The 144,179-nt window shown below is 41.5% G+C and overlaps 1 protein-coding gene across 2 annotated transcripts; it reads right to left on the minus strand.

The window, feature by feature from the left end:
- Positions 1 to 1,382: 1,382 nt before the first annotated feature.
- On the minus strand, positions 1,383 to 69,155 carry STRBP (spermatid perinuclear RNA binding protein). 2 transcript variants are annotated; one of them, XM_049774147.1, is made up of 17 exons: positions 68,993 to 69,155; positions 57,662 to 57,882; positions 53,789 to 53,954; positions 49,602 to 49,746; positions 36,672 to 36,763; positions 36,057 to 36,152; positions 34,261 to 34,372; positions 33,546 to 33,643; positions 33,186 to 33,297; positions 26,220 to 26,312; positions 25,272 to 25,471; positions 16,836 to 16,994; positions 14,214 to 14,348; positions 13,866 to 14,006; positions 9,347 to 9,470; positions 7,584 to 7,628; positions 1,383 to 1,547 (listed from the first exon to the last, which is right to left on the minus strand). In XM_049774147.1, exons 1-17 carry the CDS (start codon positions 68,993 to 68,995, stop codon positions 1,543 to 1,545), a joined length of 1,947 nt encoding a protein of 648 aa, XP_049630104.1. In that variant the 5' UTR covers positions 68,996 to 69,155; the 3' UTR covers positions 1,383 to 1,542. The 2 variants fall into 2 exon arrangements, with proteins under 2 accessions (XP_049630104.1, XP_049630103.1); XM_049774146.1 differs by lacking the exon at positions 1,383 to 1,547 and adding an exon at positions 3,964 to 4,921.
- Positions 69,156 to 144,179: the final 75,024 nt, after the last annotated feature.

A 144,179-nucleotide genomic window follows, 5' to 3' on the forward strand; every position in this document is an offset into this window, starting at 1 on the left:
AATTTGTTCAGTTTGCTTCCTTGGATAGGAGGCCATGAACATAAACCAGAGTTAGTTTAACTGCCAGTGTTAGACTGCATGAAGTCTCAAATGATGCCCATTTCGAGGACGTCAGAGGGCCCATGTGACTAAAATATTTATAAATACACTTTTAAGTTAATCATCTAATGATATTGTTCTATGCACATGATATTGCCCAACTTAAAATATTTACAGTAGGCCCAATTCCACCAACAAGAAGACTCTCAGACTTACAATGCTTCCCAGGGCCGAGCCTCTGATTCACTAGCACCCAAAGAACTGGGCTATTTGATCAGATCTGGAATGTAGCTGGTACTTAAGCCTCTAGACATTGTACAGTCTTTTTTATGGATGCCAAAGCGACATTCGACATACATACTGCTTCTGTATGGCGGGGAAACAGTTGTTCCAGCAACCTTCAAAGTTAGTAATAAAAAGAAAACTGCTACTTAGAGACAAATATAAAACATAATATTCAATTTAATCTATATATCAAATACAGCTTTAGCATAAAACATCTATGACATATAAAATGCATTTATGGGACACACTAAACGAAGCAAATTCTTATTAAAATATTTGGCCTAATCCTCCCATCCTTTACAGAAATTTCATGATAGCTGGACATGGTGGGAATGACTTAGCTCCCTAACCTAGAAAGGAGTTGAGTCACCATGAGTCTATTTGGTCTCTGCACATTGGGTAGTCACCATTCTGAGTCTTGCCAAAGTTGTCCTGCAAATAGTCTAGCTTCACTCAGTCAAAACTGAGTTTTTCCATAGTTACCTACATGTTTTGGTTTTGTGTTTGTTTTTCTTTTTCTTTTTCTATTGCTTTAAATGTATGGCTTCTTGCTGCAGTTGTACTGGGTCATACAACATAGATCAGAGATTTTTATTTCTCAGAGAAATTTCTCTCCAGAAGAAATTGGCACTTTGATCCTCAGCTTGTGTAACAGCTCCCTCTGACAAGACCTACCCGTGCTGTTACCAGTTTTGTTGCCTATGAAGCTCTTGTAGCTCTTTGGCCAAAACCATGTGCCCTGCCATTAACCTCTTCCTTGGTGAAATCTTATCACACCTGGACTCCTCTCATTTCAACAGGTGCATGAGTGTGATTCACATTCACATTACATTGTAAGTTTCTACCCACATACACACACTCAACTCAGCAAGAAGGAAAAGTCTCTTAACTAAAAAAAAAAATTACAAGGACATCCAAACAAATGTCAAAATTTACTAGTTTACATTTAGATCATAAAATCTTTTAAGTTCATGTGATGACATAGACCTAGGAGATCAAATACACCATATATGATTGTCATATATGCATGTTGTGTTCATTGACTTTTTAAATTCATTTTCTCTTGAATCAGAAAATAAAAGAGCTTACCTTTGCATACTGAGACCACAGCTTACAGTCACTATATCTCAGCCTATTTTATACAAGTGATATGGCTACGAAGGTCCGAGGAGAACGAGAATAAAGTGAGATAAACGTGCTGAAAACTGCTTAAAAGTATTAACCTGAAATACACAGAGGGTCCAACACCAGTTTTAAAAAGACATTAACGAGGTATTCCCAGCTCTTCAATTAATAATGGTGACTGATTCATGATTTTCACACATTCACCCAAAGTCAGAATTGTCTTAAAAGAAGAAAAGGCGACTAAGACCAGCAGAACCTCTCCAGGGTTTGCTGCCTGGGTTGAGAGTAAGAGAGACAACAGGCAGTGCGAGGACTCCACACCTCACTGCACCACGTGCTGCATCGAGTCAGCATGAGGTATGTTGGGAATTTATCAGACCAATTACCTTGCACCGGTGTTGGGTGCTTCTGCAGCCTGAACAAACACAGGCAGCAGATCACCTATCTGGCTGGGCACCAACCCCCGTGGCAAAGAGTATGGCTTCGAGGAGGCCCCCCCCCCCCCCAACTCTTGAGAAATCATAAAAGCACTGACTGACAGGAATGCAACAGTTCTATTTATGTGCTTTTTTAAATAAAAAAGAAAAGGTTAAAAAAACACTGTCAGAAGACAGCACAGCTAATGCGCTAGCTCTGAGTTCTAGATTGGTCTGTAAACTCCCTGACAAGAGACTACGGCAGGAGGGACAAGCTTCGGATATTGCTAGGTTTCCAAAGGAAAGGGCTGAAATCAGACACCGTGGCTTGGAATAAAGTATTGCTCTTCTTTAAAATGCTCAGTCATTGCTTTCCAAAATAATGTGTCAGAGTAGTTTATCTGAAAGCTGGAAAGCCTCGGGGGTAGGTGGTTGGGAGGGGGGTCATCACATTGCTTTTAAGATCAGAACATAGAAATTGCCATTTCAAGCCAGACAACCTGATGGTTCTAGAAGTCAGAGAAGAAATCTTGAGGGCCCAAGTGAATAATAAATGGTGCGACGCTCAGAGGCTGGCAATAGGGGCTGTCAATGAAAAAACCACCTACAGTGGGGAGAAGAGCAGAGAAGCAAAGCTTGGTGTTAATGCCAGAGAATTTGGTGAAGCCAAGAGCTTCATTTAGATTTCTCTGCTCTTTCAGCTGTAAGTGGAATTTTCATTACAAAATGAGGGTGGGAAGGGCAAGGTGGGGGGGGGGGGGACACTTAATTCATTACAAAATTTCAACAGTCGAACTTGCATGGTTACCACTTCTAACAAAGGACTGACAGCTCAATTATTTTAAGTAAAGCAGAGAAATGTAAAAGTTCGCAGCAACTGGGCAGAGGTTTACAACATGGTTAGTAACTTCCAACAAACAACAAAATTAAAGGAAAATAATAAAAGACTTGGTAGAAACCATTTGAAATGACTGCCATCATGTTGGAAAAGAGCACAGCTCCCTTTTTCCATTCTCGAGGGGCTGAGTCAGAAAGCTCAGCCAGCTACTTCCAAAGAATTTTCTAGGAGAAATCTCCAGAGAGATTCCAACTTGGAATGCAAATTTGACGCTCAATTTCAAAGATCGATACAGCGGCAGCTGCCAATTAGTAGGATTCCAGAAACAGAGAGGACTGTGTCAATAGAGCGTTAATTCAAAACTGGACACTACCAGCCATGCTTTTTCTTCTCAGTGATGGCTCTGTTTCATCCATAGGTCAGCAAAAACGAATCAATGAAACATGGAAACTCCCAGCTGCAATCGGCCCTCTCATTTACGTCTAGCTGCTAATGCACAGGATGAGTATGGTAAGTTCACAGCTATTTCTAGCAAGTGACAAGGTTTTATTAAAGTATCACCCACCACTGATGTAGAAAAATGATCAAGGAGCACAAATAAGATGTACTCTGGAGCCGTGACACTACGTTAGTTTTAAATTGCCCGTTTCAGCCACAGTCAGTGGCCCCAAAGGATTCTGGTACGGAAACATGCACGTTCAATGAGGTCCATGCACTGCCAAGCAGTGAGGTTCAGCTCCAGAAACAAGAATTTAAGAGAGGCGAGACTTGCTAATTCATACTACTCAAAACAGATAACTTTGAGAAACGGCAACTTGTGAGTACGGATGTGGGCCCACAGGCACTGCTGCCTTCGTGGGGGTGGATACCTTAATGAAACCATTTTCTTCTAGTAACATCAGACGCTTTCCAAACAAAGTGGGAATGCAAGTGGAAGACTTAGGTCTGCGCCCTTGACAGAATAGCACAATGTTACTGGCTGATCATTTTTCACCGGCTCAATCCGTTATCTTAAAAATAAATGCTGACCCATGGCTGAAACCTGTCACTTTTCACAGCAGCACTCAACAAGAACTGGGACAATTGAAGAGCAAGTTTTTATGGGGACCCTGTTGCTGCTTTAGATTCTGATGTAATTGAAGAGAAAAAGAGACCCTTCAATGAATCCCAGAAAAATCATTAATCATCTATCTGAATGAAAAAAGCCAGGGAGTGAACACAGTATCTTACAGAGTGAAGAAGGCCACAAGAACAAGAAAGGGTGATTGACTGATTAATTTATTTTTTTAAACTTGGAAATCCGGAAACTGAAATAATCACATTCCTCCTTTCCCATCTCTGGGTCGTGCCATCATTTTAATAAGCAATGCTCAAATAACAGAATACAGCTAATACAGCTTTATCAGGGGCTGCCCTTGTACTTCAAGACTACACAGGGCTTACAAAGTAGACTGACTCGAACTAACAGTTGCCTTTGCTTTGTTTTTAGCTGTTTGCTTACAAATGGGCTTATAGGGCTAAATTATTTTGAGTTTTCAATTCCTTGTAATTTGATACCAAACATATAAAAAATAAGCTAAAACAATATTCAAACCCATATTTTATTGGTTTTATTACACACTTTAATATTTACAAAGTTTAAATGAAAAGTCTATTGTATTAAAAAAAATAACTACAGCCCAAATTGAATTAAAGTGCCCTGGGGCAAATACAGATCAATCAGCTAAAAATCAGTGACTGCATCAGGAACCAGGCAGTACTCTGTGTTACAACAAAGCAGTTTATTTGTGATCAGTGTTTGAGACTATACATCCTTCACAAATTTAATTTTACATAATCTGATACTCCTCTTAAAACTTAAACTTTGAACTGCTAGACTTATTTCCCTAGAACAGAAGGGCTGGTATTTTCCAGAAATGAGGTACCGTTTCACAGAACTAGTTTCTTTTTTGTTTGTTTGTTTTCAAGTTTTAGAGAACTAAATTTGCAATTTGTTAAAATCAAAAAGTAGGAAAGATGTTCTTTACAAATAATTTTGATCAAGTATGTGTTCAAAGAAAGCAGAATAAAAAGGCTTTTCTCTAACATTCTGTATTGTACTGTATGTTTGTTGTTCAATAGGAATTAGCTTCTGTCATTTGCTAAAAGAATGAGTAGTGGGGAACAGGATATGTTGGGAATTTCATAACGGGTAACAGAACCATTCTCTTGGGTAAACCTACAGAGAAAAGAAACGGAGAGGACTCCAAATAAGTTTAATAATCCAGTAAAAATTTCAGGTTAAAAAAAATCTCACATTAATTATCATTAACCTTTTCCAGATTAGTCAGTCAACATGTACCATATTTAGGAAGAGACTCACATCTCTCCACATAAACTATTTTGAAATTTTTCTTAATATTCTCACAGTATTTTCCACTCCAAATAACATCACAGGAAGAATGATATCTAGGAAGCAGTTTCATCTGAGTGAGCTGCCATGAATTCTAAGGAGCAAGCAATGCTATTGATTCATAGTCCATAGCGACTCTGGAAATCCATAGTGGATCTCAATTTAGCCATCACACAGTGCAGGAGGAACAGTGCCTGTCGGGGCCAGGGCACAGCTTTCGGTAGGGGCCTCAGGTCCCCAGGTGGACGACTCCAAGTGGAGTCGTGACCTAGTATTTTTCTTCGTCATGGCTACTGCCAATATTGGCATGGCAAATCTGGAAAGATTAATTACTTTCTTAATTTTGTAATTAGTCAGTTCTTGTGGCCTCACAAACTTCTGCATACTCAAGCATGATTTGAAATCTGCTCTTTCTAGTCTAATACTGAACCTACGGAGAAATCACAAAGCAGCAACAGCAGGTATTCAAGAGCACCAGATGATCAGAGGGAAATTACCCCACATGCAACAGCTTTACAAAGGCCAAAAGACATATTTACCTTACAGCCAAAATAAAGCATCGTTTTAGTAGGTTGGCATCACAATAACATTTAAAAAACCAAATCTTTTATGTGAAAAATGGGGGCGTCAAATTTCACCAGCTTTGGAAGTCAGTTATATGGCACATGGAAGAGAGGAGCCTTCAAAAGCGGGCCTCAGAGGCCACGAGGTGGAAGTGTAATGTTAGAGGAAAGGGAGGAACAAGAGAGAGAAATTAAAAAGATTGAGGGGAAACATGAATGTAGCATATTTGCTAGCTCTAAGAAAATGTAGAGAGGCAATTCCACTCTAGCAAGCCTGTACTAAGGAATGTGAAACTGTCTTTAAAAAAAAAGACTTCAGAACCTGCTTCCTTAAGATCATGGCACTTAAATGGCACCCACAAAACATCTGTAACTATTATGCGCCTCACAAGACTAAATGTATGTGGGTAAACCAACCAAACCTGATTCACAGGAAGGATGATGTGATTGGGATATCCAGATGTTAGCTGAATGGCAAAAGCAAATGGCCAAATCAAAAGGAGCTAGCTGGAGTGTTTAAATTTAGGGGGGAAAAACTGTTAAATTATCTTCTTGGATGAGTCCCTAACTCCTCGTCACCCACTATCTAAGGGTATGAAGCATATTGGGAAATTTTGATAAGACCTGCGTGTGCCAAGGGACACGTGCAGGTAAAGGAGGGAATTTTCTGAACCCATCCCACAAGTTTAACTCCTGCAGTTTCTCCACGCCTTTTCAGGATGCAAATTACCTACATGGAGAAAAGGTTCAAACGATGCCTTTTCTTTCTACTTATTTCTAAAACTATGAAACCAGATGAAGCTTCATTAGAAATGTCTTGAGGACCCATAATTTTCAAACAAAATGGGGAAAGTTGATGCATGAAGAAAGCATAATGAAGGTCTCAGGGCTCATGTAAAGGACTAAGGTCACAAGTAGCACATTCGTGGCCTTTTCCTTCAATGCACACGCACACCCAGCCCAAGTCTGCATGGAGGCACACTGCATGCTCATTCTCAGACTATAATCTCTCTCTCTTTGCATGTACATTCTCACACAATTTCAATCTCTCTCTCTCTCTCTCTCTCTCTCTCTCTCTCTCTCTCTCTCTCTCTCTCTCTCTCTCTCTCTCTCTCTCTCTCTCTCTCTCTCTCTTCTCTCAGAGACAAACATTCTGCAAGGTGATTGCTTCTCAACATGTAGCACTTAAGTTAGGAAAAATGTCTAAGACAGCATATCACTGACTCCAAACCCACTTGCCTCCATTGCCACATAAACCTCATTCAAAAGTTATCCAAAGGGCCACTATGGTTGGTTTGTGCGCTTTTTTGTATGGGCAGCAGGGGTGGGCGGCAAGAAGATATTCGTATTTTTTTTTTTTTTGGACAGGCAGGCAGCCTTTCTGCAGTGAGCACTGAAGTCACACTGCTGGAGATACTCCCCCTCACCTTCTCTCTAGGGCTCATTGACCGAATTCTAAAGCCAACCATTTGGGAAAGGACTTCACAAATATAAAGTAATTAGCCTTTCCTAATTCTTAAATCACCCACAGTTCACACAATTGCAAACCAGGCACTTAAATTAAGCCACATCACTGGCAGACAGCCAAGCCAGAAACTTGGTATGGCCCTTCAGTACCCTTTGAATGGAGTGTAAGTTGGCTGTAAGAAGAACTACTTCAAATATTTAATTTCAATATGGTCAGAAACAGGCAATTAGAACAAGCAGTCCTTCAGTCAGGCAAAGCAAAGAAAAGAACAACTCCAACCAAACTAAGAACCACAAGGTTGTGGCGTTTTCAGAGGGAATTTAAGGTGGGTCACTGGATGAAATATAGGCCTGAAAACCTCCAATTCATTTAAAGAAGCTCGATAGCTACACACTGTGCTTTGGATCCCTGTGACAGAGTGGCTAAGAGGATTAACCAGTAAGACAGTTGTACATACCATAGGCTGGGGCTGCTGTGCTGTAGCCATATGGTGTTCCATAGCCTGGGACAAAGAAGAAGAAAGCACGTCAGTGTGGACAAAGGTTAACCAGCACAGTCCAATTCCCAAGCAGCCACTGGCCCATGCCTGAGGTCTGAAGACAGCTTCTGAGGTGAGAAAAATGAGAGCCGGTCCCACAATGGCCCTCTCCTCCTGATCCTTTCCATCCTGCTTCAGGCAGAAGCTCTTTAGTGTGGCGTAAAACTAGCCTCTCCTGCGCCTCACAGAACACACCAGGCTCTTCCTCACAGTAACGGAACTGGCTCAGTCTCTGCTCCCCACTAGAGAGAGTGAAAGAAACACTCTCCTTCACCTTTGAACCACCTACACCTGGCAGCGTATCTGGTTTAATCATTCACATTATTACCATTTGCTGAAGAAAAAAGTATTTTTTTAATACCCCACTGCCCACCCCACCCACCGGCACCCCAATAAAGGTTTTTTAGAACTATTCAAATCAACCATCTATCAGAGCTGGAAAACATAACTGTCTAGAGCCTCTTTTCAGAAAGCAGGGACTGAACAGGCCGAAAATTCAACTACAATGAAAAAGTGTGCAGGGATCAGTCTGTGACCAAGAGACGAGGTTACTGATAAGGCCAGCTATGGGGATTCTAAACCCTGACCCCACCTCTCGCTAGCAAGATGACCTTTAACGACAAAGGGGCCTTACAGACTCCTCTACAAACTGAGTTGAGGCTGGAAAGATAGCACAGTGAGTATGGCACTTGCCTTTCATGCAGTAAACCTGGGTTCATTCAATCCCCAGCAGTGCAAATGGACCTGAATCCCACCAAGAGCACGAAGCGAGGAGTAAGCCCCCTCTTGCACTGCCAAGTACTTCCCCTCCAAAAGGGAGGGAGGGGAACACATTCTAAACTTCGTAGTCACGTTAGATTAAAAATAATGGCTGACATGTGAGACACAATTCTTAATTTTGGCCAATAAGCAATTTACCTGTCAAATGAATGTCACACCTTCAGTACTATAGAGAACCTATGCACAAACCTTCAGTACTATAGAGAACCTATGCACAAACTGCAAGAACATAAGGGCTAAAAATGAAGGCAAAAGGAAGCTGTCTCTTCCCTCGCATCTCTCACACCTCATGACAGTGCTGCAATGGGAAGAAACAAAACTCTGGGACAACTACTACTACCCTCCTGCAGTATCTGTTTACTAGTATGTCTCACATGGGGCTACATTTAGCCTTCAGCTTCCTCCCCTGGAGAAGGGAAACAATGTCTGGAAACAGAACTAAACACAAGTGAAAGAACTTAGAGGAGAGGAAATATGAAGAGTATCTTTCGATAATTAAGTTCTCTCCTTTTGTACTTCTTTACCCCCTTTTCACCATTTCCAAACACCAACTTAAAAAAAAAAACTCAGAATGCCAGCTTTCACCCAAACTATGGAGAATCTTATCAGTTATTTTCTTTCATTTACTCAATCTACCTTCTATGGCCCTTATGGAATGAATATACAACACACACTCAGGTGTCCAAATGCCCCACACTATGAAATGAGTGACCTTTCTTATTGTCAAAACAAATTCATTATTCCTCAACCATCAGATCCTATTGCCTTAGCAGTCTTAATCTCTTTGCACCAGGCTATTTCCAGAGATGAGGCTCGACCCCAGAAAACAAGGGAGAGAGAGGGGCTGTTCTTCAAATCTTCTTACAGCAGAGGGAACAAAGGTCTTAGGGGGAGGACTGTACCTGGAGCTATGTAGCCAGGAGCTGCTGTGGCCCCAACAAAAGCCCCTCTTGTTAGCGTTCCTCTTCCTCTGCCCCGGACAGCCTGGACTGCTGCAGACACAGCTGTATTCACAACACCCTTTGCCTGTTAAGAAGAACACGTTTTTATTACTAAGTGATCCTATTATTTACTGCTATAAGGTACAGCCTTTGAGGAATCTGAGGTATAGATGATGAGTAAGGAAAGAACCTCCAAAAATAAAAAAGAGAACACCTACCTGTCACAGTGCTTCTGGAACAGTGCTTCCTAAACTCTCTCCCGCTGGGAACCCATTGCAACCCGAGAAACTTTTTATATGACCTCAGGGATACAGGCATAGAAATCAAATATTAACTATAATAATCATTTAAAAAATTTTATTTTTGGTTTCTGGGTCACACCTGGCAGCGCTCAGGGGTTACTCCTGGGTCTATGCTCAGAAATCGCTCCTGGCAGGCTCGGGGGACCATATGGGATGCCGGGATTCGAACCACCGACCTTCTGCATGCAAGGCAAATGCCTTACCTACATTGCTATCTCTCCGGCCCCAATAATCATTTAAAAATTATTTAAAAAAATTTTTTTGGTTTTTGGGTCACACCTGGTGGCGCTCAGGGGTAGTTACCCCTGGTTCTGCACTCAGAAGTCGTTCCTGGCAGGCTTGGGGGACCATCGGGGATGCTGGGATTGGAACCAGGTCCATCCAGTGTGGGCCACGTGCAAGGGTAATGCCTTACTGCTGTGCTATCGCTGCCTGTTTAAAAGTTTTTGTTTCACAACTCTCGTTCAGTTATCATGAGGTCATGAACCACAGGTTTTAAAGGCTTTGCCCTAGAAAATACTGTGAGCACATAAAACCGTGCAAGTAATTTCTTCTCACTAGGGCAACTCAGAAAGAGCTCACATTGCACACACAAATTTCAGGTGTCAAGTTACACCCAAAGTCATTTTATATCTGACTGAACCATAGAAATTGAAACCTAGGTCAAAGCCACAGAATAATTTCTATCTATAAATAAAGAATACTGCAACGGGGCCGGAGAGATAGCATGGAGGTAAGGCGTTTGCCTTTCATGCAGAAGGTCATCGGTTCGAATCCCGGTGTCCCATATGGTCCCCCATGCCTGCCAGGAGCAATTTCTGAGCATGGAGGCAGGAGTAAACCCTGAGCACTGCCAGGTGTGACCCAAAAACCAAAAAAAAAAAAAAGAATACTGCAAAAATAAATCATCCAAGTTTGGATGATGGAAAAAGAAATAAGACTAGAAGATAAAAGAAAGATGTGGGGGTTTGGTTGTTTTCTTGTTTATTATTTTGTTTTTTAAGTTTTTGGGGCCTCACCCAGCAATGTTCAGGGGTCACTCCTGGCTCTGCATTTAGAATTAATAATGGCAGTACTTGGGGGACCATATGGGATGCCAGGGATTGAACCTGGATTGGCCTAATGCAAGGCAAGTACCTAACTCACTTGTCCTAAAGATCAAAGATGTGGAGGCTGGTTCTAAATTTGCACAATAATCATTAAATAAAAATGTAAAGCGTCAAAATTTATTCAGTAAAATAAAGGTTCATTCTCATTTTTTCTATAGGTTATTTTTGCTAATTTTAAAACAAGGATAATATACCTACTTTCTCTGCTTTGGAGAAAGACAATGGTAAATACAGTTAGTTGAGCATCTCTTTCTCAAATGTGAATTGTGAGAAAAATCACAGGATATTCACTCTGAGATATGCCTGTTATTTTTTAAAAGCCGAGATATGTAATAACTAATAATTGGACAGTATTAAACTTTCCTATTACATCCATGGTGCAAGGAAAAAGGTGTAGAATCTCCAAGCTCACAGTCAAGAAAAGTCCACAATACTTCAGGCAATACCAAGAAACTATGTGCTATGCTCATATACCTCTCACTGAACACTTGGCATCTTTTTATTCTTTTCTTCCTCTTGTGACAAGATACTCTTAACTGGTATGACTGGATAGAATTTTACAGTTTAAAGGTCAAAATGTAACAAGCAGAAAAACAGCTATTTTTCATTGGACCCAAAAATAATCCAACGCATTCATCCAAAATAGACTGCTTCTTGGCTGTCAAATGCATGGGGATAAAATGACTTTTATAGATTCTGGTATAGAAAATTTCTAAAAGTGAGAGACTTCAGGTAGACCTAAATATATAGAGATAAATATTCAGTCCAAAGTGGTTCGGAAACAATAATCTGCAGCTGCAGTGAGTGGCCACACAAGTTTATGTCACTAGAATCAAATTTACGGAGATCATCTGAGCTGGACATAAGAGTTTAAGCCTTAAAATTAACAAACCAAATACAAAATATAACCAATAGGGGGGGCGGGAGGAACATGCCAAACCGGGCAACAATGTTCTTTTAATTAACGCAGCCAATCTAGGACGGACCCCAGCATATTTCGATCCCCAGCATCCCATATGGTCCCCCAAGCCAGGAGTGATTTCTGAGCACATAGCCACCAGAAGTAATCCCTGAGCATCACCAGGTGTAACCCAAAAACCAAACAAACAAACAAACAAACAAAAACAAAAAAAACCCTGCAGGGCCAAAGTGATAGTTCAGTAGGAATAGTGCTTCCCATGCATACTGATGACCTTGGTTTGATTCCCAGCATCCCAAAGGTCCTCTGAGCCTGCCAGAAGAGATCCCTGAGTGCAGGTAGAGCCAGGAATATGTCCTGAGCACTACCAGCTGTAGCCCAAAAACCAAATAATAATAAAATTTAAAAAAAAGAAAGGAGCTGGAGAGATAGCATGGAGGTAGGGCGTTTGCCTAGCATGCAGGACAGTGGTTCGAATCCCAGCATCCCATATGGTCCCCCGAGCCTGTCTAGAGCAATTTCTGAGCATAGAACCAGGAGTAAGTAACCTGAGTGCTAACAGGTATGACCCAAAAGTGAAAAGAAAAGGAGGGGGGGGGAATGGAGGGAGGAGAGAAAGGAAGGAAGGGAAGGAGAGAAGAGGAGGGAGGGGGAGCGGGTGGAGGGGAGGAGGATGGAGAGGCAGGGAGTGGGGAGGAGGGGAGAGGAAAGGATGGGGAGGGGGAGAGAGGAGGGAGAGGAGGGGATAGATGGGGAGAGGAGGGGATAGATGGGGAGGGAAGGGGATGGAAGGGGGAGAGGGGAGGAAGAGGGGAGAGGGAGGAAAGAAAAGAAAAATATTGTAATTTTTGAAAGAGATCAACTTATTTTCTCTTTCTATTAATTATAGATATTTAAATGTGTTAAATTTTCTATTTAAACACATTAAAAAGTAAAGTCACTTAAGTAAATGATACTTTGAATCCCTGAATAAGCTGTGTTTATTAATTACAGTCGATATCAGAAGCTTAAATAAACTCAAGAGTCTAAGTTGGCTACCACATACCATGATGCCCAATTCAAAGGAAGCTGCAGTCATCAGCTAAGCATGTCACTGCACATCTCAAGCAAGGCCTCTGGTCCTTGTTTTCTCATTTAGAAAGTGAGATTAATTTTCTCTTCCCACATTGTTCTCAGTAAATGTAAAAAGTAAATAAACAACGTGGATTAAAACAAAATCTTAAATAATCCATTTCCTGCTATCATTCTAAAGACTTTGATTTGGGGTCAAATTATAGCACAGCAAGGAGGGTGTTTGCCTTGTAGGTGGCCAACCGAGGTTCAATCTCCAACACCATATGGTCTTCTGAACAGTGCCAGACATAGTCCGAAAAATACAAAATATAAAGACGTAATTGATTCATTTCTATCATATTATATATTCAGACTTTATTACACCAGAACTCCATGGAGGAGAAAATGCATCATATTTACTCATATGCTCTTTTTCCTTCAAAGTGATATGTGTGGTATATGTCTGATAGTATCACTATCATAAAAGATATTGTTTAATTCATCAATCAATGCATGATTCGACTCCCAGAGACTCTGGACCAGGAGACCATCTTCTCAAAATACCTTACAATGACACTGGCCCCTCAGCAGCTCTGGCGTTGCCAGTGCCAGTAAGGAACAGAAACACCTGTGCCGCTTGCACCTCCCACAAAGGAAAATCGAAAATAAATTACACAAAAGCACTAAACAGAAAAGTAACATTTGTGATAAAGGTATGCCCCTAAGAGCTCTTGACAGTTTCCCTCAGCTAGCTAATACAACCATCTCATTAAAGTTCAAATTCCTTAGCGTTCTAACTCATCTAGAAAAAAAACTAAAAGACCCCATATGCCAATATCTTTTGAATATATAATTTTACAGAAAAAACACAGAACAGAAAACAGCTTTTATAATATTTTATAATAACTTTTATAGCAACATTATAATAACACCTTATTACAATATTTACAATATCTGTGACTTTAAAAAAAATCACCAACCCAAGAAAATAAAAAAATTAAAAAAAAGCTAGAAAAACCTAGAGTAGGGCAAAGAAAAAAAATAAGAAATTTAATTTTGGCAACATCTTCAAATGTATTACAAAGTTTAAGTCATACCTGAGGAATAATCTTCTTTTTCTTATTATTTGCTGCATTGGGTCCAGAAAACAGCTTTTCCAGAGCAGCTAAAGCTGCGCTGGCCTTCGCGACTTTCTTATTTGGACCTGCACCTCTAAATTTCTGCCCATCTACTTCCACCTACAATCGAGAACAATTCTCTGTAAGTTATCTCTCACAATGTCTCTATGTATTTCTATTGACATACATCGTAACAGAGAAAACAGCAAGAGTCAAACAATGACAAGTCTAAGGAAACCTGGTACTAGCACTTGTTCCTCAAGGGCTCAGGACACAATTTGTTGTCCCTGTGGGGAAACCAAGGTCAGAATGTCCCGGGGTACATACCTCCATTACAAAGCGCTTATCATGGCTTCCACCCGTCTCTGAGATGAGTTCGTATTTAAGTCCTCTCCTTTTTTCATTGAGCTCCATCACAGGATTTTTGCCACTTGCTGTGAGGATAGGGCCCTGAGTTCTTACCTAAAAACAGGCCAATTCAAGGAAAGATTAGAGTATTATCACATTGCTTATGAAAATGAGTGCACTATGTCTCTGCTGCAAAAGAGCCTTGGTCTAACCCTGGCAGCTTTGCTGTCTGTGATCTCTGGAATAGCATAGAAGTGATTTTAACCACACAAAACTGCAGGTTATGTGAGCACTAAAATGAAAAATACATGTTAGAGATTATAGATAGCACAAAAGGCGAGGGCTGGGGTTGATCCCAAGCACCCTATTGCCCCATAGAATACATCCAGGTATGGCCCAGGTGGCCCCAGGACTGCCAGGCCTAGCTCCTAAGCCTCTGTGCACTGACAGGGAAGCCCCCTACAAAGGTGTGAGCATTAAATCCTATACCATTCCAGAAAACACCACAAACAGAAGAGTGCAAGCTCGTCAACTAGAGAGTGAATCTCTTCGGACTGAGTCCATGGTCCAAGTGCAGTAACTTGCATAATGGGGCCCAGATCAAGACCCTATTCTCTTAGGCATCACTGATTCTAGCCCAGAGGACCTTCAAGGGCTGGCAGATGTAGGCCTGGTGGCTCCAGCACTACAGAGCCCAAATAACACTTGCATCCTTGGCCATAGCAAGAAACTTTCAACACGAAGTACTGAGAATTTCCAGGAGGAGCACCCTTAAGCTGAGCAACTGCCTAGCACAGATTAAGAGATTCCCTCCCCCAAATAAAGAAAGTACAACCCAACAAGAATGAACATATGTGCAAAGTACCAAATCTGAAAAAACCTGAATTAGGAGTGCAATCCCCAGGGAGCACCTGAGTAGCTCCACTGAGTACATTATCACAGTAACCTAAAGTACCTGTGAGCACAGCCACCATGTGTGTGACTCCGAGTCACTACAAAAACATCCAAAGAGGGAATGGAACAGAGGAGGCTGTGGGAAGAAAAGAAGGCTCCAAATCATACTCTGGAGACATGTTTCTCAAAGTGGGTGAGGCTGCTCTCAAGGGGTGCAGGAGAGAGGGGAGCTACAGAAGAATCGATTCTGTTTGTTCACTTAAAGGAGGTAGATTTCCTGAGGTATATAGGGTGATTTATCTTTTTCCTTTTTTTTTTTTTTTTTTTGGTTTTTGGGCCACACCCAGGGGTTACTCCTGGCTGTCTGCTCAGAAATAGCTTCTGGCAGGCACGGGGGACCATATGGGACACCGGGATTTGAACCAACCACCTTTGGTCCTGGATCGGCTGCTTGCATGGTAAACACCACTGTGCTATATCTCTCCGGGCCCAATTTATCTTTTTCTTAACGAAAAAGGTTATAGGCACCAAATAAGATTGGAAAGCTCCTTGCTTGCAAGTAAGCACTAACATGATGATTGATGACTTTGATACATTCACAAATGACATTATCATTAAAATTACGAACACAGTCTTTAGCTTAAATGCGGATCACTTCTGAAGCAAGGGTATGCCAACAAACACTCAAAAGCAACAAAGTCTGAGGGCAGACCTAGACTCTAAAGTCTAAGTGACTAACTGAACAAATAGTGTAAGAGTGCTCACAGTTTTTCATATTTAGGGCTAGAAGAAAATAACTAAATTTGGTAAATGGGAGAAAACTGGTCTCAAACACCTCAAGACAGTATCTCTGAAGGGAAACTAAAGTAAAACCAGTTGGCCGCAGACTGGAGAGAGTCTTAAGTTAGTCAATAAAAAAAAGTCATTCTTTGCTCTTGAGAAGCTGGAGAGCAATAGACAGACAGATATAATAACTATAAAACATTGCATGCATTACAACTGACACGTTTTGAAAACTCCATGAGAGAAAAACTTTTATCTAGCCTTCAAGATAGTTTTCTTGTAAGTACAATGTGTATATATAACCTTACAATTAACAGATATGGGGCCAGAGAGATAGCATGGAGGTAAGGCGTGTTTGCCTTTCATGAAGGACAGTGGTTCAAATCCCGGCATCCCATATGGTCCCCCAACCCTGCCAGGAGCGATTTCTGAGCATAGAGCCAGGAGTAACCCCTGAGTGCTGCCTGGTGTGACACAAAAATAAATAAATAAATAAATAAATAAATAAAAAATAATAGATATTTAGAAGGAAACTAAGGTATATTCTGTATAACAGAAAAACAATGCAATACACAAGATTATGCTATAGAAAAAGCATTCTAGGAGTTGTAAAACAAACTGATTTGCATATAGAGGGAAGGAAAGAAAGTAATCCACATAAGAATGTAAAGATTCAAGTGAAGAGAGAACCAAAAGAAAATAAAATATTAAAGACTAGCACTTTTTGAGTATTTTCGAGAATACTTAAGATTAGACAGCTCTCAGCTTTCAAATATTTAGGGACTACAATTCACCATAATAATAATGCTCAAAAAATGTTGAAAAGGGAAGTTGGAGCAATAGCAGAGTAAGTAGGGCACTTTCCTTGCAGACTAAACACGGATTTTTTTTTTCTTTCAAAGGAAAAGGAAATATTAAGTATACCTCTAAGGTACTGGAGGTTTCAGTTGTAGAATTTCCAGTATTATTGCTTGAATTTGAAGACACTGTTTCATTTTTGCCTTCATTATCTGATTTCTCATCAGAACTCATACATTCAATATCTGCATCAAAGCCCGTTGGATATCCCATTGCCTGCAACACCTGTTCAAATTACATCGAAACACAGTTTATTCAAACACCAATGATCACAAAAAACAGAAGAGATATCAAGAACAAATTCTGATTTCAAATTTGAATCCATGAAACAAACACATGAATGAAGAATGAGACTGTTAAATCTACAAATCTTGGGTTACACAGTTTTACCTACAGGGTAAAAAGACCATGATAAAATTACCGTGGAAAATGAGGACACTCTCCCCAGGGTAATTAGGTTTAATTAAAAATTGAGGGGCATCAACTGAGTTAGTTCCTGAATCATACAATTTGGAAGCAGGAGACAAACTCAATATAGCACAGTCATCTTCAAACAGGTAGCGAAAGTGTAAAAGACTTTTAAGACAATTAAAAAGTACTCTAGATTAGAAAGAAAAATTCCTAAGGACCTAATATTAGATATCTCCTCTGATTCTCAATTTTCCAATCTGGATTCTCAATTTTCCAATCTGCAAAACAAAGAATGATCACTGCATCTCTAAATTCTTAACCCATTAGGAAAGAGGATGGGAAACTAAAGACTTTTTTAAACCTTTAAACTAATATGCCCATTAATTTCAAAATATTAAGGTTTTAACTAGTGGTTTGTCTACATCTGAAACCATGATCAAAACATAAAAGAAATGTGTTTTTGTTGGTGGTGGTGGTGGTGGTGGGTTTTTTGGCTTTTTTTTTTTGTTTTTGGCCGGGGTGGGAGAGAAGTTGGGTTTTTGAGTCACACCTGGCAGTGCTCAGGAGTTACTCCTGGCTCTGCACTCAGAAGTCGCTCCTAGCAGGCTCGGGGGAACATATGGGATGACAGGATTCAAACCAGGGTCCGAGTGCAGGTTGGCCGAGTGCAAAGCAAACGCTTTACCACTGTGCTATCGCGCCAGCCCAAAGAATGTATTTTTTTGTTGTTGTTGTTTCTACAAAGTAAGCCAGAAACAATTTTAGGTCTGGATTTCCATTCTTGTCTACTTATTAAGACTTAATTATTTTCTGGTTGCCTGCATACAAATACTTGTATTTCCACTCAGTATCTGGCATTTCCTATCTGGTTTAGTTTTGAGCCAAAAAGGGCTTACTCCTGACTCTGCGACTCAGGAATCACTCAGGAGACTATGGCACCAAAAATGAGCCTGGGTCAGCAGTGTGCAAGACAAGCACTGTATCCATGATACTATAGCTCCACTTTCAGATCTGGGGACTGAGAGACAAGGGTGGCAGAGAAGAAAGGGACTGGGGAAAGATGGAGGGATCACCCATGAGAGACAGATAAGGCAGCACTGCAACCAGAAAACAATGACCTATAATATTAAAAACTATAAGACAGCAATTACAAAGAAAAGAAACAAAGCTTTTAGGGTAGTGGGAGTGTTTCTAACACTTGCAAAAACATTGAGTACCTCTTTCCAGGTTTTACTGCTTTTTAAATGTTCACAAAGCAGTGTTTACTAGTTCTATTATAAACCTCTTTCTTAAAAGAATGACAATGCCTTTTCAGGTTACTAATTTAAAGTTTTATACCAGAAGATACAGAGATAGACAGATTCCTAAAGATGCCAGTATTTGTTTCAGATTCAAATAATATCTTAATTCTGGAGTATAACGTATTATTTTAGAGCCTTACAACTGCCTCCTGGTTCTTACACAGGCACTGGTCTTTACATCAATTACACAGAAAGCATAGGCACAGTAAACTCACACCATATTTACTGTAACCCACACTCTTGGCCTAGTCTGTATTCTGAATATCATATTTTCTGGTGTATAAGACAACCCCCTACTTTTCCTGTTAAAATATAGTGTTTGGGCTATATTCACCATATAAGACTACCTCTCTTTTAACGCACACCAAATGAAAATTTAAAAAACGTAAGATTTGATTTCAATATGGAAATTTTAATTCAAATGCTTATGTCATGCATGTACTTAGCTGGAAAACTGTCACTTAGAAACATAAGGCTATTCATCAAACATGTAAACATAAAACAGTGATCTACATTGAGAGCAGGAAGATGGAGCTCCTCCAAAAGCAGCTGGCTGGAGTGCAGTGATTAATAGGATAGCTAGAGGGAGAAAGAGTGCCTCCCCATAAAAGCTGAACAGAGGGATGCAGAGGTGGGGGGGGGGGGTGCGGGTCACTTGTCCCTGAAGCTGGAGTAACTTTCAGCATGCTATATACCATATGGTATATAAGAGGACCCCTGACTTTTAAGAAGTTTTTCATGGGCTAAAAAGTCGTCTTATGGGGCCCAGAGAGATAGCACAGCGGCGTTTGCCTTGCAAGCAGCCGATCCAGGAACAAAGGTGGTTGGTTCGAATCCCGGTGTCCCACATGATCCCCCCTGCCTGCCAGGAGCTATTTCTGAGCAGACAGCCAGGAGTAACCCCTGAGCACTGCCGGGTTTGGCCCAAAAACCAAAAAAAAAAAAAAAAAAAAAGTCGTCTTATATGCTGGAAAATACGGTAAGTAATTCATAAAGGTATGATTTAAAAAGAAATATACAAGGTCAGAAAAATAGTACAGAGATGAAGGCCCTTAACTGGCAATGCAGCCAATCCTACTTCCATTCCTGGCACCACATATGGTTCCCTGAATATTGCCAGGAGGGACCCCTGAGTCTAGAGCCAGGAGTAAATCCTGAGCATTGCCCAATGTCAAGATAGTTTTCCTGTAAATACCAGGTATATATATGACCTTAAAATTAGCAGATATTGGGGCCGGGCGGTGGCGCTAAAGGTAAGGTGCCTGCCTTGCCTGCGCTAGCCTTGGACGGACCGCGGTTCGATCCCCCGGTGTCCCATATGGTCCCCCAAGCCAGGAGCAACTTCTGAGCACATAGCCAGGAGTAACCCCTGAGCGTTACCGGGTGTGGCCCAAAAACCAAAAAAAAAAAAAAAAAAATTAGCAGATATTCAGAAGGAAACTAAGGTGAAGGACATTCTGTATCACAGAAAAACCAATCCACCATTATAAAGAAAATCAAGTGACAAATTTGGTTTTATTCCAGCAAAAGTTAAGGATATTACAACTTTTCCCAACTCAACAGTTAAAATAGCACACGTTATTTAATACATCTCTGCCCCTCTCTCATTTGTCAGATTCATTTATGTTTCCTGACAATTTCAAATTTTTTTATAAACACACTCTAAGATTACTAGTATACACTACAGAAGTGAAAGTGAAAATCAGGAGAGTTCTTACAATAGTCAAGAACACTAAAAATATTCCAAATATCTGGATGTAAAGTCAAGACCAAAAAAGGCTGAATGACACAGAAAAGTTTCTAAGTATTTAGGAAATCGATCAACCTAATAAACACATCTACTGAGCTAAAAACCAACATGATCCCTGGTGACCTAGAAAATTCAATATAACCTTTTTCTCTAAGGGGGCTGAGGCTGGGAAAGAAAATGTCCTGGAACCAGCATTAAGACTGAAGGAGGCAAAGAAAACAAAGGAGAGCACTCTATCCCACACCTCCATGTTCAAGCCTAAAGGCTCCTTTTCTAGCAGAATTCACAGTGACAAGGGCTCTTTTCATATTAATTGGCCAGTTATGTACTTAAAGATGCCCTTTGGAAGGATTACCTGGGCAAGTCGGGTGAAAGGAGAGAGAGGGAGCCCCCAGACTCAGTCTCTGCAAGTGCTCCAGTGGCAGGAACTTATTTTAATCTTGTTTTGCTTCTATTTGGTTCTCTAGTCTGATCTGATCTAGTGCGATCTGTATAATCAATCCCCCAGCAGTTTATCAGGCTACCAACTAAAGGGTCTAAGGATTTTGGTATCTACTGGACGTCCTTCCAGAGACACATGTTGGATAGACAACACTGAGGCTGGGAGCAGCTCAATAGGTTGAACACCAACCTCATGTGTGTGAGGCTCTGGGTTTGTCCCCAGTACTCCCAACCTGAAGAAACACACAAAACTTCAAACTCAAGGATAAACAGGATCTGTGATGTGACCTAACCTTTATGGAAAGCAATTTGACAATATATTCCTCAATAATAGGAATATCAACACATATTTACTTAATTGATAATTAAGCATGTTTGCTTGTTTACAGTGATGGGACTGAATCCAGGACCTGACACATGTAAGCCAAGAGCTCTATCACAGAGCTATAGCCCCATGCAAACACTTTTTCTTATTAAACTCTGCTATAAAATATATTGTAAGTGTTAACCAGTAGTGTTCAAAAGGTTATGAAATAAATTAGAAGCACCTGAATCAAAAATAAGAATTAGGGGCCAGAGAGATAGCATGAAGGTAATGCATTTGCCTTGCATGCAGAAGGGTCGGTGGTTCGAATCCAGGCATCCCGTGTGGTCCCTGAGCCTGCCAGGAGCAATTTCTGAGCATAGAGCCAGGAGTAACCCCTGAGCGTTGCTGGTGTGACCAAAAATCAAAAACCAAAAAAAAAAACAAAAACAAAAACAAAACAAACAAACAAACAAAAAAAAACCTGAAATAATTAGGGCAAACTGAAAATTAAAAAAAAGTTCTTATTTTAAATAGAAATGCTAGAGCCAGAGTGATAGCACAGTGGGTAGGGCGTTTGCCTTGCAAGCAAGTGACTTGGGTTTTAATTCCCTGGCATCCTATATAGACCCCAAAGCCTGCTGAAAGTAATTTCTGAGCACAGAGCCAGGAGTAACCCCTGAAAACTGATAGCTGCCCACCCCCCCAAAAGTAGAAATGCTATTTTAAGTATAATTTTGTATATCTCTAACAATGATCCTATCATTTCTTATGAAATGATATCAGGAATCAGTGTTCTGATAATCTGTAATTTTTCAAAGTTCGTAAAAGTAATACAAACACATAATTATATTTTTCAAATCAGTACATTCTTAGGTGCTATTTCATGTTTGTGAGAAGAAATAAAATATTTATATACTGGAGTTAACAAAAATAAAAATAAGATATACTGGAATAACAAAAACTAAAAATAGTTCTGCATCAATTTGGGTTTTTCCCATCAAGAGAGTCTGCAACACTCTCTTGATGGGAAAAACCCAAATGGACGCAAAATTGCTGATTAAAAGGGGATGTAGGACCTTCAACACATGCCAAATGTTAATCATTATCAGAACAATAAATGGCATCTAATTTTATTACAAAATCTACTACCTGAGCAACTAGCTTATATTAAGGGTTATTAAGGGTTATTCAAAGAAATAGTCCACCAACAGTCACTGAATTGGAGACCTTTGAAGAAATCATGCTATTCCTTTCTATGAAAACCTACCAAGTCAGAATCCCACATGATCGTCACAGCAAAGTAATCGTGGTCTCTCAATCATGTGTTGTTTATAAAGAATGAATTGATCTATTAACAAGCGTTCTATGTCAGATAGAACTATTTTGTTTGTTCTATTGGTCCTCATACAACACTGTTCTGGCGTTATTCCTTTCGGCCCTGTGCTTAACAGTCATTCCTAACAAGTGCTTGAGGAAAATCATGTGGATTAGGGGACTGAACTCAAGTCTTCTGCATGCATAGTAGTACAGGCTCCATTCAATTATTTCTCTGACCATGAAGTTGACATCTGTGACTCATTCTCAGACACATTAAAGCTAAGTTACTGAACTGTATTTAAGCTCTGTTCTTGGACTCATTTCTCTGTCTTTCCTCATTTGTATTAGTTTTCTTTCTTTTTTCTTTTATTTTTTAATTGATTTTTGGACACCTGGTGACGCTCAGGGGGTTACTCTTGGCTATGCGCTCAGAAATCATTGCTCCTGGCTTGGGGGACCAACCATATGGGGCGCAGGGGAATCGAACCACAGTCTACCCTAGGTCAGCTGCGTGCAAGGCAAACGCCCTACCGCTGCACCACTCCAGCCCCCATTTGTATTAGTTTTCATAGGAGGCAAACCCAGTAATAGCTGTGAACTTGTAACCACTCCCAGTAGGGTTTGAACCAATTGTGGGAATAGAGAGCACACTATGGTTGCACTTAACAGCACTGAAAACAACCAGGCCAATCAGCAGTGCTCGGGCACCGCCAGAAACTATCCAGTCGTGCTTGGGAGCAAGACAATACTGAAGAGAGACCTCAGTACCTTGTATATGCCAAGCTTGTGCTCCATCACTTTATCTCATCAATCCCTTTGCCTCATAATAAACTCAAACTATTTGAAAATACAAGACAGGGTTTAAATAACATGGTAGTTTATATTTTTGCAACTTTATTACTTTTTTTTTTGCATTGACACAATCTATTCATTTATCTATCTGATCAACACTGCAGTCCTTCAGGAGGACACTTTGTTTTGTTCACTGCTACATCCCAAGACCCTAGCTAGAATAATGCTTGCACCTACATTAATAGTTGCAAATAAAATGATCATCATAAAAAAGGCCCAGTGTCAATTTGTATACATAATCTTTGATTTTTTTTAATTTGTCCATAAGACATTAAGTGGAGTACTCAACAATTTTCAACACACAAGCATGAATGATAAGTTTACTCCTGTTCCTCATTCCTCACAAAAACACGCTAAAATATGGAAAAGGAACCATATAAATGGATACTGATCAAATTTACTTATAACAGAAATCTACAAAATGCAAAAAGTGAGTAACAGAAAAGTGTAAATAATGTATCTGAATCATAATCATACAGCCATTAAAATGATTAACTTCATAGGACTAGAGAGATTAAATTAAGGAACTTGCCTTAAACGCAGGTGACCTGGTTTGATCCCTGGCACCTCATAGTTCCCCAAGCACTCCTGAAAGCAAAACCCTAGCACCATCTGCTGTGGCCCAAACACTTCCTACTCTAAAAAAAAGAAAAAGAAAAAGTATCTCTGGTGCTCACTTCAGTAGCACAGATACTTAAAGAAAAGTATCTCCTAGATCAGAGAAACATTACAGGGGTTGAGGTACTTGCCTTGCATGCAGCCAATCTCAGTTCAATTACCAGCACTGTTTCTGATACCCCAAGCACCACCAGGAATATATTCTAAGCATAAGCCAGGAGGAGCCACTGAGGACTGCTGCATATAGGCCAACGATTTTAAAACATGGGAAAATGATGACATGTTAAAATATAAAAACAAGAGCTGAAAATCATTTAATTATTTATATATTATGAGCTCAACCTAAAAACAACAACTACAAAAGAAAATGGAGTTGGGAATATAATTCAGCATTCCATATGCATTAATGATCTGCCTCAGAGATTTTCTATTTATATATTTATTTCTTTACTTTTTTTTATTTCCTAAATTTCCCCATATTTTGTTTTGTTTCGGGTTCATGCCTGGCAATGCTAACAAGGTACTCCTGCTCTCTGCACATGAACACCCCCCTCCCCCTAGTGGTGTTCCAAGAACCATATGGGATGCGGAAAACTGAACCCAGGTCAGTACCATGCAAGGTAAGAGATGCCTGCCAGCTGGTACTATCTCTCCAGGCCCATTTCCAAACTTTAATATATACAAAGGAATTCTGTTGTTCTGAGAGGTACATTGTATAGCAGGGATCTCAAACTCAATTTACCTGGGGGCCGAAGGAGGCAAAGTCGGGGTAAGGCAGGGCTGCATAAGAGATTTTGCTTACCGAATATTCGCAATAAAAAATCGCATTAGTAAGAAAAAAAATCGCATTAAACATTTGCATACCCTGAACAGAAATGCTTGGGGTATGTGAATGTTTAATGTGATTTACTAATGCGATTTTTATTGCGATTATTCGGTAAGCGAATAATCGCGAATACTGTGATATTTGAAGGCCGGCCGCGGGCCACAAAATGTTGTACGGAGGGCCCCAAACGACCCGAGGGCCTCGAGTTTGAGACCCCTGTTGGATAGTCTAAGTTATGGGTCAGAGAGAGCATAATGGAACGGAGCATGTGCTTTGCATTCAAGAGGTTTGCATTCAGGGACCCAAGCACTGCCAGAAATGACCCCATGAGAAAAGTCAAGAATAATCCCAAGTACTGCAAGGTGTGACCCCAAAATCCAACCACCCCACACACACACACAAAAGAAGTCAGATAGGGGCTGGAGTGATAGCACAGTGGTATGGCATTTGCCTTGCATGCAGCTGACCCAGGGCAGACCTGGGTTTGATTCCCTGGCATCCCATATGGTTCCGAACCAGGAGAGATTTCTGAGCACATAGCCAGGAGCAACCCCTGAGCGTCACCGGATGTGGCCCAAAAAAGTCAGATATTAATATGCTATAGAGAAATAAGCATCTATCGGTAACAAAACAGTAAAAAAAAAAAAAAACAAACTAATAAGCAAAATAAATACTGTACCTTAACTGCTACATGAAGCTTCGCTGTTTTCTTGGATGGTCCTGAGGCTTCGTATGTTGTGCCATCCACATCTACAGACATGGTGAAGACTGGGGCATGGACAGGGCCAGACTGGGATAAGAGTTTGTACTGAAGCCCAGGCCTGATCTGATTTAGTCTCATTAGTGCATTCATAAGGTCTATTGCTTTACTATCCAAAACTGTTAAAAGGAAAAGGAACAAGATAAGAAATCAGACCTTTAATATTTCATCTACGTATCTAAGGGTTCTATGTGAGAACCATTATGTTCAACAATTTTTTTTTTAATTCAATTTGGGCTGGAGAGATAGCATGGAGGTAAGGTGTTTGCCTTTCATGCAGAAGGTCGGTGGTTCGAATCCCTGCATCCCATATGGTCCCCTGTGCCTGCCACGGGCAATTTCTGAGCATAGAGCAAGAAGTAACCCCTGAGCACTGCCAGGTGAGACCCAAACCAAAATTAAAAAAAAAAAATTCAATTTATCCCATCATAATATTATTGTAACATCACTGTCAAAATAAAATACATTGTACATTGTTCTATCTATACACCCATTGTAATCTGTCAATATTAATGTATCTTAATGAAGCTCAGCAACAACGAAAATCTATTCAACTTTTTAATTTGTTTGGATCAAGCCTGACAACTCTAATTCAAATCAAATGCTTTGTCATTTTTATTTTCCCATATGGTATTTTTGTTTTGTTTTGTTTTTAGATCACAACCAGTGGCACCCAGGGGTTACTCCTGGCTGTGCGCTCAGAAGTCACTCCTGGCAGGCTTGGGGGACCCTATGGGATGCTGAGTTCAAACCAGGATCCATCCTATATTGGCGAAGTGCAAGGCAAGCGCCTTACCACTGTGATATCACTCCACCACCACCCCATGGCATTTTAACACTTTCCACTAAAATAAAGACTTTACATACTTTTCCTTAAATTTCGTTTCATCTTTTTATTGGGATCTTTGTCATCTGTTAATCCATCTTCAAATGGTCTCTTCAGAGCTGAAGACCCAGCACCTAAAAATAATTGCTGAAGTTTCACTATCAATCAGAATTGTTTGATTCTACTTCTACAAATGTATTATGTTCAGAAAGGAAAGGGAGAGGCCCAGGAGAGACCCCAAAGCTCAAGGGGGCATGTTCTGCATGCTGGAGGACCAGTTTTATAGGTTTTATTTTCGCACCCCTGGGCACCTGAGTTCTACTTTGTTGAACTCCACTATCCCACCCAATTGAAAGAAACAGGAAGAAGCACTTTGGGGATCACCTGGGCCACACAAGTCTTGCATTAATCACATTACCTTAAATCACAATCTTGGAAGAACAAACTTTTTAAAAGAATCTTTAGAAAATAACAACTCTTTTTAAAGAATATAAATTTCCCATTTTGACACACATATACATATACAAATGCCTGTGCATATATTCACATCTATATGTGTATAAACAGAAGTCAAGAAAGATATATGCCAAAATATAAAAGTAATTGGCATTGATCTTATCACTACCACAAAGTCACTTTTTCCCTGATTAAGTTTTTTCATTTGAAGGATTAAAATAATAATAATAATAATAAAAAAAACCAACATACCACAGTATGAGACTAATACTCGAGGATAACAAAAATGGGTTGGGAGTGCATTTTGAACAGAGAAATGAACACTATGACACTAAGTTGGAAATCAACTGGGTGTTGAAAAGAGGTCAAATGATATGCATGGTACCCTTTCAGTAACAGTATTGAAAACCTTGGTGCCTAAAAAGGAAAAGTAGGGGCGGGAGAAAGGGGGGGGGCATTGGAGAACGCTGGGGAAATTGGTAGGAAATGAACTCTGGTGAAGGGACGGATGTTGTAACATTGTTAAAACACTGTAGGACTGAAACTCTCCTATCATCAACTTTTTAACACTATCTCAAGGTGATTTAATTAAAAATAAAAAAATTTATTTTATTTTACTTTATTTATTTATTTATTTATTTTTGGTTTTTGGGTCACACCCGGCAGCACTGAGGGGCTACTCCTGGCTTCATGCTCAGAAATTGCTCCTGGCAGGCTTGGGGGACCATATAGGATGCCGGGATTCGAACCAATGACCTTCTGCATGAAAGGCAAACGCCTTACCTCCATGCTATCTCTCCGGCCCCAAATTTTTAATTTTTTAAGTCTTCAACTTGAAAGTTGGTCATTAGGTTTTTGGTTAAGAAAAATATCCTAAACAGATTCAGGGCACAGATTTCCAGGTATACTTACTGAAAGCTTATAATAATAACCCATATGTATTATCTGTTCTTCAAGATTTATTGCCTATGAGGTGAACACTGATCAGTATTTGTTTGAGTTAATACTTGCCACTTTGGTAAAGCATTTTTGATGATCTCAACAAAAGGTATTATCTATTTATATCTGCTAATATTAAAATGCATTTTACATTACATAAAACTTTAAGCATGTCTTCCCAAAATTCAATTTAAAAATTAAAAAACAGGGCCTGGAGAGATAGTACAGCAGCGTTTGCCTTGCAAGCAGCCGATCCAGGACCAAAGGTGGTTGGTTCGAATCCCGGTGTCCCATATGGTCCCCCGTGCCTGCCAGGAGCTATTTCTGAGCAGACAGCCAGGAGTGACCCCTGAGCACCGCCGGGTGTGACCCAAAAACCAAAACCAAAACCAAACCAAACCAAAACAAAACAAACAAAAAAAACCCCAAAAAATTAAAAGATAAAAATTAAAAAGGAACAATGTCTATTCAATCACTCTTCACTCATTAAGTTCCATTAAAAATAGTTCCCCATTTGCCTAAAAAAAAAAAAAAATCACAAATAGGGTTAAATGTATTGACAGATTCTCTAAATCCTCCAACTACATAAACAGTGTTCAATGAAGTAAGTTTCATTCTATTCTTCCATTCCAGCCATTTAAAAGAGGTTGTAAAGGGACCAGAGAAATAGCATGGAGGTAAGGCATTTGCCTTGCGTGCAGAAGGTCAGTGGTTCGAATTCCGGCATCCCATATGATTACCCAAGATTGCCAGAAGCGATTTCTGAGCATAGAGCCAGTAGTAACCCCTAAGCGCTGCCGGGTGTGACCCAAAAACAAACAAATAAAAAAAAAGGTTGTAAAATCTTTAGCAAATTATAACTTGCAATCCTAGAGAGAATAGACCTACTTTACAAAAAAAAATAATAATAAAATAATTTTTGACCTCTAATAAACCTAGAAATAAAGAGCACTTACTGAAGAGCTAACTATTTTTAATTGACTAAGATTCTGTGTTTTACAATACTATTAATGGTTTCTCATGCATTCAATTTCAACACCATCAACAAATTTTAAAAATAGTGGCTCTGTTTTTAATAGCTTACATTCATTAAGTTATTTAATTCTCATAAGAAATCTCTGAAGCCTGTACTTTCCTATCATCATAATTTCATTCACTCAACAACAAATATTGATTGAATATTTTCATCCATACTGGACAGAATTTGGCTCCAGACATACAACTGAGAATAATGTCTTTATTCTCAAGAGCTTGTGTCCGATGATAGAAACTAATTACAGTAGCAAGTCACATGGTTAGAAGCACACAATGGAGAAAAGTAAGAGTCTAAAGGGAGAGGAAGTATTACTAAGTTATATTCAGTATTCATGATGAAGGCCAGAAAAGTACCTATCATACAGTGGCCTTTTGATGAAGTTGGTGGTACCAGCTTGGCAGTCACTTTTCTTTTCTCCCTTCTTCACACCTAGGGGAAGCACTCAGTTCTGAAGTGCCCACGTTCTGTTTTCAATAGCATTAAATCTGCCTATGCCTAATGGCTGTTTTCCAATGAATTTTCTCTTCGAGGTACTTCACAGGATATTATGCTCACTACAGTTTTTTTTGTGGTATTGTTTTTGTTGATACTGTAGGGCACTCACAGAACTATTCCTTGATAAACATCTTGTCCCTAAACCACAAAAAGGTTAGATTTAAGTAACTACACAGCTTAAGAGACACCAGCCTTGCATGTAGCTGACTCCAATTCAATCTCTGGCATCATACACAGTCCCCCGTATAACTCCAGGAGGACATGAACAGGAAAAAACATGAGATGGGGAGAGGAGAAAAGGAGGGAAGTGGAGAGAAGGAGGGGAGGCGAAAGTGGAGGACAGAAAGCAGGGGAAAGAAATGGAAAGAAGAGTAGAGGGGAGAATGGAAGGAAAGAGTTAAGAGGGATCAGAGTGATACCGCAGCAAGAAGGGTGTTTACCTTGCATACAGTGAACTAGGTTTGATTCCTGACATCCCATGGAGTCCCCCAAGCCTACTGTGAGTGATCCCTGAGCACAGGGCCAGGAGTAAGCCCTGAGCACAGCTGGATATAGCCACCCTCCTGCCAAAGAAAAAGGGAGGAGAAAAGAGAAGGAGCGAGGGGAACAGAGAGAAATAGAAGGGTGTAGGTAGGGGAGGAAAGGAGAAAGAAGAAGAGGGATAGGAGGTGATGGGAGAGAAAAGGCGGGGAGAGGAGAACAGGGAGAGAGGGGAGGAGAGGGGAAAGAGAGAGAAGAGGGTAAATGAGAGGAGAGGAGATAAGAGGAGGGGAAGAAAGAGGACAAAAGAGGGGAGAGAGGAGATGAGAGAGGAGGGGAGAGAAAATAAGAGGAGGAGAGAAGAGGTGGAGGAAGAAAGGAAAAGGGAAGGAAGAGGAGGGTAGGAGAGGGGGGAAAACAGACTGATTTTCTTTCAATGAAGAAATCGCAAAGTATAAAAGTGCATTGAGGGGCCAGAGAGGTGACACAAGCAGTAGGGCGTTTGCCTTCCACGCGCTGATCTAGGACAGACCACGGTTCGATCCCCTGGCGTCCCATATGCTCCCCCAAGCCAGGAGTGATTTCTGAGTGTATAGTCAGGAGTGGTCCAAAAAAAAAGTGCATTGAGCAAATAAAGTCATATGATGAGAGTGAGGTCTGGAAAAGAAAGTAGGACAGGAAAAAAGATAAGAGTGATCAAGACCTTGTTAAAAAAAAATTCTAGAATTTACAGGACTATCAGACAGAAAAACAGTCTACTTAAGGTTGATGTCAAGTCTTAAAAGGAAAACACTGAGATGAAAGCATATTTTCTCTCCTCCAATGATTTTCAATAGCTTGGCAAAGAGCTTAATTTCAACCAAGTTAGGATTTTACCAAGAAAACAAAAGGAAGGTGTGTACTAAAAAGGAAGAAATAATCATAATGCCCAACTCCACCACATACTGCTAGAAGCCCCACCAGCCACACCACCCACATCCCAGAGCACCTCCGTGTAAGAAACTGCCCAGCTTCACAGTCTCACAATTAATCTTGAAAAGATTCAAACCAAGCCACTTACACTCACTGACTCAGTTCTATGGACTTTAGAGTTCCTAGAACATGCAACTGCATATGCGGATACAATATCTACAAGTTCCAAAATATGATAGCCAGTCGGAGCACAGCAAATTAGATGGAAAAGTAGCATAGAAGCCAACTCTAAACTCACTAAACAAAATCAATAATACAGAAGGCTCAACCAGCAACAAACAGCTTAGTAAACCCTCTAATTTTAATTTAATTACCCCACTGTGAGATAATATTAATTTTCATATTTTATTAAAGTATTTTTGATAACTCCATTAACCATTTTGTTGTAACAAGCAATATAAAATTAATTATTTTGTGCCAGTTCAGGGTAAGACTTGCAGAGTGGGTGGGAAACTGGGGACACTGATGGAGGAAAGGTCACAAAGGTGTGGAGCCAGTGCTGGAATATTGAAATGCCCAAAACAACTCTACTATGAACCATTCTGTAAACCACAATGCTTAAAACAAAGTTAAAATTTAACTTTAAATTTAACTTAAAAATTAAGTATTTTTAAAGAAGAAAAATAATCATAATGAATGAACCCTGGAACATAGGTTGAGAAAAAAAGTGAGAACATATAATTAAGAGTGAAGAACTATGAAACACTAATAAAATCAAAGGTTAAACTTGAAGTGAAGTTGAGTGGGGATCTAACTACGTGGAAGAGCATGTGCTTCACATGTGTACGGCCAATGGTGTTAATATCCAGCATACATACGCAAAACTAATGGAGTAATAGGTACTAGAAGAATCTTTGTTGTTGTAATAGTAGTAGTTTTATGAGTGTGGTGGTAGGCAAGGGAGGCAATGGGGGGCAAGGAGTGTGAGTTGGGCTACACCTGGCAGAATTCAGGGGATCATATGAAGTGTAGGAATAGAACCTAGACATGCAAGGCAAGAACCTTCCCGTCATACTTTCTAGCCCCATAAAATTGCTTTTATATCTGAATACCAGATTGCAAAGAGAATGAACTTCATGTATTTTAACTCATATCTACATTTTCTGGGCTGGAGTGGTAGTGCAAACAGTAGAGTGTCTGCCTTGCACGCACTAACCTAGGATGAACCTCAGTTTGATCCCCCTGTGTCCCATATGATCCCCAAAGACAGAAGCAACTTCTTAGCACATAACCAGGAGTAACCCCTGAGTGTGACCAGGTGTGCCCCCCCCAATAAAAAAAAATCTACATTTTTTTAATCCAAAGGTCTGAGTAAATAAAATTTGTAGCAGACACAGTATCACCTTAACAGTCCCTTATATGCTAATACAGATAAAACAAATTACTAAAAGTTTAATAAGCACTTTTACAACAAACATTCCAGTTGTGAACATTTCATGCAAAATAACTTCCATACAATACTGTTTTGGTACAGAGCAGAAATTTAGTACATATCTAAAAAAAAATTAACCAAAATGAAAATTTCAGAATCACTTTAGAATCTAAAAAAATTATTGAGGGGCTGGAGCGATAGTATAGCAAGTCAGGAGAGCATGTGCCTTGCACAAAGCTGATCCAGGCAGGTTCCATCTCTAGCATTCCATTGGTTCCCAGAGGTCACCAGTAGTGATTCCTGATTACAAGAGCCAGGAGTAATCCTTGAACATCACCAAATGTTTCAAAAAATAGACAAAACATATAAAGAAGACATGAGGGTCAGAAAGATAATATAGAGGTTAAGGTGCTTGCCTTGCAAGTGGGTGACCAGTTCAATTCCTAACACTACCTGGTCCCTGAGCACGACTGGGTAAGACCCAAAACCAAATTAAAAATAGAATGAAGCTATCGCTGGAACCCAAGTTACACTGGTCCCAAAGCCTGTAGAAAAAACAATGAGTTTAAAAGATCATCAAACAAATCAGTAACAGCAATAATAATCTCATGTTTATCTATTCTCCTTAAACCAGGATTTCTCAGAGTATGGATTCTAAGCCTATTTTATAATGGAATCTGACCAATGGAGTCATGAAATCATCACTAATAAGAACAAATTACATCACTGATAAAGAAAAGTCATGCCAAAATTGTGAGTGTTGTGTGTGATGTATGTGGAGGGATGGGAGAGTATGTTTCTGTGTGCACACACTCCAGAGCTACTTTTGGTAGTGATCACAGGTCACTAGAAGTGATCAGGGAAACAGCTTATCAGAAGAACAAACCCAGGTTTCCACACGCAAAGCACATTGTAATTCTCTGAGCCATCTTCCAAAGCAATAAACACTCATATGCATACTTTGGCTCAACAGTAATGCTTTGTCAAACTGTATTAAGACACATATCCGGGGCTGGAGAGATAGGATGGAGGTAATGTGTTTGCATTGCCATGCAGAAGGACTGTGGTTCAAATCCCGGCATCCCAAATGGTCCCGAGCCTGCCAGGAGCGATTTCTGAGCTTAGAGCCAGGAGTAACCAGAGCGCTGCCGGGTGTGACCCAAAAAACAAAGCAAAACAAAAAAAGACACATATCCATGTCTATCTCCATCACTGCCCATGTCCAACCCAACCCCAATAAAGGCTTCACACACTCACCATCTTTATCTGTAACTGACCAGGAATATTTCTGAAAAGGTTTACTAGATGGAAGGGGGTCCATTTCCAGCACTTTATAAATCTGGCCAAACGCAGATAGTCTAAGTGCATGCTAAAAAACAAGAATAAGCAGAAGATGGTTATCTGTGAAAATTTCAATGGCCATCCATAGAGTTTTCTCCTAAGTTATTCTGGCCACAAAGTATCCTTTTCAACTAAAGTATCTTTTGGCTAAAAAGATAGTTATTAAATGATATTATGTTAGCAAAATTCCCTGATAACAGGTAAAATAAGTGCATAAATAGGACAATTCAGAAAAAGTTAAGATAGTTGTCTACGGCCATACTGCCCATCTCCTACCTGTGCACTATGGGTGATGTCTTCTTTTTGCTGGACAGTCATATAGCTCAGCGCATCTGTTGGGTCTCGCTCACAAGGATCATGAAGACCAGGACCCCCTTTTGACAAGGACAAAAGTAGAAACACAAGTCCATTTAGAACAGAGGTTCTAGATGGCAATAAATTCACAAGGTTGGGGGAGATGAGAAGGAAAAAAATCTTGAAGAACTACATTTAAAATATGCTCAACTAAAAATCAAAAAGGACATCCATTTTTGCTATGTTAGCACTTGAATTCCTTTATTCTACTGGAAGTCACTAAAATATTAAGGCCAGAATTATGTTTTACTCTGAGAATTTGAAATAGCACATAAATCATACCAACTCTTATATGTAAAAATTAAGGCCAAATAAAATATTTAGAAAATAAACACCAGAATGAACTTCACACATTCTAATCCAAATGTCTGCATTTTCTAAATCAGAGCTCTAGGTAAAACAAGTTCATAGCAGATAGTACCTTATTAGTACCGTATATGTTAGTATATATAAAACAAATTATTAAAAGTTTGTAGTACTTTTATAACACTCAAAACATTCCATTTGTAAAAATTTAAAGCCAAAGTAATTCCTATAAGTTTCTCTGTAAATAGCACAAATTTAGCACATATTTACAAAAGTGAACTAAAATACATTTTTTTCTGAGTCATCTGCCTCCAGAGTTTGAAGCCCTTACCAGGAAGTAGTATTCCAGATGCCAAACACTCCATTACTCGTCTCAAGGCCTCCCCAGCGCCCAAAGGTCTATTACAAGTACCTATAGACTTTTCACATATAAGCTCTAGTGGCTAGAAGATATTAAATTACAAATTAGTTACATGCACCAAGTGTTAAAAGGATTACAGTTAAAAGTAAGCTGACGTTTCATGTGCAACAGAGGCCCAAAAAGTGGACGCCAGTTTAACAAAAAGGACCCAATTAACTTCTCTATTCATTATTATTTTTTACCCCAGCCACAGTTTAAAAAAAAAAATGCTGTTTTAAAAGAATACATTGAGAAGATACATTGTTACAAAAACTATTTTCCGTTTCCCCACAAAGGATCACTTAAAAAACAGTTCTCTTCTTTTTTTTGGTTTTTGGGCCACACCTGGAGGTGCTCAGGGGTTACTCCTGGCTGTCTGCTCAGAAATAGCTCCTGACAGGCACGGGGGACCATATGGGACACCGGGATTCAAACCAACCACCTTAGGTCCTGGATCGGCTGCTTGCAAGGCAAACACTGCTGTGCTATCTTTCCTGGCCCAACAGTTATCTTCTAACTGATCTATATAACAAGTCTGTATATGTTTCAGTAAAAACCAGTGTTCAAACCCAACTCTCATCATTTAACACCAAACCACAGGAAGTTTTCATTTCATACAAACTTGTCCAAGAACAACCACTAGAATAAATGAAAGGGCCGGAGCGGTGGCACAAGCGGTAAGGAGTCTGCCTTGCCCGCACTAGCCAAGGACGGACCACAATTCGATCCCTTGGCATCCATATGATTCCCCCAACCCAGGGTGTGGCCCAAAAACTTAAAAAAAAAAAAAAAAAAAAAAAAGAAGAAGAAATAAAAGATCAAATTGCCACAAATTTAAAACATTCAAAGTAATAATTATTACATTAATTAAAAATTAAAACTATAGCTTTATAATGTTCTAAATTGTTGGTCTAGATTAGGTCAGGCATAATAATATTCAAATAAGCTTCTGCAACATACATTATAAACCATAACCATATTGAGTTATAGGTACTGACTCAAATTACAAGCATGAACTTATTTAAATACCTATACTCAAGAGAAAAGAATAGAGAATCATAAGACTAGTATTTCAGGCAGATTTTATTTTAAATGAAAATAAAAGAAATTGGGGCCAGGCGGTGGCGCTAAAGGTAAGGTGCCTGCCTTGCCTGTGCTAGCCTAGGACGGACCGCGGTTCGATCCCCCGGTGTCCCATATGGTCCCCCAAGCCAGGAGCAACTTCTGAGCACATAGCCAGGAGTAACCCCTGAGCGTTACCGGGTGTGGCCCAAAAACCAAAAAAAAAAATAAATAAATAAAAGAAATTATGCCCAAAGAAGTTTTCATAAGCATTCATGGGCAGTAGTTGAATAATTAAAGAATCAGCCACCAGCACAAGTACAGACAGTCACTTCTACCAGATGCAGAAACAGAAATATATCAAGAATAGAAATATGATAAGGTTGAAGGAACAGGTGTTTTACATTTTAAAATTAATTTAAAAAGATACAACTTGAGGGCATTTGAGAACATTGTATACTGCAGATATGGGATTGTGGGTTCAATATCACCTTATGGTTCCCTGACCACAGAACCAAGACTAAGGCCTAAGCACCTCTGGGTGTGTACCAAAAACAAAAAAAAAAATAGATACTGTTTTTTACACCTTATCTAACTCAAAAATTAGACATGTTCACAGAATATGTCATTTCTACAGGATTCCTACAACTGACATAAATACTTACCCATCCTTTCAATGGTGCCCATGTGGGGACTCTGTTGCACAAATCACGCAGAATTCGGAGGACAATTACACACGATTTTAATCCATTTGCCCTTGCCTAAAACAAACAAAATGATTCCAATATCCCTGTTGAAATCCAGCCTTTAGTTCAAACACATTGATCCAGGATAGATTGTTTTAAGTCCTAATTAATTAGCATTATCAAGCAAACAAACAAAACTCGTTATTAAAAAAGCAGTAAAACTGTGGTTTTAAAAGGTTATTTTAAAATCAAAGCATATTATTAAAAACTACTATTGTTTCACAGCCTCGAAACAATCCATTTCTATAACAATCCTAACTTTTAGCTTTTCTCATCATGTGTATATTTTATAAGCCATCTTTTGAAATTCAGAGTACTAAACTGAAAAATTATCACAGGATAATTAATGGCCATTAACAATAGAAGCTTTGCTAGCACTTTACCACAATTAAGTAATTTACTCCAATAACAGTATTACATAAAGAGAAATCCCTGTTTTCATCTGTAACACAGAAAACTGTGTTAAGTGGCAGGGGTTCTAAAAAAGACTGCACATGGACACAACAACCAAAGAATAATAAATAAAGAGCCAACCTGAAACCATTTGGCATGTCGAAGAGACGCCAAGGCATTCAGGCATTTCTGCCTGTCCAATAAGTCCGGAGGATCTTTCATCACAACCTTTTCTAATGGGAAAATGAGATAAAGAGAGACATATACAATTTGACAAAGAGATTCCTGTCAAATTACCAACCAATAGCAAATAAAAAATAGCAGTATGTGAGTGAACAAATAAGACTCCCAGAAGATTTCCTATTTTAGCTTTGCAGCTTTTAAAAAAAAAAATTATGTGGGCTGGAGTTATAGGACAGCAGCAGGGCATTCACCTTGCATGCAGTAGACTAGGGACAAACCTGGATTTGATCCCCAGCATCCTATGGGGTCCCCCAAGCCTGCTCAGAAACAATTTCTGAGCGCAGAATTAAGCAGTAACCCTTGAGAGTCACCAGGTGTGCCCCTCCCCCCAAAAAGTATGTGCATTAATTATTCCTTTAATAAACAGGCTTAGAGGGGGCTGGAGCGACAGCATAGCAGTAGGGTGTTTGCCTTGCACGCGGTCTACACAGGATGGACCCCCAGTTCAAATCCCAGCATCCCATATAGTCCTCTGAACCTGCCAGTAGTGATTTCTAAGCAAAGAGCCAGGAGTTAACCCTGAGCGCCACTGGGTGTGGCCCACAGAATGGGAGAAACTATTCACCCAATACCCATCAGATAAGGGGCTACCATCTAAAATATACAAGGTACTGAGAGAACTTAAGAACATAATCTAACCCCATCATAAAATGGAGACGAAATGAGCAGACACTTCCTGAAAGAAAAAATACAGATGACCAGAAGGCACATGAAAAAATGTTTCAGATCAGTAATCATCAAGAGATGCAAATCAAAACAACACTGAAATACCCATCTCATGCCACAGAGACTGGGACAAAGAACAAGAACAATCAGGGACGTGGGGAGAAAGGAACTCTCATTCACTGCTGGTAGAAATGCCTTCTAATTCAGCCTTTATGGAAAACAATATGAAAATTCCTCAAAAAAACTGGAAATTAAGCTACCATATGATCCAGCTATACCACTCCTAGGGATATATCCTAGGAACACAAAAACACAATACTAAAATGCTTTCTGCACACCTATATTCATTGCAGCGCTATTTACAATAGCCAGAATCTGAAAACAACCCAGAAGCCTGACAACAAATGAGTGGCTAAAGAAACTGTGTACGGGCTAGAGAGATGGCATGGAGGTAAGGTGTTTGCCTTGCATGCAGAAGAACGGTGGTTTGAATCCCGGCATCCCATACGGTCCCCCGAGCCTGCCAGGCGTGATTTCTGAACATAGAGCCAGGAGTTATCCCTGAGCGCATTCGGTTGTGACCCAAAACAAAACAAAACAAAACTGTGGTACATCTACACAACGAAATACTATGAAGTCATCAGGATAAATGAAGTCATGACATTTTCCTATATATGGATGGACATGGAAGCTATGAAGATTATTAAGGGTATTCACTTTAAAGGTAGACAATTCTTAGACTTGTTCAACTCTGTTTTTATAATAAGAAAAACATACACAACTTATAATTTTATGTTTATTTTTTATGTCAAAATGTCTGGGTCAATCCAAGCATCTGTGTAAAGCTCACACACCACATAAATACTCTAAATGAGGTGCTGAAGTGACAGCATAGTGGTAGGGCATTTGCTTTACATGCTGCCAAACCAGGAAGAACCAGGTTTGATCCTCAGCATCCTAAATGTCCCCCAAGCTGGCCAGAAGCGATTTCTGAGCATAAAGCCAGGAATAATTCCTGAGCACCGCTGGGTGTGGCCCCAAAAACAAAAACAAACAAACAAAAAAAAGAAATACTCAAAATGAATGATTAGAAACTATTAAAAATCAGACTTGTCAACCACCAGTTATAGAAGACTGATTACAACAGTGATGAAACAGAACTGCTAGCACTGTAAAGAAAGACACTACCCTAGGCTTCTTTCTATGCCTTGTGCAAATAACAAGACCTCTTGTAAGAGGCCTGATTCTATCATCCACAATTGAGCACAAAATTTCCTGGCACCATAAAAAGTCCTTGGGGAGTGAAAAGGAGCATATATGGAGCCTGTAGTTATTCCCATGAAAGTATGTTTCAAGGGTGGAGAAACCCTGTACCTTTTAGGCCAAGGGAATTCCCTTCCTAATTTCCCCAATATTTACTGTGCCTGTGCAAAAACAAAAACGGGGTGGGGGGGGTGGGGGGGTGGGGGTGGGGAACCTTGCCCAAACCAAGCCTTCCTTTCTTTTCTCTTTGTTTTTCCTTTCATTCTCCTGGTTATTGTATTTGTTACTGTGATGCTTTTTTTGTAGTTGCTGGTTTTGGTCTTTTGTTTGATTTTTGTTTCTTTGTTTTGTTTATTTTGGTTTTTTGTAGGTTTTTGTCTTTTTTTTTCCTTGGGTTTTTGTTATATTTTTCTTCTTTTCATTCTTTTCTTTTTCTTTTTTTTTCTTTTTTTTCAAACAGAACCACATAACTTTTTTTTTGTGTGTGTGGTTTCTGGGTCACACCCGGCAGTGCTCAGGGGTTATTCCTGGCTCCAGGCTCAGAAATTGCTCCTGACAGGCAAGGGGGACCATATGGGACGCCGGGATTCAAACCGATGACCTCCTGCATGAAAGGCAAACGCCTTACCTCCATGCTATCTCTCCGGCCCCAGAACCACATAATTTGAATTATCTTGTTCTGCCTCATAAATTGAGGGAGGGGGAAATGGATGGTACCAGAACCAAACAGTCAAATGAACACTGAGTAGAAATTAAAAAGGATCAAACTTAAACACCAAACCCAAAGTCAACGGCAACAGAATCAATCTGTACACAACAACTATATACAACAAGCTAAATACAGAGGGGACCAATATTCTAGCAGTATGAAGGGCAAAGGGGGTGGGTGATATGCTGGGAACTGGGGTGGAGGAAGGACAACACTGGTGGTGGGAATATCCTGATTCAATGCCTCTACGTACCTCAAATATTACTGTGAAGGATTTGGAATCCACATCGGTCACAATAAAAATTATTTAAAAATAAAACAGACTTGGGCCCGGAGAGATAGCAGAGTGGCGTTCGCCTTGCAAGCAGCCGATGCAGGATCAAAGGTGGTTAGTTCGAATCCCGGTGTCCCATATGGTCCCCCTTGCCTGCCAGGAGCTATTTCTGAGCAGACAGCCAGGAGTAACCCCTGAGCACCGCCGGGTGTGGCCCAAAAACAAAACAAAACAAAAAAAAAAAAAAAAAAAAAAAAACCAGACTTGTCAGTTTGACTGTTTAATAATCCCAAGATGAAACATACTTATTTTAAGAGTTCAGTCTTTGGGCCGGAGAGATAGCATGGGGGTAAGGTGTTTGCCTTTCATGCAGGTCATCGGTTCGAATCCGGCGTCCCAGGTCCCCCGTGCCTACCAGGAGCAATTTCTGAGCCTGGAGCCAGGAATAACCCCTGAGCACTGCCAGGTGTGACCCAAAAACCACAAAAAAAAAAAAAAAAAAAAAAAAAAAAAGAGTTCAGTCTTTAGTTTAACAGTAAGACAAACTGAGTTTTATTATCCTAGCTCACCAACTAGATGGATCATGAATAGGGATGATGAAAGAAAGAAGGAAAAAGTTTAGGTAGGTAGAGATAGAGCAAATCAAAGCTCTGAACTTTCTAGTACTTTGTCTGATGGTCAGAACCTAATGCTTTAATCTCATTACTATACAAGTAATTTCTGTATTGTTTTGTCATGGAGCCTCACCAGAAATACCCTTAAAACTCCTAGCTCTGCTCTCAGAGATCACTCCTGGCAAGTCATAGTGAAACACTGCATAAAAGACTAGTGCCCTACCTTCTATACTATTGCTCAGATCCTAACAACATGGGTACTTTGAAAGGGGGATGATTATAACACACACACACACACACACACACACACACACACACACACACACACACACACACACACACACTCACTCTTCATTCCCAGAGTCAAAACAAGGACTGGAGCAGTGGCATAAGTGGTGGGGCGTTTCCCTTGCATGCACTAACCTAAGACGGACTGTAGTTCCATCCCCTGGAGTCCCATATTGTTGCCCCCAAACAAAGAGCAATTTCTGAGCGCATAGCCATGAGTAACCCATGAGTGTCATGGTGTGGCCCAAAAACAAAAAACAAAATACAAAAAAAGAGACATGAGCTTGCGTGACAACCATTGGAGGAGAAAACTACTAGAAAGAATAAAAGGGACATACAGAGAACAAAGACTTGTGTTAGAGTCCCTTTTACATTATCATCAGAATGACCATGTTTCATCACGCTGACAGTCAAAAACTCAAGAAGAAAAAAGTTAATATTCAGATAGTAAGAAACAGCAGAATAGATGCAATGATTTATCTCCTCTTATTTACTTCTGAGTTATAATTCTTGGTTGGGGCACACCAGAGGTGCTATGGGGCAGAGGCTGGGGGCATTGCTGTTGAAGCACTAAGATGAACTCTCAAAGATGTTCATGGGATACATAGGGGTGGAAAATACAAGGTTCCTATAGTCATGTATGTACCCCAGAGTCTTGAGTCATCACAGTGGCCCTCAAAGTTACTTATTTCAAAACAAAGTAAACTTAAAAGCCCATCAGATCAACTAAGAAGTACTGGTATTCCCTTTATAAAGAATTACAGTTTTGTTTTGTTTTGTTTTAGTTTAGTTTTTGGGTCACACCCAAGGGTGCTAGGGGTTACTCCTGGCTCTACCCTCAGAAATCGCTCCTGGCAGGCATCAGGGACCATATGGGATGATGGGAATCGAACCACCATCAGTTCTGGGTTGGCTGCATACAAGGCAAACGCCCTACTGCTGTGTTATATCTCCAACCCCAAAGTATTATAGTTTTCTATATTTTACTCATTAAGAAAATATAAATTACTTAATGTAGCAATGACAGAATTGGCACTAGAAGAAACATGCTTATTATTACTGCACACAAAATTTAATATGGTTGTTGCAGTTGTGTGTAGAAACAAAGCTTTTTGAGTTTTTTTGGGGGGGCCAACCCCAGTGCTGCTCAGGGATTACTCCTGGCTCTACTCCTGGTGGTGTTCAGGGAACCAAATGGGATGGCAGATATCAATCTGGGTAGGCCGCATACAAAGCAAACACCCTACCCATTCTGGTTGCAAAGCTTTTCTGATAAAAAGAGGCATCTGGAATATTTAAATCACAAACAATATAAATGAGTCATTTCATTTTTCTCCAACAGTGACCAGTTAAATGGATTAGAAACAACATGGAAAGTAGGCTTGGTAAGATGACAAAAATCCCAAAATTTAACATAAAATTAATCACTTTTAAAAACTTATTGCTCAGTTACCTGGCAGCAGAGCATGAAGATGCATAAAATATTCTGAGCAATAGAAGACCAGAAAAGAAGTCTATTATTCCTAACTTGGTTCATCCCATAGAAGCTGAATCAGTGACTAGAAACACAGCAACTGCAGGAGATACTGGTCAGTTTCTCTCCCCCACTGACATAAATAGTTGTTACTAAACACATCAGCCCAGAGATGTGGCACAGAAAAGACAAGACACAACTGTGTTAACTACATAGGAAATGCATGTCTGGAACCTGGGCTTTTCAAAAGTAAAAATAATTGAGCTGGGCTATCATGAATGCCTCCCTTGACAATCTGGAGGAAGGTAAATTACTGAATTCATGCTGATAATTTTCTAGTTAGCTCAAAGGTATCCTAGCAGCCCCTTCTCTCAATTCCTTGAGGATTTGTAAACATTACGCTACAATTCTTTCCATGCAAGACATTAGGTTACTACGGAGGGCAAGTATATGTAGCAATAGAAAAAGAGAGTGTGCCTCCTCACTGGGATGAAAGGAAAATAAAAGACTGTGGAGATGATATTCAGAAACAAGAGATGAAAATCAGGAGGACCATTCCATGGTAGGTAGCATGCCACAAAGAATGGAGAGTGTAGTTAAGAGTAGAGGAGGTCTAATATGGAAAGGACACTCATGGCATCCTACATTTGCAGCAGTACAAAACACAATGTCACAAAAAGAGAGAGAGACAGAGACAGAGACAGAGACAGAAAGAGAGAGAGAGACAGATAGAGACAGAGAGAGAGAAGTAAAGTACCTGTTCCAGAGACAGGCAGGAGAGGGTGGGTGGGAGGAAAAAGGGCATCAGGGAGGGTGAAAGGAAAACTGTTGACATTGGTGGTGGAAAATGTGCACTAATGAAGGTTGTTATCCACTATATGACTGTAACTAGTCATAAAAAATTTATCTATGAAAAAAAACCTATTGTGAACAACCTTGTAACCATGGTGTTTAAATTTATAAAAAAAAAAAAAAAAAAGAATAAGTGTGTATTATTATGTGAGACACATCACTAGTAATGAGACTTTTCCCCATTGCCTCTATAGACAGTTGCCACACTAAAGGTAACAGTGAAAGGTTTGCACTGGATGTGGATGGGAAATCAGCCTGTAACATCAGCATAAACCAGGGGTCTCAAACTCAATTTACCTGGGGGCCGCAGGAGGCAAAGTTGGGGTGAGGCAGGGCCACATAAGTCCTCAAAGGTCATTATTAACAGTTTTAATTATTTCTTCTGAACATGAATAGAACATTGAGTGAAGATCATGAACAGTTCTTCTGAACATGGCATCTTTTGCCTATTCCTTGCTGCAGAGACTTGACAGCGCTTCTCACAAATCTGAACCACATTTGGCTTTAGAGAGGAAGCAGTTGAGACCCTCAGTATGGCTTGAAGATGATCATCATTAAGTCTACACCTGTACTTTGATTTATTGAAGTTCAATGTGGAGAATAACTTTTTACACAAATATGTGCTCCCAAAAAGGCACATGGTGCGCTTGAACATTTGGAAAAGCTCAGGGAAGCTGGGGGCAATTCTCTCAAAAATTGCCCATGCATGTCTGCTTTTCCACTAATCTCCCTGAACTTGGCTTTGAGATCAGAGTTGCACTGCAGGTCAATGAGCTCCATTTGAAGCACAGGAGAGGCATCTTGCACATCAAAGGAAAAGGGGTCCACAAAATTTGGAAAGTGGCTGTGTGCTTTGTGAAGTCTGCAAATCTGTGATCAAATTCCTTCTCTAGCTTAAAAATAGCATCAACATATTTCTCACCACTGAATGGTATGCCTGCATCCACAAGTTCCTTGCATGCTGGGCAATGGCAAAGGTTTGTTTGAGAGAGCCAGGATTTCCATAACACAAGTTTTGTGGCGAATGCTCTCACGTTGTCATAGGCAGCACTGATAAGCTGCCCCGGACCTTGTAACATCTTGTTTAGTACATTCAGCTTATGTGTAATGTCAACAAGAAAAGCTAAGTCCATGAGCCATTTGTGATCACTCAACTCAGAAACAGCATTCCCATCATTCTCCATGAAGGCTTTCACTTATTCTATCAACTCAAAAAATCTTTTCAGGACATTTCCCCTGCTGAGCCAATGTACCTCAGTGAAATAGAGCACATCTCCATATTCTGACTCCATTTCCTCTAAAAAAGCACGGAATCTCCTGTGCTTAAAGCCCCTGGATATGATTTGGTTGATGCATTTCACAACAACAGACATCACATTGTCACACAGCAGGCATTTACTGCAAAGGGCCTGCTGATGGTTAATGCAGTAAAGAGCAATAGCCTTCTCTACATCCTCCTCTTCAAGTTTTATTTGAACAAGTACCACCAGTCCATTTTTCCTCCCTGTCATCGATGGTGCTCAATCGGTTATTATTCCAAATCTTCCATGGTAAACCTGCATTCTCAATGGCATCACACAGATGTCGAAATATCTCATTAGCGGTGGTCTAGCCATGCATTGGAATTATTGTGAGCAGCTCCTCTGTCAATTCAAAATTTCAATCAACACCATGGACATAAATTGTGAGCTGCACAGTGTCTGTTATATCTGTGCCCTCGTCAAGAGCAACTGAGTATGCATCAAAACATTTGGCTTTCTCACATAGTTGATGATAAATGTCACTTGACATGTCAGAAATGCGCTCTGCCACTGTGTTGGCAGAAAGGCTGATTTTGCTAAACTGACCTTTCTTTTCCAGACAGATAATACTTGCAGCCTGTAACATGCATTTTTTTTTTTAACAAACTCTCCTTCTGTGAATGGTTTCCCTACCTTAGCAATCATCTCATTAACCATGAAACTAGCTTCGACTGATGCAACATTCTCTTTGGTTGTTTTCTTGAAGAAATCTTGTTGCCTCATTAGACATGCTTTAAGACTGGCAACCCGCTTGACTCTCTCATTTCCTTGATATTTTGAACATTCCTCAGCATGTTTAGTTGAATAATGGTGTTTCAAGTTGTATTCCTTGTGCACTGCAACTTCCTCTGAGCAAATAAGACATGTGACATGTGGGGATGCCCCTGTGCTCAACAAAGAAATACTGTGTCTCCCACTTTTCCTGAAATTGTCTGAGCTCGTTATCAATCTTTCTCTTCACTGCAGGCTTTAATGAAGTCATGATGAAGGTATGACAAAATCTAATTCTGTAATAAACTTCTCTCCCGTAGGCCTCCGAAAATGCAAGGGACAGCAGCAGGAGTAGCGGAAATAACATCTGTGCTAGGCGCAAAGTATTTGCGATTATTTGCTTACCGAATATTCACAATAAAAAATCGCATTAGTAAGAAAAAAAAACTCAAAAAATCGCATTAGGGCCCAGAGAGATAGCACAGCGGTGTTTGCCTTGCAAGCAGCCGATCCAGGACCAGAGGTGGTTGGTTCGAATCCTGGTGACCCATATGGTCCCTCGTGCCTGCCAGGAGCTATTTCTGAGCAGACAGCCAGGAGTAACCCCTGAGCATCGCCGGGTGTGCCCCAAAAACCAAAAAAAAAAAAAAAAATCGCATTAAACATTTGCATACCCCGAACGAAACTGCTCGGGGTATGCAAATGTTTAATGTGATTTTTCTTACTAATGCGAATTTTATTGCCAAATAATCGCAAATACTGCGATATTTGAAGACCGGCCGCGGGCCACAAAATGTTATACGGAGGGCTGCAAACGGCCCACAGGCCGGGAGTTTGAGACCCCTGGCATAAACCCACACAAGTTCACACTGGCACCTGTACGTAAAAAGCAATTCTTGGGCAATTTCTCAGTGAATCCCTAAAAAATCTTCCTAATTGAGAATTGCCATTTGTCTCAACATAAATCACAAGGGTCTCTGGGAGTCTCTGTGATTTCAAATAGAAATATAAATATTTATATAAATGAATTTACTGCCCATTCCATGGCAAATATATATTCCTGCGGTTTTTAATATTTATTTATTTATTTATTTTGGTTTTGGTGCCACACCTGGCGGTGCTCAGACACTCCAGGGCAGTCTTGGGGGATGCCAGAGATTGAATCTGAATTCATCCCAGGTTGGTTGAGTGAAAGGCAAATACCCTAACTGCTGTGCTATCACTTTGGTCCCTGTTTTTAATATTTTTAAAGTATTAAAACATTTTAAATATTTTCAGCTATTTTTTGAATAAATTTAAAATCCAAAAGTGGCTTGCCTGAGTCTCTATGATGCTCAGAAAATCCCAATCAGCTAAGGTGCTCCCATATTCATTCCAGACAATGACGGCAAAGTGGAATGACTGTTGCTCAAGAGTCATAGTGGGGGGTGGAGGCAGAGAGATAGCATTGAGGTAAGGTGTTTGCCTTGCATGCAGAAAGACGGTAGTTCAAATCCCAGCATCCCATATGGTCCCCTGAGACTGCGAGGTGTGATTTCTGAGTGTAGAGCCAGGAGTAACCCCGAGTTCTGCTGGGTGTGACCCAAAAACAAAAAACAAAAAAAAAATTAAAAAAAAAAAAGTCAGAGTAGGGCTACAGAAATAAAGATTAACACACTTTCAATCCTTAGCACCACAGGGTCTCCCAAGGACCACTGAGAAGAACTTCCAAGCACTGCTGAATGTGTGTGGATGTAGATGTGGATGTGTCCATGGGCACTACGAGGGTGAGGTGAGGGAGAGAGAGAAAATGAGGTGAGTGAGAGAAAGATAGATACGCTAGAATAGTCCTTAGGCATGATGAGAGAAAGACAGAATGAGTGAGTGAGTGAGTGTGAGAGAGAGAGAGAGAGAGAGAGAGAGAGAGAGAGAGAGAGAGAGAGAGAGAGAGAGAGAGAGAGAGAGAGAGATCTGGCTATATCTGTGAAAAATAAATACAAAGAGAACAGCCCTATATTTTTGTCTGTTTGTTTGTATTTTGGGGTCAAAGCTGGCAGCACTCAGAAATTACTCCTGGCAAGCTTAGAAGACCACATGGGATGCCAGGGAAGGAACCCAGGTCAAGTGTGTACAAGGCAAGCACTCTACTCACTATGCTACTGGTCTGGTCCCACACTCTAAATACTCTCTAAGAATCAAAAAAGTAAAAAGGAATCAAAAAGATGATTTGAACCAAGCAATAGAAAGATGGATCATTTCTGCAAAAACAACGTTGAAGGGTTAAGCGTGATGGTATAACCTGCTTGGAAACATGCAATTTTCCCCCAAATATGTGGAAATAAAGAGAAGAAAAACAAAGGTTTTTGTTTCTTTGGGGGTCACACCTGGAAATGCTCAGGGTTTACCCCTGGCTTTGCAATCAGGAATTACTCCTGATGGACTCCAGGGACTATATGAGGTGCCAGGGATCAAACCTGGGTTGGTCACATGCAAGGCAAGCTTCCTACCCATTATGCTATTGTTCTGGCCCAGGGAAGAAAATGTGAAGCAGACATGTATGGCAAGTAGTCTGCTTTGTGGAAAGGGAGAAGTTTGGGATGTCATTGGGAAATATACGTCCCACTGAAATGGTTACAATGTATGTAGTTTTGTACTTAAGAATGTTTATTTTTTTTAAATAAAGATCATGTGTCAATACAAAAAATTTCTGAAACCCCAAATGTATCTTATGCTTTTTTGTGGGAAGGCCAAACCCGGCAGTGCTCAAGGGTTACCTCTGGCTCTGCACTCAGGAATTACGTCTGGTGGTGCTTGGGGTCCATATAGCATGCTGGGATTGAACCTGGGTCTGCCACATGCAAGGCAAATGTCCTACTTGCTGTACTATCACTATGGCCTCTGAATTTTACTTCATCTTACTAAAAATAACTGTAGCGGTGGGGAAGGGAAGGAGTGGAAATGCTCATGTGAAGAACAGAGTCCTACAGAATTGTACCGCCTGGGTATAATTGCTCAGGTGTGCACAGGTCTCAATGTTGCCCACGAGTACATAAAACTACTACTACAGAATAAGAAACTGTCTTTGACAAAGCCAAGATTAGAGAAAATGAGAAAATTGCAAGGGATAACAAGTGAGTCACCAACAGGACTGGGAGATTAAGGACAGCTGCAAAACAAATATGCCATTTAAAAGGAGAGGAAGTTAACTTGTGGGAAACAGTATTGAGGTTGATTCTTTCATTTTACAACATCTCACAAAACAGTAACATCAAATGAGGAGATTTAGCTTACAAAGAAATCTTGAAATCTTTTATTTTGGGGGGGGGGGGGGAGTCACACCCGGCAGCGCTCAGGGGTTACTCCTGGCTCTATGCTCAGAAATCGTCTCCTGCAGGGTTGGGGGACCATATGGGATGCCGGGATTCGAACCACCGGCCTTCTCCATGCAAGGCAAACGCCTGACCTCCATGCTATCTCTCCAGCCCCGAAATCTTGGAATCTTTTAGTGACCTATTTTGAACAGTATGCAAAGGGCTGACAGAGAACCATATTACATAGCAAATTTCCAGAGAAAGCGATTGAGAGGTAGAAACAAGCTAACAGAATAATAGAAGAAATAAGAAACCCAATTCCAACAAAACTAGATTCCACATTCAACTTAAGGACAACATTTGCCATATAGAAATTCATTTCCACTTCAGAAGAAAGTAATTAAAATATGATACCCACAATATCATAATCACAAACCCCCTAGAAAAAGGTCACGTCAGATTTTTATTTGTTTGTTTACTTTGGGGCATACTCAGTGGTGCTCAGGGATTACTCCTGGCTCTGAGTTCAGGAATCACTCCTGGCAGGCTCAGGGGACCATATGGATGTCACGGATTGAGCCTGGGCCAGCTGCATGCAAGACAAATGCTCTACCCACTGTACTATCACTCCAGCCCAGATTCTACTTTAAAAAAAAAAAATATATATATATATATATATCATATATATATATATGATATATATATAATATCCACTTTTTTTGTTTTTTTTTTTTTTTGGTTTTTGGGCCACACCTGTTTGACGCTCAGGGGTTACTCCTGGCTATGTGCTCAGAAATCGCCCCTGGCTTGGGGGGACCATATGGGACGCCGGGGGATCGAACCGCGGTCCGTTCCTTGGCTAGCGCTTGTAAGGCAGACACCTTACCTCTAGCGCCACCTTCCCGGCCCCATTATCCACATGTTTTACACACAAGCAAGTGGGTAAAGCACAAATCTTACAAAGTTATACAGTTATTTAAAATCAAAAGCAATGTGCAAGTAATTTCAAAACTGTGAGTAAAACTTTGAAAACATATTTATAGACCATATTTTATGCTGAAATCAGATCACTATACAAACTATATAGAAAAGGTTAGATACCAATAGCAATTCGATGCTAAACCTAGTAAAATAGAATGTCACAGTATTATATAATTAAGGGCTAATGTGGGGAGAAACTAATGTAGAGTTTATCACTAATGTTTTATCACATTTCTGTATTTTAAAATCAAATTAACAAAATGATTATATAGAAATAACATTGCTTAAAATACTATGAATGGCATAAAACAAATATAGTTAAGTCAAATTCATAAAATATTGTTAACATAGCATTCAAAAGGCTTGACATAAACAAAATATAAAAATATATATGTATAGGTGTACCTCCATCCTTCTTTTCCAATTCATCCCTAATTAGAGGGGAAGTAAGTATCACCTTCAAAGTTAATGTGGGCTCTTTCGTATTCCGAATAATAATAGATGCCTCATCTACACATTGTTCCACTTGGTATTTCTCTTCCGTGAGTTTCTGAAAGTGACCAAGATTACAAAACACCCAATAGATTAAAATCTAAAAAAAAAAAAAACCTCATTTTCAACTGTATTATTAGGCTGAAAGATTTGACTCTTTAAGGATAAAACATCTCTCTCTCTCTCTCTCTCTCTCTCTCTCTCTCTCTCTCTCTCTCTCTCTCCCTCTCCCTCTCCCCCCCCCTCTTTCTCTGGTTGAGAGTATTTAACTGATTCTTGAAGGATAAAACATTTTTCTCTCTCCTCTCTCTTTCTCTCTCCTAATTTACCAACAATCTTTCACCCCTCAAAAAGTAGCAACTATTTTATAATTATGAAATAATATTTAAAACCACTTTTTCTAATACTTTAAGTAAACAACAAACAGCACCACTATATGACCACTGGTAAAATTGGATGTGTGGTGTCATCCCAACTAGAGGTTTCAGGGGCAGACTCCTGGATCTATGTTTAAGGATTCCTCTTGGTAGTGTGTCCAGGGAGCCATATTCAGTATGACGGATGAAACCAGGATTTTCCACATGCAGGGAAAATACCTTAAGAGTACATACTATGGGGCCAGGAAGGTGGTAAGGTAAGGTATCTGCCTTGCAAGCGCTAGCATAGGACGGACCACGGTTCGATCCTCCGGCGTCCTATATGGTCCCCCCAAGCCAGGAGCGATTTCTGAGCTCGTAGCCAGGAGTAACCCCTGAGCATCAAATGGGTGTGGCCCCAAAAAACAAACAAACAAACAAACAGACAAAAAAGAGTATATACTATTTCACTGGCTCTTTCATTATTTTTCCCGAAATAGTTATAGAGAATTATAGAGTCACTAAGGGACAGTCTATAAATCTAAAAGGAACTTGTGTGTGTGAGAAATTCATATGAGAATGCAGATTTTTGCATAATATTATGTCAACTTCTAGGAGGCTGGGATGTATAGCAATTGATGCACTGTTCAGGGCTCTGATCCCCTGAGCACAGCCAGGTGCAGACCTGGAGGCCCCTGAAGACCACCAGAGTGGCAGTAACAGCTCAAAGAAGAGGGTTTAAGCGGCTTGACTTGCAATGGCAAACTCTGGTTGATCCCTGACACCACAGAGTCCTGCAAATACACTCCACCAAAATCTAAAAGCCCAGATCTCAAAGATCATTCCAGAGACCTATCATTATGGAACAAGCCCTCTGACATATACCGGGAAACATACATTAGTTCTTTCACAAAACAATAAACTATTTAAAAATCACACATTTTATCTGATGTAGTATTATACATTAGTACTTTAATAAACTACATAGGGAGTTCGATCCCCAATATCTCATATAATCTCCAGAGCCTGCCAGGAGTAATTTTTGAGCACAGACCAGGAGTAGCCTGAGTCTCAGTGCTCAGAGTTTACTCCTGGCTCTGTGCCAAAGGATCACTATTGATGGGTTCAGGGGATCATTTGGGGATTGAACCCAGGTTGGCAATGCAGAAGGCAAGCACCCTAACTACTAAACTCTCTCTCTGACCCCAAAACACAAATTTGAATGTCAAGAATAATAAGATTTCAAAAACCAGAGGCCATTCTGAACAGATAGTAAGATAGGATGGAGAGAGTTAAGATGCTTGCCTTGGATGAAGCCGGCCTAGTTCAATCTCCAGAATCAAAAGTTCCCCTGAACGTAACCTACAGTAAGTAGAGTTCACCCTATGTTCAGCCTGAGCACAAAGCTAAGGCAGTCCCCAAGCACTACTGGGTGTAGCCCCAAAAACAAACCAAGAAATCAGGAAGATAGTTCTAAAAAACAGTATAAAAGGTTGTTACTGGTCCCGGAGAGATAGCACAGCGGCGTTTGCCTTGCAAGCAGCCAATCCAGGACCCAAGGTGGTTGGTTCGAATCCTGGTGTCCCATATGGTCCCCCATGCCTGCCAGAAGCTATTTCTGAGCAGACAGCCAGGAGTAACCCCTGAGCACCGCTGGGTGAGGCCCAAAAAAAAAAAAAAAAAGGTTGTTACTATAGTAACAACTAGTGAAAAAGAATAGTAAAATTAACTAATAAAATACAAATTAATTGGAGAGAAGCCTTTTAGAAGAAATTCAAATATAAAAACAATTAACAAAAAAAGGGGGGGGCTGAGTGATAGTACAACAATAGGGCAAATACCTTGCATGCGGTCTACCCGGGACGAAACTATATTTGATTCCCAGCATACCATATAGTCCCCCAAGCCTACCAGGAACAATTTCTGAGCACAGAGCCAGGAGTAACCTGAGTGCCAGCGGGTATGGCCCCAAAACCAAACACACACACACATACACACACACGGATTGGGAGTAACACACACACGGATTGGGAGTGCCAGCGGGTATGGCCCCAAAACCACACACACACACACACACACACACACACACACACACACACACACACACACACACACACACACACACACGGATTGGGAGTGCCAGTGGGTATGGCCCCAAAACCAAACACACACTACACACACATACACACACACACACACACACACACACACACACACACACACACACACACACACACACACACACACGGATTGGGAACTGGCCCTGGGAGCAGTTGACAAGGGCAGGTCCAGGGTACAAGTGAGCCTGAGATCAACAGGTCCTCTTCAGCTCAGAGGGCCCTCAATTAGAACCCTATAGGAAGCAGAGACTCAGCATTTCCTAAATGCATCCCTACAAGATCTGGAGGGAAAAAAAATCTGTAGTGCCTTTCCATTACCAGAGTGACTGGGTAACTTTAAGTAACTGAGTCCTTAACTTCAAAAGTTATCATCCATGAGTGTGTCCCACTGTCTATAGTCCTTCTGGATCCTTAAAAAAAATAACCTCGGGCCCAGAGAGATAGCACAGCAGCGTTTGCTTTGCAAGCAGCTGATCCAGGACCAAAGGTGGTTGGTTCAAATCCCGGTGTCCCATATGGTCCCCCGTGCCTGCCAGGAACTATTTCTGAGCAGACAGCCAGGAGTAACCCCTGAGCAGTGCCAGGTGTGGCCCAAAAACCAAAAAAAAAAAAAAAAATTGTTGAATCAAATAATTAATGATGGACGTGGATGGAGAGATTCTTCTCTGCCATCCCAGGCCACGTGGCTCCGCAACCCCCATCCAGCCGGCAGGTCCCAGGCCCAGGTGAACGGCAGAATCAGACTCATCCAGGGACAGGCATCAGGAAGCATCAACTTTATTCATCCCTATCCACCACATGTGTGGTTTCTATCATAACCTTTCAAGCACAGCCATTCTTCGCTAGCCCTGCATCTTAACTCCTTTCAGCCATCTCCCTTTGGGCTCCATGCTGGTCAAAGACCAGAACGCAGAGACCCAAAAGCCAGAGAGCCCAGCAGGGCAAACGGCCCTAATCCCCTGGCTCAAAGGCTTATCTACCTATTCCAAGACCCCTCCCAGGAATGGGCGGGGTCTTGCAGGTAAGGTCACACATAATATCTGGTTCCCAAGACCCCTCCCAGAAATGGGCGGGTCTCAGATAGGTACATCTAAATCCAGGGTGGAGTTACAAAAAATAACCTCTAAAAGTGTTTATAATGCTGAGTGATGTGGTGTATAAAATTAAGACTGGTATACACATGAAAAAATATAAGACTGGGGGCCCAGGAAGAGAGCTCTGCTGATGAGGGGCACAGGGCCTGAGGCACCAGGATGAAGTCCCAACCAAAGTACTGCAGTCCTCTGAGGCACTTGCAGCACTAAGAAGTGCAAGCTGCTAGACTGCACTGAACTGTAGGGTTTCATGGTGAGTGTCTGGCCCTCCAGGCCCCTGAGTTCTCTCCCACACAACAACCCCAATCCAAGACTATACCTTAAAAGTTATTTTAATTGTTAAACATAACCAGTGAGTACTACTCACCAGAAGTTTGCTTTAAATGGAATGAATTTCTTGCCCAGAGTGGTGATATTCCTTCTGTCCATATCTACCCTTTAACTATGATTAACTTCAATAAGGTCATATACCATTTTCACCTTTTGCAAATATTTAATTGTAATCAAAGTTGTAATTAAACTGTACTCACCTGAATCTGAATAGGAAGATTATCTTTGACTGTATTTAAAAGGGTCTCTGTGGGTTTGTCTTTGCACATTAAAACCAGCTCCAAGTCCATATCATCTTTAATCAGTAAGCCTTTTGCAACCAGGCCAATCCTCATCACACCACACAATGTCCGACCACCTTGATCCCTAAAAATAAAACTCTGAAAGATTACTTGTACAACCTATTTCCAAGGCTATAAATTAATACATATTTGGCTTCCCGAATAGCTACATAGTGGATAAACCTGAAATTCCACAGAATTACATCTTGAACTGGGGAGCAGGGAGTCTTCTACACCTGGCAGTGCTCAAGGATCAGTTTTGGCAGGGCTCAAGATATCATACATTGGGGCCGGGCGGTGGCGCTAAAGGTAAGGTGCCTGCCTTGCCTGCGCTAGCCTTGGACGGACCGCGGTTCGATCCCCGGTGTCCCATATGGTCCCCCAAGCCAGGAGCAACTTCTGAGCACATAGCCAGGAGTAACCCCTGAGCGTTACCGGGTGTGGCCCAAAAACCAAAAACCAAAAAAAAAAAAAAAAAAAAAAAAGATATCATACATGGTGCCAGGGATTGAACTTGGGTCGGCCATGTACAAGACAAATGCTCTACACTGTACTATGACTTTGGCCCCTAAGTCTCAGATTTAAAGACTCATAAAGTTATCTTTACCATTTGGTCAATAAGAGGCAAATTTCTATAGGACTTTTAATCTTACATATTTTAAGGGAAAATAAATGTTATTCCCTTATTTTTCAAAAATTGCTTATTACAAAAAACTTACTTTTAGGGAGAAAGGTATGAGAAACATCATGTAGTAAGAAAGTATGAGAGTGGAAACATGAAAACCTACACTCTACTCTTAGTAGATGTCTCCTGGCTTGGTACTCAAAACTGTAAACTGTTGACAGCTAAATAAGTTAAGATCCCTTCCAACTGCATCATTCTAAGAGAAATTATGAGAAAAGTAGAAAACTAAAAGTAAAAAGCTGAGGGAAGGAGGACTAGGCCAAATATAATTTGCTAATATATACATTCCAAATCCAGTAACAGCAAGATGAATAAACACTCACAATGAATATCGAGTTATAAATGGTGCACTTAAAAAACTGTTAGTCTCTATCCTTGATTTTAATAGTTAATTTGTTCATTATCCTCAATCACAAGTGGGATGTAATTAAATTAGCAGTCTTTAACAAGTAAACAAGTGTTTGAGAATAAAAACACACTAAAAAAGGCCCAATCTCTCATGCCCCGAGTTTTCCACTTTAAAGTAAAAAAAGTAGTGACTTGCTAAAAGAAGAGAAAGTAACATCTGAAAACTACAAGCCACTCATTCTCATTTAAATTTCACAAGAAGTCTGCATTTGAAGGACAAAACATGTGAATCTCAGAATAATTCTTCATAGGATAAATTGGCAAAGGCTGATTTTAAACTCAAGTTGGTTTGAGTACAATATTCAAATTTTTACATTATTTTGGTGTTTGCAAGTTTTGTAAAGAGAAGTATCTAAATCAGAGGTCACGAAGGAACTTTAAAATCTGACTTTAAGTCTTAGTATCAGCAGAGAAGGGTAAAAGAGTCTGAACCAGTGCTTTTGTTGTTGCTGTTGTTTTGAAAAGGGGGCAGAATGCCTAGTGACTTTGAGAACCACTGCTTCAAACAGTTCCTCCCTGTACTTTCTCACACACAGGCTTTTGCTCAGAATTACATTTTTCTCTTCTTTCACTGCTGCCCAAACTCAATCTATTCTCTCTGAGTTTACTAGAAAAATGCTACCTTTACAAATTAATTTGTAAAAATTTAATTTACAAGTTAATTAATTAAAATTAATAAAAATTAATTGAAAAAATTAGCAAAAACTAATCTCTGAACTTTTCCATCTCAGTCATTAGGAGCTAAAGGATAGAAGCTAAGAAAACTATATCTAGGGGGCCGGAGAGATAGCACAGCGGTAAGGCGTTTGCCTTAGACGCAGAAGGACGGTGGTTCAAATCCCGGCATCTCATATGGTTCCCCCGAGCCTGCTGGGGGCGATTTCTGAGCATAGAGCCAGGAGTAACTCCCCTGAGCGCTGCTGGGTGTGACCCAAAAACAAAAACAAACAAAAAAAAAAAAAACAAAAAAAGAAAAGAAAAAAAAGAAAAGAAAAAGAAAACTGTATCTGGAATTCCATGGGCTTGATTATAAATCCTGAATCTGGGGCCAGAGTGACAGACCAGTTAGTAGGACATGTGCCTTGCATGTAACTAAACTGGGTTTGATCCCTGGCACCCGACATCATCCCCCTGAGCCCGCCAGAAGTGATTCCTGAGACACAGACCCAGGAATAACCCCTGGGCACTGCCAAGTGTGGCCACCTCCAAAGGAAAAAAAAAAATCTCCACGCACATATCCATTCAGTATCCTTAAACAGGTTTAAGTTTGCTAATGATTCAGAGTCATTTTTCATCTCAGAAGCAAATCTGAAGCTATAAAAATTTCTCAAGTCAAATGAGAAGGAAACAGTAATACTCAGGCTCAAGGAAGAGTTCAAGGGAAACATGGAATACATGCTTTGTACATATAAGTCAAAAGTTCACCCTCAGCATCATAGACCTTGGAGCACCACCAGGGAGCAACATGCTTCCAAGCACAGATCTGGAATCAGCCTTGAGCATTACACCACCAAGGCATCAAACAAAGGCCCACTTCACCCCCAAAGAGACAAATAGACATGCTGTAAAATAATATAAAAATTATGTTCCTGTAGCTGGTATTCAATAAATGAATATCCATTGTTTATTAAATGCTAAACTAAAATTATGACACACTTGAACTTATCACATAAAAGACAAAATTATGACTCAGAAGAGAAACTAAATCTTCATTCAGTCCTGAATTGGATGTGCAGGAAAAATGGTAAAGCAAGTGGTCCCAATTCATGGGATTACCTAAAATTATGAAGAGTCCTAGCATGAGGGATGTGGTTCATAGAAGAGTACACAGTATAGGCCCTCACATATGTAAGGCCCTAGGTTCCATCCCCAGCATTGTTCCAAAAGTAAAGGTACTAATACTCCCAGCAATACACATAATGGTATTCTGTACAACATATTTGACTTTGAGTTAGTTTATAACAATGTAAAATATGGTGTAGGCGATAGTATATAATGAGTTGAGGCACCTGCCTTGCACGCTGTTAACCCTTCATCAATCCCTGGTGATTCAGGGAAGAAAATCATTCGGCAAATAAAAAGAGTATCAATAAAAAAAAAAGAAGAATATCAATGCTTTCCCATTGTTCTTAAATATTATGACACTGACTTACAATTCAGAGAAGGGATAGAATTCTGTATCCTCTATCCTGTTTATATTATAACTAAGTAATGGTTCTAAACCTAACAAAGTCAAATGATGAAGTTTATCCTTCAAAGTAAGTTCTACTTATTTCAGTCATAGTGTAGATGCTCCTAAAGATAATTCTAAGTTAAGCACAGCACAGGGTTTCTGAACTTGCCTCCAGTTACTAAGTTTCATCTCACCTTTTAATGTACAAATATTCTGTTATAATTCTTTTTTTAAATCAAGCTCCCAGGACCAGAGATAACATAATGGTAGGGTGTCTGCCTTGCATGCGGCCAACCCGGGATGGACCAGGGTTCAGTTCCTGGCATCCCATATGGTCCCCCTGAGCCAGTCAGGAGCAATTTCTGAGCGCAGAGCCAGAAGCATTAACCCCTGAGCACCGCTGGGTATGACCCAAAAACCAAAATAAATAAACAAAACACCATACACCAGCTACCATCTACTGGGAAGGCACTATGGACTCTTCAGGACACTACAATATAGTAATACCAAGGTCAGGCTCACTCACTTGGAATGGGTATCTGCAGCCTCTTCCTTCTTCACTTCTGTCTCGCCCTCTGCTTTTGTGCTTTTATTTGTTTCATCTAACCAATCTGAAACATGTTTAAGAGCACATTCAACAGTAGACACCATATTCTGAACAGCTTCGAGTTCTTCTGGCGATGGATATATGGTTGAATGTTTCACCATAACATGGCGATCATCATTGGCAAAAGAGCGAATAGATCTCTATCAGAGAAGAAAGAAATTATTTCAACATTAGAATTAACTGGAAAAAAAAATGTGATAGACAGGGCCAGAGCAGTATAGGGTATTTGCCTTGTGCGCAATGACCCAGGATAAACCTGGGTTCAATCCCTGGCATCCCATATAGTCCCCAAGCCAGGAGAGATTTCTAAGCATGAACCCGACCATCAACAGGTGTGGCCCAACCCCCCCCCCAAAAAAAGTGACACACAAATATATTAAGTTCAATCCTAAATTGAACTTAATTGAAAGCATTGAAACACTTAAAGCTGAAATGATTGAGGGAGGAGGGGTTGGATTCCATACTCGGCAGTACTCACTCCTGATGGGCTCAGGGAACCATATGGGATGCCAGGGATTGGAAAGGAACTTCATACCCTCTGTACTATCACTCTGGCCTATGAAATAATTTTTTTCAAATTGCACTAAAATGAAAAACAAAACCTCATTCTACTGATGTCCATGCCAGAACACAAAAGATGCTTTTTTAAGGTTCACTCATCCAGGTCACAGTCCTCTTATGTATATGTTATCTTTCAACTATCCCTATGTGTATGAGTCAGCACTTCAAAGTAAGCAATTCAGGAGCTGCACAAATAGTACCATGCTTGTATGTGGCTACTTCAGTCATAACCCTGAGAAGAGAGCCAGGAGGAGCCTACTACCAGGCATGCCATGAAACAACCCCCACCCAAAACAAACACATTAAAAGCCATGCATATCGTACAACATCTGCAAGAAATAGGTATTTCTTTTTAGCTTAAATAGAATGTCTAGGAAGCATAGTGGTGAATAGTGGCACCTAATACTCCATTCCAGGCAAATTCAGTCTTTACACAATTAAAATTGATATTTCATACTATAGTGATGACTTTAACATTAAAGTTCAAGACTCCCTTCCTTGCCCTGATGACACTAGTACCACTAGTGTCCTCTGAACTCCTTGTGTCTCTCCCCTTCTTACAACCAGGTGGGCTCCCCATTCACTCTACACTTCTGCATACCTCTAGGTACCTGCTCTACTCCTCAATCCCCCTGTTCTCCACCACCCACCCACCTCCAACTTTCAAGTTCTTATGGTGCCCCAGCTGCTATGGATCCCAGTCTAACTCAGTTCTTTGTTAAGAAAACCTAACAAGGCAGCAGTCTGCCAGAAAGTTGTAGAGTCATCAGCCCTAGCCTGATATTGAAACAGAGAACACTATCACTGCTTGGATTGCCTATAACTCAGAACTCCACTTTTTTTTTTTTTTTCAGGCCACACCTGTTTGATGCTCAGGGATTACTCCTGGCTTGGGGGGACCATATGGAACGCGGGGGATCAAATCACGGTCCTTCCTTGGGTAGCGCTTGCAAGGCAGACACATCTCTAGCGCCACCTCGCCGGCCCCCAGAGCTCCACTCTTAACACCCAAGAATCACCAGAAATAACAGAAAAAAGTGTGTGTGTGTGGGGGGGGGGGAATCAGCTGTTCAACAGATGGACCTGAGGTCAAGAGAAAGTCCTTGGGTACATCAAATCTGCTGGCACTGCCATGGATAACTAAGAGCACAGTTCTTTCGAAGAACAAATTAAATCATTGGAAGAGAATGTCAATAAAATCAAAGAAATCTCAGCAGAGAGAAATCCAAATATTCACTGAAATAGAATCAAAGCATTTTAAGAATAAGAGTAGAAGCCAAAAATAGAATCAGTGACCTTGAGAACCAGGTAGGCACAGACCATCATCAATAAATAGGAAAAGGGGTGAATACTTAATGAGGGGGGAAAAAAAGACATTTAACAGTAATAAGGAAAGCCTCTACATTATAAAAATTCCAGAAGAAAAGGAAAAAGAGGAAGAATAGCAGGTGGAAGAAATAACAGCCAAGACACGTGATGTGAAGAGACTTGGAACACTAATGTCAGTAGGAGACCCAAAGTGTGTCAAAGAAAACAAACACCACCACCAACCAAAACAGACAGACAGACAGACAGACAGACAGACAGACAGACAGACAGACACACACACACACACACACACACACACACACACACACACACACGAAGCTGGAGGGAATGTCTGTGCATCTTATGGAGTGAATGTGTTTTTTTTTCTTTCTCTTCTTTTTTCCTTCTTTTTTTTTTTGGTTTTGGGTCACATCTGGCAGTGCTCAGTAGTTACTCCTGGCTCTGTGCTCAGAAATCACTCCTAGCAGGCTTGGGGGACCATATGGGATGCCGGTATTCAAACCACCAACCTTCTGTATGCAACGCAAACGCCTTACCTCCATGCTATCTCTCCGGCCCCATCTTCCTTTCTTTCTCTCTTTCTCCCATCCTACCTTCCCTACCTTCCCTCCCTCCCTCCTTTCCTTCCTTCCTTCATTCCTTTTCTGTGCTCAGGTATAACTTGGGAGACAGTATAAAATACTGGGGATCCAACCAGGCCAGCCACATGCAAGACAGCATATTAACCCCTGTGCTATCTCAACAGCCCCTTAATTTTTTTTTTTTTTTTTTTAGGTCATATCTGGCAGTGCTCAGGAGCTACTCCTGGCTCTACACTCAGAAATTGCTCCTGGCAGGCTCAGGGGACCATATGGAATGCCGAGATTCGAACCACCATCCTTTGCATGCAAGGCAAATGCCCTACCTCCATGATGTCTCTCTGGCCCCATGAAATGTGTATTTTTAATATTTTTTATTTTCTTTTTCTTTTTCTTTTTTTTTTTTCTTTTTTTTTTCTTTTTTGTTTTTTGGGCCATACCCAGCGATCCTCAGAGATTACTCCTGGCTGTCTGCTCAGAAATAGCTCCTGGCAGGCACGGAGGACCATATGGGACACCGGGATTCGAACCAACCACCTTTGGTCCTGGATCAGCTGCTTGCAAGGCAAACGCCACTGTGCTATCTCTCCGGGCCCTGTTTTTTATTTTCTGATTAAAATTAAAGTTAGGTAAATGTGTTTAACATGGTGTGGACAAGTGTACTGTCAATATACTTTGGCATCACAGGCTGACTGTTTCCAGTGCCAGTCTCCTGACGTCTCTTGTTTTCCTTGTCTAAAAACTATGTTAGTCTATGGTCAGATGCGTCTTATAGGGCAAAAAATATAGTACTTAAAGGAACAGAGAGAAGAGAAGCCTAGTTTCGAGGGGAGGCAGATATAGATAGGGCTTTTCATCTCCAAACAGCAAGATACACATTCTTTTCCAAGACAAATGCCATGGGGCATTCTCCAAGAATAACCACATTCTGAATCACAAAACATAGTACCCATAAAGTCAAGAGAATAGAGATCAGATCAACTAATATCTTCTCAGACCATAGCAAACTGAAAATAGAAGTTGATCACAAACGGAAATAGAGAAATAATTCAAAAACCTAGAAATTGGGGCCTGAGCGATAGCACAGCAGTTGGGTGCTTGCATTGCATGCAGCCAACCCAGGAAAGACCCCGGTTAAGATTCCCAGCATCCCATGTGGTCCCCAATCCTTCCAGGAGTAATTTTTGAGCACAGGGCCAGGAGTAATTCCTGAGCACTGCCAGGTGTGAACCCACACCCCTCCCCCCAAAAAAACTAGAAATTAAACAGTTCACGACTAAAAAACTCATGAATCAAAGAGGAAATCAAAAGATCTCTGGATACATAAAAGAAAGAAGACAAGAGAACTTGTTGAACATAGTTCTAAAGTAGTGTTTAGCGGAAAATTCATATCTTAGCAAACATTCATCAGGAAGAAAGGTCCCACATAAAGAAATCTAACTGCACAGCTTAAGGAACTGGAAAATGATCATCAAAAGGAACTCAAAGCAAGCAGGAGAAAGAAAAGAAAATTTAAAGCAGACATTAATGAATCGAAATCTATAAAACTATTCCAAAGACCAATAAAACCAAAAGCTGGTTCTCTGAAAAATATAAACAAAATCAACAAACCGGTAGAATGAGAGAGATCCATAATTAACTGAATCAGAAATGAATGAAGAGACATCACGAGACACCACAGAAATTCAAATAATTATCAAGGATTACTTTGAAAATCTTTTGTGGGATGTGATCACAACTGACGATGCTCAGGGGTTACTCTTTTTTTTTTTTTTTTTTGGTTTTTGGGCCACACCCGTTTGATACTCAGGGGTTACTCCTGGCTATGAGCTCAGAAATCGCGCCTGGCTTGGGGGACCATATGGGACGCCGCGGGATTGAACCTAGGTTCGTCCTAGGCTAGCGCAGGCAAGGCAGACACCTTACCTCTAGCGCCACCATGCTGGCCCCTACTCTTGACTCTACACTCAGAAATCACTCCTGACAGGTCAGGAAACTAAATGGGAGACCACTGAACCCGGTCAACTACATGTATGGCAAGTGCCCTACCTACTATGCTATCCCTCTCTGGCCGCACTATGAAAAGTTTCATAACATAAAATGAGAAAACTTAAATGGATAAATTCTTCTATCCTATGACTTCTCAGGACTGAATCAAGAAGATATGAAACACCTAAATAGACCTTTGCTCATTGAGAAATTTGAAATGGTAATCAAAAGTCTTCACCAGAGCAAAAGCCCAGGCTCAGATGGATTTACCTGTAAGATCTTTCAAACCTTGAGAAAAGAGTTAATGCCAATCCTTTGCCATCTCTTCTAGGAAACTAAAAAAACAAAAACACTCACAAACAAAAGTTTCTATAAAGCAAATATTTATTTCCAATATCAAAAGCAGACAAAGATAGCACAGCAAAGAAATACAGACTGATATGCCTAATGAACCTAAGTGCAAATATTTTAAACAAGGTATTACAAAACTAAAGGGCTGGAGCAATAGCACAGCAGTAGGTTGTTTGCTTTGCACGTGGCTGACCCAGGTGGACCTGGGTTCAATACCCAGCGTCCCAAATGGTCCCCTAGCCAAGAGTAACCTCTGAGCATCACCGGGTGTAGCCCAAAAACCTAAAAAGGAAAAAAGAAAGATAAGATCAAACACTCCTGAAAATGCATATAAAACAATAAACCCACCCAAAAAGCCAAAGATGAGAGGCTACACTTTCCTCAACTTCAAACTGTACTAAGACGAGGTAGTAACTTAAATAGTATGGTATATATGTGAATAAAGAAAGACCCTCAGATCAATGGAATAGAACTAAAAAAAAAAAAATCAAGAAAAAGGCCAAACCCTCAAAAGTATATGGTCAGTTTATTATTGATAGAGTAGTAAAAATTTGAAGAGGAGTAAGGAAAGCCTGTTTAACAAATATGGTCAGCCATTTATTGAAAACTGGTTGAAAAAACTGGACAGCCACATGCAAAAAAATAAACTCAAGGGTGAGAGTTACAGCAGGTACAGTGCTTGCTTTATACATGTCCAACACAGGTTCAATCTCCCTCCAATACCCCATACAACCCCAAGCTCATCAGGAGAGGTCCCTGAATAGAACAGAGAGAAAACTGTGAGCACCACCAGAACTGAAATGAACTCAGATCTCTTTCTAACACCATGAACAAGTCAAATCAAAATAGTTTAAAGGCCTCAATATCAGACCATAAAGTAGAGGAAATAAAGAAAACATAGGGAAAGCTCTCCAAGACATTGAAGCTAAGGATGCAACTCCACTGACCAAGGAATTGGAAACAAAGATAGATGGAATTATATTAAGAAACTTCTGCACCTCAAAGTAAACAATGATCAGAAAACAAAGACAGTCCACATGACTGTACTCACCCACTCATCCAATTAACATTCAAGCTAATATAAAGAACTGGCAGAATTTTACAACAAGAAAAATGCAATCCTGTCAAAACATGGGGAGAAGAAATGAACAGAAACTTCCTCATATATTCTTCATATAAATGGTCAAAAGACATATGAAAAAATGTTCTACATCACTGCTCATCAAGAAAATGCTGGTGAAAACAACAATGAGTTCACCTCACAACACAGACACTGGCATCAGCCCTAAAAACGAAGTGCAAGGATGCAGGGAAAAAAAGATCCTCATTCACTGCTGGTAGAAATGTGGACTGGTCCAACCTTTTTGGAAAACAATATAAAGCAATATAAAGAGAGGAGAAAGGAGAGAGGAGAGAGGAGAGAGGGGAGAGAGAGAGAGAGAGAGAGAGAGAGAGAGAGAGAGAGAGAGAGAGAGAGGAGAGAGAGAGGGAAGGAAAGAAGGAAAGAAAGAAGGAAAGAAAAGAGAAGAAAGAAAAAGAAAGAAAGAAAGAAAGAAAGAAAGAAAGAGAGAGAGAGAGAGAGAGAGAGAGAAAGAAAGAAAGAAAAAGAAAGAAAGAAAGAAAGAAAGAAAGAAAGAAAGAAAGAAAGAAAGAAAGAAAGAAAGAAAGAAAGAAAGAAAGAAAGAAAGAAAGAAAGAAAGAAAGAAAGAAAGAAAGAAAGAAAGAAAGAAAGAAAGAAAGAAAGAAAGAAAGAAAGAAAGAAAGAAAGAAAGAAAGAAAGAAAGAAAGAAAGAAAGAAAGAAAGAAAGAGAAATTCAGGGAGTAACCCGAGTGGCATGGGTTGGCCCAAAAACCAAAAAAATATATATATGAGAGCAAGTTTTAAATTAAAAAGAAAGAAAAGGTACAGTAATAAGCTAAGTTAGCATTTTAAATTAAAAAGCAAAAGGAAGGACAGAAAGAACTATATAGGGATTAAGAGGCTTGCCTTGTGCCTGAGTATAGAGACAAGAATAGGCCTCAACATCCATATAGGAAAGGAAGAAGTCAAGCTCTTACTCTTTGCAGATATGACAATACTACCCTTAGAAAATCCTGAAGATTCTATCAAAAAGCTTACAGAAACAATATATTTGTATAGTAAAGTGGCAAGCTACAAAATTAATATGCAAAAATGCATGGTTTTTCTGTATACAAATATGAAACATAAGAGACATTAAAAAAACAATCCTATTCACAACTTTGCCTCAGAAACCAAGTCAACTTAACCAGAGATGAAAAAACATATACAAAAAGAACTGCTTCAAGAAATAAAAGGGGACATAAGTTTGACATATATATACCCTGTTCATGGACTGAGAGGGTCCATTAAATTATGTTAAACATAACTGAAATGGTAATATGTCCCAAAAAATTGTACAGATTTAATGCAATCCCTATAAGAATACCCATGACATTCTTCAAAGAAGTGAATCAAACACTCTTGAAACGCATAAACATCCATGAATAGCTAAAGCTATTGGGAAAAAGAAGATAAGAGGCATCACTTTCCCCAATTTTAAATTATAATATAAAGCAGCAGTCATTAAAGCTGCATGGTATTAAAATAAAGACGGATCCTCAGATCAGTGGAATAGACTTCATATTCTGAGGCTGAGCGCACCCCGCCCCCCCCCCCCGTATATGATCAATTAATCTTTGGTAACAAATACAAAGTGGAGAAAGGAAAGCCTTTACAAGAGTGGTGCTGAGAAAACTGTCAACTACATGCAAAAAAAAAAAAAATAAACTCAGACTTCTCTTTAACATCATGCACAAAGGTCAAATCAAAATGGATTAAAGACCTTGGCATCAGGGCCCGGAGAGAGCACAGCGGCGTTTGCCTTGCAAGCAGCCGATCCAGGACCAGAGGTGGTTGGTTTGAATCCCGGTGTCCCATATGGTCCCCCGTGCCTGCCAGGAGCTATTTCTGAGCATGGAGCCAGGAATAACCCCTGAGCACTGCCGGGTGTGACCCAAAAACCAAAAACCAAAAAAAAAAAAAGAGTATCATTCATTTGTGAGACTTAAGAAAAATAAAATATGGTATCAATATGCAAAGACAATACAGATAAGGATCAGGAGGACCAGTCCCTGATAGGAAACCTTCCACAAAGAGTGGTGAATGAAGTTAAGGTAGTGAACAGACCACTGTATAAATGCTAGTTGGAACTGACCACTGGGGGTGGAGGAAGAGAGGAAGAGAGAGACAGAAAAGGGGGGGGGGGGAGAGGGAGAGACAGATATATCAAATGACTGCCCAGAAAGCAGGCAGGAGAGGGTGGTAGGGAAACTGGGGACATGGTGGCAGGAAATGTGCACTGCTGAAGGGTGGTGTACATTCTATGACTGAAACTCAATCATGACCAATTTTGTAACCATGGTGCTTAAATAAAGTAATTATATTTAAAAAGAGTGGGGCCAAGCACTGCCATGAAAGCCTCCCCCAATCAAATAAACTATTTAGAAACAAACAAAAATCTTCAAATCCGATCTGGGGTCAGAGCAGTAATACAGTGGGTAGGAAATTCCATATGGTCCCTGGCACTACCAGGAATAATTCCTGAGTGTAAAACTAGGAGTAAGTCCTTAACACTGCCAGGCATGACCAAAAATTAAATTAAACAAAGTAAAATCTGATCTCTAAAAAGAAAAGCAATAGGAAAGATTAGAAAATATCTACTGGGGGGGGCCGGCATGGTGGCGTAGAGGTAAGGTGCCTGCCTTGCCAGTGCTGGCCTAGGACGAACCGCAGTTCGATCCCCCAGTGTCCCATATGGTCCCCAAAGCCAGGAGCGACTCTGAGTGCATAGCCAGGAGTAACCCCTGAGCGTCACCAGGTGTGGCCCAAAACCAAAAAAAAAATCTACTGGGGGCTGGAGAGGTAACGCAGCGGTAGGGCATTTGCCTAGACACTGAAGGACAGTGGTTCGAATCCCGGCATCCCATATGGTACCCCCAAGCCTGCCAGGAGCAATTTCTGAGCATAGAGCCAGGAGTAACCCCTGAGCACTGCCGGGTGTGACCCAAAAACGAACAAACAAAAAAAAAAAAAAAAAAAGAAAGAAAATATCTAATGACCAATTAAATTATATAAAAACAGAATTTTAACATCAGAAAAATCTAAGCTAAATTTAGAATGAAATGAAGAAAGGACTTTTTCAAGAATGGTAAATAATACATATATAAAAGAATTTATTTTAAGTCCAAAGAATCAAAACTAAAAATAGATAAATGAGGTGAAGTGGCAAATAATCCACATCAGAGAAAAGACAATTCACTGTTGTTTTTTTATCCTTTATCGAAAAATTTAATGAGAGAAAAATGTCAAGTTAATGTTTTCCTCATACAGAAATAAAATATTAGAATTTCAGGGACCAAAGTGGTGGCGTGGAGTGGTAAGGCATGCCTTGCCGATGCTGGCCTGGGATGGACTACGGTTTGAACCCCCAGCATCCCATATGGTCCCAAGCCAAGAGCGATTTCTGAGTGCATACCTGGGAGTGACCCCTGAGCAACACCGGGTGTGGCCAAAACAAAACAAAACAAAACAAAACAAAATATTAGAATTTCAACTAAACTAAAATACTGGGAAAAAGTTTTGTTTCGGTTTGGTTTGGTTTTGGTTTTTGGACCACACCTGGTGACTCTCAGAAATTGCTCCTGGCTTGGGAGACCATATGGGGCGGGGAGGGGGGGTGGTGGGGGGTGGGGGGGGGGGGGGTGGTGGTGGTCCGTGGTCGGACCTGAGATCAAACCTTGTCTGTCCTAGGTCAGCCACGTGCAAGGCAAATGCCCTAACATTTAAGAAACAAATTAGACTTAATAAACAACGTATTTCAAATATACTGATAACTTATATTGTTGTGTTGTTTGTTTTTCAAAAACCCTACTTATAACATCTTTCACATAAGTCTTTTCACACACACTCGGAAGAAATTCACACATCTTCCAGACTCAAAATGTTAGGGAGGAAAATGTGTGTTACAATCTCTCCTAACATCTCAAATTCAACAGAAGAAGAAAAAATTTCCACGACCAAGGGGGAAAAAATTGAAGGGACTCAGAGCATGCACAAAGCCCCAAGTTGAATCCCCACACTCAGTATTGCCAGGTGCAGCTTAGGGCTCTCTGAGCATCACTTTTCACTATGATTGAATAGTCTGACCCACACTGGGAGTGGCCCCAGCTGGCCTCTGTGAATAATAAATAACATCTCCACCCCCATCTCCCACAGAAGACTGAACATCCCATAAAAGTGAAGTATCCTGATATTTGGGTTCAGTGACCCAAAATTACTATGTTTAAACTGAAGGGGGGAAGTGGCTTTTTGAAGTAAATAATTCCAATACATTACTACAAATTCATAAACTCCACATTATCCATGATTAAAGATGGACTGAGGAATTTCGTTAATGTATCAGTTGTTTGCTTTGGGGCGCCATTAGTGCTCAAAGGGATACTTGAAGTGCTCCCAGGGATGTTCCAGGGTACCATACAATACCAGGGATTGTGCCTATTGCACACACAGCTGCAATAGGCAAAGCATGCACTACAGCCCTTTGAGCTATCACACAAACCCTGGTTGAGTTTTTAATTTCCATGGTAAACACCAGGTAAAAGACTAGAGAAAAATGACATAATTTTGTAGGACTTTATTTAATTTTTATTTTACTTTTGTTATTGTTTGGGGCTTTCCACAAGCAAAGCATGCACTGCAGTCCTTTGACCTAAAACTTACATAATTTCTAACTCAAGGTCACCATTAGCTATGTCAGGGGTCCTCAAACTTTTTAAATAGTCCCTCAAACCATTGGAGGGTCTGACTATAGTAAAAACAAAACTTATGAAGGAATTCTTATGCACACTGCATATATCTTATTTTGCAGTGAAGAAACAAAACAGATACAAATACAATATGTGGCCCGCGGGCCAGTGTGAGGACCACTGAGCTATATGTATCCAGTGGCTATGCCCATGTTTTACTAGAAAATACTATTTATAATGTTAAGCATTCCATCTTTGAATTTAGGCTCATGGAGCTCCATCTGGTGGTTTGAAAGGGTCATACCGAATCTGAACTAGTTGAAATAGCAGTGTGTTCATCTTTATCAAAAGGTAGCACTAGAATCCCCCCCCAAAAGAGAACCCTATTGCTAACACTCCAATTTTAAATTATGAGAATCAATTTTAAACCAATAAAGAAAATGTAAATAGGATCCAGAGCCCAGCAAGTAGGGAGGGTACTTGCTACCCTGCATATGACGAACCCAGGTTCCATTCCCAGCATCCAATACAGCACCTCAAGCCCTCCAGGACTGATTTTTTGAGTGCAGATCCAGGCGTGACCCCTGAGCACCACGGGGTGAAGCCCAAAACCCAAAAAATGTAAATAATAACCTACCATGGTTCTCTACAGTATTTTAGCTTCTTTTTCCGATCCTTTCCCCTCTTTCTTGTCGTCTTGACTAGACACTGTCTTCTGTGACAGAACCTCCTCATAAGCCTGAGTCCGCTGACAGCTCAGTCAATATAGCAAAGAGGGCTGAAGGGTTTGTTCTCTGGGATATGTCTGCAAGAAAAAAAAATAGAGAAAGAAACCACTTTTTTTTTTTTTTTTTTTTTTTTTTTTGTGGTTTTTGGGTCACACCCGGCAGTGCTCAGGGGTTATTCCTGGCTCCAGGCTCAGAAATCGCTCCTGGCAGGCACAGGGGACCATATGGGACGCCGGGATTCGAACCGATGACCTCCTGCATGAAAGGCAAACACCTCACCTCCATGCTATCTCTCCGGCCCCAAGAAACCACTTTTTTAAAATGTTTGTTTATGCTTAGTTTCGCATCAAGTGTGAAATCCATAAATGTTATTGGTAAAAAAGGAAACAAGCTTCACAGAAGAAAATCAAGTTTCCAGATAAAATGCTAATGTATCCTTTGAAGATAGGCCTAAGTGACAGGACAAAGGAGTGATGCTCCTTTTAGCCTGCACATGGAGCTAGCTGACTTAGACCAAATCTGACAAGCAATGACAGGACTTCCTAGCACAATCAATGTGCAGTGTAAGCAACAGAGGTAACAGAACTGACTAAGATTTTTGGTCTAAGCAATGAAGTTGCAAAAATACAAGGCTGAGGGGCCGGAGCAGTGATGCAAATGGTAGGGCATTTGCCTTGCACACGCTACCCTAGGACAGACGGTGCTTCAATCCCCTCCACCCCATGTCCCAAATTACCCCCATCCCCAAAGCCAGAAGCAATTTCTGAGTGCACAGCCAAGAGTAACCCCTGAGTGTCACCAGGTGTGGCCCAAAAACAAAAACAAAAAATACAAGGCTGAGTAAATTTTTTTGAAAGAGGACACCCAGGTTTGACATATCCCACCCAGTACAATAGTAGTTCCCCAAGAGCCCCACAGGGAGGATAGAGCTGGGAGTTACCCCTAAACTCCACTTGAGATATAACTCAAAAAGAAAAGTATGGAGGGGCCAGAGAGATACCATGAAGGTAGAGCATTTGCTTTGCATGCAGAAGGACGGTGGTTCGAATTCCAGCATCCCACATGGTCCCCCGAGCCTGCCAAGAGCAACTTCTGAGCGTAGAGCCAGGAGTAACCCCTGAGCACTGGCGGGTGTGACCAAAACAATGTAAAGTCACAAAAGCACCAACAGAATACATGCACCAGTGAATGGAAAAAGCAGAAGCAGCCACACAATTTCAAGGAGAGGCAAAAGCTGAGAGAAGAAATAAAACTAAGCCTAAAAATGCAGCAGCGAAAGCTTGTTAGAAAGGACCTGGGAAGCCGTATGGCTGTAAGGGACAAACCCAGATCAGCTGCACCCAAATCAAATCCCTTTCCCAGAAAAACATAGTTCTCTAAGTATCAACAGGTGTGGAGAGCACCACCATTGCCAGAGAGGTGCAGTGGCAGAGTACAAGCAGTATCATATCTTTGAACCTCTGCATCGAACCTACAGTCCAGCTGGCTGAGACTCATCTTAAGACCACCTGAATCTCCTGAGCATCACCTGGCAAGCAAAAAAGAAAAAATAAAAAAAGTATAAAGGAAGTATGATCTTTACATTAAAGACAGGAAAAGCAGGGAGAGTAAGACACTTGTCTTACATGTGGCTGATCTGGGTTCAATTCCTAACATCCATTATGGCACTCCAAACACCACCAGGATCAATTCCTTAGTGCAAAGTCAGGAATAACCTCTCAGCACTGCATAGTTTTGGAAAAGGGGGGACAGAAAGCACAGCATTGGCCTTGTATGCAGCTGACCACTAACCCAGGTTCAATCGGTACCATATATGGTCTTCTGAGCCCCACCAGGAATGATTCCCGAGTGCAGAGTCAGGATTAAGTCCTGAGCAATGCCAGTCATGGCAAAACTAAAATAAGTAAAATAAATAGATAAATAAATAAATAAAATAAGAAAGTAATATAGCATGATACTGGAATTCCTGAATATTGGGCACTTTACTAAGAATGCTTACAATTTAAAGATACTTCTATCTGGAAGTCCTGCATACCTATGTATAATAGTTCTGCCATGTTTTACCATTTACCAGAAATTTTCTACTATACTATTCTACCATATTTCAGCCCATATTTAGGGAAAATTTTTTATCCTGAGAATCTGGGGCTCCCTTTTCAAAACCTTTCATTCATTTGAACAAAATAAATCACTTGGGGCCGGCGAGATAGCACGGAGGTTAGGCATTTGCCTTCCATGCAGAAGGACGGTGATTCAAATCCCGGGATTCCATATGGTCCCCCATGCCTGCCAGGTGCTGCGATTTCTGAGCATAGAGCCAGGAGTAACCCCTTAGTGCTGCCGGATGTGACCCCAAAAAACAAAACAAAACAAAGAATAAAACTAATCACTTCCCCCAGAAACTGGCATTCCATTTAGTATTCTTTTTGCACCAAGGTCCTTCATCATAAGATACTATCACTAGCGCAATTCTTTCCAAGTCACATCACTACAATTCCAACCAAAATAAAGACAATGACTAGATAGTACAATGGGCAGTGTTTGTTGTGCATGTAGTTGACCCTCGTTCAGTCCCCAGTATCCAATATGGCCCCTTGAGCCCTGCCACAGTGATCTCTGAGCAGTGTGCACTGAGCCCGGAGTAAACCCTGAGCATCACTGAGTGTGGCTGAAATCTCCTACCCCAACTCCCTAAGTGGGACTGCCTCCAACAATAGAGTCTAGCAGCACAGACCTAACAATTCAGTGCTCAGCCAGAGGATGATCATGAACCACCAGGGCTATGTCTAGTGTGCTAAGGGCGGGGAGGGGTAAATAATGTTTGGCATTGGGATTGAACTCAGGATCTCACACACAGTCAGCATGAATTCTACTATATAATTCATCTTCCTGGTCCTCCAACACTTTCAGCATACTTCGTAACTTTTTTTTTTTTTTTTTGGTTTTCGGCCACACCTGGTGACACTCAGGTGTTACTCCTGGCTATACGCTCAGAAATCACTCCTGGCTTGAGGGACCATATGGAACACCGGCGGACCGAATCGCGGTCCCTCCTAGGCTAGCATGGGCAAGGCAGACAGATGCCTTATCACTTGTGCCACCGCTGCGGCCCCCTTTATGACTTTTCTATTATTCAGCACAACTCTTAGTGACCTGAATTTTTAGACCTTCACAATACCCAAGCATTATGTCCTACACTCAGAATAAAAATCTTTGAAAAAGAATTTTAATTGCCAGGGACTGAGCACAGGACCTTAGACATGAAGCGTGTACTCCAGCCTGCCCAAGATTCATCCTTTTTTTTTTAAGATTTATCCTCTTGGGGCCGGGCGGTGGCGCTGGAGGTAAGGTGCCTGCCTTACCTGCGCTAGCCTAGGAGACGGACCGCGGTTCGATCCCCCGGCGTCCCATATGGTCCCCCAAGCCAGGAGCGACTTCTGAGCGCATAGCCAGGAGTAACCCCTGAGCGTTACCGGGTGTGGCCCAAAAACCAAAAAAAAAAAAAAAAAAAAAAAAGATTTATCCTCTTATGAATGTCAAAACTGCAGAATCTAAGAAGGTTCCGTCTTAGGACCAATAGCACAATTATGTGATCCTCTCCCCATTCAGTTCTTGAGCAGACACTGATTGGGAATTACTGTGAGTGTTGAATGGATTGTTCATTTCAATGGTTATGAGGGGAGAAGTTAGGGCATGATTTCCTCCAGTATATAGAGCCATGATAGTCTTTAGCCCAGTGATTCTCAGGACCTTCTGATCTTTTCAGTATAAGCACTGTTATCATTATTTATAGATTTATTTCACCCATTTTGAATTTGTTCCACAAACCTTTTCCTTCCATTCCTTAAAAAACTTCACTGAACACAACACTTCATATCCTTGGCATAATTCTTAGTAATTTTAATAAGCACACGCGTAAACTTCTAAAATTACGGGTCTCCATTCACGCATGTCTACTTTATGACATCTGCCTGCTCAAGGATGTCACTTCAGTAACCATCTCTCCTCTGACTTGTATAACTTGCCGTAACATTTTTTTTTTTTAACCTACATCCAATTGAGCCTTTATTGAAGCCTAATTCTTTTAGTTTACAGTTTTGGTTCCTATTTCTCTGTGCATACTCCAGCTATCCTCTCACACTAATGCTACAATGCAGGAGCAGTTGTTTAGGTACCCTAGGACCCTTCATGGTGTTTAATGCAGTAAAAATTCTCGGTCCTCATTTAAGCTCACCTCTCAGTAATAGGTGCCACACCTGATTGCTACAGACTTGAAACACTTGGCTTTCAATACATCACCTGCCTCATTCACCTCCCAGGTCATAAATTACTCTGCCAGAGCCTTTCTTTCTTATCTGCAAACCTCTAAATGCTGGACTGGCTGAGAACTCAATTAAGTTTTACACTTTATATTTGTTTTTGTTTTGTTTGGAGCAGCTCAGTAACTCCTAGCTCTCACTCAGGGAACACTCCTGGTGGGCTCAGGGGTCTTTATGGGATGCTAAGGATCAAACCCAGGATAACCAAATGAAAAGCAAGCACCCTGCTGGCTGTCCTATCACTCTGGTCCCTAAGCACTGGAGTTTATCATACATACATTGTCTTGCCATTTTTCATCCCAGTTTGAAACCTTTAGACAGTATCTATACACTAAGAGGTACAAATTAATATCACATTCACTTCATAGCAACTGAGTTCTCTAGGAGTCTAATATATCTTAAATTTAATGTATCCCAAAGCCAACTCCTTCCTGTCCCCTCAAGGCATCTTTTGTCAAGAGACAAAAGTGAAATCAAATTCAGCTCCTCTTCATCTTCCCTCCTACCAACATATCTGGTAGGCATCCTTGACATCTCTTTCAAGTCCTACATTTTTCCCACTCCGTCAATCATCTTTATCTTTTCGTTCTGCTTTCTCACCTCATTTAATCTCAGCAACAGCATCCAAACCATTCCTTTCAAACCTTAATTTTAGTAAACATAGTATATACAGATGTTGAGCTACAATGATGTATATTTGATACCTATGCAGTATTATAAGCCATTACTCCAATAAGACTAATAAATTAGGTCATTTTGTTGCTCTGCTCAAAACCTTTTCAGCCTCAGAGTAACACCTTATAATGGACTGTAATGTCCTAATAATCAGCCCATTAGCTTCTTCGTCTCATTACCTGTTACTACCCTACTCATTTAGTGTGCTCTACACAAACAACCTTGTTGTCAAATCTCAATTCTCCTATGCTTCCAACTTAGAAACTTATTTAAACTTGTCATTTTACACCAAAACATCCACAACTTTGTCAGGTGTTCAACTTCACCTTATCATAAACCCATCCCAGATCACCTAATATAAAGTTGCGATTCCTGCTCCAACCAAGCCCACCAAAACCCAATCATTATACAGGACTCTATTCGATTTCTTGCTATAAAAATTTACCATAGGTTTATCATATATTTTACCTTATTATTTTTTTACATCTAGAACAATGCCAGATACAAAGAAGAAACTAAAATTATCCAATGTTCTCATAGAGCATCATATTGGATGCTCATCCTAAAAAACATTGGGGTAAAAAATGAAAAACTTTATTTTGTAATTGTTTAAAAACAAACAAAAACCACAGATGTTGAGTGATTTGTCAATGACCGCACATTGAAAGACTCCCGAAATGGGGTCCAATCACTAACAACTGTTTCCAGAAGCAAGTAAGGAATGGTCTACAGTTCTGCAGTAATCTGTAAAAGCTTAACTTGAAATCTAGTCTTTCTTTTTTTTTGGGGGGTCACACCCGGCGGTGCTCAGGGGTTACTCCTGGCTGTCTGCTCAGAAATAGCTCCTGGCAGGCACGGGGGACCATATGGGACACCGGGATTCGAACCAACCACCTTTGGTCCTGATCAGCTGCTTGCAAGGCAAACGCCGCTGTGCTATCTCTCCGGGCCCAAATCTAGTCTTTTAAATGACAATCAAACATGAAAATGCACCCCAAACTGTATATGCCTTAGCAGCTATTTTTCTCTCGTTAAAAGACTGTAGTAAGATCACTAAATTATCTTTAGAATCTACAAATCATGTGCCCATTCTCATCAAAAGAGAAGGAGTAATATGCAAAGAAACAGGTAAATATTCAAAAGTTTACTTCCTCTTGTGCCCTTATTCATTATTAAGCACACTTAACACCTCAACAATTACCCTTGAAAACAATAAATATTAAAAAATACCCTTCAAACCAAACAATGTCTGATTCTCAAAAGATTTTGTGGTTCCATACAACAAAATAAAAATATTAAATCTGGAGAAAAATGTACACCATTATTTCTCTTGTCAGTTTACAAAACAACCTCAGGACCTGTAATCTAATTATAAATGAATGCTGTGCTAAAAATTATTTCGTAAAATAAGAGGTTAAGGGGAGGGCTAGAGAGATAGTACAGTGGTTAAGGTACTGTGGAAAGCTGACCCTGGGTGGATTCCAGCATCACATATGGTCCCCTCCCCGCAGCACCACCAGAAGTGATCCCTAAGCCTAGGGCCAGGAGTAAGCCCTGGACCAGGGTTGGTTGTGTCCCTAAAACCAAACAAAAAATAAATGTTTGGCCACAAAATGCATCAACTCACAATACATTAATTACATCAGTATAGAACTTCTTTTTTATAAGTAACAATATACGTGAGAGCCTTTGATAATACAACTCAATTCACCGACTCCTGCCAACACCCATTCTCTTTCTGGCATCCTCTGCCACAGTTGGAAACTAAGTATCTAGGTCAGAAGAGACAAGTGGCTTTTCAGAACAGCTCAATATCTTTGGCACAAGTGTTGATATTATAATTCAATCCTTCTACAGAGTCCTTTTAAATATGCCCTCATGTAAATCACAAGATTAGTACTACTAAAATTTAAGAAAAGACAATGAAAGAAAAACTTATGTGCTAGCTTTAGGAAATTGGAAAAGGTAATGAGCCAAGAAGACATGATAGGCAATGCAATGTAATTTGTGAGCAATGTATATGAAGGATTTATTTACCCTTTTATTCCAGTGGATAGTAATGAAATGGCCAATTGGAGAAATAGAGAAATTGGGCCAATCCTGACAGTCCTTAAGGACTTCTCTCAAATAAGTGCTCAGGAGTCACTCCTAGGAGGCACTCAGGAACAGAGAAGGTGCTGGTAATGAAACCTGGGCTTCCATCATCCAAAGCACATGCTCTTTCCCATTATCTCTCTAAATCAGGAAATGGCTAAATGTGATAAAATATCAGCCCCTCTGATCCTTAGTTCCTTAAGACTAGACACAACTGTGGTACTTCTAGTTCAATGTTTGAAACACTCTACAGTTTCAAGTATTTGAAAACTATAGACACATGCATAAAATATTCAGAAAGGAAAGGAACTTTTATCTTCTTTCAGCAGGAAACTACTTAAGTTCTGGTTCTAACCTTCCAGGATTAGGAATTTTCTTAATGTAGACCACATACTGAAATTAGATCAACAATATAAAGAAATTCCCCCCTCAAAAACTGTTGCCATTGTTATTGAGAATGAGAATCAGTCATATAGACTTGATTCTTATCTAAGGGAACAAAGACTTTGAAAAGTATTAGCAAAGTTGCAACTTAAGTCTCTGTCATGAAGATCCCAAAGACTAGGGGCCAATGCTTCCAGAAACATCCTACACATTTCACTAATTCCGGTCCTTGGGGCCGGAGCAGTAAAGCACCTGTGTCCCATATGGTCCCCCAAGCCAGGAGCAATTTCTGAGAGCATAGCCAGGTGTAACCCCTGAGCATCACTGGGTGTGGCCCAAAAAAACAAAGGAAGAAAGAGAGAAAGGAAGGAAGGAAGGGAGGGAGGGAGGAAGGGAGGGAGGGAGGGAGGGAGGAAGGAAGGAAGGAAGGAAGGAAGGAAGGAAGGAAGGAAGGAAGGAAGGAAGGAAGGAAGGAAGGAAGGAAGGAAGGAAGGAAGGAAGGAAGGAAGAAAAGGAAGGAAGAAAAGGAAGGAAGAAAAGGAAGGAGGGAGAGAGGGGATGGAAGGAAGGAGAAAGCAAGCAAGAAAAAGAAAGAAGAAAGAAAGAGAGAGAGAGAAAGAAAGAGAAAGAGAGAAAGAGAGAGAGAAAGAGGAAAGCAAAAGAGGGCAACAAATAGTGATGCTCAGGGGGTGACTCCTGGCTCAATATGCTCAGGTATCACTCCTGGCAGTGCTCTGAGGATCAAGCAGTGCTGGAAACTTAACCCCGGGCTCCAGCACACAAAGTCCTATGAGTTCTCTCTCTCAACTAGAAAACCTTACAAGGTGGGGTCAAAGCAAGAGCACAGTGGATAAAATGCTTGCACTGCACAAGGCCAGCCCAGATTTGGTTGCCAGCACCCCAGATGGCCCCCAAGTCCACCAGGAGTGATCCCTTAGTGCTGAGCGTGGAATATAATTCACTGAGGCCATGCTTCTCCCCATAGTCTTTCTAGTGTTTCTCCAGACTGCCTGAGGTTGATAAAGTCTCTCAATTCAGGTTTGACAGAGCTCCAACAGCCCAGCTGTATACCACTATCATCTATATTCCTGCCCCAATCCTGGGCAGCCACTCTGATAAAGTCTATCTTTCTCCCTAAGGAGCAATACAAGTCATCATCCAGAACTCACAAGGGAGCCACACCATTATCACCAGACAGAGGCTCTTCTCAAGCAGTACCTTCCTCTGGAAAGTCTTGACTCTAAATTGAGCACTAAATTCTGGGTGCAGCGCGGTTAAGACACCATATCCTACCTAGACCCCAGATCAGGAAATGGCTTTCAAGAAAGCAGGGGAATGGGACTCATTTCATGAATTGCAAGATCACAGACCAAAGACTTCTTTGAAGAAGTTCCCTATCATTTTTAATTTTCATGTTTTTGTTTTTGAGTGATAGAAAAATCAGTCCAGAACCAGTCACTCTGTCATATACAAAAAAGTTAGTAAACATTCTAGTTTCTACTGTATAGTAAATAATACCTATGGCTGGGGTAAATGGTATAATCCAAAGGACAGTAAAAGTTTAAAAAAAAAGTTAACTAGCAATTCATCCATCCAAGAAACACTAATAGAGAATCTTACTGTCACAACTAAGTACTGACTTTCAAGTGTCAAAATTCACTGTTAATCAAGCCAGGAGTTGAATTACAGGCCAAGGAGGTGGGACTGACGGCTAATGAGACTGCTTGGCACATCTAAAGTCATGCATTCCTTTCTCAGGTGCCACCATGTCCAATTCTAGGAGCTGTAGTCAGGACTGGCATTTCTGCAGACTGAGACCCAACTCCGCTGTACCAAAAGAAATTTCCAACCACACCAGTCAAGCATGTGTGGGCACACAACTAAAGGGTGCTGCTCCCAGGAACTATTGGCAACTAAAAGGTACCATGTGCTACAGCTAGGAGTGTGTGACTAGAGGGTAAGGAGAGCAGCTCCCAACCAAGTCCTACAGCCACAGCTGGGTGGCAATGCCCAGACTCTGCAACATCAACAATGGGAAGGAGGGAGGAACAAAGAAAAACAGAGCAGGTTTTATAAACCTAGGTATTCTCAAGAAAATTAAGGGGCCAGAGAGATAGTACCACAGCTAAGGCACGTGGCTGACCCAGTCCAATCCCAGCACCACATGATCCCATGAGCATAACCAGGAGCAACCCCCGAGCACAGAGCAGGGCGTAGCCTCTGAGAACAGCTGAATGTGAGCCTAAAACTGAAAAATAAAGTTGGACACATGTTCAGGACCAGCGAGAGTGCTCAAGTACAAGACACTAAGGTATGATCTCTTTCCGGTACTGCACGTCCTCCTAGCTTGGGCTTGATATAGAGATGTAGTGTCCACCAAGCACCTACCTTGAGGACCCTGGAGGGCTGCTGAGAACAAGGCCAACTGTCAGACCTACAATGCCAGGACAAACATCAGCAGGAGTGGCCCCACGGCCATCAAGTACTGCTGGAGGTGACCCCCTTTAGAAATACAACACTTAAAGCACTTGATAGGGGCCGGAGAGATAGCACAGCGGTAAGGCATTTGCCTTAGACGCAGAAAGACGGTGGTTTGAATCCTGGCATCCCATATGGTCCCCCAAGCCCACCAAGAGCAATTTCTGAGCGTAGAGCCAGGAGTAACCCCTGAGCGCTGCTGGGTGTGACCCAAAACACACACACACACACACACACACACACACACACACAAAAACACTTGATAAAGCACTACACAAAGAAGTTATTTCTGTGGCAGCAGCAATTGTACCCTTAGCAATAAAAGTTAGCACCATGCATATCCAACAGCAGCCACAACACACAAAAGAGAGACGGGGAGGAGGATCCCGGGCCCGTATGCTGGCAGCAGGAGGGATCAGAACTCAGATTCTGTTGGAGAACTGAGTACATATAAGGACCTGACAGTTATCTCCAACACAAATGCTGAATGAATAACAAAATGGCATTTAAATGTAGTATAACTTTGGGGCCAGAGTGACAACACAGCAGTAGGGCATTTGCCTTGCACACAGACAAACCTGAGATGAACCCGGGTTTGATCTCTGTCATCCCATACCAGGAGCGATTTCTGAGCAGTCAAGAGTTAACCCCTGAGATCCGCCGGGTATGGCCCAAAAACGATAGATAGATGATAGGTAAATAGGTAGGTAGGCAGGCAGACAGACAGACAGAAGGAGACAGACAAACAGAGTGTAACTTTGAAATTTAAAAAGTCCTGGAGCTGGAGAGATGGCATGAAGGTAGGGCATTTGCCTTGCATGCAGAAGGATGGTGGTTCTAATCCCGGCATCCCATATGGTCTCCTGAGCTTGCCAGGAACAATTTCTGAGTTATAGAGCCAGGAGTAACCCCTGAACATTGCCGGGTGTGACCCAAAAAAAAAAAAATTAAAAAGTCCAGGTATAGGGGTCAAAGAGAAAATACAGCAGGAAGGGCTGTATTTATTTGCCTTGCATGTGGTGACACAGGCTCAATTACCGGCACCTCATACAATAGTGCCTTGAGCACTGCCAGGAGTGATCCTGAACACAAGGTCAGAAGTAAACCCTAACCACTTCCGAATGCAGGCCACCCCCCCCCAGAAAAGATATATATAAAATTTGTACACAGGCTATGAAAACATGCCATAAACATGAGTAATTTATTATCTAATTCATGTTATACTAAATTTTTTGTTTCTTAACCTATACTAAAAATCTTACTAACTTAAAATTTTAGCCAGAGCGGTGGTGCTAGAGTAAGGCATCAGCCTAGCCTAGAACAGACCCTGGTTGGATCCCCTGGCAGTCCTCCCAAGCCAGGAGCAATTTCTGAGCACATAGCCAGGAGTAACCCCTAAGCACCACCAGATGTGACCCAAAAAAAAAAAAAAAAAAAAAAAGAAAGAAAGAAAGAAAGGGAGGGAGGGAGGGAGGGAGGGAGGGAGGGAGGGAGGGAGGGAGGGAGGGAAGGAAGGAAGGAAGGAAGGAAGGAAGGAAGGAAGGAAGGAAGGAAGGAAGGAAGGAAGGAAGGAAGGAAGGAAGGAAGGAAGGAAGGAAGGAAGGAAGGAAGGAAGGAAGGAAGGAAGGAAGGAAGAAAGAAAGAAAGAAAGAAAGAAAGAAAGAAAGAAAGAAAGAAAGAAAGAAAGAAAGAAAGAAAGAAAGAAAGAAAGAAAGAAAGAAAGAAAGAAAGAAAGAAAGAAAAAGAAAATTTAAGCTAAATCTACTTAACAATAAAAGAGCTATATTATTTTCCTAGTGGGCAATATATTAAAAAGCAAATCGCTACTAGTTATTATGTAAGATATTATTTTGTCTGTGATTGATTTGACTCCTGATATAGTTACAAAGTTCATAAAACCATAATTAAATACAACCCTACCTTTCTTGAAAAGAATAAAAATTTCCTATGGTCCATAGTTTTGTTTTTCACAAGTTGTTAGCAAACAAACCTTAAAATATAGATGCCAAATCAAAAGGCTTTTTACTCATAAATGACACTTTCAAGTCAACATCAGTTTCTTTCTCCCAATCTTATGGGTCAGAAAAAAAGAGAAATGTAAAAAAACAGAAAGTCTCCCATAATACATATGTTGTTATTAAAAAAATTAAAATAGGGCCCGAAGAGATAGCACAACGGCGTTTGCCTTGCAAGCAGCCGATCCAGAACCAAAGATGGTTGTTTCGAATCCCGGTGTCCCATATGGTCCCCTGTGCCTGCCAGGAGCTATTTCTGAGCAGACAGCCAAGAGTAACCCCTGAGCACTGCCGGGTGTGGCCCAAAACCCAAAACCAAAAAAAAAAAAAAAATTTAAAATAAGTCTTCATAACAATTCTAGTATTTAACAAATAATTACATATGTATACATTTAAAACCAGAAAAGTAGTAAGGCTACAAAGTTTATTCTTGGTTTGTAATTTTCTACATTTTATCTCACATTCTCAGAGTATCTCATATTCTGCATTTTGCAGTTTCCAATTAAGATGGTATTTATAAAACTACATATTCACCTAATATAACATATTCATGAGGAAAGCAGTATATAAAACACTTATTATTAATGATATATCAACCAGACTGCCTAGCCCAGTGGTCGGCAAGCCACAGCTCGCGAGCCACATGCGGCTCTTTACACTTTTTAATGCGGTTCTTCTGTGTGCCGGGTAGCCGCTCCAGGAGTCAGGACTCTGCTCCTAGCCTCTGTCAGTGTGCGCCCTGTGTGGCTCTCAAAATAAATTTCAATCGTGGTTTTGGTGAGATTTGGCTCAGTTAAAAAAAAAAAAAAGGTTTCCCACTACTGGCCTAGCCTGAATTTCAGTGGGAAACAAACTTAAAATTTCTAAAATAATGTCGTGACTAGGTGGAAAGCCTTATCATCTAAACATCTTAGTAAAACAAGCAAGTGAGCAAGAGCAAGAGAATAAAAGAGAACAAAAGGAAAAGACAAAGGAGAAAATGGATTCAGTTATGTTTTAAGTGTTACTATTCAGCTGTCACTCAGACCTCTTAGTTTTTTTCCCAAAATAGCTACTTCCTATCATTATCAAGGCTATTAAAAATAAAAGAATAAGAGGGGCCGGAGAGATAACATGGAGGTAAAGCGTTTGCCTTTCATGCAGGAGGTCATCGGTTCAAATCCCGGTGTCCCATATGGTCTCCCGTGCCTGCCAGGAGCAATTTCTGAGCCTGGAGCCAGGAATAACCCCTGAGCACTGCCTGGTGTGACCCAAAAACCAAAAAAAAAAAAATAAAATAAAAGAATAAGAATATTAAAAGCAATGGTTAATAATATTTTACCTGCATTATCAGTAAGTATACAAGACACCAATTAATGATAAATATTTTAATATGCACAACAGAAAAGTTAGTTTTTTTTGTTTTGTTTTGTTTTGTTTTGGGGGGGGGGGCCATACCCGTTTGACGCTCAGGGGTTACTCCTGGCTATGCGCTCAGAAATCGCCCCTGGCTAGGGGGACCATATGGGACGCCAGGGGATCGAACGCGGTCCGTTCCTTGGCTAGCGCTTGAAAGGCAGACACGTTACCTCTAACGCCACCTCACCGGCCCCCAGAAAAGTTAGTTTTATGAAACATAAGCAAAGTAAGTTTAGTATTGCAGATAATCCTGTATGGTTCAAAGTCTCATCACTTGATGGAAAAACCGACTTATAAATATATCACAAAAAAAAAAAATTATGGGGCCGGAGCGGTGGCAATAGAGGTAAGGCCTCTGCCTTGCAAGCACTAGCCTAGCACGGACCTTGGTTCGATCCCCTGGTGTTCCGTATGGTCCCCCAAGCCAGGAGCGATTTCTGAGTGCATAGCCAGGAGTAAACCTCTGAGCATTAATGGGTATGTCCCAAAAACAAAAACAAATTAAACAAACAGCAATTAAATTAAATAAAATTCAGGTCCACTGACATAGGTTTCATTTAGAGACAACTAAAAATAAACAAACAAACAAACAAACAAAAAACCAAATCCTAATGAGTTGGAAAACCGGGGACATCACATAGGAATCACACCTAACCGTCACAGAACATATACCACAGGTTGTGTCAAATCTGCTACCTGAAAAACCAATGGTTTCTGCCCCATTTGCTTCGCCAGAATAACTTAACAGACATTAGTATTTTCAAAGAAAAGTATTACAGCAACAAGGAAGGTTCTCCTTCCAACTAAGTAATGATGATACTTGTGAGGAGTGTTTTTCAGGCTGCCACAAATTCTGCAATCCGAGAAGAATCCTGACAAAAATCTCAATCACTCTAGGTGCAATTCATAAATAGAAAAATATAGACACTAAATTCATTTATCAAAATGAGATCGCTTATTAGGACAACAATAAGGGCCTACAAAAGCCTCCCCACTAATGCCATCAGTAATAATGATGATGCCACAGAAATAACAGCAAGTGCTTGCTAAATGCCAAGCACCTGGCTAAGCATTTTACATGCATTAAGTCATTTAATCCTCAAAAACCCTTTGTGGGAGAGACAACCCTATCAATTTTGCAGGGGAAAATACATTAAGAGGAGATCCTGCAGGTAGTCAGACAATACCAAGATTCAAAACAGACCACCTTTTTGACAGAGCCAGAACTTCCTTCAGGATCTATTTGGCAATGAAGCATCTGCTCCCAAAGCCAATCCATTTAAAATACTACTGCTCCAGGAAGCCGTCATTCACCCCAACCCAAGAATAAAATAATCTCTACCTTTGAGGGGCTTTGATTTCCTCTCTGATCTCTACTTACCTGCATATAAACATAAAAAGGTATTAACATTAGCCACCTTGATATACATACATGTATATACACACATATGTATGAGAATAACTTGTCAATGAGTTCCTCATTCCTAGCATCTTCTACAAGAAGAAGATAAGCACAGCAGGTACAAGGGACAGGTACTGGCATATGGCAGACCAAAGTTCAATCAAGGTCCCTCAAGTAATTCCAGGAGTGATCCATGAGCAAAGAGGCAGAAATAATCCCCAAGTACCGCCAGATATGGCCCAAAAGCCAAAACAAAAAAGACTTGTTTTGAACTATATCCTTAATGTACTTACCAATATTATTTGCCCAATCAAAAGAATGGCAATGAACTCATGTCTTTAATTCTTTATTATCTAAGCTAATCACCTGATTCCAAGTCCAGTGTTTTAGAATACTATCTGCATGACTCACCTAATAATTTAGCCTTAAATCTTGTTGGTTTTTTTTGTTTTTTTTTTTTTTTTTTTGGTTTTTGGTTTTTGGTTTTTGACTCACACCTGGCAGAGCTCAGGAGTCACTCCTGGCTCTATGCTCAGAAATCGCTCCTGGCAGGCTCGGGGGGACCATATGGGATGCCAGGATTTGAACCACCGTCCTTCTGCATGCAAGGCAAATGCCCTACTACCTCCATGCTATCTCTCCAGCCTCAAGTCTTGTTACTTTTTTATAGGGGTCAGTCGCTGGATAGTCAGTGCTTAAGGACTTTGCAGTGCCAGGGACTAAAATCAGGGTTGTACACATTGCTAAGCATGTGCTTTGCTAGTTAAGCCCAGATGCCTCAATTTTTTTTCTTTCTTTTGTTTTTGTATCATATTCAGTGATGCTCCTGGCTCTGTGCTCAGGAATCACTCCTGGTTGTGCAAGGGAAACCATATGGGATGACAGGGGTTAATTAAATCAGGGTCAGCTGCATGCAAGGCAAGAGCCTTACCCACTGTACTATTGATCCAGCCCATCTGCCTTATCCCTCTCCTCCCAATCCACTTTCCTATTTACCTCTGTGATAAAGAGGGTTGCACACACCTGGTTGCGGTGCTCACCAAGAGTCAATGTTGTGCTCACCATATGTCACACAGATCAGAGCTTTTTTAGTGGTGGTGTTTGTTTAGGGCCACAACCCTTTTTTTTGGTACTAAAACACACCACACTGTGGTACAGCCAGAAATCACTTGCCAGAGACCAGAACTATAGAGCGGCCAGCACTGTGCTCAGCACATGTGGGCCACCAGGGATGTGAACTTGTGAAGATGCGGTTACAAAGCAGGCACTCTAAGCACAGTCACTCCAGGCTCCGATCTTCTGGGATTTTATTGGTTTGTGAGTCACACCTGGTTGTGTTCCCAGCTCTGTGCTCGAAGGTAACATCACCTTTGGCTGTGCTTGAGGGACTATGCAGAGCCAGAGGTCAAACCTGAGTCTCTGGCAAGCAAAGCGGGACCCCAGTGCCCTGCCTTCCTGCAACATGGTAATTCTTAAGAGACCAGAACCATGCCAATCGCACTGACTATGAGGCCAGGGTAAAAGTACTGGTAACAAACGCTGTTGTTGATGTTATGTATGTAACTCCGAGAGAGAAGCACCCCAGCTTTTAAATGTGACTCCGGACTACTGGCTCTCCAAAGTGGCAGAGTCTCCTCCCCATTCCTAGTAACAGTAAAAGAGAAGACTTCTGAATTATGATTTCCCACCTTGGTTTTGCTTTGGGGTTCATAAGCCACACCTGGTGGTGGTCAGGGTTTGCTCTTGACATTGCTTGGGGGACCATATGTGGTGCTGGGAATTCAACAATTCCTTGGCCTGCAAAGTAAGCACCTACAAGCTGTACTGTACTGTACTGTACTCTGGCTCTGATTTCCTACTTGTACGCTAAAATAAGACATAGCATGCCTATACAGTAACATTCTCAGAAATAAAATATGTACTTGCTGGAATGAAATTCCCAGTACATAATTCTTAACACTTTAAACCTTTACAAACTTAGTTTAGACCAGTAGTTTTGATCCATAAATTGGTCCGGACCATAGGTATCAAAAACAGTTAAAAGCGAGTTAATTGGGGCCGGGCGGTGGCGCTAAAGGTAAGGTGCCTGCCTTGCCTGCGCTAGCCTTGGACGGACCGCGGTTCGATCCCCCGGTGTCCCATATGGTCCCCCAAGCCAGGAGCAACTTCTGAGCACATAGCCAGGAGTAACTCCTGAGCGTTACTGGGTGTGGCTCAAAAACAAAAACAAAACAAAACAAAAAAAAAAGCGAGTTAATTTTGTTTTGTTTGGGGGGGGGGGGCAACAGCTCATGCTTCAGCTCACTGCTCTGAGTCAGATTCTCTGTGCTGGGGGGTGGGGTATTATATGGTACTGGAATTTGAAACTGGGCTTCCTGCATGTAAAGCACATGTTCAGCCTACTGCACTCACTTTTAGTAGTGAGAAAACTGGCCTAAACAGTATCTTCCCTGGGAAGGTTTCCTGATCTTCATCTCCACTTTTATCACTTCCTTTGTCCAGGCTGAAATTAACTCATTAGCACTCTCCATATGCCCCCACTAGACTCGTTGTGCACTGTTCTACCCCTTCTAGTTCTGTAACGGTATGTTCACTGAAGACATGCTGCTTTGTTTGCTGCTCTCTTTGTAGTACATCCCAATGATTGAACAGTGTGCTTGCAAATATTTACCAAATAACCACTGACCTAATTATAACGGTCTCTGTTTACATGTCATGAGGCATATAAGAACTCCCTAACATTCTCCACAACTACAACAAAGCCAGACTTAGACCTAGCTAAGTTGACAATAGAGGTGACCTCCTACGATCTCCTACCAGGCTATAGGCAAACAGGTGCTTTATAACTACAGCTACTAAGTACTTTGGGGGGATATTGTAGGGGGAGCCACACCCAGCAGTGCTAGCATTTACTCCTGAGTGCACCCAGGAACCAATCACTCCTGGCGAGCTCAGGAGGCCATATGGGGTGCCAAGTACCAAAACCAGGTCGGCTGTGTATAAGGCAAGCACCCTACCTGCTGTCCAGCCTCTAGTATCTGATTTTTAGCAGCTGAGAAGCAAAATCAGGCTTCACTGAGTGCTGACCATGATTCATTTTAAAGCTGCTTTATTCCAGATCATTCATTTAGAGAAACTAATGTAAATAGCAACAATACATATCAAACTCAAATTACATGATAATCTTATAAAACGATGGCCTCAGCAGTTAGCCTTCCTGGGAAGGGAGGAAGGTTGTTTCTGCTTCTGTTTTGAAGAAGGGCCACAGCCAACAGTGCTCAGGCTTATTCCTGGCTCTGCACTCAGGGATCACTCCTGGCAGGGTTCAGGGGCCCTAGGTGGTGCTGAAGATCAAACCCATGTTGGCTACCTGCAAGGTAAAGCATCCCAGTTGCTGTACTATGGCTTCAGCCTCTGCCTCTAAGCCTTCATTTATTATGTCCCATACTCGACAGAATATATAAAACATTCACACCAGCCATCAATTAATATAGATGATAATTAATACAGTAAAATTCTACAAGATAAACAGCCTATCAGGCTCCAATTTAAACTTGATAAAACAGAGACGCAGACAGTTTAAGGCACAAGTCATAGGCACTGCAAAAACTAAAACCTGTGGTTCCTTGAACTGAAATACCCTCCAAGAAAAGATGCTGTTTCACAAGATGTCATCAACCAACTAAAAGCTGAACTAAAACTTAAGCTTAACATAAGTGGAAGATAATTCATCCGACATTCAATAGCTTCAAGTATAAGGTTTGGTTTTCCCATTCAGGATAGAGATACAAACTCAAACCAAGAGTTATATTGTACAAATAAATGATACTGCCATGAAGAAATTTAAGTCATTTAGAAGTTGGCCTTTTTCAAAATAACTATTCAAAAGTAACGAGTAAAAGGATAAATTGACCATCTGTTAGCAGGATGGTAAAAGGTTAGGAAAGCAGGCCAGAAAGAAGAGGGGAAAGTCATTCTAATTCAAGAATAGCAGACCAGATGCACAATTTCTCCCTTGCCAATTTACAAGAAAGAAAGCAACGTGACAGTTACACAAAAAATTTAAGTTGTCAATTAAAAGAAAAAGGTTAAAAGCATTCATAAGGGGATTACAAAAATATGTGCTCTAATATGTGACCTTGGAAATATCACCATCTACTGCCTCCCCTAAACATGCAGCATGTACACATTTCTCTAGTGAAATCCTGCTGGTCAGTGCACAGCTACCAAGTTTTAATAGCCACTAAATAGAATTAAACCTCACTTAAAATTTTAGAGATATGTTACATTAATGTCAGTCACTAAGAATTTGATTTACTGCTGAATTATTCTAAAACAAAACATTTCTCATTCCTTTCTATGACAATATTTGAAGACACTAGCATTTCAATACTACACACACTCTGCTTCCCTGACACACATTTGCTTTTCAACCTCAAAAAGACTAATGAGCCTTCATATAAATGCATTTCTCGTCTGTCAATCCTGCTGCTTCAATGGCATTATACAATATCCCTTGGAAAACATGTTTTACAAAGAAGACAGTTTTCATTCCTTAGAACTATCATTGAAGCTTACTTAGAATCCTTAGGTTGCAAAATAATTTCTAAAGAGACCAAATAGTCCAGTGAGAATGATTATAAATTCAACAACACACTTCCTACTTTTTTCCCTATGGCATCTTTATGATTTCCTTCTATGATACACTGTTTCAGCACTTATTTAACCCTGTTTGATCCCAAGCATCCCATGTGGTCCCAAAGTCTGCAAGGAGTAACCCTTAAATACTGCCCCACTGGGTATGGCCCAAACACTCCCCTAAGGGGAAAAAAAAAACCCAATACAGCTCTCCACAACTTCTAAAAGACAAAATTTCTTCACTATTACTATCATTAGTAACACGATTAACTGAAGCTACCTTTGTTAGAATAAGGGGCCGGAGAGATAGCACAAAGGTGTTTGCCTTGCAAGCAGCCGATCCAGTACCTAAGGTGGTTGGTTCGAATCCCGGCATCCCATATGGTCCCCCATGCCTGCCAGGAGCTATTTCTGAGCAGATAGCCAGGAGTAAACGCTGAGCGCCGCTGGGTGTGGCCCAAAAACCAAAAAACAAAACAAAAAAGAATAAGAATACTTTAGATTTGCCGTGAAAACAAAATCAAATCTGAGCAGCCTCCTTTAAATAAATTCAAGTCTTGTCTATGTGCCGTAATGAGAGGCCTTGGTTTGGGATTGGGAGAAATTTAAAGAATAATGCTTGAAATAAATTTGGAGCCACTGTTACAGTACAGAGATTGATTATCTTGCACAAGGCCAAGCTGGGTTCTATTTCTTCTTTTGGGGGGAGGGCTCACACCCGGCAGCACTCAGTGGTCACTCCTGGCTCTACGCTCAGAAACCACTCCTGGCAGGCCTGGGAGACCATATAGGATGCTGAGATTCAAACCACCATCCTTCTGCATGCAAGACAAATGCCCTACTTCCATGCTACCTCCCTACCCTCCTCCCCGCCCCCCCGGTTCTATTTCTTGATAGAACTACCTGGAGCCCACCCCACGTAATGATTCCTGAATGCAGAGCCAGCAGTTAGCCCTAAGCATCGTTGAGTGGCCTGAAAGAAAATTTGCTTGGTCTTAAATAGCTTAAATTTAGGGACATAGGATGTGTATTCAGCAAGATGTTTCAGTAAAATCATTACAGCACGTAAAATGAGTGGAGGTTCGGTTTAATATTTTCTGCCTGGGTCTAACTACTCCCAAATTTGCCCCACTCCTCTAAGCCTTTTTTTACTTGTTTGAAGATTTGAGGATTTAGGAAAATATTTTAGTTTTTAATTTGCGGTTCTTCTATTTCAGAACACTTGGGAAATGGCTCAAACCATCAAAGGCATGCATATCCAAAAAGCCACTAAGTGTCTGAAGGATGTCACCCTGCAAAAGCAGTGTGTGCCCTTCCGGCGTTACAATGGTGGTGTTGGCAGGTGTGCCCAGGCCAACACAGGGTCGTTGGCCATAAAAAAGTGCTGAATTTTTAATGCACATGCTTAAAATTGCAGAGCGCAATGCTGAACTTCAAAGTTTAAATGTTGATTCCCTGGTTATCAAGCATATCCAGGTGAACAAAGCACCCAAGATGCGTTGCAGAACTTACAGGGCTCAAGAGTACAGGGATTACAGTGATTGCCTTGCATGCAGCCAACCCAACCTGAGCTCAAGTACTACTTGTCCTGCAACCATAAAAGGGGGAAGCTCTTGAGGCTCTTGGGGTCACAGGTGGCAATGATCATGGCTTACTTGTGGCTCTGTGCTTAGGGATCACTCACAGCAGAGCTTAAGGGACAATTTGGGGCGTCAAGGATCAAACCCAAGTTGGGAGCATGCAAGGCAAACAAATGCCCTACCTATTGTTCTCTCAGCCCCATTAACAAAACTCTTACAGCTTTACATTCCATCTACCAAGATGCAGAGGTATGAATATGACTTTCTAAATACTTATCGTTTACATATTCTGTTGGTAACCAGAAATAACTAGCCCAGCCTATGTCAAGAAGGTTAATATGCATAATCTAGTATAGGCTAGTATGTATAATATGCATACTAATAAGCATAAGCCATTTATAATAATAAATGGGTATGTAATACTTGCACTGTTCTAAGTACTATGCACAAAATAATGTCTCTAAATTTTAAAGCAACCCAGTGGGATGGGTGCTATCATCATTTCAAGTTCACAGTTGAGAAAATAGAGGCTTAAAAAAATTAACTCGGGGCCAGAGTGGTGGCACAAGCAGTAGGGCGTTTGCCTTGCACACACTAACCTAGGGCAGACTGAGGTTTGGTCCCCCAGCATCCCATATGGTCCCCCAAGCCAGGAGCGATTTCTGAGCACAGAGCCAGGCGTAACACCTGAGCGTTACCAGATGTGGCCCAAAAACCAAAATAAAATAATAATGATAATAATGATGATGATGGAGGAAGAAGAAGAAGAAAGAGAAGAAGAAGAAGAAGAAGAAGAAGAAGAAGAAGAAGAAGAAGAAGAAGAAGAAGAAGAAGAACAACAACAACAACAACAACAACAACAACAACAACAACAACAGACAAATATGTACTTTTGTTTAGTGAGAGGCAATGAGGGAAAGTCTAAAAATTGATGTCCAAAACACTGGAACTTTATTTTGGGTTTTTTTTTTTTTGGCTGCTGTGCTGGTAATTGAGGGGACAACAGACCAACCATGGTACCAGGGATCAAATCCCAGGTCTCACTGATGCACAACATATGGTTGGTTCTACCACTCGTGCAGCGTCCATGGTCCCAGATGAATTTTTAACTAGTTTTGCTCATTGTTTGACATCAGCAATTTGGCCTGACCTTCCCATTCTCCTCTATTCAAAGAAAGCTAAAACATGTATGACATAGCATAGATTATTACAAAATTTAAATAAGGAGAAAAAGATAGATTGTCTCAAAGGGTAATGGGTCACCAGGTCTGTATATTTGGACTGGAAGTCATAAAATAGTGGAGTGGTATCTTTTAAAATAACTGCCAATACATAATATTTTGTCCAACGAATAATTTTTCAGAAATGACTAAAAAAAGCACTTTCAATAAAACAAAAACTGAGACCCTGCAGCCAGCACACTCATTACATTAAATTCTCAAATTATTCTCTACTCTTTTTTTTTTTTTTTTTTTTTTTTTGTGGTTTTTGGGTCACACCCGGCAGTGCTCAGGGATTATTCCTGGCTCCAGGCTCAGAAATTGCTCCTGGCAGGCACGGGGGACCATATGGGACGCCGGGATTCGAACCCAGGATCTCCTGCATGAAAGGCAAACGCCTTACCTCCATGTTATCTCTCCAGCCCCTATTCTCTACTCTTTACACAGAAAAAAGATCAGCATATAGGGGGCTGGAGAGATAGCATGGAGGTAGGGCGTTTGCACCTTGCATGCAGGACGTTTGCCTTGCATGCAGGAGGACAGTTGTTCAAATCCCATATGGTCCCCCGAGCCTGCCGGGGTGATTTCTGAATGTAGAGTCAGGAGTAACCCCTTGAACACTGCCAGGTGTGACCCAAAAACCAAAAAATACATACATACATACATACATACATACATACATACATACATACATAGAAGGTCACCATATAAAGACCACAGAGATCCAGGGGCTAGAGATAGCTCCACTCAGTAGGCTAGAGCACAAGCTTTGTTTTTGTTTTTTCTTTTTTGGTTTTTGCCTTCTGCATGCAAACACCTTACCATTATGCTGTCTCTCCGGACCCAAAGCTTGGTTAAATCCCTGGCACTGCATTGTCACCCAAAAACAACAACAGGAGCAAACCCCAAGCAATCAAAGAAAAATAGTCCCTGAGCACCACTGGGAATTCTCAGCCAAAATTAGAGATCCAAAGAATAAAAGAGCAAAAAAAGGAATGCCCATATACACAACCCTAACGATTATTCATAATTATAAGATTAAACAAAATAACTATCTGCATGCAAGGCTTTAGTATAAAACACTCAACATTTTGCAAAAAACAAAAAAATATATAAAAGTGTATGGAACCATAAAAGACCACAAATATTGCCAAAGCAATTCTGAGAGAAAAAGAATAATGAAGGCATCTTCTAACATCAAACTGTTACAATTATTAATATATTAGTGTAATTAACAATTATGTAATGTTATATTAAAGCCTAATCATTAATGTCACCGTAATTACTGACAACAGTTAAATATTATAATTTTATAATTCGAACTGTATGCTGTAATAAAACTGGTATACAAATGAAACAGAAACTCCAGAAAATAAATCCACAGTTTATGAACAACTAAGCTAAGTCCATAGGATGAGGAGAAAAACTTCTAAAGTAAGTTGAACAGTCCAACCTCACTGTTTCACAAGTATCTCTGTAGAGATATCAAACTGACAAAAACCCCAGGTCCAACAGAAAAACTGAAAAAACTCTGGGGTCTTCAGAGTCGGGGCAGGTAGCCTCCTCACCACCACCACCACACTGCCAGAAATCCTGTCAGCCACAGCCACCACAGGTAACCAACTCATCCAATGGTGGAGTTCCTGGAGCATGCAGTCACATGATGCCTCAAAATTCCTCAATACTGACACCCCAGACGGACCACACCAAGTTAGATAGGAAAGTAGCATAAACAGTCACCTAAGCTTAACCAACAAAAAGAACACACAATGCAACTAGCAGCAAACAGCTCAGTAAACTTTCGGAGAATGACTCCACGATCCCATTGTGAGATATAGAACTTCCACAACTTTTTTACTGAAGTTTGGGTAAAGGGGGTTGTTTTATTTTTAGTTAATTGTTTTTTAGGTTATACCCAGTGATACACAATTTTTTAAATGGTAACTTACTATAGGTCGAGTAGGTAGTTTATCACGTGGATACCTAAATACCACTGGGTATGCCCCTACCACCCCCGCCCCAATAAAAGGACAACCTAGGAACCGAAAATAGTTGAACATCTTATATCTGACAAGGAATTCCCAAACTTATGGAAAATAGTGTGAAGACACCTCAAAAAGATCATATCGAATATAAATATAGCCATGTCATCTATCCCAGGAACATAAAAACAAGTGAAAAACTATCTGCACACCTGTGCTCATCACAGTGCTATCTATATACGATAGCCAAAACATGGAAATGACCCAATGTTCAACAACTTAAAAGGATAAAGAAATAACGGCACAAAGACACAATGCAGCTGCAAGAAAAGACGAAATCCTGGCTTTTTTTATGAGGCAGATGGAGCTGGATGGGCATCATATTAAATGAAAAATGTCTACAATGATGTACAGCTTGTGAAGTAAAAACTGAGTTAACTCTGAAACATGGGATCTTAAGCTGGCACTGCTGACATTTAGACTGGATGCTTTGTTGTGGGACTCAGCCTGTAGATTATAGGATGTTTAACAGATCCCTGGTTCTGCTCATTGGCTACTAGTAGCACCTCTTCATCATAGTTACATTGTCACCAATGCCTCTCAGGTGAGAACCATTGTTCTCTAAAGGCTGTATTGTAGGGAAGAAATATTATTTGTGTTAGATGTTTTTGGGGTTATGGAACATGTGTTTATTCATATTTAAACTGTACTTTGTTTGACTCATGCACTTTTTAAAATTCTTGTGGTAGGTTTCTCAGACTTGAAATCTTAAGATATAATAAAGGAGGAAACAAATGAAAAAAAAATGAAAAATGTCAGAAAAAGAACAAATATAGAATTTTCTCCTTTATGCATGATATAATATAAAGAAACAAAGCAAAAGTGATATCAAATGATAAACTCTTCGAATTTTAGATCTGAGGTTATCAAGAAGTGTGAGGAGGGAACTTAGTAAAGAAGGAAGAAGCACACAAGAGGCACACATAAGGGGGCCGGAGAGATAGCATGAGGTAAGGCATTTGCCTTGCATGCAAAAGAACAGTGGTTCGAATCCCGACTTCCCATATGGTCCCCCAAGCCTGCCAGGAGCGATTTCTGAGCGTAGATGCCAGGAGGAACCCCTAAGTGCTGCCAGGTGTGACCCCCCCCCAAAAAAAAGTGACATAAGGATGATGGTAAAGGGTTTCTGATATTCTGATAGTAGCAGGAGTGGAATAACTGTGCACCAAAAGAACATTAACACTGTGTTAAGAAACAGCAGTGAAAAGAAAAAGAAAAAGAAACAGCAGTGAAGGGGCCAGAGCGATATAGCAAGCACTTCAGTAAGGAATCTGCCTTATATGCAGTGACCTGGTACGAACCCACGTTCAATTCCCAGCATCCCATATGGACTCTTGAATCTGCTTGAAGTGATTTCTGAACACAGAGCCAAGAGTAACCCTGAACGCTGCCAGGTATGACCCAAACACCAAAAAAAAAAAAAAAGAAGAAGAAAGAAAGAAAGAAGGAGGAGGGAGGAGGAAGAGGAGGAGAACCAGCAGTGAAGAAAAACAAAAATTCCTGCCCCCCAGAAGCTTCAACTTAAGAGGGAAGTTGGGATGGAAAATAATATATTATGAAAAGAAAAGTCTATATCAGGAAGCAGAGAGAGCACAGCAAGTAGGACACTTGCCTTGTAAAGTCAGTCCACTTTTGATCCCTGGTCTGATAGCGCCTAACTTAAGGCCCTTCTCTTACATGTGGCTAACCCTGGATCAATCCCTAGCATCGCATCTGGTCCCTGAACATCTCCAGAAAAAACCCTAACCACCACTAGATACAGGAAGAAAAGGACATTTCCTCAAAACATTAAATATAAGGTCAATAGGACCTTCCAGCCTTCTAGCTCTGGAAGGACCTCCTTCCTTCCTGGGAGCCAGGAGGTTCTGCCAGCATGGGGTCTGGCAGCCCTCCGCCATGCCAAAGGCCTCTTTAACCAGGCCTAGGAAGGGGTGCGGGACATGGGTCACCCCAGCACCCCTCTACCTCCTTCCTCCGGAACTCCAGGGCTTCTCCTGGCCACATTCCTGGGCAAGCCAGCGAGGTGGGAATAGCAGCACAATAGGTTCTGGCTTTAGGACTTACCAGGGAAGTTTCCTTATTAAACCTTTCCATCTGCTTATCATAATCTGAAAGCCGTCCAGGAGTTTGTTTTATTCCTTGTTACCCCATATTTAACCATTCTTTTGTACTAATGATTTTTGTTTTGGCCAAGGTGGATTATATATCTTTCACAGTAATTTTTTGGGTGGAGTCTGAAGCTTCAGCAGGCAACACGTCACGGCAAGGTTCCACGCTGTAGGCTTTTGGCCAAGATAAGGGGAAGATGCAGACTCGGCTGCCCCCCACAGCCTTCTCTCTCCTTCCTCCCAGTCCCCATGTTATTCCTGGACACCTGCTCAGGGTCCCAGCATGTGGGTTCCAGCAAGGTTTAATTTAAAAGAGACCCTGGCTTCCTTGTTCCTGTAAGGCTCTGGGAGGGGACTGGTGAACTTCCAACTTCCAGCAATTAGGAAGCAAACGCCCTCGGGGAGTCAGAAGCTTCAGCAGGCAACAAGGGGAGGACATGGCTCCATGTACTCTTCGCTTGTCCAAATCACAGACCAAAGTGGTATCTTGGAAACAACACCCTCCCTCTTGACTATTTCTAAAACATAAAAGGGACACGTGTATCTCCTTTGTATATCTCAGATATATTCCCTTAACATCTATAACTCTTTTCGAACATCCTCACATAGTAACAATTTTGCCCAATGGATTTGTTATTTGATTGTTTGATTTTCCCCCTTTGAGATCTGTTTTATAAGCAATACTGGTAGAAGAGTATCTCTGTATAGATTTCATGTTTGAACCAAGTTACGGGGAATGTTGGACTTTATTCGTGGGCCCCCAAATGCACAAACAATATCTTGTGGCATTGCTTCTCTTTTGCATAGGCACATTAAATGGAAAAATAATACATATGCAAGCAAGTCTTATCTAATAGAGATGGGAACACAAAGTTGGTAATGTAATTAGGCCTTTTACCCTGAACATTGGCATAATGATTTGGCTTAGGCCTCAGAAGAATGGGCATCGCCCACACACACCTGAACAATGGATACCATCGAAACAACCACAATTGTCTATAACATTACCAGGATCCAAGCCTCTACCAGGGAAGACCTACAACTTGCTTTGGCATTGACTTACTTCAAAGAGTGCTTCCAACACCCAGACGACTCAGCAACAGTCTGCATGCAGGGCAGATCGCTCTGCATTTAATGGTATGCTGAAACTAGAGGATGCTCCACATCAGCCTGACATCGATGAAAGAAATGCACAGAATCCAGAGTCTTTAAATATAAAAATCTGATACCAACAATAGCTAAAGTGCGAAGAAGTTTCACCGGGACCATGGAGAATGACTCGGGTTGGACAGACTGGTATGCCTGGAACCCAGAGTTGGTCTTATGCCAATAAACTTCTGGGGGGAGGCCTTTTTGTAAGCAGGTCAAGGATTTTTTTCCATTTTCCCCATTTTTCTGGACCTATGCAAACAACTGCGATTGCCACTATCACACCTTTATATTTTTTACTCTTATCCTTTAAGGAAAAAAAAAATACAATTTACTGAACTTAAAAAACAAATAACTGTAGTAGAATACCTGTCTCGAATACAGGCAGGGGATGGGAAGGGGGGAGGGGTAATGTTACACTGGTGAAGGGGGTGTTCTGTTTATGACTGTAACCCAACTATGATCATGTTACTTAAATAAAATATATATTTTAAAAAATATATATATAAGGTCAGTAGATGACCCAGCAATTCTACTCCTAAATATATACCCTAGGGAATTAAAAAAAACCATTCACACCTGAATATAAATGGTCATAGCATTCTTTTTCATAGCACCACTGAAAAAAAGCAAAAAAGTTCATTACTGGTGAATAAGCCATAAAACACGGTATAGCCATTCAACAGAATATTCACTCAAAGAAAGCACGAAACAATATATGATACAACATGCATGAACCTGAAAGCATTATGCTAAGAAGCCAAGAGCAAATGATCACATATTGAATGATTCCATTTAGGTGAAATGTCTAGAATAGGCATCAAAGAGTCAAAAAGGAGATTAGTGGTTATCAAGGACAGAAGGACTGAAGAACAGTGAGTGACTTTAAGACAGAGGTCTCAAACTCACGGCCCTCTATACAACATTTTGTGGCCTGAGGCCGGCCTTGCCTTCAAATACTGCAGTATTAGCGATTATTCGCTTACTGAATAATCGCAATAAAAATCGCATTAGTAAGAAAAAAATCGCATTAAACATTCACATACTCCTAGCAGTTCCGTTGGAAGTATGCAAATGTTTAATGCGATTTTTGCAATTTTTTTCTACTAATGCAATTTTTTATTGCGAATATTCGATAAGCGAAATCCCTTATGCGGCCCTGACTCACCCCCTCACCCTCACCTGCCTCCTGCGGCCCCCAGGTAAATTGAGTTTGAGACCCCTGCTTTAAGAGATATCGGGCCAGGGGCCAGAGCGGTGGCGTGGAGCGGTAAGGCATCTATCTGCCTTGCTGGCACTAGCCTAGGACAGACTGTGGTTCTATCCCCCAGCATCCCATATGGTCCCCCAAGCCAGGAGCGATTTCTGAGCACATAGCCAGGAGTAACCCCTGAGAGTCACCGAGTATGGCCCAAAAAAAACAAACAAACAAAAAAGAAGCGATATCAGGCCAGAGCGATAGCACAGTGGCAGTGGTAGGGTATTTGCCTTGCATGCGGCTGACCAGAACGGACCTGGGTTCAATCCCTGGCATCCCATATGGTTCCCCAAGCCAGGAGCGATTTCTGAGCACATAGCCAGGAGTAATTCGAGTGTCACAGGGTGCGGCCCAAAAACAAAAAAAAAAAAAAAAAGAGAGTTTTTGAGGATGATGAAAATACTCTGAAGTTAGTATGAGTAATGCATAACTTTGCAAATATATTAAACCAATGAAATGTAAAATAGCACGTTTCATGACTACTATTATTGTTTGAATTATATCAGCAATAGATTATAGTAACAGTGATAGAAGAGAATGTAGGAAATTCATAACTGTTAAAGATTAAAAGCTCCTTTCAGACATTTTGTCACAGGAGGTCAAATAAATGATACAAAGGATAAGACTGCAATAAAATAGAGGAAGAGCAAGGATCCTTGTAAGTATCCAGTTTTCTTTTTTTGGTTGTGTTCTATGGGGCCAGGACTGAATACAAACAAAGTAAATGAATGCTCTTTTATGGAGCTATATCCCCAGCAAAAATAAGTTTTAGTTTTTTTTTACGAAGGTATTTTTAAAGAGGGAAATTAATCTGCATGCAAGCTGATAAATTATCTAAGAGAAAGCAAGGGAAACTGAAGAGGGGAAGATTTGTTGGAGTAACATCATCATATCGGGGTCAAGAAAACAACTCAATTGACTGAGCAAAAGCTTTGTACTCAGGAAACCTGGCTTCTTCCATTCCTAGTATCACCTGCTCAGGAGCAACCTGAAGTGTACAGAGCAGGGAATAGAGCTGCTGAGAGTTGGGACAAGGAAAACAGGAAAAAAGAAAATAGAAAAAGAAATATCCTTGAGTAGTTAAGAAGAATTGTATCTGGGGCCAGAAAGTATAGTGGGGAGGGCATTTGCCTTGCAAGTGGCCAATCCAGGTTCGATCCCCAGCATCCCACATGGTATTTCCTCCCCCCCCCCAAAAAAAAAAGAGGGATTGTATCTGGGCCATAAGACAGTCCAGCAGTGAAGTCCCGGCTGAATTCCCAGCACCAGTGGGTCTCCCAGGCATAACTAAGTGCACCTTCGGGGTTCTCGAGTATTGCCAAATGAAGTTTTGGAGGCCAGAGTACCCACAGTGCCACAAGACCCTGAGCATTACATACACCCTTGGGCCTTGCACTGAACCTACAGTCTAGATGGCAAGAATCATCAGTTAGATCTGCCCCCTGTCAGGCATCCTGAGTACTGCTTGGGAGCTCACCACCAAAATATAAAGTAAAATAAAAGTAGAGAGGGTGGGATCTAGTGATTAACTTTGGGATCAGAGAAGGTAAGGCACGGCCTGCCTTGTACATGGCCAAACCCTTGTAAACCATTTGGTCCTAGAGCTAAAGTACAGTAGTAAGGTGCTCACCTTGCTTGTGGCTGACCTGGGTCCAATCTCTGGCATCCCATATGGTCCCCTGAGCACCACCAGGAGTAAGCACTGAGTGTAGAGCCAGGAGTAAGCCCTGAGCACTAGGGGCCTGAGTAAGATAAGAGATGAATGTTATTACAGTGTTTATAGTAAATTAAAGAAATGTTAGATTAGGCATGTGACCAGGTGGACAGCAAATGTGAGACCCTGATTTCCTATCATTGAACAGGTTTTCAAAGTGACTTGCCTTTCTTTCCAATTCAAATACCTGTTTCTCAATGACAACACTGAGATACAACTGAAATATAAAATTAGAGCTGAGAAATTAGCATACATGGTAGAATATCTAGCCATGTTCAAGGCCCCATCTTCATGGCTCCCTGACAGCACTAAGTAAAAAACTACAGTAGCTCCAAAGTACTGCCAGGCCAGACAACACTGCGCCTCAGCAGCCCCAGGCAGAGAAGTGTAAGGCTCACAGCCTTAATCAGATAGATAGTGCCGGAACAACCCCATGAGGTCAAGCAACCAATACAGATGGCCCCTATGAAAGAAAATAAAGCACTTTCAATTTCATGCCTTTTAAGAGTTATTTAGGAAGACATTCAGTTATACAGGAAAATTCAAATCAAGTTTTTGATTTTATAAAGATCATTCTTCACGACAAAATAAAAAGACTTGGCAACTGTCTTTACAATAATGAAAACCAGAAAAATTAGGAGATATAAATAACAGGCTAACACTGGTCAAAAGACAAACATAAAATGCTCATTTCTGGGGCCAGCATGGTGGCGCTAGAGGTAAGGTGTCTGCCTTGCCAGCTCTAGCCTAGGACGGACCACTGTTCGATCCCCCAGTGTCCCATATGGTCCCCCAAGCCAGGAGCGAATTCTGAGCACATAGCCAGGAGTAACCCCTGAGGTCACGGGGTGTGGCCCAAAAACCAAAAAAAAAAAAAAAAAAAAAAAGCTCATTTCTCAAAGAGAAAACTGAGATCCCAATAGCTTGAGTATTTGCCCAAAATACATTCTAGTAAGGCAGATATAAACCTAGATTAATGTCTGAAGTTCAGGGCTTTTTATTTTCCTATCCAAGTCTGTATCTTAAGATTTGTGGTGGGGCCGGCGAGGTGGCGCTAGAGGTAAAGTGTCTGCCTTGAAAGCGCTAGCCAAGGAAGAACCGCGGCTTGATCCCGGGGCGTCCCATATGGTCCCCCCAAGCCAGGGGCAATTTCTGAGCTCTTAGCCAGGAGTGACCCCTGAGCATCAAACGGGGGTGGCTCAAAAAAAAAAAAAAAAGATTTGTGGGGTAAGAGTATTAACATATAAAGTGCCTCATCTCAACTTAAACATTTCATATTTGCCTGATTGGTTTGATTTTTTTTTTACATATATTAGGCATTCAGGTTACAAGCATAATGCAAAAGAAATTTCTTATGACCAGGATTCAAAATAGCACACCTTATAATTCATCTGACTTCATAAAAATGGCCTGACATTACAATAGGTAAGATAAGGAATCACTTAGACAAGAGATGAGTAGATAACGAAGATGTGATTGTACATACACAATGGAATACTAAGCATCTGCAAGGGACAATGAAATAATTTGCAGAACTTGGATAGAACTTCATGTAAAGTGAAGTCAGGAAAAGAAGGTCAAATCTCAATTACCTGTGGAATACCAAATAATAGCAAGGAAACACCAGGTATCAAAGTGGAGCCTAAATTACAGTAATAAAAAGGCCTGGAAACAAGAGAAAGGTGGGGGAGAAGAGGCAGGCATGAGGTGAAAGCAGCTCTGGACACATGGGCAGCACTGAAGAGTGGGATATATGTGAATCCAAACCACACATCAATCCTGAGGTCTGGGTCCTAAGATACAATAATTAATCTTTAACATGTGATTACTGGAACTAGAGACAGCACAGTAGGTAGGACACTTGCATTTTATTTTGGGGTGTGGTACTGCAAAAAACTGAGGGCTGGAGAAATAGCATGGAGTAAGGCATTTGCCTTGCATGCAGAAGGATAGTGGTTCGAATCCCGGCATCCCATATGGTCCCCCAAGCCTGCCAGGAGCGATTTCTGAGCATAGAGCCAGGAGTAAACCCTGAGAGCTGCTGGGTGTGACCCAAAAACAAACAAACAAAGAAACAAAAAACAGCCTATTAATAGGGCAGGAGCGATAGCACAGCAGTAGAGCATTTGCCTTGCATGCTGCTGACCCAGGACAGACCTGTGTTCAATACCTGGCGTCCTATATGGTCCCCCAATCCAGGAGCAATTTCTGAGCGCATAGCCAGGAGTAACCCCTGAGCATCACTGGATATGTCCCAAAAAATCCCAAAAAAAAAAAAAAAATAGTGCCTATTGAAAAGGCAGGCTGTAGGGGGACAGGAAGAGAGGGGAAGGGAGCTGGTGGAGCATGGGTGAGGGGAAGCAGACATTAGTGGTAGGCTGATGTTGGAACACCTGAATGCCTGAAAATCTAGTATGGACATTATCGTAAATCATGGTGCCCAAGTAAAAATGTTTACTTAAAAAAGAAAATGAAAATATCTGAATGAGTTGTCCTATTATTTTAAGTCAAAATAAAGAAGCATTAACAGGGACCAGAGAGAGATCACAAGGGCTAAAAGTTGCTTTTCTAGCACACTGCCGACTCCTCCCCAGCACCACCTATGGCAGCTGGAGCGATGCCACAAATGATCCCACAGCAGAGGGCCAGAAATAAGCCCTGAGCACAGTGTGCCCCAAGGTTTCCCCCACACAACCCACTCCAACTCACAAAAAAAGAAGAGGCCCTGGGGCCAGAGAGATAGTGTGGAGGTAAGGTGTTTTGCCTTGCATGCAAAAGGAGGGTGGTTCAAATCCCAGCATCCTATATAGTCCCCAGAGCCTGCCAGAAGTGATTTCTGAGTGTAGAGCCAGGAGTAACCCCTGAGCACTGCCAGGTCTGACCCAAAAACCAAAAAAAAAAGAAGAGGCCCTGATAAAAACTTATCAATAGCTGCCTATATTCCTTACCTGGTAAAAGGCCTGACATTTTACATAAATTCTTCAGAAAGTGAGTAACTCAAAGCTATGAAATATGAATAAAACCTTGTTTTCAGTCTTTTTCTTTTACATACATTATGTATACCTGATAATTTATTTTCCCTCAAAAAGCATTTTTAAAATAGTAGTTTGGGATGAGGGAGATAGTACAGTGGGTTGGAGTTTAATGAATTGTATGTAATAATCTCAAGTTTGAGCAGGAGCACAGCAAGGTCCCCCCAATTACCACCCATAGAATCTCCAAGCAGAGCCCCTACACTGCCAAGTGCAGCCCCAAAACAACACACAAAAAAAACTAGGAAAAAAGAATAAGTTTGTGCTGCATCAAGACCTCAATTTGATTGACTACATTTATGCTGCAACCACTATTTTTTTTATTATAGTTCATCAGACAACTGCATAAAAGATCACTAATGGTACAGCTTGAGCAAATGGACTATATAAGAGGGCAAAAGGTCACCAGATACAAACAGAATGGGATTCCTTATCTGATGCCTGTCTCCTGCACAACGAAGTAAAGCTATAAAGAATGTCTGTCTATAAGGAAAATATATTTAAATCATACTACTAAGTTTTAAATTTCAGCAATACTAGTTATTTATTCTGAAAAAATATACAAAAAGAGTTCTCACCAAGGTAAGATCCCAAGAACATTAATCGAAAAGCAACCAGAATTAGTTCCCAAACTTTGTTATATCAAAATAAAATGTGCAGTAGCCTCTGCCTTAATTTCTGATTATTAATCTGCCTGTACAAATATTAACATTATGCTATATATACAAGTTTCAACTCCTTCAACAAATTACCACCAACTCTACGACTGAAAATTCATCTCACCAAGAACTCAAAATACTAAAATACCACCTTATAGTATCATCAAGAAAAGGGGCTTTCTTCAGAAGCTACAAAGACTTTAAATTTCTTGGATATCACGTACAAAAATGGTTTTACTATACAGTAAGTAAAGCAAAATTTTCTGTGATATTATAATTATTCCATTTCATGAAAATTCACTATTTAGGGCCCGGAGAGATAGCACAGCGGCGTTTGCTTTGCAAGCAGCCAATCCAGGACCTAAGGTGGTTGGTTCGAATCCCAGTGTCCCATATGGTCCCCTGTGCCTGCCAGGAGCTATTTCTGAGCAGACAGCCAGGAGTAACCCCTGAGCACTGTCGGGTGTGGCCCAAAAACCAAAAAAATAAAAAAAAAAAAAATCACTACTGTGAGAAAAAAAAATAACTACTGCCAGTATTTTATTTCTATTTTTATTTCCTTTGCAACTGTATGTCTCATCTAGGGGCAATAAGGCTATACTATAACTTGCAAAGAGCAGCTCAGAATCCATAAAGTGAAGCAACACAGGTTCTTGAAGTTCTTTCTATTCTTCAAAATAAGAGCCAATTATGCCAGTAAAGTTGTCAGCGAATTACATTAGACACTAGCAGTATTATATATGGACACAGTTCAGGAAAGATATAACAAATAGTGAAGACTGTAAGCATAGAATTGTTAGAATTTTCTATGTAAAAACAATACTGTATGTTGTGAATAATAGGATGCAACACAGGCCTCCTGCATGCTTTTCATGTCCTCCTGCCCTCGCCCAAAATCTTACCTTTTCTTCCCTGGGACACATCTGGTTCCACTGGAAATCTCTATCCTGACCCCTTTATGTGTATTTATACTGCTAGTCCAGGTGCCCAGTGTACTATTCTTTACGTTCATGTGAGCATGGCATCACCAAAAGCCAACCAACCTCCCAAAGGGCAGAGACTGACTTTTTATGCCACATTATCCTTATAGCAGAAGCAAAGTAATAATAACTATCATCTATTATTTATTTAAAACACTGAGTTAAAAGCTACATAATTTATAATGGAAAGTTATAAAATACTTGATTAAAACTAATTACAAGACACTTAATTTTATAAAGCATTTTAATAAAACAAGTATTTGAGGACAATAGCACAGTGGCCTTGCACATGCCCAACCCAGGTTCAATCCCCTGCATTACATATGGTTCTCACTGAAGCCCACCAAGAATAATTCCTTCTTGCAAAACCAGGAGTAACCCCAAAGCAGTGCCAGCTGTGGCCCTAAAATAAGAATAGAACCACAACAAAAAGACAAGTATTTGGGGCCAGCAAGATAGCATGGAGGTAAGGCGTTTGCCTCCCATGCAGAAGAACGGTGGTTCGAATCCCAGCATCCCGCATCCCATATGGTCCCCTGAGCCTGCCAGGGGCGATTTCTGAGTGTAGAGCCAGCAGTAACCCCTGAGCACTGCCGGATGTAATACAAAAACCAAAAACCAAAAAAAAAGAAAGACAAGTATTTGCAAAACAGCCATCCTTCCAACATAAGAACTGCCCATATTGTTAAAGAAGCATACTATTGCTCTTCACAGCAGTCCCATGAGATATGCAGGTTTGCCAGGAGATAACAAAAGCACAGAAGGCAGAGCATAGGCAAAAGAAACAAACTAGGAAATCCAAAGCATACATGAAAACCAGGACATGACGAAGATTAATTTCTTCCACTATATGCGTGAATATACTCTTCTACTTAAATTTTATTTATTCTTTGAGGCTAACTCCAAGAAATCCTCTACAGACCAAGGATGCAACACACAGCAACAAAGCACATACTACTTATCAAGGATGAGGCCCTATGCCTTGGTCATGCATATGTGTGCGTGTGTATACACACACACACACACACACACACACACAAAACCTTTTTTTTTTTTTTTTTGGGCCACACCCGGCAGTGCTCAGGGGTTACTCCTGGCTGTCTGCTCAGAAATAGCTCCTGGCAGGCACGGGGGACCATATGGGATACCGGGATTCGAACCAACCACCTTAGGTCCTGGATCGGCTGCTTGCAAAGCAAATGCCGCTGTGCTATCTCTCCAGGCCCACACAAAACCCTCTTGATCTTCTCTTTTCATGGTAGTTTAGTCAGGTTGGGCCACACCCAGTGGTGCTCAGGGTTTCCTCTTGGCTCTGTGCTCAGGATCACTCCTGGAGGTACTTAATAGAGCAAGTGTGATGCCAAGGGTAGAATAAGGATGACCACAGCAAGACAAGTACCTTAACCCCTATACTCTCTTTCTGACCCCCAAATCTTTTTTTCGCTATATTTTATGGGCTTTGGTGTTTTGGGTTTTTTGGGGGGCCACACCTGGTGATGCCAAGGGGCCATTCCTGGCCATGCGCCCAGAAATCGCACCACATGGGACCACATGAGATGCCAGGGGATTGAACCACAGTCTGTCCTAGGCTAGCACTGGCAAGGCAGATGCCTTACCAGTTGTGCCACCACTACGGCCCCTGGACTTTGGTTTATGAGTCACACCAGCTGTGTTCAGGGCTTACTCCTGGGGCTCAGGTGGGCTGCATGGAAAGCAAGCACTCTACCCACTTGTACTATATCTCTCCAGCCCCCCAAAAAATCTGTATTTTAACTTTTGCAGTACACAAAACCCAGAGCAGTTAATTGTTCCATCACTTACTATATATGCCAGATATAAATAATAAAAATATGTATATATATATATACATATGTATAAAAGATGCCTAGATGGAAAGATAGTACAGGAAGGATAAAGTACTCTGCACATTGCTAATCCCCATTCATCCACAGCATGGGTTACGGGTTCCCCCAAAACTGCCAGGTGTCACTCCTGAACACAGAGCTAGAAATAGCCCTAGTACTGCAGAGTATGGAAAGCACTCTCTGCTCCACATAAATACATAGATAGGTAGATAGAAGAAAGGTGGGTGCATGCACACATATGTATATCATTTTACGTGTATATTATATAATGCTTAGTTTCTTAGTAAAACTATCAACTATATAATAAAAATTCTGAAGCATTATTTGCACACTACACTGAGATTTAAGAATAATGCTTCTTTTTAAAATAACGTTACCAACTCTATGAATTCAGGAAGGCAAATTAAGGCAAGAACTACAAGAGTAATTTATAGCATTTTTACTTAGAGCAAAAATCATTTAGTTTTCTAACAAAAAAGTAGCTCTTACTATATTGTTTCCCCTTTGCCATGAATGATCAAATCAACACACCACAAAACTTTCCTACATTTTAATACAGGTACTTTAAATGTTTCCTTTTTTCTATAAACAAGCACCAGAGACACAGAGTAACAGCAGAGTTAACAGCAGCTTCTTAGTACTGACTTGGCATCTACTTCCCCATAGTATTCTGGAATCCACAACTCTAATGCCAATTCCCCTTATTTTCCACCATGCTCTCTTTCTTTGAGTAGCCTCCCTAATTTACCAAAACTCTTACAGGTCAAACAAAGTCCATTAACTGTGATCTCCTGTTTGTTTGGTTCCTCCCACATACTAATTGTGTCCCTGACTGCACGATCTGTACCCTCTGACTGAAAACATCTTTTCCCTTTTCTTCCAAAGAATGAACTTTCACATTCAGCTCCAACCACTAGAGATATTACAGAGGCCTTCCAGGATCACCCAATTAAGTGGCTGCCCTATCACTCTCCTATTTTGATATCAACATATTTCAATTCTCAGCATAGTATACAAATGCTGTATCTCTCAACTGCTTTTCCCATAAAATATCAATGATGGTTGGAGGCTGGCTTGTTCTTTTGTTTGGTTTATATTTTTGTTTCTGTGCCATACCCAGTGGCACATAGGGGTTACTCCTAGCAGGCTTGGGGAATCTTATAAGATGCTGGGGATCAAACCTGGGTGGCCGCATACAAAGCACACCCTACCAGATGTGCATTGTTCCAGTCCCTAGCCAGTTCTTATTCACCACTATATCCCAGTGCATATCAGTGCCTGGCTAGAATAGATGCCCCAAAGAATGCTGAATGAATTAATTTATGGCAAGTAAACAATTGCTTCCATTTCCATGACTCTATTAATGGTGGGCTCAACCAAATTCGGGAGGAGCACTAACAAGTCAACATTTTGATGGTTATAAGCAAATCTCTGTTCACTCTTAGTTGGAAGCACTTTTTCTACAGAACTACTCTCAAATTTATTCCAGCCTCTTAAAATGCAGTGATATAAATGTATGCCATAGGAAAACTATCATCTTTCCCCAAACTGATCTACAGATTTAGTGGAATGGCTATCAATGTTTTTTAATCACAAACAAAAACTTATTCTGAATATGGAAGGGTAAAAGAAAATCTAAAATGACTTTTAATAAAAAATTAAAAATGAAGTCACTCCACCCAATTTAAACTCTTATGGCTACAGTAATGTTGCCAAAAGAATAAACAGTCAGAGAGGTACTACAAGAGCCCACTAGGCACTTGGCCCTGCATTCTGTGAACCTCAATATGAATTACCAGAACCATAGTTAGCTCCTTCCAAGTACACAGTGATCCCTGAAAACAGAAACAAGACTAAGCCCTGAAACTGATTATGTCGCAACCCTCCGCCAACGCCACACATACACACACACACACACACACACACACACACACACACACACACACACAGATGCATATATACACACAAACAATCCCTAATAAACTTTGATAGAAGTGTAAGTAAAGGCAATCCAATGGAGAAAGGATAACCTTCCTATAAAAACTGCTGCAAGAAAAGAACATCCATAGACCAAATTTTAATAAGAATCTTAAATTGGGGCCGTGAAGGTGGCGCTAGAGGTAAGGTGTCTACCTTGCAAGCGCTAGCGTAGGACGGACCGCGGTTCGATCCCCCGGCGTCCCATATGGTCCCCCCAAGCCAGGGGCGATTTCTGAGCGCATAGCCAGGAATAACCCCTGAGCGTCAAACGGGTGTGGCCCAAAAACCAAAAAAAAAAAAACAAAAAACAAAAAACAAAAAAAAATTACATCTCACAGTTTATATTAGAAAAGGAATTCAGGTGCTGAAGAGCTAACTCATTGGGCTAGAGCACATTTTTCACTGGCAAGAGACCCAGTTTCTATCCCGGTTCCATAAGGTCCCCCAGCATTGAACTGGACAGAGTAGCCCAGAAACAGAAACACACAACAATTTAAGAGAGGCAGAACAGCAGGTAAAGTGCTTGTCTTGCATAGAGGTGACCCAGGTCCAGCCACAGGAGACCACAGCACCCCATGTGCTCTCCTGAGCACCACCACTACCAGGAATGAGTCCTGAGCATCACTAGGTGTGGCCCTAAAAATAAAAACAAAGTCCAAAATGGTTTAACATACTCTAGCACAAAACTGTAAAACTTTAGGGTGGAAAAAAAAAAAAAAAAGGAAAAAATCTACTACAACTGAGGATTAGGTTAAGAATGCTTTATTTTTTTTTTAATTTTTGGGTTTTTTTTTGGGGGGGGGGGGGTTCACACCCAGTGACGCTCAGGGGTTTACTCCTGGCTATGCACTCAGAAATTGGTCCTGGCTTGGGGAACCATATGAGACTCGGGGGATCGAACATAGGTCTGTCCTAGGTTGCGTGTGCAAGGCAAACACCCTACCCCGCCTGCGCCACCACTCCGGCCCCTAGGTTAAGCATTCTTAAATCTGACACTAAAATAAAGATTCGTAAAAGGAAAACCTGATAAATTACACCTCATCAAAATTTAAAACTCTAGTTCTAAAAATGAGCCAATAAGCTAAAGAGACAAGCCAAAAGTTGGGTTTGTTTACACATATCCAATATAGGACTGCAAACTAGAAATAAAAACTCTCAACACTCAAAAGTAAAAAAAAAACAACAAATATTTCAATTAAAAATTAAAAGACACAAACCAAGGGGCCGGAGAGATAACATGGAGGTAAGGCGTTTACCTTGCATGCAGAAGGACGGTGGTTCGAATCCCGGCATCCCATATGGTCCCCCAAGCCTGCCGGGAGCGATTTCTGAGCTTAGAGCCAGGAGTAAACTGCTAAGCACTGCCGGATGTGACCAAAAAGAAGACACAAATCAAAAAAAAAAAAAAAAAAAAAAAATTCCTGGAAAGTACACTTAGTTACAAATAAATAAGCAAATGAAAGTATAGCCTAAAATAGAGAAATAGAAGTCAAAATCAGAAAGAAATGTAACTATACTTCATGGGCCAGAGCTATAGTACAGTAGACAGGATGTCGGTCTTGCACACAGCCAACAGGGTTCGATCCCCGGCATCCCTAATGGTTCCTTGAGCCTGCCAAGAGTAATTCCCGAGTGCGGAGTCAGGAGCAACCCCTGAGCACTGTTGGTTCTACTGGTAGAAAAGCAAAATGAGGGCCCGGAGAGATAGCACAGCGGCGTTTGCCTTGCAAGCAGCCGATCCAGGACCAAAGGTGGTTGCTTCGAATCCCGTGCCTGCCAGGAGCTATTTCTGAGCAGACAGCCAGGAGTAACCCCTGAGCACCACCAGGTGTGGGCCAACCCCCCCCCCAAAAAAAAAGCAAAATGAATCATTAAGAGAACAGTCTGCCTGAGAGCCATATACAGAACTGATCTAACCAAGAAGGTGGGGTCACAAGAGGGACCTTGAGACACTGGTGAAGGAAAGCATAAACTGCAGTGCTAGGTGTGGTATTAGAACATTGTATGCATGAAACTATCATTAACAGCATTGTCAACAACCAAAAGAATACTGTAAATAAAAACTGAGAGAGAAAACAGTGTGACAGTTCCTCACAAATCTAAGTGCAGTTTTAACCATACAATCCAAGAAATGAAAACACTTCTGGGTATTTACACAAGTGAGCAAATTATGTCCAACTAAAACCTATAAAAAATATTTTAAAAAACCTTTATTTATAATTTCCCAAAACTGGAAGCAGTCAAGAAATCCTTCAAGAAGTAAATAAGCTGCAATAAAGCCATACAGAGAATATTACCCAGCAAAAATGAGCTATTAAAGCTCCAAAAGTCATGTACAAACCTAAAATTACTAAATGAAACCAACAGTCTGAAATGACAAAATACATATGATTTCTACATGCATATAATATATTCTGAGAAGACTTGCATTATGAAAACAGGAAAATACCAGTGACTTCTAGAAGAGGAGCAGAGGTGGAATAGATATACTATCTATGGAGCCAAGTCTTTCTCTCAAATATTGTAGCAACAAGGGGCCAGAGAGACGTAGTAGAGTGGGTAAGGCACCCAGTGGGTAAGGTTGGACCCAGGTTCAACCTTAGCATAACCTACTCACACACACACACACACACACACACACACAGTAACCCAGGTTCAACCTTAGCATAACCTACTGACACACACACACACACACACACAGAGTAATTCCTAAGTGCCGAGTGAGGAGTATCCCTAAGTATCACCAGATGTAACCCAAAACCACCACCACCACCACCACCAGCACCAGCACCACCACAATTACTGCCATAAAAAGTAGAAACATCAAATACTGGTGAAGATATATAGAGACTAAACCATTCACACACTACTGCCAGAAAACTTAAAAAGCTATAACCTGGGGCCGGAGAGATAGCATGGAGGTAAGGCATTTGCCTTTCATGCAGAAGGTCATCGGTTCAAATCCCGGCGTCCCATATGGTCCCCCATGCCTGCCAGGAGCAATTTCTGAGCATGAAGCCAGGAGTAACCCCTGAGCACTGCCGGGTGTGACCCCCCCCCAAAAAAAAAAAAAAAAAAAAGCTATAACCTCTCTTAAAATACTCTTAAAGTACAGGAGGCCAAAGCAGGCAAGACATTCGCCTTCCATGTGGCTATGACAGCCATGACCTTGATTCAAAATCCCCCAAGACCACTTGTAGTCCCCCTAAAGCGCAGCCACAAATCAAACCTGAGCAAAGAGCCAAAAATAATTCGTGTACACTGGGTATTTTTGCCCCTCAAAATCAAAATAATCAAAATTAATGAGTAGCAGTGAGTTACAAATCTAAAATGCATGTAGCATACAACCCTGAAATTTCACTCTTATGCATTAAACCCCAAAGAAAGAAAAGATGATACCATGCAAAATTCTGGATACAAATGGTCACAACATCTGCTTTATTCACAACAGCCATAAGAACAGAAAAATTATTCAGGGCTGAAGCAATAGCCCAGCAGGTAGGGCATTTGTCTTGTACATGACCGGCCCGATTCAATCTCCAGCAATCCATATGGTACCCTGAGCCTGACAGGAGTCATTTCTGAATGCAGGGCCAGGAGTAACCCTTGAGCGCTGCTGGGGGGTGGGGGAGGGAGAGAGAGGGAGGAATAGAGAGAGATGAAGGGAGAGAGGGAGAAAGAGGAGAGGGGGAGAGGAAGGGAGAGAGGGGGAGAGGAAGGGAGAGAGAGGGAGAGAAGGGGAGGGAGGGAGAGAGGAGAGGAGGGAGAGAGGGAGGGGGAGAGAGAGAGATAGAGGGAGAGAAAAGGGAGAGATAGGGAGAGAAAGAGGGAGAGAGGGAAGGAGAGAGAGGGGAGAAGGGGAGAGAGAGGGGAAAAGGGGAGAGATAGGGAGAGAAAGAGGGAGAGAGGGAAGGAGAGGGGAGAAGGAGAGAGGGATAGAGGGGGAGGGAGATAGGGAAGGACAGAGAGGGAGAGAGGGAGGGAGATGGAGAAGGAGGGGTAGAGAGGGAGGGAGAGGGCCAGGCGGTGGCGCTAGTGGTAAGGTGCCTGCCTTGCTTGCGCTAGCCTTGGATGGACCGCGGTTCGATCCCCCGTTTCCCATATGGTCCCCCAAGCCAGGAGCGACTTCTGAGCGCATAGCCAGTAACCCCTGAGCATCACTGGGTGTGGCCCAAAAACCAAAAAAAAAAAAAGAGAGAGAGAGGGAGGGAGAGGGAAGAGGAGAGAAAGGGAAGGAGAGGGAGAGAGGGGGGAGAGAGGGATGTAGAGAGGGGAAAAAGGAGAGGGAGGGAGAGAGAGAGGGTGTGGAGGAGGGAGGGGAGACAGGGAGGAAGAGAGAAGAGGAGGGAAAGGAAAGAGGGAGAGAGGGAGGGATGGAGAGAGGGAAAGAGGGAGGGAGGGAGAGAGGAGGGAGGAGAGGAAAGGGGAAGGAGAGATATGGGGAGAGAGAAGAGAGGATGGGGAAGGGAGGTAGAGGGAAAGGGGAGGGGAGGGGAGATTAGCATTAAAATTCCTTCAGGGTTGGGGCAATAACTAGTTCAGCAGGTTAGGACAATTGCCTTGAAAGTGGCCAACCCAAGTTCTATCTTGGACACCCCTTATGGTCCCAGAGGCTCACCAGGAGTGATTCCTGAGTGCAGAGCCAGAAGTAAGTATGTACAGTGGATGTGTCCCCCCTCCAAAAAAAAAAAAAAAAAAAAAAAAACCAAAGTAAATAAATGATAAATGAAATTCCTTCAAGGGCTAGGGAAGGGAGACAGCAAGAAAGGGATGGAGCTTTTTCTCTGTATGTGGGATGCCCAAGTTAACACCAGAGCACCACCAGGAACAGGTGCCCTCCAACAGGAGGGTGCAGCTCAAGAGGAGCTTGGCAGGAGTAGTTCAAGAGTACCACCAGGTGTGGCTCAAAAACAAAAATAAATTAATAAAAATATGTCCTTCAGAATGATATTTAGACCAACTGACTGATATATCTATCAATCATGCAACCATTTTTTTGGTTTGATTTTATTTACAAATCTTCTGAAATTTAACTTTTTTTTTTCCTGGTTTTTGGTTTTCTGGTTTTTGGGCTACACGCCCGGCAATGCTCATGAGTTATTCCTTGCTCTGTACTCAGTAATTACTTCTGGAGGCTCAGGGGACCAGATGAGATGCAGGGATCAAACCCGGGTCAGTTGCATAAAAGGCAAACACCCTACCCATGATATTATCCCTCTAGCCTTGAAATTCAACTTTATAAAGGAATAAAATGTTGCTATACTCAATAACTTGAATGTTCTCAATGAGAATTATACTCAATGTAAAAAATAGAAAAAGCTTATATATTGTATAATTCTATTTATAGAACAAAATTGAAATGACTAAGTTACATAGATGGATTACTGTGAAATCTATTATTTCTTAAAACAAAGCAAGTAAGCAAAGTTATCTCAAAATGAGTTTTTCCAACTTCTAAAGTAAGATGTTCTCTAAAATGAAATACTCTATGTGGTAAGCGGAATTCTCAGTCTCAGAATGCAAATAAAAACCACTTCTAAAAATCTATAGGGGTCAGAAAGAAGTTCAGGGTTAAAGTACTAGCCTTGCAAATGGCCAAGCCCAGGTCAAATGCATGACCCTGTTCAAATGCCCGGCTCCACATATGGTCTCCTGAGCAATGCCAGGAGTGATCTTTGTGGAGCACTGCCAAGAATGATCCACAGAACTAGGAGTAGCCCCCACCCCCGCACCCCCACCCCCGGGCACTACTGGGTCTGCTCTAAAAAAATAAAATGCCCCAACTATTGGTGCTGAGGTGTGGCCCAATGGTAGAATGTACAAGCTTCGCATGTTTGGTGTTAAAATTCTACCATTGCCCTTCCCAAAAACAATTTTTTTTGATGCATAAACAACAATCTAAACAAGCCAAGAGTCCCTTGGTGTGAAGCCAGGTCACCACTGTCTTAAACAGATCCAGATAATGTACAATCAAGAATAAAAATGAGGGGCCAGAGCAAGAGAACAGCGGGTAGGGTGTTTTGTCTTGCACATGGACCAACCTGGGTTCCATCCTCAGAATCCCATGTGATCTCCCAAGCTTGCCAGGAGTGATTTCTGAGAGAGAGCCAGAAGTAACTGGAGTGCTGCCAGATATGGCCCCAAAACAAATAAAGCAAACAATAGGGGCTGGAGAGGTAGCACAGAGAAAGGGCGTTTGCCTTGCAAGGAGCTGACCCAGGACGGAAGATGGTTCAAATCCCAGCATCCCATGTGATCCCCCAGAGCCTGCGATTTTTAAGCACAGAGCCAGGAGTAACCCCTGAGCACCACCAGGTGTGACCCAAACCCCGCCCCAAAAAAAACAATAAAAGAAATAAAGAGGGACCCGAGAGATAGCATGGAGGTAAGGCACTTGCCTTGCATGCAGAAGGTCGGTGGTTCGAATCCCGGAATCCCATGTGGTCCCCTGAGCCTGCCAGGAGCGATTTCTGAGCGCATAGCCAGGAATAACACCTGAGCGCTGCTGGGTGTGACCCAAAAACCAAAAAAAAAAGAAAAAGAAAAAGAAACAAAGAAATGGAGGGGGGCATGCATCTGTAGCCTGAGCAATAGCACCATGAGGAGGGCATTTGTCTTACATGCAACCAACCCCTGGTTCAATTCTCAGCACCCTGTATGGTCCCCCTAAGGCCTAAGCCTTAATCACTGAATGTAGTCAGGAGTAAACATAAGCACAGTTGAGTGTGTGACACAAAAACCAATAAATTAAAATTTAAAAAATAAAGAAATGGAAAGGCCTGGCTATTAATTTTTACCAAGATAAATGGAATCATTTCACTAATGTAACCATTAACCCAAAATTCACTCACCTTCCAGAAACAAAAGACACAAAGAATTAATCCAAGAGAGACAACAATTCACTGCACTATAAACTTAAGTGACATCTTCATTTGGCAATGAAATCTGAATCAGAAGTTAGGCCTAAGCTATTTTTTATCTGTGAGAAGTCTAAAATTTAAAAATAAAAACAAAATAGGAGCCAGAGAGATAGCATGCAAAAGGATGGTGGTTCGAATCCCGGCATCCCATATGGTCCACCGAGCCTGCCAGGAGTGATTTCTGAGCATAGAGCCAGGAGTAACCCTTGAGCGGAGGGAGGGAGGGAGGGAGGGAGGGAGGGAGGGAGGGAGGGAGGGAGGGAGGGAGGGAGGGAGGGAGGGAGAGAGAGAGGGAGAGAGAGAGAGAAAATAAAACAAAAACTATTAGTATGACTTTATTAAGTTCTTTCAGACAAAAAGGTTATATTCCATTTAGGACAAACTGAAATCAAAAGGATTTAGAATAATTACATGTTTTTTAACTACCTATTCACAAATTATCAGAACAGTGTAAGTATAAGACAATGAAGAGCTTTTATCCAACTAACTATGTGAACAGCCAACAGTGACAGCATCCAAAAATTAAAAAAAAAAAAAAAGATTAAATGTCATGCAAGAACACTAAACACACCCAAACAAACCCACATAGCACATGATTCAACACATCCAGGCAACACAATTTAGGCATAGATCTGGGAGGATTCTATTGAGACTAGGACTTTGCCCTCAACTGTGCTTGTTACATGACCAAAGTAGCTTTGGCTTCAGGTTAAATGAGTTTACTTGGAGGTAAGGAGGGAAATTATGCTGTACAAATTACTAGTTCAAGAGCCTAGGGGGGAAAAAATAAGTTAAAACATAAGAGCAACATAACAACGAAACTTGACAGATCTATGTAGCATTAAGGTGATAAGATCATTTTTAAATGTGTGATCTTTTTACAAATTCAGAATAACCACAAAGTATGCAGCTACAAACCACCAGCAGATCAAAAGAAAATTGTAAAGGTCTAGAGAGTACTTGCATGCAGCAGAGCAGGGCTCACCGGTCTATTAGCCCAGCATCCCATATAGCCCCCAACATCATTGGGAGTGTTTTTTCCCTACAAGTTAATTTTTTAAATCACAATACACTTTCAAAAGTGAATTTAACCATATACTTCAAAACAGTAAATAAAGTAAGTCATTTCTTGACCTGAAACAATCAATGAAATTCCACAAACTAATTCCCCACCAATGTAGTGAAATACCTACCACCCTGGAAGAAAAAGCAGAAAAATTTAACATCATACCATAGCATCACTAAATATATTCACTATTTTATCGTTATTTCAAATAATTTATTAAGTAGCTCAATAATAAAGGAAATAGTGAATTTTGGAATGCAAGTAATAATTAAGTACCACCCAACTCCCACTTTTCAGAAACATTATGCTTTGAAAATAGCAAACTCTTCACTGCACCCTGAAAGTATTTTCTTCACATTACTGCACAAATATAAAAGGAAAAAAAAAAAAGGAGGCGGACTGACAAGAATTCAAATACATCTTAGCCAGAAAGTCATTCCAGGCCTCACGTTGTTTGGTTGTTTTTATTGTTGGTTTCCAGGTTTTGGGTCACACCCAGCAGCACTCCAGGATTACTCCTAGCAGGAAGTATGAGATGCCAGGGATCAAACCCAGATCAGCCATGTACAAAGCAAAGCACTCCCAGCTGTGCTATCCCTCTGCGCCCACCCCCCTTTTTTTTTTTTGAAGGGCCATACCTGGTGACGCTCAGGGGTTAACTCCTGGCTCTGCACTCAGAAATTGTCCCTGGCTTGGGGGACTATATAGGTTAGCACGTGCAAGGTAAATGCCCTACCACTTGCACTACCGCTCCGGCCCCCCTTATTTATTTTTGAAGGGGAAGGTTTATCTGAGCCAATACTCAGTGCTCAGGGGTCACTACAGGTGGCACTGGGAGACAATTTACAGTGCTGCGTATCCAACAGGAGCTGGTTACTTGTAAACCAAGCACATTAACCCTCCAGCCTTAGGCTCTTGTTCATGAAATAGAAACACCATAGCATAAAGCCAGGAGTAAGCCCTTCGCAATACCGGGTGGGGCACAAAAACAGAAATAAAAATAAAATGAAGTCCGGGCCCGGAGAGATAGCACAGCGGCGTTTGCCTTGCAAGCAGCCAATCCAGGACCAAAGGTGGTTGGTTCGAATCCCGGTGTCCCATACGGTCCCCCGTGACTGCCAGGAGCTATTTCTGAGTAGATAGCCAGGAGTAACCCCTGAGCACTGCCGGGTATGGCCCAAAAACCAAAAATATAAAATAAAATAAAATAAAAATAAAATGAAGTCCAACAAATAAAGTAAATCCAGAGGGGAGGGATTGGGGGAGCAGCAATACAGCACATGCCTGAAAACATTCTGCCACAGCAACCTTCCCCACCAAAGATATCCACACTAGATATTAGATTATCTCATTTATATTTATAATCTAAAAAGAGTCAGAGATGCAAGAATGGATTAGCACTGATGGGAAGGGTGATGTGGAAAACGAATGAAGATAGTCAAAAGGTACAAACTGGGCCAGGGAGGCGGCTCAGTGGCACAACAGGACTGGCATGTGAAGAACCCAGGTGTGATCCCCAACTTCACTCCCAAAACATAGAAGCAGTACCACCGAGTCATCATATAAGTCACAGGAAAAGTAATTACAGTATGGTTACCATAGTTAATGAATATTGCATTCTATATTTGAAGCTTATTCAGAGTAATCTATACAATTTTGGTAAATTTCACTTAATCTTGTGTCTTCATCTATCAAATAGTAATGATACTTTTTTGTTTGTTTGTTTGTTGTTTTTGGGTCACACCCAGCAGTGCTCAGGGATTACTCCTGGCTCTAAGCTCAGAAATGGTCCTGGCAGTCTCAAGGGACCATATGGGATGCCAGGATTCAAACCACTGTCCTTCTGCATGCAAGGCAAACAAAGTAAACTTTGAGACGTGTAATAACTAATCCAACCCATATCACAATGAACGTTTGTCTCTGGGGAGGGACTCCATTCATCGTGGTGTGCAAGGAGTACTCCTGCCTTGGAGCTCAGGAAAGCAATCCTGGGGGGCTCAAGGAACTAAATGGGATGCCAGCAATCACAATCAGATTAGATGATTGCAAGGCCACTTCTAATCTCTCTGGGACCACATTCTTTTTTTTGTTTGTTTGTTTTGTTTTGTTTTGTTTTGGGGCCACACCCGGCAGTGCTCAGGGGTCACTCCTGTCTGTCTGCTCAGAAATAGCTCCTGGCAGGCACGGGGGACCATATGGGACACCGGGATTCGAACCAACCACCTTGGGTCCTGGATCGGCTGCTTGCAAGGCAAACGCCTCTGTGCTATCTCTCCGGGCCCATTCTTCGTTTTTTTTAAGACATAGAATCAGTACAATAAAACCTGTACTATACAACTTATAAAGTGAACTACATTCCTACAGTTACTAGATGAAAATATATATACATATATATACTACTTATTTTGCAAGCCTGGTTTAAGTTTTCTATGTCTTTTCTACTCTCATATAACTGATACGACTGTGTCACACACTACTTTTCCTGTGTCGACCATGGCCTACTCTGCCCATCACCTAGTTACTTCCTTGCCACCAAGCACTGCATCTCACACCTGTTTCAAAGACCAATGCACTATCTCCTCACAAGTTTGTATATGTCCTATACCTCTTGTTGGATTGTAAACTAATAAAAGTAAATTCTTGTTTTTATGTTATCTTCATCCTTGCCAGTAACATGCACACCTAGTCACTGCAATTCAAAAACAGACCACTTGAGGGCCAAGAGATAGTTCAGTGGATACAGAAGGCCACACATTTGATTCCTGGTGCTGTGGCACGTGCCCTGCACACGCCTGGTAGCCTCATAGTCTGATTTATGCCTGACAGCCCAGGTACCAGAAGCAATTTCTTTTTTTCCTTTATTTTATTTTTTTTATTTATTTTTTGGTTTTTGGCTCACACCTGGCAGCGCTTAGGGGTTACTCCTGGCTCCATGCTCAGAAATCGCTCCTGGCAGGCTCAGGGGATCATATGGGATGCCGGGATTCGAACCAATGACCTTCTGCATGAAAGGCAAACACCTTACCTCCATGCTATCTCTCCGGCACCTGAAAGCAATTTCTATCATGCTAAAGAGCACTGCAGACAGAGAGTGCAACCCTGGGGGAGCACATACCTGTACACTACAGCTACTCCTCCCCCCTCAGTGAAGGCTACAAGCAGAATATATGTGAATAAAACTAGCCCCCAGTAAGCACTGGATCTGCCGAGCAAGTCCCAATTAAGCACTACAACCAAGCCTGTGTTCGACCCATCATCAGTGTATACAGAGAGAAGGGAAGGCAGCAAAAACACCACACTCTGTATTTCAAGGAAGGATTCCAACACTGAAGCTGGTCTACTAGTTCTGTTTCAATTTCCTGATCATACATGACAAAGCTATAGTATGTAACCTGCTAACTACCTCTACTTAACCAATTTGAAAAATAATTCACAGTACCAAAGTTCAGGTAGGCTGAAAGTCTTTAAGACCTTTCTGGCAGGGAATACTGCTCAGTGGCCCTGGGCTCAAAGCCTGAAACCAGAAAAGGTTGGATTGGGGGGGTGGCTGTCTTTTAAGTTTTCAGACATCCTTTTAAGACTTACAAGGCCAAAAGTACTTTCTTAGCAGTACACAGGCATTATGTGCCCTTCAACACATTCAACAGCGCTCAGGGGTTACTCTTGGCTCTGCGCTCAGAAATCGTTCTGATTGGGGCCAGAGCGATGGCAGAGTGGTAAGGCATTTGCCTTGCACATGGTCAATCTAGGACAAACCTTGGTTCAATCCCCCCTCCCCCAGTATCCCATATGGTCCCCCGAGCCAGGAGCGATTTTTTCTGAGTGCATAGCCAGGAGTAACCCCTGAACATCACAGGGTATAGCCCAAAAAAGCAAAAACAAACAAACAAAAACAAAAAAAATCGCTCTGGCAGGCTCGGGGGACCATATGGAATGCCAGTATTTGAACTGGGGTCTGTCCCGTGTTGGCCACCATGCAAGGCAAATGCCCTACTGCTATGCTTTCTCTCTAACCCCATATGTGCCCTTTTTATTCTTATTCTCTCACAGTGTAGAATTTTCCAGAAGCTATATGTGATGGTAGTATATAATGAAAAAAGTGTTACATTTGGAAGTCAAGCATAATCAGTGCAGTGGGCCCTGGGAATGGTTCAGAGTTGAGAGTGAGTGCAGCAGGGCTGCAGTGAAACGGAGCCCTTTCATTGCTGGGAAGACTGGTGCATGGTGCATCTCCTATGGAATGAAGGAAGGATGGAGACTTCTGAAAGTGAGCAGGGGTGGGGGTGTGGAGAGATAGCATGGAGGTAAGGTGTTTGCCTTCCATGCAGAAGGATGGTGGTTCGAATCCCAGCATCCCATATGGTCCCCCGAGCCTGCCAGGAGCGACTGCTGAGTATAGAGCCAAGAGTAACCCCCGAGGCACTGCTGGGTGTGACCCAAAAACCAAAAAAAAAAAAAGAAAGAAAGAAAGGAAGGAAGAAAAGAAAGTGACCAGGGGGGATGGAAGACAACATGCAGATACATGTGTATGCCAGGTATATGTCTGACCCAGGTCTAATCCTAGTATCACATGGCCTGAACACAGCTGGTTATGGCTACTGGAGGCCCCCAAGTACCGCCAGGGAGATGAGGTGGTCTCCCGCACCAGAAGGCCCCAGAAGCTCCACCCACTCAAACCCTTGCACTGAAACTCCAGTTAGGTTGGCCGAGTTATCGCCGGGAGTGGTCAGTCCCTCGGCTTCCCAAATGCCACTGAGGAGACTCCCTTCCAAATAAAAATAAAAAATGGAATTTTTATAAGACTCAGCAATTCTATTCCTACATCTATTCCAAACACACAAGTTCAAGAAGCTAACTGCACATGTGTGCTCACTGCAGCACTATTACAAGAGCCAAGGTCTGAAAAAACCATCCAAGTGTCCACCAACAGATGATGGATAAATTAACTGTGATATATATACTCAATGAAAGGCTACTCAGCTGTAAGACGAAATCCTGCGTTTCACTCTAACTTCAGTGGAACTGGAAGATGCCATGCTAAATGAAATAAATCAGAAAGAGAAAGACAAATACCAGATGACCTCATTGATGCAGAACATAAAAATCAAAGCAGTCGACAATGATGAATGAAAACAAGCCCCAAGATGATGCCAAGAGAAGGGAGGCACCCACCCAAATGAGGGCAGGGAGGAAAATAGCAGAATGATAAGGGGCCAAGGGACAGTGGTATTGTGTTCTGGGCACACAAATGGTTGTGGAGCAGAAACATTCTGCCTAAACCATTACTATTAGTACACTGCAAATAATAACAGCTCACCAAACTAAATAAATATCCCATTTTTTTGTTTTCTAAAAAGAAAATTGCCGAGGCCCAGAGAGATAGCACAGCGCCGTTTGCCTTGCAAGCAGCCGATCCAGGACCAAAGGTGGTTGGTTCGAATCCCGGTGTCCCATATGGTCCCCCGTGCCTGCCAGGAGCTATTCTGAGCAGATAGCCAGGAGTAACCCCTGAGCACCGACGGGTGTGGCCCAAAAACCAAAAAACAAAAAACAAAAAAAAAAAAAAGAAAGAAAGAAAGAAAATTGCCTATCTTGCAAGATAAGGGTTATAAGATCATGGGTTCTATCCCTGGTGCCACGGTATGCAACAAACGGGGTACCATCCACAACTCTCAGCACAGCAGTGTGTGAACGCTCTGGGGCACAGAACCAGATGTGAAAAGATGTTGCACTACAACTAAAGTGTGCAACCCCAATAAACATGATGACAAACCATGTGCAAGCCACACAGCAGGAATTCAACATAGAGCAGCCGCTGGTCTGTACTTACAGACCAGAATAGACTTCAGTACAACCAAGTGTAGCACCCAGCAAGTACAGATCTAATCACCAAAATAAAGCATGCAACCCTCAGTGACATCACAACTAAAGCATTCAAGTACAGCAATTATATAGGCAACAAACGGCCAGGGAGCAACACAACCAAGCACATGTGGCCTGTGATGGCCACAAAGGACAGCACAATAGGGGAAGGGAAGGTGGAATAAGTCTAGGGTCCCAGAGATAGTAAGGGATTAAGGCAGGAGGTTCGATTACCAGCACTGCAGACATCAAGCACCACCAGAGCAATGTCAAGCAGAGAGCCGATAGCAGCCCACCCCTCCTTTCCTGGCCCCTAGTAATAATAATTCGCAAATATGCAAATGAACATAAAATAACAGAACTGAATGATTCAATGAGCATTTTCCAAATAAACAATGCATGATGTATAAAAAAACATGAATCAATAAAAGATCCATTTAAAATATTACAGACTGGGGCTGGAATGATAGCACAATGGTAGGGTGAATGCCTTGCACGAAGTCGATCTGGGGCAGACCCAGGTTCAAACCCCGGCATCCCATTTGGTCCCCCGAGCTTGCCAGAACAATTTCCGAGAGCAGAGCCAGGAGTAACCACTGAGCACCTCCAGGTGTGGCCCAAAAACAAAAATTACAAACTATGGGGCTAGAGCAATAATTCAGAGAACAGGTAGGCACTTGAACGCAGCCAATCTGTGTTCAATCCTAGAAGAACTTCATGTGGCCCCCAAGCCCACCAGGAGTGATGCCTGCAGGAGTACAGAGCCACAAGTAACCCTTGAGCACAGCTGGGTATGGAGCAACCATTTGCTAAATATACATATACCTAAACATCATGTTGTATATATAAATTTTTAGTTTTTAAAAAGTCACCAACATGGGGATGGAAAAATAATACAGTGGGTAGGGCATTCAGTCAACCCAGGTTCAATACCCACAATCCCATCTGGTCCCTATAGCCTACCAGCTATGATTTAAGAGTGCAAAGCCAGGAGTAACCTGAGTATGACCTAAACGTCAATTTAAAAAAAAAATCATCCAACATTAGTAGCATATGAGAGAGAATTTACAATTATATAAAAGTAGTTCTGGGGACTGGAGAGACAGAATGGAAGTAGGGCATTTGCCTTGCATGCAGAAGGACAGTGGTTCGAATCCCGGCATCCCATATAGTCCCCCAAGCCGGCCAGGAGCAATTTCTGAGCATAGAGCCAGGAGTAGCCCCTGAGCACTGCTGTGTGACCCAAAAACCAAAAAACAAAAAACAAAAAGTTAGTTCTGAGGGTGCGTTGGTGCAATAGGATAATGATAATACCTGGCCATATGGCTGACCCAGGTTCAATCCCCAACACCCCATATGATCCTGAACCCACCAGAAATAATCCCTGAGTGAAGAATCAGGAGTAAACCAAGGCCTGATCACTGCGAGATATGGCCCAAAATGTGAAAGGAAAAAAAAGTTCCTGAGGAATCTGAAACAACTGAAGTCATTTATTATTGGTTTGTTTTGTTTCAGGGCCACACCCAGCAGTGCTCATGGGTTATTCTTGACTGCATTCAGAAATTCTTACTAGCAGTGCACAAGAGACCACAGAGGATGCCCATGATTGATCACGGGCAAAGTTGGCTGTGTGCAAGGCAAGACCCTACCTGCTATCTTATCTATTGCTCCAGTCCCAAAACTGATCTTTTTCTTTTTTTAAAAGGAAAAAGTGGGGGGTGAGGGGCAGAAGGGGACTCCCAAAACTGATCTTAACTGTAGGGATTAGGGGACTCTAAGACAAATGAACTAATTCCATGTTTTATTTGTTTCAATTTGAATATGACTTTTATCATCTAAAATATTTTAAAACCTAGGCTTTTATTAGATAGGGAGATCATTTATAGGAATGAAGCTGGTATGTTGCAGCTCAAGGCCCCAAATGTATTCCCTGGCACCATCTAGTAGATCCCTAGTAGACACCGAGCACTTCCAGGGTGGCTACAGTGGTCCTTAGCACCACCAAGGCCAAACAGCAACTCATCACTAGACCAGAGCACCAAACCATCAGACCCACTATGCTGGGCTCAAAATCTTCAGAAACTACCAAACATATGGGTTTCCAAGCACTACTGAGAAAACTACAAAAGAAAAAAGAAAAAAAAAAGAAAGAAACTACCAAACACAGGGTTTCCAAGCACTACTGAGAAAACTACAAAAAAAAAAAAAAGGAAGGACTTCCCCCCCCCCAAAAAAAAAGGAAGACCCTAAAATATACAAATACATATTTGTAGGGACCAACCAGAGAAAGAGCTGAAACGTTGAAATGCAATTTTAGCAAACAGGATGCCAGGCTTCAATCCAGAACCACAGCCTGAGCACAAGGAGAGACACCCTCCCTTCTAAGCAGAGTAGTCCCTGAGCCCTGCGAGGAGTTGTGCTGGGTCCCCTAAACAAAATATACACACACACGTATAATGCACAGATATAATACACACAGATACAGTAACATTATAGATAATACACACAGATAGAGGTACTAACATATAATGATTACTAATATCTAAATTTTACCCTGTCATGTCTAGTATAAATATCAACAGATATCTATTAACTCTCATAAACAAAAGAGATGGGGATTCTCAATGATTTTAAAAGAACGTTAAGGTTTAGGGGCCAGAGAGATGACTCGAGAGGTAAGGTGTCTGCCTTGCAAGCGCTAGCCAAGGAAGGACCGCGGTTCGATCCCCTGGCGTCCCATATGGTCCCCCCCAAGCCAGGGGTGATTTCTAATCGCTTAGCCAGGAGTAACCCCTGAGCATCAAACGGGTGTGACCCAAAAAAACAAAACAAAACAAAAAAAAGGAATGTTAAGGTTTAAAGTTTGAGAACTGGAGAACTGTATTGAGAGACAATACAGTTGGCAAGGCACTTGCTCTGCAGAGGGGCTAACCTGGGTTCAATCCCCACCATCCACATGGTCCCATGAGTGCAACCAGGAGAATCCCTCAGCACAGAGCCAGAAGTAACCCCAGGTCGTGACCCAAGGATCACTAATAATAATAAATGGGGGTCAGAGCAATAGCACATCGGTAGGGGTTTGCCTTGCATGCAGCCCACCCTAGACAGACCCCCCAAAAAAAAATAATAATAGTAAATAAAATTGGAGAACTGATGGCCTATCAAAATAGACTTCCGAAAGTTCTCTGTTCAATTCACTTGGGAGATGTCAACACAGTACTTGAGCAACAATGTAGATTTTTCAGTAAAATATCTGGCAAAAGACATCAACCATTTACATTAATTCCCATTTCATTAAGAACAGTCACTAAGGGGCTATAGTATATAGGGCATTTGCCTTGTACAAGCTGAACCTGGGTTCAATCAATGCCCCATCGTATATAAGGCATTTGCCTTGTACAAACTGAACCTAGGGTCCACCAAGCTCCACCAGGAATTATGGAGGAATTATCTGAGAGCAGAGCCAGGAGCAAACACCAAGAACCACCGTGTATGGCAAAGAAGAAAGTCACTTAACCACAAGACTTGTTTTAAATGATAAAGAAAAACAATACTATACAACAGACAGCATTTATTAAGCCCATACCTTAAGACTGGCATTGTGCTTCATATCTCATTATACAAGCCTGCAAACCAAATATTAGAGGGCAAGGAGGAGAATCAGATGTACCTGCCAAAGGTCACAGTTAATAATGTGAAATCAGGGCTCAAATCCAGGCCTGTGTTGGCTCAAAGTCCAGGGCTTCTCCACTCTACCAGAGGACTTCATAATCTAACCTCTGACTTATCCTCCCTGCCCTTGACCAAGTTGCAAGTTTTCTCAACCATTTTTTCTCACACAGGAGGATTGGTATAGCTTGATCTTCAAACCATCCCCCCAAAACATACTTCAGAATCATCACATCAATTTTAGAGCAAAAGGCTTTGTGTGTGGAAAATGATGAGTAAAATTAACAGGTTAGGATATAACTTTTCAAGCTCTAACAATCATAAAATATACAGTAAGCACCAAACAAGCATTGTGTATTTCTTCCATTCCATGCAACCAAAGCTTCCTTGCTAGACATGTTTGGGCATCCAGCCAGCAGACTCTTAAGATGTTAAGAACCTGAAGCATGCAGCACAGAAACATCTAACTGAAGAATGCAAAAGGGAGCAAATGCCTCATCATTAGCTTACAGAAGCAGCACTGGAGCCAGAATGATAGTACAGCAGGTAAGGCCAATCCGGGTTCAATCCCCAGCATCCCATATGGTCCCCAAGCCCTCCAGGAGTAATTCCTGAATGCAGAACAAGGAGTAACGCCTAAATATTGCTGGGTATGAGCCCCCCCCCAAAAAAAAATATATATATAGCACAGAAACACTATCTGTACTATCTATTCTTCTGAGGTAAGTTATATAATAATCAATGGAAATATTTGCCAAAGCATTTCTCAGAAGAGGGCAAGCTACAGGAAATGTAGAAACTGACTGACACGTGCACTTACATACATACAAACATACACACACACATATCCAGGAAGAAATATTACTGATTCCAGGAAAAATCTACATGACCATATAAAGTTTGAATTTATCTGGATTTATCTTTCATTTTCTTCCTGTGATATCTATAATTTGAGCACAATCTAGTATGTGTCAATCAGACATGTGCTTAACTCTTCACAAGCGTCACCCTCTAATCCTACTATGCAAGTGTATTAAGCATATGTAAAAGGTGTTGCCCACACCCACCAGTAGTCAAGGGCTCTTCCTGGCTCTGTGTTCAGTACATGGTGCCAGAATTTGAATGGGGTTTGGTAGGATGCAAGTCAAGTGCCTTAAACCCCTGCACTTCTCTGCCCCAAGCAAGGTCTAGAGTTTTCTGTTAAGTCTTCCACTCCCGCCTTCACTGCTATTTCTGTGGTGCTCAAAGATTGCACACAAACCTGGCCATGGTGCTTGCAACTGGCCAAGGTTTGCAAATTAAGATGCAGTACTCGTACACTCAGTCACTATGTTATTTGGGACACTAGCTCAGGCATACAAGTTAGGACTAAGGTGGTTGTCGGGGTCAGTGAGATGCGCACACACCTCCTGTCCAGATGTCACATTTCCTGGCCTGGCACTCGGGCACCTTTTCAGCTGCTGAGCTCACCAAGGGTCTTTATTGTGATGGAAATCACTCTGCAGCACCAGAGATTAAGACAGCCAGGCTGTCAGGCTCAAACATGGGCATTGCCTGGATCACACCCAGCACACAGAGGACACCAAGAATTTGGACATGTGAACCATATGCTTGCAAAGTAGACAAAGTCCCTGCCATAATATCAATTTTTTTAAAGCTGAATGGTTTACAGCTAGTAAGTGACAGAGATAGAATATGAAAACAAAGGCTAACTCCAAAACCTGTATATTCTTTATAACACATTTTTGATAGCTCCAGGCACAATAAAACCTCCTTAATTGATAACGTGTAACACTTAAGGCAGGCTACAAAGGCACTTAGTCATTGTTGTGAGGGAATCATGCAGTGCCAGGGATTGAAATCATGACCCACACATGAAAGGAATGTGCTCTCTCACTTAAGCCATATGCCTGGCCCCTCTACAAAGGCATTTTAGAAGAAACTTTTTTCTGGTTTTGGATTTTGGGCCACACTCAGTGAAGCTTAGGGGTCATTCCTGACAGTGCTCAGGGGATCATACTTGATGCTAAGGATGGAACAGGGTTTGGCCAAACACAAGGCAGTGCCTCCTTACCCTCTGTGCTAGCTCTCTGGACCCCATTTTAAAACTTTTAAATAAAAATTTTTAAAAGTTTGGAATCGATTTATGGAAGTATTCATTTAGATAATGGCAAAAGTCACAAGATGTCATGGTCAAAAATCTATACTTCTTTGGACAACTATCAATATACATAAACTCAGGACATTTAAAATGACTGTTGATAAATACATAAAGAACCTACGTTCATCTGATGCTCAAATAATCTTAAAAAAAAAAAAAACTGCAAAGAAGCCAGGAAACTATCTTTCATGATTCCATTATTATTTCACCCAAAATCTAGCATATTGAAGCAGATTGCCTATAAACAAGAAGTCACATCACTCAAAACACAGTCGAAAAATGGTAACGCCTCCTCAGCCACTTTCAGAGGAATGACTAAAAATTAACCTAAAAAAATTTCTTTCACTAGAATGAAATCAAAATGAGTAGATGGGCAATGTAGCTCAGTAATAGCCCAGGGCTCTCATCAACAAGATCTAAGCTTCAAAAACCAAAACCCAAAACCTAAAAGCTAATTAAAATTAATGCTTTTCAATACAGAATATTTTAGTTTTGTTTGTTTTGAGGCCACACCCATTGATGCTCAGGAGTACTGCTAGTTTTGTATTCAGGAATTATTCTAGCAGGCTCAGGGGACCCATATGGGATGCCAGGGAATTGAACCCAAGATGGCTGTGAGAAAGGTAAGTGTCCTATTTGCTGTACCCTAGGCTTTAGCACTCAAGAGGTAAAAAAAATTTTTTTTGGTTTTTGGGTGACACCCAATGACGCTCAGGGGTTACTCCTGACTATGCACTCAGAAATCGCTCCTGGCTTGGGGGACCATATGGGACACCAGGGGATCAAACCATAGTCTGTCCTAAGCTAGCCACATGCAAAGCAAATGCCCTACCACTTGCACCACCACTCCTGTCCCAAAAGGTAAAAATTTTAATTACAAAATCCTCAACTCGGGGCCAGAGAGATAGCATGGAAGTAGGGTGTTTGCTTTGCATGCAGAAGGATGGTGGTTCAAATCCTAGCATCCCATATGGTTCCCTGAGCCTGCCAGGAGTGATTTCTGAGCGTAGAGCCAGGAGTGACCCTTGAGCACTTGCCAAGTTGACCCAAAAAACAAAAAACAAAAATCCTCAACGCATACATTCTGAATTATTCCTGAGAGTGAACCATTTTTTGTTTAGTTGGTTGGTGGTTTGGGGACACATTCAAGAAGGTTCAGGAGACCATGTGATGCCAAGGACCAAAGCCTGGACTCCTGTATGCAAAGCATGAGCCCTCATTGACTTCTCTCCTCCCAACCTTTTATGGAAAATAAAAATGAAGTGCTGGGGACCACCAGGATTACTACATCCAGCTGTGCTCTAGAGGCCACACAGTGTCAAAGATCAAAGGCAAGGCATCTCGATATGCACATAATCCACCTTTGAGCCAGTATGCAATCAGTACTCAAAGAAATACCTAAAATCACAAAAAGGTTTTTTCCACTCTGGAGAAGCCCAGGTTCTCTTTTGAAAACTCTCTCTTTCTCTTCTCTCACTTCTCTAAGTAAATTTAAAAGAAACTGTTTTGCATCACAAAATAAATTAAGAAGCACAGAAAAAAAAAAATAGGGCAATGGCTTAAAACATGTGACTTAAGGCACATGGTGTGAGTTCAAAGCCTCTGTGGCCCCGTGTACTGTAATTCTGGCAGCTCTCTCTCTCTCTCTGCTGTTTAAGCCTGGCTGCCTGGAGAGCTGTGGTCCCTGGCACCACAAATGACTCTGGCCACATCACAGTCCAAAGAGACACACGCAGTCCCCCAGGGAGCACTATAACTAATAACGCTATCTCTGCACCATGGCCAGAAAGCATGAATCTTGGTAAGCACATGTGCTGGCACCCCAACTCAAGGATGTTTACAAAGCTCATTGAGGAACTTGGCTGAGAGGGTACACACCTGCGGTACAAAATCTGAGTGAGCACCAGAGCTCTTAAAACATACAAAACTCCCATTTTATCACACTAACAAAAAAAAAGGGGGGAAATGAAATTAAAAAAGAAAATATTTTTTTTGCTTTTTGGGCCAGACTCAGTGACGTTCAGGGGTTGCTCCTGGCTATGACCTCAGAAATTGCTCCTGGCTTGGGGAACCATATGGGACCCTGGGGATCAAACCAAAGTCCGTCCTGGATCAGCAGTGTGCAAGGCAAACACCCTACTGCTGCGCTATTGCTCTGGCCCCGAAATTTAAAAAATTTTAATAAATAATAAAAGCAAATGAGGTACAAGTGTGGTGCAGCTCATGTACATGATGCCCCAATCACCCTTCCTAAGATGTGAACTTTCCTAAATTCACACTGGGATATATACTAGAAGCAGTAATGGCTAACCTTTTTGAGCCCGAGTGCCCAAACTGCCGCACAAAACCAAAGAATTTCCTCAAAGTGCCAGAAAGTCAATTAAACCTTAATAACAAGATTTTAGTATCTAAAAACTCTTTATAAATTTTATAAGTGTATTAATTGCAGACCTTCCCACGTGCCACAGCTGGCACGCGTGCCACAGGTTCGCCATCGCTGTGAGCATTCTATCTGCTTTTGGAGAAGCCCAAGTTCTCATATTCATTCCCTCTGTCTCTCTAGCTATATCTGTCTCTCCCTCTTTCCTTTCTCTTCTGTCTTTTCTGTCCCTCCCTCCCCCTTCCCTTCCTCAAAAGTTCTAAATAAAATCTGTTTTAACTTTAAAAAATAAAAAAATGGGCCTGGAGAGATAGCACAGCGGTGTTTGCCTTGCAAGCAGCCGATCCAGGACCAAAGGTGGTTGGTTCGAATCCCGGTGTCCCATATGGTCCCCCGTGCCTGCCAGGAGCTATTTCTGAGCAGACAGCCAGGAGTAACCCCTGTGCACCACTGGGTGTGGCCCAAAAACAAAACAACAAAAAAAAAAATCTTCAAACTATTTAATAGGTAAAAAGTTTTACTTTACAGTGTTGAAAATGTGCTAAAATTTAGGAGGATTGAACTCGGATTGGCTGTGTGCACGCCATCATTTTATACTCACTGTACTATCTACTCTCTCTCCGGTCCCAGAAAGAAAAATGTCTTCAAATGCCCCAACAGTTCCTATTGTACTTTATCTTAGGGCAGCAATATGACCAGTCAAGCTGTTTACTCAAGGTTTACTGGTCCACAAGCAGCACAACATGGTAGGAGAAACCAAAGCTACCAGTCAAGAAACATCTCTGTACAAGGACTTGTACCTTGTATCTTGTATGCAAGATCTGGCCTGCCCCCAATAGAATTCCCTGCACTGAATACAGTTCCCAGCACTCCACTAGGAGTGACCCCTGAGCACAAGCTAGGAGTGAGCTTTGAGCATGCCAGGTATGGCCCCAAACAAAACAATTTACTTCTCAGGAACCAGGGGGATAAAAACCTGTCCTGCAAGGCCTCAAATTTAATTCCTGCCACCTCCCCATATGCTAAGAACATCCAACTGGCATTGTCCTTTGCAATCTCCAGTGCCATGACAATATCCAGCACACTCCAAAGAAGTAAGTAAACACCACAACTAAGTGTGTGCAACACCAGTCATTCAAGGGGTGGAGGAGTGGTGAAGGAGTAGTGAAGGGAAATGAATAAATACTTTAACTTTTTTTTTTTTTTTTTGGTTTTTGGGCCACACCCGGCAGTGCTCAGGGGTGACTCCTGGCTGTCTGCTCAGAAATAGCTCCTGGCAGGCACGGGGGACCATATGGGACACCGGGATTCAAACCAACCACCTTTGGTCCTGGATCAGCTGTTTGCAAGGCAAACACCGACCGCTGTGCTATCTCTCCGGGCCCCATATTTTAACTTTTTTTTTTTTTTTTTTTATATTTTAACTTTTTAATTTAAAAAAAGTCAGGGCCAAGGAGCCAGACAGTAAGGTCAGGGAGCCAAGCAATAGAGCGGTTAAGGCACTTGGCTGCACACAGCTGACCCTAGTTCGAGCCCAACACTCCAAAAAGTGATCACTGAGCACAGAGTCAGGAATAAACCCTGAGCACTATGTTTGACCTAAAAACAAGAACAAAAGTGCAGAACAGAGAGCAGAGAGCAAGTACCAGGAGATAAGGTGCAGAACTTTTACCTCTCATCTCAACTATATCACTAAATGGATATTCAACTTTTGACAAGTCCTTTTTTTTTTTTTTTTTTTTTTGGTTTTTGGGTCACACCGGGCAGTGCTCTACGCTCAGAAATCGCTCCTGGCAGGCTTGGGGGGACCATATAGGATGCTGGGATTTGAAACACCGACCTTCCGCATGCAAGGCTAATGCCTTATCCATGCTATCTCTCCGGCCCCACAAGTCCTTTTTTTTTTTAACTTAAAAAAAAAAAATAAAATAAACAGGGGCTGGAGAGATAGCATGGAGTTAAGGCATTTGCCTTTCATGCAGAAGGTCATCGGTTCAAATCCCGGCGTCCCATATGGTCCCCCGTGCTTGCCAGGAGCAATTTCTGAGCATGGAGCCAGGAGTAACCCCTGAGCAAGGCCGGGTGAGATCCAAAAACAAACAAACAAACAAAAAAAACAAAACAAAGAAACAAGGACATTACCAGACCCCTTGACAAGTTTCTTGATCTCTCTGGATATTTTTAGTTGTTTAAACCCAAGTCACTTATCAAAGAACAAAAAAAAATGGTTAAAAAAAAACGGGCCGGGAAGGTGGCGCTAGAGGTAAGGTGCCTGCCTTGCAAGCGCTAGCGTAGGACGGAACGCAGTTCGATCCCCCGGCGTCCCATATGGTCCCCCCAAGCCAGGAGCAACTTCTGAGCTCATAGCCAGGAGTAACCCCTGAGCATCAAACGGGTGTGGCCCAAAAACCAAAAAAAAAAAAAAAAACAAAACTCAGTTCCCTCACAAAATTAAGATGTTATACATTGTATTCCATGCAAGACAAGTATGTAAAACAAAAATTTCATGGAGCAAAGGCAAAAGTCCAAAGGGGTGGAGCACACACATAGGAGAGGAGTTGGTTAGACCCCTGACAACATTATCCCCTGACACCACACACCACAGGCAGTGATCCTACTCCTCAGCCGGAAGTAGATCCCAAGCAAACAAACTTAAAATTGACTACAGCATATTCTAAATCTGGCCAACTAAAAGCCACCACACCTCCAGTGAGGGGGGGAGGAGGGCAAGTGGGAAAGCATTACCCTAAATAGGAAAACTGTCTTATTTCAGGATATAATTGAGTGCTATTGACTCCAAATTACTGGAAAACAAAACACCCTGTAATGAAAGCATCAAAATAATATTCACTGTCATGATTAAGCCAACACAGAAAAGACTTAATTCAGAGAAGACAAAACATGGGAAGCTCAAGGTCACCCTTCCAAACAAAGCTGGTGGACTGTGAGCTTTTAACTGATAAACTCAACAAAGTCTTTTAAACTATTAAAAACTGCATTGGTATAAAAATATAAATATGCATCATTAGGTAGCCTAAATTTATTTATAAAAATTTACACATCAACATTATTCTGCAAATGACTGGTTTCCCCTAAAAATAACCTTTGGGTTAAAAACTACTACAAAAGACTCCAAAAGGAAAAGATAGCTAAAAGAACCTTATTCTCTTCTTGAATTTGCCTGGAATAGAAACTAAATCCTCTGATATCTTCTGGTATTTTGTTAAGTGTAGGTTATTAGAGAAATGTTTTGGCAACTAATACCTTAACTACCATTAATTAGAGCAAAAGCCTTGTCTTCCTCCAGTATGTCTCAAGGTCCTACAGGGAAAAAGAGGGAAATGGCAAAATCATGCAAACCTTTCAACTCCAAGTGGTCAATGTGACTAACAGGGAAATTGCATGTATTATTTGTAGCAGTGTTAGACTCTGCTTAGCTGTCTATAACCACTGAAGTAGTAATAAAGGAAAGTTCAATGGAAAACATTTAAGTTGGATCAGGCCACTAAGAATAACTAAAACGCTTTACAAACCAAAGCACTTTCTCTTAACAAATTTAGAAAAACAGGTGGTCACTTACAAATCAAAAGTTCTGGTGCCTTATCAGAAGCTTTCTAATCAATTACCTAGATCCAGACCTCAGATATAGAAGCAATAATACTGTCTTATTTCTCTTTCTGGAAGTTAGCTGTATTAAGAAGAAGACAAAGTCTCAGATACACAACCTTTTAAAAATAAGGTCCCTGGGCCAGAGCAGTAGTAGAGAGAACAGGGCATTTGTCTTGCAAGAACTCAACTCGGGTTCTATCTTCAGCAGTCCATATGGCCTCCCAAGCACAGCTAGGAGTGATCCCTGAGCAAAGAGCCAGGAGTAAGCCCTGAGCACTGCCAGGTATAGCCCCAAAACAAAAATTAAGTCAATAAAAATAAGCTCCCTAGGGCTAAAGAGATAGCACAGCAGGGGTAGTGCATTTGCCTTTCACATGATCAACCTGGGTTCAATCCCTCGTATCCTATATGGTCCCCAGAGCGTGCCAACAATACTTTCTGAACACAGAGCCAGGAAAAACCCCTGAGAGCCACTGTGTGTGCCCCAGAAACAAAACAAAAAAAGATCCCTGGGGCTGGAGTGTTAGTACTGATGGGAGAGAGTAGAGAGAAGGCTAGAATAATACTAGAGTAGTACAGAGGCTAGAGCAATAACACAGAGGCATATGCATATGTCTTGCCTGTATAGCCAAGGTACAATTTGATCCCCAGCATCCCATACTGTCCCTTGATCACTGCTGGGAGTGGCCCAAAAACAAAAGTAAACAAGCTTCCTGACTGACTTGGGGTGGGGGGATTTTTGGTCACTGAGTATGCCACACCCAGTGATATTGGATAACTACTCTTTTTTTTTGTTTTTGTTTTTGGGGCCACACCCGTTTGATGCTCAGGGGTTACTCCTGGCTAAGTGCTCAGAAATTGCCTGGGCTTGGGGGGACCATATGGGACACCGGGGGATCGAACCGCCCTTCCCTGGCTAGCACTTGCAAGGCAGACACCTTACCTCTAGCGCCACCTCGCCGGCCCCAGATAACTTCTCTTAACATGCTCAGGGGTTATTCCTGGTACTGCTTGAGTGATCACATCCGAGTTTCCAGAACACAAATCATGCACTCAAGCACATTAAGCTATCTCTCCAGCTCCAATGTTTTTGTTGTTGTTTTTGTTTTTCAGCCACACCTGGCAGTGCATGCAGGAATTGATCCTGTTGAGTTTAGAGGATGTGGGATACCAGGGATCGAACTAGGATCAAGCTGCATGCAAGATAAGCACCCTATCCACTATGCTATCATTTCTGCCCCACCCCCCACCCCGAACAGTCCACATCTGGATGCCATCACTTGCAAATTCAATACAGAAACTAAGCTAATAACTATCTTTTGATCCCAATTCTCTTGTATTCCCAACCTTACCATTTGAGCTCCCTCATCTGCCAGTGGCTGGAAACCTTGCTCAAGCCTTGCCAACTCAGCCAGCCTTCGTGTCTAGTTACCAAGTTTCCTTCACCAGTTCCAAAGCACCCACCCTATACTCATTTTCACTACTTTATCACTTTTTCCCTCAAATTGCATCAGACCATCTTAATCAGTGTGAGTATGTCAGCCTCTTTTCACATAAAACTGTCAAATTCAAGACAGTACTGATGCCATCCATCCACTCTTGCTCGGAACTTTTTTTCCACAGAAGCCTCACTGTCAAATGAATAAATTAAAACTCCTCCTTCTTATACTCGTCCTTTTATTAGTGGCCCAATATTCCTCGCCTCCCAACACCAAGGCTCTACCAATCATTTTCACATCCCCAATCTTAAAATGAACCACTTAGATTTCCTATGAAAAATCCTAAGCATTCGGGGCCGGGCGGTGGCGCTGGAGGTAAGGTGCCTGCCTTGCCTGCGCTAGCCTAGGACGGACCGCGGTTCGATCCCCCGCGTCCCATATGGTCCCCCAAGAAGCCAGGAGCAACTTCTGAGCGCATAGCCAGGAGTAACCCCTGAGTGTCACAGGGTGTGGCCCAAAAAACCAAAAAAAAAAAAAAAATCCTAAGCATTCTTTTCGTGGGGCATGGGGGTGGCCATACCTGGTAGTGCTCAGAATCCAAAAACGACTCTGTATTCAAGGAACTATGTGCATTTATTTGCACTGCCAGAATTTGAACCACTGTCACAGCCACAGCTACAGGCAAGGCAAGAGCCTTAACCTCCATTCCAATCCTAAACATTTATATATTGCTAGTACAATTTCTTCCATATGGCATTCTCTCTTCCCCCTTCTTCTCACTTTCTCTTTTATGGGGGTGGAGGGTTGCTGGGAAACTGAACTCTGGTCCATACACATGCAAAGCATGAATTCAACCACCAAACTACATCCATTCCTAATCCCGCTTTCCCATCTTATCATAACCAAATACTCATTTTCTTGAGATTTTGGCTCAGTATAAATATCACACACTGCATTTATTTCTTAAACTTTCAATTAAATCCCTCTTCTCTCCCCACCTCCTCACCTCCCAGCTATAATGTCTTCTTCTAAATTCCAAAACAATTTTCTCCCCTAAAGTGCTTATCTTTCTTTTCTTCTTTAAATTATATCACTACCTTTATGAAACTACTCTAATACAACAAACATACTACATAATGAGACCCCCCCCTCCAATTATATTCAAGTACTAAAAGACAACAGATGTCTTAAGGAAAAATATTTGGGCAAGGGAGCTAGCACAAGGGTCAGGAACACAAGTCTTGAATACTTAGGACCCAATTTTATCCCAGACAGTGCATGCCCAAACCCACTCCAACACTGCCAGGAATGTCCAGGAGACCACAACACTTTCAGGGGTGACCTTAAGACCCCCACCAAGCACTATGAGGGTGATCCAATTATTGCACTCTAGCACTGAACCCACCAGCCCTGTTGGCTGATTGTCACAGAAAGTGGCCCCCAGGCTCCTAAAGCATTGTCTGAGAGAACCCTGAAAAAATAAGATACTCCTGAAGGAAAAAAAAAAAAAAAACATTACAAAGACTTCAAGGAGGGCCAGAGAGATAGCATGGAGGTAAGGCATTTGCCTTTCATGCAGAAGGTCATCGGTTCAAATCCCGGAGTCCCATATGGTCCCACGTGCCTGCCAGGAGCAATTTCTGAGCATGGAGCCAGGAGTAACCCCTGAGCACTGCCGGGTGTGACCCAAAAACCACAAAAAAAAAAAAAAAAAAAAGACTTCAAGGTACATGGAAAAACTGAAACTTCAACTAAAATACTAACTTCTAAAAGAATAATTCACTGAACCCAAACCTCAAGTATCTTATTTAGTGCCAACAAAAATTCTGGCCTTCAGGGCCTTCAGGGCAAGAGAGATAATACAGAAGTTGCATACAGTTAGTGCCACTGATTCCCAGCACCACACAAGTCCCCATGCACTGCCCGGAAAGACCATCAAGGCCCATGAGCACGGCCAAGTGTGATCCAGTCCAACCCAAGTCCCACTTTCAAAAACCATACATTCATTAAGATTATACTCCAGTGCAAGGGAGAAGGAGATAAAGTAATCAAGAAAAATCTATCTTAAAGGTTTGAGCAATGTGGAGACAAAAAGGTAGGAAAGGAAGATTAGGGAGGATGGATGTGAAGGAGCTGCCCTAGTAATACACTGAGACCTCACTGAAAATTATAGAAGCAAAAGCCTGCAAACTATGAAACTTAAAACATATATAAGAAACAGCAACTCTTTTCTGGTGCAGCGACCTGGCCTTTGGGAGTTGCCCCAGGAGCCGGACCCTGAGTGCCCTCTCTCCCCGTACCTATCGTTGCACCCAATAAAGACCGTTGTTGGTTAAAAAAAAAAAAAAAAAAAAAAAAAAAGAAAAGAGGGGCCGGGCGGTGGCGCTGGAGGTAAGGTGCCTGCCTTACCTGCGCTAGCCTAGGAGACGGACCGCGGTTCGATCCCCCGGCGTCCCATATGGTCCCCCAAGCCAGGAGCGACTTCTGAGCGCATAGCCAGGAGTAACCCCTGAGCGTTACCGGGTGTGGCCCAAAAACCAAAAAAAAAAAAAAAAAAAAAAAAAAAAAAAGAAAAGAAAAGAAACAGCAACTAGAGATTAGAGTATAGAGAGTAAAGGATTTGCCTTGCACATGGCTAACCCAGTTCAAGCCTATTCACTTCTTATGGTAAACCAAGTACCACCAAGAGTGATCTCTAAGCACAAAAACAGGAGTAAGTATGTAAGCACGCCGGGTGTGCCCTCCCCCCAAAGTAACAAAACGAAAGCATTGTAGGTTAGGTAAACAGTGCCAAGGACCTAACAGAAGACTGTGACTGGCAAGTCAAAGGAACAGCAAGAAAGGCTATTGTGGACAGAGAGTAAGCAAATGGAAAAACCAAAATGAGGTCAGGGAGGAAAGCAGAGATCCTATCTCCTAAGGCCTTGACAATACTTGGCCTTTCATTCAGGAGCTAGATGGGGAATCACGAGAGGACTCTCACCAGAAGGGAGGGGGGATGTGACTTACCTTTCTCAAAAGGACCATTCTTTTCTGGGGTAGGGCGGGGAGTGAAATAGAGGGGCTGGTATGCACAGTGCTCAGGGGACCATGCCAGAGCATGGGGCTTCCATGTGTGCAACACACACTCTAAGCCCTGTCCCTGGCCTAAAAGGGTCATTCTTGCTATGAATCTCAGAACAGACTACAAAGGGACAAGCTGGGGGAGGAAAAGGGCTACTGTGATAACCCAACAGAGCTCACATACACTTATCAATACATGTAATGAGGAGTTTGAATACATTTTCAATGAACTGGCAGAACTTCTTAGATTAGATGTGGTGCATGAGAACAACTTGTTAAGTTTTGGCCTGAGCAACTAAAAAGATGGAGGAGGTTGCTATTTACTCAAGTGTGAGTGATGATGAGAAGGAGAGAGAGAGGAGGGCAAAGACTAGGAAATTAATTTGGGTCAAGTTCAGTTTGTGATGCCTACGACATACAGAAGTGGAGGTACCAAGTACACAGTAGGATATTAAGTCTGGCACCAACACATACAGGGTGTTTAAAAATGTACTTTAAATAGTCTCATCAAACAAATGAGAATAAAAGGCTGGGACACCATATTGAAAGGGAGAATAAGGAAGAATCAACAATGGAGACTAAGAAATCAATGAGGCAGGAGGAAAAGCAGCAGAGTATGGATTCCAGAAATATGAGAGAAGTATCTGAGGGAGGGAGGTCATCTACTGCACCAAATGCTGCTAATGGCAAAGAATTAAACTCATGGTAATGACAAAGGACCTTCAGTAAAGTGGTGTGTTGAAAGTTTGAGTAAGTTCAAGTAAAAACAGTTGAAGATAAGCAAAAACACTTCTCAAACACTTGAGGAACTGAGTAGTAGTTAGAAGTATGTATGGTCACCAAAAGGGCTGTTAGAAATCAAACAGGGCTGGGGTGCGACACATGTAGATCATGTGCCTGGCATGTATGAGACCCCAGGGCATGAAAAATAACAGCAATACAAAATACATTAAATAATGCTGTGGAAGATGACTGGAATGGAACCAATAGAAATAATGTTGTTGAGAAAAATATATGATTTCAACCATTAGAGAATTTCACTGAAAATTTCAAGTCGTATAGTCCAGTCAAAAGAAATTTCTCGGGGCTGAAGAGATAGCACAGCAGTAGGGTGTTTGCCTTGCATGCAGCTGACCCAGGACAGACAGTAGTTCGAATCCCAGCATCCATATGGTCCCCCTTGCCTGACAGGGGTGATATCTGAGGACAGAGCCAGGAGTAACCCCTGAGCACTACCGGGTATAAACCAAAAAAAAAGAAAGAAAAGAAAAAAAAGAAAGTTCTCAGGGGCCACAGTGATAGTACAGTGGATAATATTTGCCTTGCATGCAAGTCGACCAGGGTTCAATCCTTGACATTCCATATGGTCCCCCAAGCCTGCCAGACGTAATTTCTGAGTGCAAAGCCAGGAGTAAACCCTGCTCACCACTGGGTGTGGCAAAAAAAAAAAAAAAAAAAAAAAAAAGAAGAAGAAGAAGAAGAAAAGAAAAGAAAGAAATTTCTCTAATTCTATTGCTTGTAACTCCTGGAGACAGCTGTTGAATAGAAGACCAATGTACCCTTGAAGGCAAGTTTGGAAATGCCATGAAAAAAAAAAAAAGAAAACCAGGAGAGCTCAAAGGGCTAAAAGACAGGCTCTGCATGCAGAAGGCCCAGCTCAATTTCCAGCACTGTATGGTCCACTGAAGACAGAATCACCAGCATTGGCAGATGAGGCCCAAAATGAAAATAAAAAAACTGAACATTTTAAAATTCCAGGTCCTTCTGGGATTGAAAAGATGTATAGTGGCCATTAAGTCTCCAAACACCCAATTGGATTCAATTCCTAACACCTCCAGATCACCAGGAGTGATCCCTGAGCAGAACCAGAAATAAACCCTGAGCACTGCCTAATGTTGCACAAAATACAAAAATACATAATCCAAGGGCTGGAACAGTGGCGCAAGCAGTAGGGCATTTGCCTTGCACACGGCTGGCTGACCTAGAGCAGACCACGGTTTAATCTCCCGACGTCCCATATGGTCCCTCAAGCCAAGAGCGATTTCTGAGTGCATAGCCAGGAGTGACCCCTGAGCGTCAACAGGTGACGCCGAAAAACCAAAAAAAAAAAACAAAAAAACAAAAAAAACAAACAAAAAAAAACCATATTCTAGATTCTTCTGAATCAAAGTTTTTAAAGTCTGACCTTAATTTCTGCTCAATTTTGTCCTTTAAAAAAAGTTATATGCTTCACAGCTAACATGTAACTTTCTAATCATTTCTTTTTGGGGGGAGTAGTAAGGGCAAGGTCCCACATCCAGTCGTACTTAGAAGATACTCCTGGCTCTATGCCTAGGGATCACTCCTTGTGTGCTGGATAAACGAGATTGTGATAAATAGATTCAACCAGGGACAGTAGCATGAATGGCAAGTACCTTACCCCTGTACTTTTTCTCTAGTCTCATCTTCATTTATTTTTTTTTTGTTTTTTTGGGGATCACACCCGGCAGCGCTCAGGGGTAACTCCTGGCTCTGCGCTCAGAAATCACCCCTGGCAGGCATGGGGGACCATATGGGATGCCGGGATTCGAACCACTGTCCTTCTGGATGTAAGGCAAATGCCCTACCTCCATGCTATCTCTCCAGCTCATCTTCATTTTGAACCAGAAAATAAGGGACAGTACTTCCAATTTTATACATAAGAGCATGGTTAGTTGCTCTTTAAACTAATAAACAACATGATCAGATCCAAGCCAAGGTTCTCTAGTTATAAGAAAAACTACTCAGTGACTAGAAAGACAGCAGAGAGGACAGAGCATTTGCCTTGCACACAGCTGACCCGAGTTCAATTTCAGATATGCCATTATGGTCCCCAGATATCAACACAAATAATCCCTAAGCAGCCAAGAGTAAAACTTGAGCAATGCCATGTGTGACTCCAAAATAGCACCAAAAGGGCCAGAGAGATAGCATGGAGGTAAGGCAAAGTTTGCCTTACGAAAGGTCGGTGGTTTGAATCCCAGCATCCCATATGGTCCAAGCCTGCCAGGAGCAATTTCTGAGCATAGAGCAGGAGTAAACCCTGAGCGCTGCTGGGTGTGACCCAAAAAAAAACAAAAACAAAAACAAAAACAAAAAAAACGAAAAAAAAAAAATACCTCCAAATGAAGACTTCTCAGTACAGCAATCAAGGGTGGTGTATCCACACCGAGGGTCATACTTCTAGGATCTGTAAGGAGAGTCCTTCTAAATGTCAGTGCTCTGCAAATTTGTCACATATCTATAATAAAAACTAAAGGCTTAAGCATATTCTTAGGGCAGTCCTTGAAAAGAACCTACACTCAAGGGCTTGGCTAAGGGACATGTTTTAGGGGCCAGAACGATAGCACAGCAAGCAGGTAGGGTGGTTTCCTTGCACACGGCTGACCCAGGTTCTATCCCTGGCATCCATGCCTTCCAGGAGTGATTTCTGAGCACAGAGTCAGGAGTAATCCCTGAGCTTTAGTGTGTAGCAAAAAAAAAAAAAAAAAGAGGCATGTTTTAAATTTGGCCATAGACTCTCCCTGCCCAGTTCAGGAACTTAGTATTCTGAAAAAGTATCCTCAGAGCCTGTTGTCTATCTCTGCTCTAACATCAACTCTGGTGCCTTCATTTCTTCAACTATAGCATTTTGTGAGGCACCTATATTATACAATCATCACCAGGATCAAAGTAAACTCTAAAAACTAAAGAACAGGAGCCAGAGAGATAGCACAGCAGTAAGGTATTTGCCTTGCATGCAGAAGAACAGTGGTTCAAATCCCAGCATCCCATATGCTCCCCCGAGCCTGCCAGGAATGATTTCTGAGTATAAAGCCAGGAGTAACCCCTGAATACTGCTGAGTGTGACCCAAAAACAAAAACAAAAACAAAAAGGGGATAATGCTGAATTGCATCATTCTGAATCATTCCATAACATTTATTCCAAAGCTGGCATACTAGAATATAGGGGCCTAAAAAATAGTACAGTGGGTAGTACAGCAAAGTAATTTGCTTTGCATGCAGCCAACCCAGATTGGATTCCTAGCACCTCAACATAGTCCCTGAGTCCTCCAAGAATAAACCCTGAGCTTCTACAGGTAAGCTCCCCCAACCCCACAAAGGAAAAAATTATCAGTTTACATTTTTAAGACACTAGCTTCCTTAAAACCCACATCACTAATGCCTGAAGTGTTCTTCCAAGCTAACCTTGACCTTATAAGCTTCCTTATAGCTTATAATATGCAATCCAAGAGCTACAGGTGCTTAGTATCTAATTCCTAACCTACATTACTAAAATTGCAACACCTTTTCCTTCCATCCAGATCACTACCTTAAACAAAAATAGTTCTTCACAGTTATTTGAGCAGAAAGCTACCCAGAACCCAGTACTTCTTTAGAGTATTGAAGATATATGTTACCTAAACAGGAAAAAAGTAATGGTAAGAGGGACTAGAGATAGCACAATGGGCAAGGAGTTTTGCCTCGCATATGGCCAACCTGTATTCGATCCCAGCATCCCATATGGCCCCCCTTGCCTGCCAGGGGTGACTTCTGAGCACAGAGCTAGGACTAAGTAACTTGTGAGCACTGCCAGATATGGCCCATAAACAAACAAACAAAAAGAATGACCCCACTTTACTTTCTCTTTTTTTTTTTTTTTTTTTTTTTTTTTTTTAGTTTTTGGTTTTTGGGTCACACCCAACAGCACTCAGGGGTTACTCCTGGCTCTATGCGATGCCAGGATTCAAACCACGGTCCTTCTGCATGCAAGGCAAATGGCCTACCTCCAATGCTATCGATGCCCTCCTCCACACTTTACTTTTTAAAAAATGAGGCTAGTGAGCTAACTCTACTGGCTGGCGGAGTGTGGTAATCACGGACCTGGTGCTCTGGAGGCCCACCGCATTGCTTGGTCTGGCCCACTATGCCCACAGCCACCGCGAATGCCTCATCTTCCTGTGGCTGGAGATATGTTCCATTCCACCACCACCCCCTTTTTGTTTCTCTCTTTATTTCATTGTTGTGGGGCCACTGGGGAGGTAGGTACTGGGGAGGGTGTGGGCATGTGGTACCACAAGGGATAGCACCCAGAGGAGAGTGACAGAGGAGATGGCTACGCCCTGGATTTATACCTTTATATCCACAAGGTATAAATTCAATCCCTGCTATTACAGCATCCCCCAAGGATCTCCAGATGCAAACACTGAGCCAGAAGTAGTCAGTCACCAAGCATCATTGGAAGTGGGCCCAAAACCTAACATATAATAAAAAATATATAAACAAACCATTTTGTTAACTAAACATAATTAAAGATAGAGGTTGGATAATACAGCAAATAAGGGGGCTGAAGTGATAGCACAGCGGTAAGGCACTTGCCTTGCATGCTGCCATGGTCCTGTCATTCCCACCCATGCCTGCCAGGAGCTATTTCTAAGCACAGAGCCAGTAGTAAACTCTGAGCACCGCAGGGTGTGGCCCAAAAAACAAATAAGGAAAAAAAATACAGCAAGTAAGGCACTAGACTAGCCTTACATGTAGCCAACCCGGGTTCAATTTCTGGCACCTGGCCAGGAATAATTCCTGAGTTCAGGGTGAGGAATAACCCCTGAGCATCACTGAGTGTGCTTTAAAAAAAAAAAAAAAAAGAGGGGCCGGAGAGAGAGCATGGAGGTAAGGCGTTTGCCTTGTGTGCAGAAGGTCGGTTGGTTTGAATTCCAGCATCCCATATGGTCCCTGAGCCTGCCAGGAGTGATTTCTGAGCATGGAGCCAGGAGTAACCCCTGAGCACTGCCAGGTATGACCCAAAAAATCAAAAAAAAAAAAGAAACCAAAGTTAAGATTTCAGATTATGGACCAGTCTCTATAGAGAAGTAGCTCTAGTTTCTACTCAAAAATAATCGTAGGTCTGATATAAAATAAGTCTTGACATTAAAATGT

Source organism: Suncus etruscus, chromosome 5 (assembly GCF_024139225.1).
Source record: "Suncus etruscus isolate mSunEtr1 chromosome 5, mSunEtr1.pri.cur, whole genome shotgun sequence".
Lineage (NCBI taxonomy): Eukaryota > Metazoa > Chordata > Mammalia > Eulipotyphla > Soricidae > Suncus > Suncus etruscus.

What these genes read in the sequence shown, in the direction of transcription:
- STRBP (XM_049774146.1), bottom strand. An exon ending in ATTGGAAAAGAAGGATGGAG is followed by an intron (nt 36,764 to 49,601) that starts GTACACCTATAC and finishes TTTTCCCATTAG; the next exon opens with AAAAGGTTGTGATGAAAGAT. An exon ending in ATCTGGAATACTACTTCCTG is followed by an intron (nt 33,644 to 34,260) that starts GTAAGGGCTTCA and finishes CCTTGTCAAAAG; the next exon opens with GGGGTCCTGGTCTTCATGAT.